Here is a 143,057-nt window from a genome sequence, read left to right on the forward strand (position 1 = left end):
CCAGTGCAGAAATACAACCAGCTGACTGCGCACAGGTGAGAAATGAAGCTCAGCACTGGCTGGGGAGAAGCTGGTGCAGGGCCTGGTCTTGCATGGTGCCACCAAGCAGTCTCTGGCTGCCGGGGAGCTCCTTCGCTCTGTGAATCCCTGTCTGAGCACTCCTAACTGCTGTTAGCAGTTAGAACAGCCCCGGCCTCGCTGGGAAGCGCTCCGTGAGCGAGGTGAGTGCGTGTGCCATGCACAAGAAACTCCGCTGTCCACCACAATGCGTAAGCSAATAAAGTAAAGAAGATCAGCTGTGGATCCCTGCGGAACGGGAGAAGTGGCCCCGAGGCTGCTTGGAAAGGAAGGACTCGCCATTTGCCATCGTGGTGTTTTCCTGTGCCGACCCCAAGGTTTTGTTCTGCTTTAGAGAAATCCATCTCCCTGAGCCAAATCGGTAAGTTATTCTGAGAGAAGGGAAGAGAAACAGTGCTGCTGAACTGGGTTTTATGGAACAAAAGATGGGGACGGGGAAGAGATGATCGCTTTGGGCTGAAACTAACTACTACATTTTCACCTGGCACATTTTTCTCAAGCACTGCCTAAGTCATGTCCAGGCAGCATCTCCAGTGCAATCAATGCAGTGAGTTACTTTTCTAACCTSTCTAATAGACCAGAAGTTGGCCAGACTCACAGTCTTCAAGAGATGGATGCAGACCCAAATAGGTCCAAAATCTGAGGACTTGCATGATGCATTTCAGTGCCTGTTTGTTGGTACTCAGTTCTTGAAACTAGATATTAAAGGAAAAAAAGGTCCAATCCCAAAGTTATAGGCCCAAGTAAAAAATATATGTGTGTGTGTGTGTGTATATACATATTTATATACACAAGGCAAAGACGGTTGTTCGTAATGTGAATACATTTCGGAGGGAGCGTGTCAGTAGGCTCAAGTCCCGCATTATCTCAGGCGCTCACACAAGAGTTCAGAAGAGTTTGCAGAATGCCTCCATTTACCAGAGGCCACGAAACATCTCCCAGCGGCCGTTACAAACTTCAGATCTATAGAAAAAGGGAAGCATAACAAATGTGCGACAGTGAGAGCAGGAGAATGGAAAGCATTGACCTTAGGCCCTCGCAATAGCAAGGAATTTCTTTAGATATAAAGAAAAAAGAAAGACCATTATGATTGCTGTTAATGTGATCTGAAGGAAAAATTTCTTCTCAAGCCCAAATCTGTCAATTTACACATAAACCAAGGAGCAAGACATGGCAAGCAAGCACGTAGGTGCCACTTAGTACCGCACTAGCAGCAGTGCACCTCAGCTTGCATCGCATCTCGCTGTGACCGAGCTCCGGTGTTTTGGAGGTCAGCAATTAAAAACCAGCCAGAAACCATCATGTAGAAAATGCTTCCACTGCTCATCTGCAGAGGCCAGGAAAAGAGTCACGAAATCTGGTGTTAAGGTAATATTAACGTGGTAAAAGCAGTGTTAGCCCAGGCTTTTGTCCAACAGGAAATGATTCCCACATCAGAGCCCTCATTCTCCCTCACAGAAAAAAGTGCTGTGAAGTGCAGAGATTTACCTGAAAGATTTGTCAGGAAAAAAAAAAACCCAAACCTGAACAACCCCCTTTTCAAAAATTATCTCGGTGAGTTAATGATGTAACAAACCTTCAAGATCCAGCTGGGCGAAAAAATCTTCCAGCTGAGATTTGATAACAACCTCCCATAGATGGGAAGTTATTAAGAATCTTGCCCCGGGGAAGGGCTCGCTGTCTGCATTATTGCCTCTTGGTAGCCCAGATGATGATTCTGTGATTTTTCTGGAGTGTTTTGATGTCAGTAAAGAAAACAAATTAAAAAAAAAAAAAAGCCATTCCTAACATGGCTTCTCCTCTGCATGATTTTCTTACTTTCTATTTTTTAGTTACAATTAGCATAAAGTAGAATACTAATTTCCCGGACTTGCGTGCTGCCTTTTGTTTTGAGGGTGCCTTGCAGACGTGCCCCCATAGGCGAGCTGAAGCCCGCTCCCGGGTGGAGCGTGCGGCTCTTTGGAGGCACAACGGGGGGTTTGTGGCAGAAGGAGCCAGACGGGGAAGGATGCCAAGCGAAATCTTGTTTTTCTGGACAAGAGACCAACCCGGAAGAAAGCTGCCGGGAGTCGGTCGGTAGAAGCCACGTCCACACTGCAGTCCTCGGCTGACATTGCTGYGCTGTCAGAGGTGAGAAGCAAAGCAGCGAGATGGGGCCAGCAAAACCTTTCATGTAGCAGCACTTAAACCAGCAAAGCTGTGATTAGCGCTAACGTCTTGCTCGTGTGAGGTAATTTTATTATGCCATTTTAGCAGGCAGCGTTGAGAAGGTAACCTTGTCCACGCTAAGAGGACACAGCTGCTTCYCGAGCAGAGCACACTGGAAAACACGACCTACGCGGGAAGGAATCGGACTTGCCTAAGCCTAGGCCAGGCCAGGGGATAACTGCCTTCCAAAGCATACAGCGTTTTGGAAAAAAAATCAAAAAACCCACACACAAAAAGGTGGCATTCTGTCATTCTCCAGGGAAACCAGGGATCAACAAGAAGAAATCGGCTGAACTTTGTTGAAATAAGGCTTCAAAGTCAGCTCTTGGGAGAAAGCAATCCACGTGYAGGAGCAGCAGCAGCTGCCGAGGAAGGGCAAAGCCCCCCTTGCCGTCGGTGGAGAACCAGCCTTCGCTGCAGTGCATCCTCCCCCCACCCTGCCCTGTTTGGGTTCATTTCCCTCTTAAAGAGCTACTGCATTATTATATTATCACATTATGCAAACCAAATACCACAAAAAGCCAGAGAGTTCACAAACAGACTGCGAGATGAGGGTTTGCCGGTGGGATGCAGCCTCATCGGCTGGCCTTATCTGCCTCTGATCAGGGCGACGGGGCTTTCTCACCCAGCGCGGCGAGCGGCGCGCTGCCGTMCCCCAGGAGCGGGGCAGCATTGCAATTACATATCTGGTTTTTTACCATGCTGCTGAAGGGTCCCAAGCTCTAAACTGCTGAACAGCACTGGAAGTCAAAGAGACAAATACGCACTAATTATGGAGAAAAGGCAGCRCCCAAACACGTGCTGCTGGTTCAGGAGCTGAAATGGGCACCATTTACCCTGGCAAAATACCACACTTCTGCATTGGGCAAGAGGAGGAAGCAATGGCACACGCACCGATGCCAAGGGTCAGGAACAGAGCCCCAGAGAGGGAAATGCGTGCACTTGCTCTGTGCRCCCGCCGTGTTGCACACTGTTGCTTCGCTGGCTCACCTTTTCCTTGCTCTCTTGATGGTCGCYGCAGCTAATCCTTGTTAGATCATCCCACGTAACCCCTTCAGCTCTCAGTCGCTTCCTGCTGAGCACCCATAATACACAGATTGGAGGTAACTACTCCAGAGAGCCAATTAGCACAAATCTAGGCCTGGTAATTACAGTTCGATAAGATCCTGGCTGCTGATATCTCTGGGTAGATAAGGCACGGGGAAGCGATCTCGTAACACAGTGGCAGCTGGAAGCTGTTGCTGAAGCTTCACAGCATTCCTGCAAACCTGGGGGGAAGTGCTGCATCCGGCACTGGGCTTGTGTCGGGGCTTGACAGCACAGGAGGAGCCTCCCAAGCATCCACGTCGTGCGTGAACATCACCCCGTGCCGGCTCTGCTTTGTGCCAGCCTCCGGGGCTGCAYGCAGGGAGGGAAGCCTCTTCCTCGGCCTTGGAGGTCCGGAGTGCATCCTCCTGGTGGAGGACGCGTGTCAGCCGGCAACCGCTTGTGTGCCCGGGGCTTGCAAAAGCCGGTGCTTGCGAGGCACCGGAGGGAGTGCTCCAGCTGAGGAGTGCGCTCTCCCTTTCCCTCCGCGGCAGGGGCCAAACCGGCTTCGACAGTGACAGGGCAACGACTCTCCTTGCACTGCAGAGTCCCTGGGCAGGACTCTCTAAAGCCTYGCTGCCATGCCGCAATAACTCGGAGGAGTAAAAGTGAAAAGCAGGCTGCGCACGCACTTGTGGAGGTGTTTGCTTCTTTGGATCTGATGCACTTTGAAGAATGGCAGAACTTCGCCCCATCTGTGAATCTCAGGGTAATTTGCAAACCGTCCCAAATCTTTCCTCTGACTCCAGCCCTGAGCAATAAGATGAGATAATTATTCCCATGTTACAAAAGCTGAAACGGAGGGTCATGCATCTCACTTAAAGATATGCAAGGGGGTTAGAGCTCCTTTCAATTACGTTGGTGTAAATCAGGATTAATTTGGAAGAAGCCAGCATGAGGATTTTTGTATTAGAAAAACAGGCCTCAAGGAACGCGTATGCTGAATTAGAGATAGAGATGGATAGAGAACATTCAGCAAAGCAAAGAAAGCATAAATGCCGTCCTACTAAATGTCATCGGGATACGTCGGGTGTGTCGGGATACGGTAGTGAGGCTGAAGTAACGGACAACGCAATCCTTCTGGACTGGGTGCTTGCACCTTGGGCYGCTCCAGAGCTACGCTTTGCCTACTCAGTATGCATATGCGGTTTTAACCAACCRGTTAGAGTAATTGTTATGAAATTAGAAGCTGTATAACACCAGGAACAGAGTAGTAAAGGATCCTAAACCTCCCTGACGGTTCTGGTTGTTAATGTCTGCCTGTAGCTTAATTACATCATCAATTCCATTAAATAATGCAGTAACTAACTGGGATTTAATGAATACATAGAAAAGAATAAATTGGACTTGCAGTGTAACTGATATCCCTTTATGGAGTCAGGAAAAACCTGGAACAGAGATTCAATTTCTGCCAAGTAAAATTAGGGAAATAAATAAATAAAAGTGGAAAGCCCAACCCCTGGCAGCAGCTCCTCTGGAAATTAGGGGAAAACACCTCAGGGTGGGAGCCCGTGGCAGCGCCCGGCGTCCCCAGCGGAGCCACCAAGGCGTCTCCCCGCCCTCGTGACATCCGGGCTCAGCGGTGCCAGGTAGGAATTGCTTTTTTAGGCACAGCACAGCAGCACGAYGCGGGAGCTGCGGAAAGGGAGAAGGGCAGGCGAGGAGGAGGAGGAGGGAAATCGCGCAAAGGCTCCCGGGGCGAGAATAGCTGTTAGTCACCGCRGGGGAGAAAATGGAAAGAGCAGGTTAAAGAGCAGGGCGGCAAAGAGGAGCTCCAGCACGCTCCCTCGTGTCGCAAGTACGGGTTTCTCATTGCCTCCATCACTTCAGGGCTRCGAAATGGGGCCAGGCTGCCACAGTCCCAGCCGAGGGGCCGTCCCAGGACGGGTACAGGCACAACTACCTGGCGGCGTTGCTCACTGATTACGGGGCTTCCCCACCTCCGGGGCACCCGTTTGGGCACGGATTGGGGCTCAGGAGCCCCTGTGGGGTGGGCAAGGGCAGGGCCAGCTCCGCGGCACAAGGATCAGGCTGTCCTCGTGTTGCTGGGGTGGTCCCGATGCCCTGGCTCTGCCGAGAGCACATCCAGCATGTGCCGTCCTTCCTTTTTCTTTTCTTTTTTTTCCCCCTTCCTGTTTCACTAAAGGGTGTGTTTGCTTTTTTGCTTAACTAACTGCGAAGTGTTTGCTCGAGAGGTGCTGAAGCACCCAGCCAAATTTCCGCTGTGTTTGCGAGGAGCAAACAGTCCAGCGGAACAAGAGGTGCCTGCAAGGAGCAGTGTTTGAGGAGAAAATCCAGCAGCGCTCTGGCGCGTTCGCAGCGGTTGCTTCACGGAGAGGGAACGCTGACAACAACCATCCTCTGTGTCATGATAAACTCCTGCAGCCACTGAGGACTCGTCCACGTGAGGAAGTTGCAGCATCCCGGAGAATGTAAACCAACAGACGAACCGCTGGGAAAGGCCATGTGGACACTGATTGCAGCGTGGGACCAGCTGTCTTCACTTTAATTTGAATACTCACAACAGGTTGAGTAGAAGAGCTTTTCAAGGAGGAATAAACTGTTCTTACAGCGACCGCACTGCATGGGCTTAACTATTTTGGATTGCAAGGTGATACAGAGGAAACCTAAGTTACTGGAGAATATCCCTTGCTCTGACAAACAGGCTCCTGGTGCTGCTGAGTCACAAGCTGGCAACGGGATCAAAACAAAGTCTTTCAGATGTTTTTTCCGTGCCCCTAAAATGCATTGCCCTGCTCCTTTATTTTTCTGTGACTGAGCAAGCCATGACTTCARCTGCCTCTTCTCCCCGCCGGAGAGGAGCCCCCGGCCGGGGCTGCGCAGCAGTCACCCACCGTCGGGGCTCCGCCAAGGCAACCGGGCAGCGTGCTGGGTACCGCTCCGGGGCTGGCAGTCCCGTGCCTTTCCCGAGTGCTAACCACGCTTTAAAAYCACACTACAACACAACAGGAGCTCCGGCAGAACGGTGGCAAGCCGGGCTGCCGGGGAGCAGCCTCCGCTGAAATCTCCTGTCTGCAGAGCACCAAAACCCGCCTGCAAATTCTCCTGCTTTACTGCTCATTCAGCGCCTTGCCACGTCCACCTCCACGGTGCCCCATCTGTTGGCCTCTCCACAAACGCCGTTTCGCCTGCTCCCGGGCTCCTTCTAAACAGATGACACCATATTTTTCCCTTTAAACCAAGTTCAAAGAGCCGTTTGCCATTTGTTGACAGCTACGCCTCCCAGAAACAGCTGAGCGCACCACAGACACAYGCAAAAATAAATCTGCTGCGCCCGACGCCTTCCCCACCAAGCCCTCCCTGAAGCAAACCGGGCTGGGGGAAAACCCAGGGCTTTGGGCTTCGACCYGGACTCAGCTGCTCTCTCCTCCGCTGCTCTTCTCTCCCCACATTTGGCTTGTGAACTGCAAGCAGAAGAAAAGAAGAATGATAATTGTGCCGATAGCCTGTTTTCCAGCCGGCCCTGGTGGGAAGGCGCTGAGTGAGAGCCGGGCCCCCGGCGGGCAGCAGCACCGGGGCTGCGGTGGCGGCGGGTACCGCTCGCAGCAGCGAGGATGCGCCCCAGCTCCATGCCCTCTGCAGAGGTTTGCAGAGCCTGCAGGAGAGCAGATCGCTCTGTCAGCACRTGCCTCGTTCAGGCTCCAGTAACGCACGTTTCCCCCGGCTCCGTTCGCCCCTTGCCACGGCCGCGCCACCCTACCTGGCCCCGTTTTGTGCTTGGCAGGGCTCGGGGAAGCAGCGCCGTGACGGCTCTTGCCTACCTGCTCCCTCCGCGGGGCCGCGGGCGGCCGCCGTCCCTCACCTCCCTGCTCCCCCGTTATGCAATACCCTTCTTTACACGTATCCCTGCAACCAGGCGGGGCTGCGGCGCGCGAGCGGCGGTGCCCGACGCGAGGGGCTGCTGGTCTGCGGGGAGATGCTGAAAGGGGTCGCGACTCCCTAAGTGCTCGTCAGCACGAGGGCTGGCAGCCCCAGACAGCGAGACACTTCCTCTGCCGCGCGCAACGAGCGCTYGGCGGCCAGCGCCGCCCCTTGTTTCCATGCTTTTCCCTGCCGTCGTTCCTCGCCCTATTTATCTAATTCGTTTATTTATTTAGATTTCTCCCTCCTTTCCTCCCACCATCCTTTCCCTCTCTCCCCTCTGGCTTCTGCAGCTATTTGTGTTGGATCCCGAGCAGCTAGTGCTCTGAAAATTTAATTAGGCACTTGGATTGCAACCCGAAAGCTGAGCCCTGACTGGGATGGAGTCCGCCAGAGCCCCTCTTCCCCGGTGCGTGGTCGTGCCGCGCTGCAGTGGTGGCGGCGAGCGCAAGGTCGGCTGTGCCAGTGCCCAGGGACCCTCGCGCTGCTCCCCTGGACCGGAGGCTGTGCAAACCGAGCCCGTGCCAGCTGCGGGGTCCGGGYGGCGAAAGGGATGTGGGGTTGCTGCCTGGAGAAATCTGCAGCGAACATAAGCAAAAGCAGAAGTCTCTTGCGGTGAGCGACTTGGGCAGCTAATAGAACCAAGAGAAAATATCTTTTGTTCCCAAGGAAGAACCTCAGACCAAAATGAAAACGCATTTGTCAAAAAGCGCTTCTCCCCAGCTGCCTCCCTCCTGAGCGAGCTACAGAGTTACCCGGAGGGTAGGGGCTGGCGCTTTCTCCTCTGAATTGCTGACAATCAGCTAACCAGCAAACAGCAGCAGATATGTTTTCCATTTCTGATTAAAGAGAGGAAAAGGGAGAACTTTGACCAGGAGGCCTTCTGGAAAGGCACGCAGGAGGGAAAGCAGCCCAAAACGCCAGCCGAAGCCAGCCGGAGGAGGACCGTCTTTCCAAGCCTGGCTCCTTGCCGGGACCGACGTTGCTGCCCGGCGGTCCCTCGGGTGCCCTGCGGCGCAGACCTCCAGCCTCGGCTGCTGCCTGGCCCTGCCGGGCACGGCGGGTGAGACGGAGGAGCGCGCCCGGACGCAGGCACGGTGGTCAATGAGTCTGACTTATTCCAGCAAGTGGAGACCAAGGACTGTGAAGCGAGCACCGGGGAAAGAAGAAATATATCTGTATATCTAACGCAACCTGGATTGCTGCTCTTCCCCAAAGTTTTGCTTTCTTCCCTCTTTTTTCAGTGCCTTTCAGAAATAAGCTTTATCTGGCTTTGAAGGTCTTATTCTGGGGACATTGCCTTTAAAAAAAAAAAAAAAACAAACCTCTCCGGCATCTTTTCGCAGTCTCAGGGTGACACAAATGACTGATTTTTATGCAATGTTGCGAGTGCCTTTCAGCCGCACAATGGCAGGTTCTCTGACAATGTCACACGTCTATTCAAAACAACCTGCACGCCACGCAGAGGCCCACACATTTGCACAGCGCTTGTTCTCCGCTGCGATAAGGCATGCTAGAATCCCCCCCCCCCTTTTTCCATTTGAGAAATAATTTTGGTCTTTTAAGTCCTGGCTCTTTGATCCTTTTTTTTTTTCTCCCCACCTCCTTATTACCGAACACTAGGACTTGTCCTGCTTTTGTTTGTTACGTGATCTTGCGTTATAGCAGCTCCGCGTTGAGAAAGGCAGCGCCAAAGGGAGGATGAGCTGCCGGAGGGAGGGATGACGCCCGCGGGGCCGGCCCCGGCGGCGTCCCGGGACCTGACGCGCTGCAGATGGGCGCATCGTGGCCCCGCAGTGCGGAAAACCCGCCGGCTGCCGTGAGGGCCCCGAGCCCCGACCTGCCTCTGTTTGCCCTTAAACAAATCCGTGCTCAAGGAACCGCAAGTACTGCCTTCCTCTGGCACCAGCACGTACGGGGCAGGGAGCGGAGAGACACTGATAAATTACTTAGTGAATTGGCAGTTTGGGGTTTTCTCTACTTTAAAAGAAGTAAAAAAAAAAAAAGCCAGTCTCTTCCCTTCCTCCCTGTCTYGCTCTCTTTTTTTTTTTCATAAGGATCGGTTAGACACAGGGACTCCAGCATGAATAAACTCAGATTTATGTCCCCATCAGTAGGATCCTTAAACTTCCTAAGTACTTAAAACGTACACATTTTAACTTGAAAAATTACCAGGTTTGTCTAAAGGAAAATTTCTAACATAAAACACGAAACTCATTTGAAGGGAGAAATTCTCCAATGAAGCGAACCCAGGCAGTCATAAAAAAGTTAAACCAGGCATAAAGGGAAATGTCAGACGTGTGGGAGAGCCAGATGTCTCTCTATTTTTTCTTTTTTTTATATTTTTATAACCTAGATCAGATTATAGGAGAATATATGAACATACCAAGCAGGGAGGGGTATGCAGAGAGAGGAGGGGAATTTTGCTTCCAGCCCTTAACTTGATGTAATGCAGAGCACTCTACAAAGAAAAACATTTTTTTTTATTTCTAAATAAAGCACTTCAGAGTGACACATTTATTGCCGGCAAAGAATTACTCAAATAAGAGACATTGTCAGCTATTTATTTTAAAAGCTTTCTTTTGAGTTTAAGGGAAAAAAAAAAAAAAGAGCAAGACCCCGTTTCCATTCTGCTCAATATTCCCTTAAAAGCTTTAGACTAAAGCGTTTCCCGCTGCCGAGCGTGCGCTGGGGTGCTCGCGGGGCCCAGCTGGGCGGCGCTGGGGTGCCCGCTGCACCTCGCGCACCTCCACGCTGCCTGCCGCCCGGCCGGCGGCGGGAGAGGAATGGGCACCCCGAGGCTTTCCCGGCCGGGAGCGCCGCAACCTGTAAATAACGCGCTGCTCAAGCCGAGCACGGTGCCACACGCTGCGCCGTCCCCATGACTTCAAGATATTAAATGCAGAGTCACTCATGTATCTATTTATCCAAAGCAGCGCGAGTCCCAGGAGCCTGTTGCTAAAATGCGGCGTGCTGATTTGTTTCCGGAGGAACGGGAATGAAGAAGGCAACGGGAATAGCGGCGCACGGCGCGGCCGGTGAGCTCTGTGCAGGTGCCTGCGGGCTGCTCCGGTGGCATCGGCCCCTCCGGTTTCCTTGGCTGCAGCAGCAGGTCTGGACCGTCCCATCGAACRGCAGGACCGCCGCGAGCAGGGACGTTCGGGAAGCCGGGAGCGGTGCTCCAAGGTCGGGGTGTGCGAAACGCCTCATCAAATTGCCCGGGTGCTGCACTGCGTCTTCGGCCAAGGCCCTTTAATGCCGCTTTCCGTGGGCGAAGCAGCAGCGGATCAGCGCACCCGCCACGGCTTGCCGTCAGCCTCCTCCGCACCCGCGGCCAGGCGCCTTCCTCGGCCTGTGGCAGATTTCCCTTCTCCCTTTCGGAAAAGAGAAAGAGAAGGAAACCGGCTCTTTTCCCRGAAGGCCCCAGCGCTGCTCCCTGGGTGAATTCGGGTTGGTTTTGCAGCGTCACAAGGCTGATTAACGCAATAGAAACGCGTCCCTCTAACGCGGAGAGAACAGGGCGCGGGAGCTCCCCTGGACGAAGCCCGGCACAGCCCTCCTGCACTATCCTATGCTTTAAATCCGCCGCGGACCCAGGCGGTGGAAGGAGAGGAGAAGCGCGGCTGAGATGGAGACGCAGGAGCCCGGAGAGGAGAAGTGAGCTTGTGGCTGCACCGCAGCCTCGCCGCCCTCCCCTCTCCGTCCGCCTGACTCCAGTGGGCCGTTAACTCTCCTGGGCAGTGGTGCACGTGTCACGTCATGAGCTTTTCACCTCACCTACTGTCTTTCCCCAGTGGATTCCTCGATTTTTCTTGCTTTTCCCCTGCTCTGTCCCTTTTACTCCACCACAGAATCATTCACTGTTTATAGGAAAGGTGAGGGGAAAAGACATTGATAACCCAAGCATCCAAAATCATGTGCCAGGCTCAAAAAAAGTGGAGGTGAAAAGAAAACCTGGATTCCTTTCTTTGCATTGGGACTGCTGAATCCATCGAGCTCATGAGTTTCCTCTGTTTGGGGCTTTTCAATATCCATGAAAACTAGAAATCTGCTTTTAATAATAGCAGACCTTCTCGCATCATCAGTTGACTCCAGCGGCTGGGGATTTATGAGAAACCAYGACGTAAACACCCATGGCAAGTGCCACCATTAGGTCTGGGGTTCCCGTGCTTGGGTGGCGCTTTCATTTCAGGTCTGCTCTTTTTAACACCGTCCCTTTAAAGAGATGATCAATTATTCTCTGGAACAAAACAAATGGAGTTTTTAATGTGGATTACTTCTACTCGGAGTGAGTAACTTGTCGCTAATTGGGCAATGACTGCCTGGTAGGGCTGTGTAGCACAAAATACTTACTTCTAGCAAAACAAGAGCTCCGAGGAAATCTACAGCCGCAATTACTGAGTTTCAGCTTCATTTGCTAAGAAACTGAGTTGCTCCCATTACTGCTGAACTTTGCTTTCAGAAGCTATATTTTTAAAGTGTGACTTTTATCTATCGAAGCCAAATGGCCCATTCACTGATTGCAGGCGCCCGGGGCGCCGATCCAGGCTGGCGCGGCCGCCTGCCGCAGCCCTCCCTCGGGGCGCTGCAGCGACTCGGAATCAAAACAGACTGCAATTTTTTCGTTGTTTTTTTAGGGAATAGATTTAAATAATGCTGCCTTGACGTGGGTATGTTGGCGTGGGGTTTCCAGCCGGCTCGCAGGGCGCACAAGCTTTGCAGGCAGCCCCCAGCCCGTTGCGCCGTCGGGTCGGCTCCGTCGCAGCCCGTCTCCCGCTCGTGCCGCCGTGCACCGCTGTGCGGGGCTGAAACGCGGCGGCGCTTTTGGGGGCTCGTTCCCAGCCGCACCGGCGATCCCGGCGCAGCAGCACCACGGGGCTTGCACTTCTGCACCCTGCGGGCCCGACCTTTTTTCCCCCCTTTTTTAATTCAGGAGACTAAAACCTAGCGAGAGAAAGGAGGACGTCAGCACCCCAAACTCCACAGCTTTTCCTTGGGCACCGGCCCTTGGCAGCAACCGCCGAGACGGGGCCAGGGGAAACCAGCTCACACGGAAGAGCAAAGTCAAGGCGGCTCGGTTTTCTTGCTGTTTTCTGGGGAGGGATTTGAAGATTAATTTTGGAGCGGGAGAGGCTGTTTGGGACAATCTTCTCGGGAGCATCTGACCAAGGCTCAAACCAATTAACGCTGGAACRAACCCAATCCATCCATCTCTGCAAATTTCCCTCAAGGGGCCGCCCCATTAGTAACAAATAACTAATTATTGCTGTCAGCTTTAATAAAAAACATTAGTTGAAGGATATTTTTCCCCTGTAACTTTCTAATGCTGAACAAATTACCGGAGTCAAAACTAACTTCTACATTGAGTAATTCCAGACATTTGTCAGACTCCAAGAAATGCTTTAATTAGCGTTGGTTAATAAAGTGTTTAGGTAATTAGGGGAACATTTGTCCTGCCTGTGCATTTTTTCCTCTTGCTTACAACAATTAAAAGAAAAGTGAATAGGAGCCCAGGCTTCAAGAATTACTGCRCTTTATTATTATTTTTTTTTACACTTGCTCTGTAATAAAATGTTTGTGCAAGCATTAGTAACTGCCAGCAGAAGTAGCCTTTTACCGACCAAGTTTTAAGAGTTTTTTTTCTTTTTTTCCCCTTCCTGGCTGTTCTTTGTGAAGTTGGAGGCAGCGGGAGCTGAGGTCTCGGGGGACAGATCAAACCGCYGCCGCMGCMGCAGCAGCAGCAGCAGCTGCCTCCGCCGGGCGCCGGGGGAGCAGCCGGTGCCTGCAGCGTGCGGCGGTGCCGGCGACGCGGGCTGCCGCGGCAGGAGGCTGCCTTTGCGCCGCGCTCCGAAACCTGCCACTCAGCCCCAGATCAGCACCGGAGATCTAACCTCCCCTCCGCACCCTAACAACACCTCTGACAGCYGCTGGAGTGGCGGCTTGCCCGGGCGAATGCCGCAGCATCCATTTTGCACTCGTATCTCGTGTTAGCTTCAAGTCGATGCCCGTGTCCACGGTTCGACGCTGAATCGCACAATTTCAGCGCTGTATTTTTCCATGGGGTAGCAATTCTCCTTCGCCCTTGTCCGGAAAGCTCTCACACCCAGCAGCCAAACACCACTTTCTCTACTGCAACTGCTGTTGAATCCAGTGCAGGCGGCTCCGACGAGGGTGCCGGGGCTGAAGGAGTTAAGGCGAGTCCTGGCTGGCGGCTGGGCACAGCTGCTCGCGCTGAGCCGGGTTTGCCAGGCAGGCTGTCGGGAATTAAGGCCTCCATCACTATAAAAGGCTGAGGCTGGGGAGGCTGGAGGCTTTGCCTGTGCCAGGGGAGGAAGGTGTGCTAGAAGGAGGGCTGCAGCRCCGAGCAAGGAATGTTATTTTTGGTTGTGTTTATTGCAGCAGGGTTTGGGAAGGTAGCTCTCCTGCAAGCAGCCGGCAGCAGAGCTGTGCTGCCTTGTCTGCTGCGGCGCGGGAGGAAAGAGCTGACCTGGGCCAGCAAGGTGAGCTGAGCCGAGTGCCGGGGGCTCCTCGGGTGGGCTCTTTTGGGCTACCTGCATCTGGGCTCTTCAAGGTTTCTGCTTTGTGCTTCTGCGGTAGGAAGCTCCTTGCTCTCCAAGGAGATCCCCTCTCTACTGCTGTCTTTCTCCAGCTAGTTCAAATCAGCTCAACTCATAAGGCTTTACCTGGGGGATAACAGAGGTCTCTGATGAGCACTTAGTCTTCAGGCTTTAAAAATATAAGGACTAGTTAGTCTTGAAGACAACCTCTTGGAAAGGCTTGCACTTCATCAATTAGTAAAAGCAAGGAGGAGGTGTGCTTCACGCTTCAAGCACCCCTTTTTGTAAGGGCTACTCCATCTCGAGCTTTAACCAAACCTAGATGTTTATTTTGGTTAGAGCTTCACCAGAAAGGGTCAGAGAGGACGATGGCAGCGGCACTGGAGTTAGTTCATGTGAAATCCCCTCTCTGGCCAGGAAACATTGCATAGCTGGTGCTGCTGCTCGCAGCGGGTCTGGGGCTGTGTGCTAGCTGATCTCCTCGCAGCCTTTCTGATCAACATATTAGGTGACTCTGCAATGCATCCACTTATCTGGATTGCAGAGATGGGGACCAAACAAAACTGGGGGYTCTCTGCCCTGGTTTGGGCTGTTATAGTAAGGGGCTATCTGTGCAATACTGGCAGTCTAAAACACCCCTAGCTTGGCTGTTTAGAAATCCTGAAGCTCGTGCTGCTCCAGCCTCTACATTGCCACCTCAGCAGCTTTCTCCTCAGGTGAACCTTGTGTTCCTGGTGGCCCCTCTCTTCCCATGCCTTGTGCTTCCTCACTGCTCTGCCAATGTGTGGAAGAGGCATCTTGTGAGACAGGTTGCCCCATGGGTGAACCTGCCTCCAGGCTGTCTGCGCTGTAGCTGCCCCTTGCTGGCAGCTCTCAGGGCCTTGGATTTAGCAGCTACATACAACTYGGAGCTGTGCAAAGCTCCATCGAGCAGTCCTCCTGGAGAGGGGCAGGGCCCAGCTGGCAGCCCCCACAACATCTAAGCAACAAATAAAAACCACCTGGGGAATAAAACCCTGCACTTGCTAGTCCTTTAACCCATGGCGATATGTTGCTGATCAGCACAATTGGTTCTAATAACTCCCCAGGTGGATTCAGGAGAGCAACGAGTTGAACATAAAAAATCCCTTTATTATTGCCATTTTGCTTTTATATACCCATCAAGCTTTCATATTTAATCTCCTACATCACAATAGCTGATCATTTTTAACATTTGACATTGATAAAGTACCCGCTGCTATTATTCTGACATACTATAAAACATTACACCCATTTGCAATAGAAAAGGCAAAGAATCAATACTCAGCCCCATTTTCCAGCATGGCAGTAAATCACGGCGAGCCTAACAAATTGTTTTAAATATAAGCACCTTCAGAACCAATAAAGAACCTGACCAATCCCTGTCCACTGTCATATCTGTCAAACATCTTTTCTGTTAAAAGGGCAYGYGGGTGCTCATCCAGAACGCAACCATCCTGCCGGGCCGTTCCCCAGAAGAAAGTCTTCCCGAGTTTGGAGGAGCGCCGCTGGGACTCCCTGAGTGAGCGCGCTGCTGCGGGCAATGCCTTCAGGTTTGCTGAGCACCYGGGTTGGATGTTGGGGTTGGCGTAAATGCTCGTTGAGTGCAGGAGGCTCTTTGCAGGGGCAGCTGATCGTGCTTCGGCACAAAGCGAGCCCTGACTGTCGCGGCACGCTCGAAGCAGGGGCGCCAGCGCTGCAGCCGCTGCCTCAGCCTTTCGTCGCGCCTCTCTTTCTTTGCAATGCTTTCAGGCAAGCGTCTCAAGATGCTGAGAGCCTTGCAGCTTGCAGAGAACACCATGAAGTCCGTAAGCTGAGCAAGCCTCGGGGAGGTGGAGTGGTTCACCCAGAGGTAGAGAAAATCGCTGGCAGAGCCCTGCACAAAGCCCGGCGCTCCTTACTGCCGACTGCTCCTCCGCGGTGCCTCCCACGCTGCAGGTGTTGGGGCGAGCCTGCCTGGGCTTGGAGTTTTACGCAGATATTGCTTGAGAGAAATGGCTTTGCTGTTTGCAGGGCATCCATGGGCCCTGGGCACTGTTTTGGGGATGCTAYGACCTACGCGGGGTTTGCACGCACAGCTGCTGCTCCGCCACAGCTCCCAACGTTGCAATGAGCAGGATGGAGGAGACTTTGCCACYGGTGCTCAGTCCTGCTGCAGACGAGCCTTGGTCGGACAGGGCTGAATTCCCCTGGCAGGATAAATTATCCTCCGGGTTTTTCATGCAGTTGTCCCTTCTTGTCAGCTCCATAAGCTTACGAGTGCCTGGGTTGAGCAGCGCGCTTTCTTAGCTGTGAGTTGTGTGCCTCCCCGTTTAACCTCTGCCTATCCATCTTCTCCCTCTGAGTGTGATCATTGCTTGGTGGGTACTTAGTCACAGAAAGGTAAAACAAAGCGAAAAAAAATTAGTATTGTTTTAACATCTGAGATAGTGTAAACCTTGTGTGCACGGTTTAAAAAATGTTTTCAGCATGTCTGCTGCCAAATAGCTCCTAAATAATACAGTCTACCTGGGATGACAGATATATAAGAATCTGGCTCCTAGACCCCAAGGATGACATTTTAAACATGTCTTCCTTTCATTTATAAGGAATAAAATGAAGAGGTTTTGACAAGATTGATCATATGGAGGTTCAGACTGTTTCTCTCTGTGGCTGCAATCTGTAGCTTGTAGAGCTGATAGAATATTATTGTGTCTCATTACAATAATGCATGGCTGGCAATCGCTGCCGCATGCAGGAAAACAAATGTTCGGGGGAGCTCCCAGGATCCCGGCTCCGCCGAGGCTGCGCCTGCTTGCAGCAAGCCGCTTGCTGAGAAAATGCAGAGGATGCAGCTGCTTTACTACGGACTCGCGCTTGACCTTCCATAGCCTCCTGCACTGATTCACTTTGTCCTTTCTTAGACGTTTATTTAATGAGTGTTCCTCAACGTCGGCCTCCAAAAGGATTGCTCTGAGCTAAATCATGCCGTGAAGATCAGCTGGGAGTAAGAGACAAATGCTAATTCCTCTGCTGCCCTGCAGGAAAGTCCTTCCCTCTTTAACACCAGCGTTCGTGGTGTTCTGGCCAGGAACTAAGCCTGGAGAAGGGGCTACACCCATTGGCATGCACAGGAGCTGGCAGCGAGGCCTCAGGAATCTGGTTTCGTCCTTCAGGCCCTAATCCCGCAAAATGTGCTGCAGTTTTGGACACCAAGGCTTGGCTGGGGGATCAGATTTGCCCATTCAGGATGAGAGTTTTTGGAATTTGCACTTGTTCTTTTAATTTTGCTAACCTCAGGGCCATTGTCTCAGGATTTCTACCCTCCATAGCCTTAAAAATAGCCATCGTAAAAACCAGAATCTTTTGAAGAATCTGATTGTTTGTTCTGGCTCCAGAAATTTGAGCTGTGCRGTTTGGTTAGCACAGCCAGCGGTAAATCTTCTTGGCAAGAAAAGTCAAATGCCAGTGAGGAGCCAGGGTTTAGCGCGTGCTTATYGGGCTGGAGGAGCTTTTTGGCATGCCTGATTTGAGCAGTCTCTCCCTCCTGGTCAGCATCGCTTCCCGCACTCCTCCTCCTCCCAGCCTCGCTGGAAAGCACCCCAGCGTGCTCCCCTCCCACCAGAGCTCGGGAATGTCTCGGCAAGGAGCGACACGGAGCAGCCATGAGACCTGGATGCCATGTGGGCTGTCTGTCCTCAAGCGCRGCTTTTGGTGTGAGTTTGGCTGAGATCAGCTTTCAACGTTTTTGCCGTGCAATTCTTGCCAGTGGCAGCGGGAGCGCTGCAAAAGGAATTGGAGCATCCTGGGGAGCCGAGACAGACGGCTGCTTCYGCCAAAACCGCAAGGAGGGACGGGGCGCGCTCGGAGCTGCAGTGCCCGGCGTGGCGCGTCTGCGGCCAGCAGCACGGCCACGTCCCCTCCGAAGAGCCCCGTGCACGGGCAGACCTCGGCAGCGCTGCGCGCCCCTGCTTGGGAGAGGCCCTGGAGCGGGGACCGCGACCGAGCGCGGGGAGGAAGCCTCGAGTCACGCGTGCAGGCAAGCAATGGCTCAGCGCACACGGTGCCAGATACCATGAGCGTTGTTCCTCCCTCCCTGCTGAGGTGGGGAGGAGGAACCAGCTACGCGCCAGTCTTCCCTGCGCAGCCACAGCTGCTCCTTTCACACCTCTATCCACTTCACATGACACTTAGATTAGTTAATTCCCAGCCAAGAACTTCTTTCCCTGGGAACAAAAGTTGCATTTCTTCAACCTGCTGAATATTACTGAAAGGCTTTGCAGGGCGAGTCTGCTACCAGCTCATCTCATACAGCTTGTGCTTTCTTCTGGTGCTCGGTCATGGCTGCTCATGATGTTGCCCTTAGCAAGTAGCCAGATAAAAAGCAGAGAGGACTTCTCTGTCCTGTTCTTGGCTTGTAGACATGGCTTATCTCCTTCCCAGCTCAGGCCAGCCTTAGGAAGCTGTTACCCCTGGATGGCAGGTGAAGACAGAAATCTTCTAGGCAAACACTGGCAATTTGCATTGCTGAATTATGCATGGACAGAAAAAATAGGAATAAAGTACAAGGAACAGGAAATCATTGTGGTGTTTTTAATCTGAAAGGTGAGATCGAACTGCTGTTTGTAGTCTGCCTTTAATGGCCCCTCGATTGGTAATTAGTGTTATATTATCACATATCTTTAATAGAATATTGATGCCTTTGGCAGAGATGTAATCCCGGTGTCAAGAGCAATTCCCCTCTTTCCAGCGTGTTGCACTTACTACACGCAGGCCCAGCAGAGTTAGTCGTGAGGCTTGGCTGATGCATCTCAAATCAATTAGATGCAGCACTTCACCGCGAGTGACTTACAGTACGTCAGAGAAATGCATATTAATGCTTTGCTTGGGGAGTGTCAGCTGCTGGGAGCAAGCGCCACTGTTGCTCGACTGTCTCCTGCTTCTCGCCCGGGTCCCAGCAAAGCCTCTGGGGTAGCAACCTGCGTCCTGGCTCGCGTCCCCCCTCCATGGGGGATCCCTGGGGCTCGAGGGCCGAGCGCTGCAGGAGGGCGCGCRGYGGGAGGGCTGCGGCACRCCRGARYGTACAGACCTTTGCAGGAGTTAGASCGGAGCCAGGCACAGCTCGCCATTCATTTATCAAAGTGCTTTCAGTTTCCATTTGAAAGCAGGTGAAACAATAATAAATACCAAGCAACGAAAGTTAATCTCTATCCACAGCGTTGTAATAAATGAGAAGTTAAACAAAAATCGATGCCGACCTGTTAATTCTGGCTGGCTCCTGAGCTCCTCGTTCAGCGACGGCGGAGACCTGCAAAAGCCCTTTCCCTGCGGCGCAGTAACGCTCTCCTGGTCCATCTCCCAARCCAGGGGAAGCCGTGAGTGCTTCATGGCATGGGGCACCATTCACGCGTGGTCTGGGAAGCCAAACCTTGGCCAGAGCCCTGGGGGTTGTAYGTGGGGATGAGAATCAGGCCCTCAAATTATTTAGCGAAGTTTTTTTTGCTTCTAATGGTTCAGGACCATCAGGAGAACAGCTTGTCGAATGACATACCGTCTCCTCCCAGCACATGCGTGTCTCAGCTAACGGCATCCTCGCTGGCAGCAAAGGGAAGCTGGATCAGCACCTCCCCTGTTTTCTCAGCCTGCTGCAGCCTGGCGGTGGCTTTGGCTCTGCAAGCGCGCCGCGCTCAGCTTTCCTCTTCCCCTGGTGCGCAGCAGTGAAAGCCGGCCGCGGCCCTGCTTTCCCCTTGCTTTCTTCAGGGGTTTCTCGGGCAGCTTTCAAGGGCGCTCGTGGCCCAAGGGGTGCAGGACTGCAGACAGCATCCTGCAGCCTGTCTGATCGCGACGATCCGCGGTTCTGCTGTGCTCCAAAAGGCTTCCCACAGGGGTTTTATTTTGACATCCGCAATGTTTAACTCGCTACTTTTCTCTGTGCTCCATAAATCCACAGATGCGCAGCGAGATCCCTCCTGGGAGCAGAGCCCTTTTCCCATTCCCCCGGGACGGCTTCCTCCACCGCACCCTTGCCCGGGGGCGCTCCGCAGCTCTGACAGATGTGTCTGCAGCAACGGCGTTGCATCCCGGCGGAGCGAGGTTGTGCACGCTCCTGGTACATCAGAACATCAAGTATCGATCATGCATGATAAACACAGTTTGAAAGGAAAGGACACGTCAGAAGAATGAGAGGGAGAAGTTTCCTGGTTTGTTCCCGTCTCGTGAGTGCCAGCGGGGAGGCCTGGTCCCCCTGGAGCGGGGCAGCGCTGCAGAGGGGACAACTCCGCAGGGAATGCCTGGAGAGAGCCTTTTTCTGTGCAAGCTCAGTGCCTTTATTTTCCCCCGAGATGAAAGAATTTGATTACTGCAGAAYGGCTGTACTAAGACAACCCAAACCAACATCCCACGTTCAAGTTTGATTCAAGTATCCCCAAACCCTGTGCATTTCGGGACTGGTGAAAACACTTCTGGGGAGCTCTTGAGAACAGTGAGAATTTTTCTTTCCGCAGGACCTTAGAAGTCCTTCTCAGACTCCTGTTCCCTCTCTGCCTTGTCCCCCGCTCACCCCCACCGAGGGGAGCTGCAAACCCACCTCAGAAGGAAGCACRGTTCAAGCGTTGGGTCTGAGGCGCGGGTTGCTGCTCCAGTCCTGCGCCTGTGCTCTTTGCTCTTCGTCCGTGCCTCCCGGGGAAGTCCCGTGAGTCTGCATTGCCTGCCGCGATGGAGCAGCCCGTGCTCTGGCCAAACTGCCCCAGCAGCGGCGGTGCGAGCCCTCAGCCCAGCCCGGGCGCTGCACGGGGCGGCAGGGGGGAACCCGGGTGCACCCTGCCCCGGTGCCGCCCTGCCTGTGCGGTGCTCCTCGCGCGGAGCTGCTGCAGCCGACCTGCACGCGAGCCGCCGCCTTGGACTCGGCGTGATCCACTCCTCCTCCCAGGAGCTTTGATTTAAAGGCGACACGTGGATGCTTCCTCCTCCGCGAGGCTGCGTCGGGCCACCTAGAACAATCCAGCGCTGGAGCCGGCACGGTAAATCTGTCAGTGCTTTGCTGCTTCCATTTGCGCAGCTCCAATTTTTTTTTTTTCCCTCCTTTCGGTGCCTTCAGCCTCATTTAAGTAAAATAGCTTAGTATGTGCCTGCATTACAGTCACAGTTCCATTGACATTTACACCTAAGCATGTTTTTTTTAAGCACCGTACCGTACTGGAACCTTTAAATAGCCTTGTTTCCATTTTGTTGCATGACAGTGGTGATGATAAGGAACAAAACTCCCTGGGAGACGGAGCGCAGAAGTCTACGTGCGTGCGTGCTGCGGAGCCCACTCTTCTTCCTACAGAAAGCTGCTTTCGATAACTCGTCCGTCTCCTGTGTTCTCTGCAAAACAGTGGAGTATATCACCCAAGCTGCATATGCAAGAGGAAAGAGAAAGCCTAGGAAAACAGGTAGTAACTAGGAGCTGGGAACTAAGCCGGCTGGGAGCGCTCGCACCATTACCCCCCACCCAGGACGCACGGCACGAGCCCCTGCGCCGCGGGGCCGCTGGAGCGGTGAAGGCAGCGGGGCAGCGCTCCGCACAGCCCCGCTGCCGRGCGGCTTCCCGCGCTCCTGCTTCGTCCCAGCCACCGGCAGTCCGTGTGCTCACACCCGATCCATATTCATTCGGAGACGGGCCCCTTCCACAGCAGTCTGTTTTATTATCATTATTCCTATCCTTGGAGAAAATGAATGATTTTAGGGGAAACTTTAAAAGAACAAAACCCTCTTCGCTTCCGACAAAGGCCATTCGCAAGGCTGGAACAGATAAACAGATAGACTGGTTGTCTGCAGGGTTTGCCTTTGCATATAAATGTTGGAGAGCGTTCGGGCACAGCTCCTGGCAGAGCGGCCCGGGAAGCAGGCGGGCGGCGAGGCCGTGGGGCCAGCTACCCGGTTTTCCCCAGCCTCGAAGCCCGGCAGGAGCCGCTGCAGAGCCGCGGGCTCCGAGGCCGGTTGACTCCCGGCGAGATGCAGCACTCCCGCGGCACGCAGGCGCCTCTCGGGAATTCGATCTGCAGCCTTTAAATAAATGCCAGAGTCGGGATGTAGTGGATGGGAGTCCCTGCGAGGCAATTTCTGCTTAAAAATTTTCCTCCTAGTGAGTTCCAAGGACTGGAGGTATCTAACTCCTAGCAAAACACTAGCAATCAGAAATCTTTTCTTCGCAGACACAAAAGTATCTGCGCCGAGGTCTCCCAGATAATGATGGTGATGCGCATTAACATATATTTTCCTGAGAACTGAACTGTCATAAGGCTAGCCTTGAAAGCTATTCAGAGTATTTACAGCTTTTATGAGGCCCCCCGGGAGAGAACAGTCCTAAAGTACTGCAGACACTGCTTGGAAAAAGTGTGAAAAACATTCAATTTAGGAACAACTTTGCCTCCATCTATCTATTTTYCCCAAGCACTTGCTCCCACGACAGGTTATTTGCCCACCCCGAGCCTGGATCTCCTCCGACACCAGAGTGGTCGGAGCAGAAATTACTCCAATGGTACAGGCGGGGAAGCCAGGTTTGGGTAGGGAAGGAGCAGCAGTAGGTGAAAAGCTTCAGGAAAGAAAACTATGTTTTCATGCAAATACCTCTTTGGAAATAAGAAAGAGAGGGAGTGAAATATAAAAGCCAAAGCAGCCAAACAGCGTGTTTTTCATTGTTTTCCAGGAGGCATCGGTGGATTTTGAGACTGCYAGAATGCATGTGTCGTGTCCTATTACCCCGTCCTAAGGATTCGTAACCATGTCAACCAGAAGGGAAGAAAAAAAAAGAAAGCACACCAAAAGAAAAGGAAAAACCGAAAGAAAAGAAAAACTCACCCTGAAATCCGCTATCCTTTTGGATTATGCAAAACACATGGGTACCTGATCCAGCTTTCTAAATTACAGGGTTTTACAGCTTTCTGTTTACTGTGGGATGTCACAAATTGTAATGATCTGCTATATCATTATGGGAGCAGATGCCAAACTTAGATCTCCCAATGTTTATAAAAAGACTCTCACTCGCTGTACTGCTGCAGAGGGGTTTCAGAGCTCATTGGCAAGTTAGGAGGCCTGTGATAATGTTTGCCCAGGGGCCTGGGCACATGCAAGCACAGCTGCAAATGTGCTTGCATACGGGGACGGTCCTACTTACACACCCAAGTGTGCCCAGACCGTGCTGCGAGCGGTCGTGCCCTGCCAGGAAATGCCGTCTTGCAGGCGCGTATCCGCTCACATTCACGCGCGTGCACGTACCGCATCCTTGCCTTTTCCTTAGGGGCCCTGTACATGATGGTCATTTTTCTACCACTTAAAAACCTTTAGCATAAAGCAGAAATAATCAATTCTGGCTATACTCCCTGTAAGTAATGGAAATAGCAAATTAAGAGACTCTAAGAAGACAACCTGGACCAAATACAGCAGGCAGAAAACTCTTCTGACTATCCCACAAATAACTTCTAAATGGCAACAGCAGCCATGGAAATGAGTAGTGTTTTAAAAGGTCTGAAGCTGTACAAATATCCCTAGCAAGTAGTCTGTGACCCCTTAGTTCAAGCATAAATTGAGCTACATGCGTCAGGTAGAAAATGAACCTCTGACTCTGTCCTTGTTGTTACTGTTGACTCACCTCAAGCCTTCAAAATTGTAAGGCAGCGATTTGAGCGTGACAAACGGGGAACGTGGAGCCAGCAGCAGTAATGAAGCTCTCCAGAGTGGCGTTTGATGTGGATCCCTTGCAAAACCCCTGCCGCTACCTCGGATCAACCGTGAAGTGACTGCGGGTCGCTCCAGGTCTTCGGGGAGCCGCACACCGGGGTAACACGCGGTTTCTGTTATCCGTGGCGTGGGTGCCAGCATGTGCATGCAGCACCCCGCATCCCTCTGGCACCTGATGGAAGACATATTAAATAGCAGGCTCATTCCCTGCAGGAAATAACCCAAGAGGAGCAGCAGCCAGTGCCCCTCTGTGTGAGAGCCTGCCAAAAAATAAGCACGTGCACGAATAGAAAAAGAAATAAAAGAATTCTTGGAGCTCATCTTCTGGGCACAGCAGAGTAGATGGCATGTTTTATTCARCGAGGAGCAGCTGCAATACCTGGAGCAGAAATTCAGCTTGTTGAGGCCTAATCTGGGCAGATCACTRAAGCTTTAGAGAGTCTAAGCAGTCAGAAAGCAGCAGATCTCGTCTTTGCTGCAAGCAATATGCTGCTGCGGAGGGTGTCGACCTGCCGTGTTCATCTCTCCCAGCACGACCTAAGTGCAGCCGGAGCAATGTAAACCCTGCCCTGATGTGAGTTTTCCCAACGCTGAGGCCCTCGCGGAGGCATCTGGTGACCATAACCTCAACAGTCCAAACTTTGATACCTCTCTACTCCGAAGCACCTCAGTTTCAGTCCAGGGCGTTGCACTGAACTAACTTTCCTGAAGGGACAGGCTGACAAGGAGAGACTCTAGGATGGCTCCTGAAGAGGTGGCAGACAGGTGGATAACTGGTAACTGATAACATTCAGCAGTGACTGAGGATGACAGACATCCAGGAGGGGTTTTAACAGAGGGCCTAGTTCCATGTGCAGCATCTGCTTCCAGAAACACCGCCACGCACACGCCGGACAGGCCCTGCGAGGATCGCTTCCATGCTTATTGCCTGCAGCTCCTCTTCCACCCCTACCTGCCGGACCGGGGGAGCTGTGGGACATACTGCTGCTCTTCCCCACGCCCTGCTCTGGAAACCCAGCTTCGGGGCTCTGCCTGCTCCTTGGCTGCTGCTCGGCATCCCGGGGAAAAACGCAGGGTGCGTTAGAGCCCGAAGCCCACCTCGGCTATTCGAGGTCGGACAGAGGAGGTCGCCGTACGTTTTTATTCTTCTTTCTTCTGCACATTGGGATCTGGAAGATAAACTTTATAGAATTCCTCCTGCCCAGGGCAAAGAGCAGGTTTCAAAGGCAAAAGTCTGGCAGAGAAAATCCCTCCTGTGCCTGGGACATGAGGTTCGTGGGGACCAGGCGAGGTTGGGTGCAGGGAGCCAGCTGAGACCCTCCCCRACCCCGAGCGCTGCCGCCAAGGCTCCCTGCGCACGTCGCTGCCTCGCTAACCATTATTCAAGGTCCCTGTTGCATTTTGCTTGCCTCAGTCACGCCGGTGTTAGAACTAGTAAATCCTTTCACGCTAGCCGTCCCCAGGGCTTAAGGAATTAGGAGAGGAATACGAGGGAGTGAAAAATTCATTCTGCTCGCTGCCCGCAGCGGTGCGTGCCATGCAGCTCGGACGCGCTCCACGCGCGGCTGCGATGGCAGCTGCCTTCCAGCACCGCCGCCCGCACCGCGGCGCCTGAGCGACGCCGGGACGCGTGCGCCAGCATCAATGCGGTGTGCACGGCTCCCAGCACCGCTTTGGAAGACTTATCCTTATCCTGCAAAAAGAGCCTCAGCCTCGCTGCTTTGCCACGCTGTTCAGCACGGACTAGTGATGGGAACGGTGGTATCGCTTGGGTTTAGGAGTGCCCTCGCCAGCCCGCTGCAGGAGCACAGCACACGCGCGGTGCAGCTACAATATATACAGACACCGAATATAACATTAGAGGAAAACTATGAGAATTTGCATCACCAAGGTGGAAATTTTTCCCATCCCCCCTATGGTTTTCAACAGGAGTTAAAGGATTCCCCTCCAGCCGCTGAGAGCACATTAGGAAAGGGATTCCCCTCCTTCCCCACTCGGCCATGACCCTGCACACCTCTCACTATATTATCCTCCCCTCTACAGCCAAATAAATACAAAAGCACAGCAGAGCCATCTTCCTAGCTCTTTCTCGAACTCCCAAAGCGCTGACAACTCCATTCTGAGCTGTCTCTTCAAAATTTCATATTAAGCACACACGAAGCCTGGAGTTTCTCTTAGCGATTTTGATCCGACTTTTTTCTATTTTTGAGCCAYATTTATGCCAGCCAAGGATCGGTGCACGCTGCTCCTGAGCCAGGAAGGGCAGCAGGGCGAGCGAGGGTGTAGCTCCGCTGGCAGCCCGTGCCGCGCATGCAGCGGCACCCCTTTTCCTGGGAATGAACACCTGATGGTCTGGAAGTGTGGGAGCTGCCGGCCTCTTAAAGCCAGTCTGTCCGAGCTCAAGCCATCCCACCTCGCGTTGGTTTGTTTTCCGTCCCAGCCGCTAGAGTCCCCCCCGGTGACCCCTCCACAGCCCTCCTGCCCTGCACAYGTGTGCACACATTTGCCACCTCTCCATGGCACGTGGGGCAAGGAAGGCATGGCCACCGCGTATGCAGAAAGCCCACGGAGAGGAAACCTGGCGTCTCTGTATTTGAATGCCTCGCCAGGCTACCGGCTGCCTGCGGTGCGTGTGTCCTCTGCCGGACCGAGGAGGCAGGAGGGAACGTCACGACTGCGGTGTTCCTAAGCGCACACGAGCACTGGCCTGGCTGCTGTGCCCAGCTCCGYGCAAGAGCCCGCTTCCGGCTCGGGAAGCATCAACTCACAGCACCCTCCTCAGCTTGACATCTCAGAGACATAGATACTGCCAAACCAAATCAAACCAGCGGTCCATCCAGGCCGACCTTCTGCCCTGGCCAGTGTCCGGCACCAGATGTTGCAGGGGAAGGTCTGAGACGTGCAGAAGCAGACGTGAGATAATCTGTCATCTGCATTGGTTTCTGTGGCGGTCAGAGATTAGCGTATGCCCTGGAGCGTGGTGTTCAGCCTGTCCTCCTGCATGTCGGCGAGCATTAGCTGTAATAGTCCAGGGCATCCATCTGTGTCTAGGAGGGCTCGCGACATTTTGTCCATGAGATGGCATTTCTGTCATTTGTCAAACTTTCCACTGCTAAGCTTCTTAAGMTGGACTGCCTCCCATCCCCGCCACTGCTACCTTGGACTCTCCAGGAAACGTAGGGGAAAAGCAGCCCGCCCCAGCAACGCRGCTACCCCGCGCCCCTCCGGGTGCRCTGCCTGCGCGGGCACACAGCAGACGTCCTCCGCGGACGGTGGGACGCAGGACAGGAGAGCAGCCTTCCTCACCCACACGTTCACGTGCAACCTTAACGAAGGGCTCCTCTTGCCTTGTGGCTCCCTGCTTGGGGAAGGCAGCAGCCTCGTTAGCTGCAAGGAAACACTGGGAAATTTCAGACCTTAGAAACCTCGTCTTCCCCTAATTAGCCAGGTCTAATGTGCAATAAAGTAACGCTAATGTGGTACTACAGCAGCGTGCGCGCCTCCCCTGCCTGGGAAACGCAGCGCGGCAGGCGGMGGGCGATGCACCGCCAGCTCCAGCCCCCGGCGGAGCTCATGGAGCATGACTGCACGGCCACAGGCAGGCCCTCCGCAGCCGGACGTGGGTCCCTCCTTGCCACAGCTCCTCCTCGCTGTTCACCGGAGAGCTTCCGCTTGGGATGCCTGCTGTCGACGCTGAACKCTGGTTAGAAGCAGGTGCCTCCTGCTCTGCTCTTCCTCAGCTGCCCCATGACCGAGCTCGCCGTCGTTTCCACGCGATGCCAAACCGCTCCCGCTCCGCACGGCCCCTCCGACGGGCACCCGCCCCGGCAGGGCTCTCCCGTGCTCACGGCAAATGGCTCTCAGGGTGAAARATGATTTAAGGGAGACGGTTTAGAAGTCAGGGTGATTAATGTGTATGACTTCTCTGGCATGCTGGAAATGATAAATCAAGAGGGAATGGGAAAGCAGCRCACCAATTCAGAGCGTGTGCGCTGCGAGGGCGAGGGCTGCTGCCAGCGCATCTCCGAGCCTGGAGGCCCCCAGCGCTTCCCGGCAGCCRGCTGCGACGGCCCAACGGGGAGGATGAGGAGGGAGCACCGGGCCCCCGCGGAGCTGGCTCCGGGCCTGGGGAGCGCTGCGCGCGGTGAGCACCCGCTGCTGCACGCCGGGGAGCCTCACCGGCCGGCAGAGCCCCCGCGCGGACGGCACGCTGCTCCTCGGCACGCGTCCTCCCAGCCTGGTCCTTGGCCGTTGCGCCTCGGAACGGGCACGCGAGATTAAATTATCTGCACTGAAAAGATTTAGGAGATGTCGTGCAGCCTCTTCAAGAAGCCCAGGAATAATCTTTGAAGATTAAGGAAGCAAAAGGTCTGAATGTCTAAGAAAGGAGAAAAGCAGGGGGGAGAAAAGGAAGGTTTTATTACAAAAATTTGCCAGAGAGATACTTTAATAATGTCATTCATCTTTCTGTCAAATACATCACATTAAGGTAGTGAAAAGGAACTTCGAGAAGATGAATTAAAACTTAAACAMGTTAAAATGACTTAAGGAATATTTAAATACAACACAATTTATTTTTTGTGTAGTCTTGTCTCACGCCGGCGTCTCCGTGACATCTCGCAGGCCGGCACAAAGCCTGTGAAGTATGTGTGCAGCTGTGCGTGAGCAGCGCCACTTCCAAGGGAAGCAAGACTTAAATCAGTCTCGTCTTTGGACCAGAGATAAGCTGGATGCAATTAGCTGGCAGGGAACCGTCGCYAGGAGTGAAACGTGAAAGCTGGAATGGGCTGCGGAGCCGGCACRTTCCCGCTGCCCTGCGCGAGATCCGGCGAGGGAAACGCTGCACACCGGCACCGGCGGGTTTGAAATGCCRGTCCGGCGGTGAGCTTCGTCCGAGCGTTTCCACCACGAGGGAGACGCATCGGCGAGGAAACATGCATCCTGCTGCGTGAAAAACGTCCCCCTCCTTGGCTCTGTTCTAAAAAGAGGAAAATGCCTCAATTTATCGGCTATAACACGGTGACCCTTTACGGCGCCGCAGGCAGCAGCAGCGAGGCAGGTCCCAAGCGCCTAGGGGATGGGGACGGGAAGCTGCACGGGAACTGGTCCACATCACGCCATTTGCTGCTGGCACCGTGGTGCCCGCTGCAGCCGGGATTCGCAGCCCCTTCCCCAGGCCCACCCGTCCCGCCAGCCTCCTCCAAGCACATCCAGTCCCGCTGCAAGCCGGCACAGGAGAAGTAAAGCGCCCCCCCCCCCCCGCCCCTGCCACCCCTTCTCCTCAAATATCACTTCTGTTGTGTCTCTGAATGAATAAATTTGAAAAAAAAAAAAGAGGAAGGGGAAATAAAAAAAAGAAAAAAGAAAATTGCCTGGAGCTGCTTCTTGTTCTGCAATGTTAGGACTAAAAATAGCTCGGCAGAAAGACTTTCTGCCTATCGGTGCCGAGAGCGGAGCTGGGTCCTTCTTCTCCCTTTCACATCAGGCAGAGCGGGCTCTGCTCATCCTTATTTATTTATGGCATGGCAAGGGTTCCCGTTGATTTTTTTGGTTCATTTTTTTTTTCCTTCTCAACCCTAAGCGCTTCATCAGAGAGAAGGCACAGAGGAACGGGGAGAGCGCCGCAGCTTGCGGCGAGAAGAGGGGCCGGGAGGGAAGGGCACGGCCAAGCACGAAGCCCAGCCCGTGCCGCTGGCCCCGCACTGCCGAAAGCATTGGGGGATCTCCCCGCACCTGCGGAAATTGCTGGGATCCTGAGGCAGGATCTGAGCACGCGCGTGCCTGCAAACGTGCGGGGAAGCAGAGCTGGAGCTGGCACTCGTCTTCCAGCTCCTGATCAGGAYGTGTCATGCCCCCACCAGCCCACGCCGCGCCGCGCCGGCGTTGGGGGCAGCACGACGGGACGGACCCGTATGGCATCGCTTACAGGCCTCCCGTTGGCTTTCGATTTGATGCCCACTGTTTCCCAGAACGTGATCCAATACATGGTGAGAAGCTAGGGAATTAGAGACTATCTGGAAGCAAATGATTTGCAATAGCCGTGAGAAATCGTTAATAATGCGACTTGGCAACCTCGCACTTTCTCGATGGGGAGAGGAGAGCTCTGCGCTCGCCTGCGCGGTGCTGCGGGAGTCCAGGGCCCGGACACCGCCGGCGGCTCCTCCGCACTGCGACCGTGTTCCCTTTCTCTCCCGTCCGAACCTCRCTTCTTTCTGTCTCTTCTTCTTCAGCAGAAACCCATTACCGCCCCGGTATCTCTTCAGTCAACCTCAGATAATTTCCCCCCCTTGCTTTTATTTTATGCCCTCTGTAGGCTTTCATGAGCTTTATAATACTTTGCTTCCTTTCTGTATGTCGTGCTTTATGAGGTTTTAATTATTATTGTTTATTATTATTGTGTTTTAATTGTCTGCTCGGGTCCCTCTGAGCCCTTGAGTGAGCAACTTATAAAAAACATTATTTTTATTATTACTATTATGTGTATAGCTTTCCCATATTCTTCACACCTCCCCTCTGCCCCGCGATTTTTTAAAGGTCTATGAGTTAAGTTGCTGCATGTCTTCTCCTAAGCTGGACATTGCTAATCCACTTCTCTCTGTCTGGACTTGCTTTTCAGGCCTTTTCTCCCTTCTTCTGTTAGGGAGGCGCTGGCGGCTGGAAGCTGCACCCGCAGCAGGGCCGGTGAGTGCCGCGCTGCAGGAGTCCCTGGCCCGGCCGCACGCGCTGAGCAGCCCCGGCACCACCCAAGACTCAGGCCCCGCTGCGCTTCTCGCGCCGCCGGCAAAGCCTGGGCGACGGGGCTCGGGGGTTGGAACTACAAATGGCTTTTTGATGAAGACAAAAACGTTCATTTTTAAAGCCCAGACTGTTTCATTAAACATGTTGGGGCTTTGTTTGTTTGTATCAGAAGTGATGGGTTTGTGCAGGTTTGAGAATTGAAAGTTTTAAGTGTTCTATCTTGGGCTTTCAATGGAAAAGCAAATCCCTTTCAAAGGCAATAAGGAAGAATAAGAACAATTAAAAATTTATTTCCAAGGAGAAAAAAAAAGATTAGAACTATTGAAAAAAAAGTTCATGTGTATATTTTCAGGCAAACTTCTCCTGACTTTAAAGGTAGGCGATGGCATCTGGTATGAATAGAATAGCACCGGGGTCCTTTTGTGTCGTCTGAAACCGGGACGGGGAGACTGCCTAGGGATGCACAGTGCTTTGCTAACACCTGACATTTGAGGCAATCTGCCCTTTTCCAAAGGCAAACTCTTTAGAAGTATTTTCATGAGCGATAGAGATAATCAGGCTGAAATCCCAGCTCCTCTGAAATCAATGGGCTCTTTTTCAGCGGCTCTAAYGGGGCCAGCGTTTCTCCCCTAACCTCTGCCGGGAAGGCAGGAGCCGTCCCCAGCATGGGGCAGCGCTGGCGGGGAAGGGGCCCACTGCAAAGCCCACAGCGTCCGGGCAGAAAATGCGAAGGGAAGAGAGGCGAGAGGGATCAGGGACAAAAAGGAGCACACTGAAGAGAAACGGGTAAAATGATTAAAACAGATTAATTCTAGGAGCTGCAGAGACTAGCACTAGAAAGAAAACATGGACATGTGGATTAGAACAAAGCAAGCAAGGCAAAACCCAGACTCGAAAGACCAGAGGAAAGACAAACCTTGTCAAAAATCAAGGCAAGGCGGGTGAGCAGCAGCCCCGAAGCTGAGATGCTGTTGAAGAGACAGAGGCAGAGCCTCCCCAGAGAGCAAGGATGCTGCGTACCGGGGACGAGCTGCGGGAAAGGGCACCACAACATCATGTTTCAGACAAAACCTGTCACCTGCGTGTCTTTCCCAAACTTCATGCTGTCTATTTTACGCACATAAAACACATGACTGCAAAAAGAAGGAGCTCGTGACCGTCTTCAACACCTAGGAAAGAGTTAAAGGCTGCATGCCTGCCATGTAATTCAGCAAAAGATTTAAGGACAGGCTGCGCTCTCCTTCCAGGCCTGCGACAAGCCAGAGCAGACCCCGGCGTGCTGCAGCCTGCGCTGCCATGCRACTCCGGTGCGTGCTGCTTGCGGATGCTCAGCGCTCGCTTGCCCTCCACGCCGAGCATCAGGGYCCGAGGCGGGACCAGCTACGGCATCCGTCCCCGCTGGCCTCCTAGGGACCWTCTCTGCCTTTCTAGGCTCATCCCGGGGCAGCAAATGATTTCAGACACATGGATGCCTCTGTGCTCTGCCCAGAGGTGCTTCACAGGCCACCTACGTGCCTCGGGAGAGCAGCAGCTTGGGCGCTGGGCTACATGTGTATGAGCGTCTTGGAAGGGAAAGGGTAGTGCTCGGAGCTGCTGTTTTATGCATTAACCAGACACGGTGCTTTGAATGCACACCACTTGGTGGAAAATCGGTAGTCAGCATGCAGCTCCGCTGCTGGGCTGGTCTTGGACCGTGGTCCCGATGTAACCGGCATTGCAAAAATGCAACCCACGCGCGTGCAGAGATTTGCCTCCCCCGGGACACACTTTCGCTGTCCCCCTTGCAGAGGGAGTAGCCTCTCYGCCCTCCTTGCACCATGCATGAGACGCACCACGGCTGCCCCGGGGCTCTCACTGATTGYGGCCCCAAGCCAGCAGCCAGGCTCCCGGCCACCCGGAGGGAGCAGGGCAGGTGCCCGCGCGCAGCGCCCTCGCTTCACCCTGCAGCCAATGGTGGTGGCCGAGCCCGAGCAGCTCCGGCAGGGCCCCTGTTCACAGAGCCTTGGAGCGGCGCGGTGGGAGCTCGTCACCCGCGAGCTCTCCTGCGGTCCTTCCCTGGGGGGGGGATTTTGAGCAAAAATTCAGCACCCTTCATCCACACAAGCAGCGCTTATGCATCACTGGTGAGACMCCCCCCCCCCCCCCTTGCCGGGGGAACTGGACCCATGCCCTGCCACGGCTGGGTAGGAACCTCTTTCTTCTACTTTAGCAGATCCTCTGAAGTTCATCCCTCCTCCAAGGGACAACAATCTGCAGAGTGTAAGGTCGCTCTCAGCTCCAATTCAGTTGAGAAGGATGAAGAGGAAACATATCCCAGCTCTGTGCTTTGTCCTTATCCAAGTCCAGGCTGGCGTCCAGATCGGCTTGGCCAACACCGCCCGCGCAGAGCCCGGAGCGAGCAGCGTGTACCTTAACCCGCGTCGGGAGCATAATGAGACAAATAAACACTGGTGGGTTTGGGGGGACCGTGCTGCGCAGCGCAGCCAGAGCCTGTATTGATCCTGCTAACAAAAGAAACACATTTAAAACAAGACAAAACTAAACAGCCCTCTATAAAGTGAAAGCAGCTGGCTCAACTAATTAAATGCTAAAAAATCCAGCAAGACGAGCGTACCAGAAAACAAACAGGCATTGCAGCCAGGATACAAAGCACTGGAGAGAAAACCATCTAGGCGTTTTCCTGTCTCGCCCCATATGTGTTTGTAGAGATGCTGGCAGCTGCGTAGGGCTGCGTTTACATGTCCGTGTTTGCATGCATTAGGGAGTATGAGTTTGCATGTTGATCTGTGCAGCTGAGGCGATGCAGGGTCAGGCACATATGCAGAATCTCCTGTCTTTGGGGCCTAGGTCCATGTACGTGCCTGGTTATAAAGATGCGCAGTGCATACCTGCCCGAGCTCGCTGCCCGGTTGCAGGTGCGTGCAGCCCCATGCAGTGTCCCTGCATGGGACGGGGGCCGTAAGCGTCTCGCTTACATGTGCTGGGGTTCATATCCATTAGTCTTTCTTTAATGGTTTGGAGCGGGGGGGAGGGCGGGGGCGGTAAATATTTGTTGGCAGTGGTTTTGCAAATCGCCACTTTGCAGAGAGGAAATAAGAGCCATCCATTTGTGCTAGCGCTCTTAAAGATTTTCTRTAAAGTGCCTACATTTCCAGTACAGCTGAATGGATTTCATTGCAAAAAACTGCCAGGGCCGAGAAGCGCAGTGGAGGAAAATATCATATACAATGATTCACAAACACATAAAAATACCTTTCCCAGCTCGCCTATTCTTCCACCACACAACAAACACCTTGTGACTCATTCTCTAATGTATGGATGCATTTGAAAATGAACGCTGGATTTGAACATTATTCATTAAGACCTCAGATTAGTTCACTTCTCCTGAGAGCTAACATGCCGAGTCAGGTTGGAGCACGTTTTAAGGCTGTCTTGGTCACAAGGCAGCTCAAACAGCCACCGCATTTTCCTACATCAATGTTTCTGTGTTCAGCTTAAAAAGAAAAACAGCTTAATTCCTTGTTCTTCCATTGAATTAATCAGATATCTGAACGTAGGTGGAGAAAAAAATCAACATTTTTCTTGGCAGGCACATTTAACTTCAAGGGTCGTAGCTCTTCCTACAGACAATGAGATCGCAATGTTTGGATGATAAAGAACCGGGATGGAGGATATGCATATAGCGACTGCTGTTTCAATGCCCTGCAGCTGGGAATAGTAAAAATCCATGTATTATAAAGAGCCAGGAGAATGATTTGCAATCAGGTACGACGTTTTTTATCAGCATTAGCTTACACCCCAGAAGAACTGTTAATGGAAAGTTGCATTAGCTGTCCTGATGGCTGTCACACGTAGAGACAACACTGTGTAGTAACGGCTGCAAATCTATGGACTAATTAACAGGTTTTATTAGGTAGGAACAAACTAATCTGCCACTGTAAAAGAATTTTTTAGCAAACATGAATGTGACACTTACTACAGCTCAGAATAAGGCACTTTACGGATATTAGGGAATGCTTCCGAACTTCGCAGCCGTAGCTGGGCCTGCCATGGAGCATCAGGACTAATTACACCCAGTTACCGCCRCGACGATGGGAGACGCTGCCCCTTGCCGCCGTGCTCCAGGGAGCCCGCACGCCCCGACGGCGCCACGAGCGCTCGCTCGCYGAAGCAGAGGCGCACGTTTAACCCGGAGCGGAGGCGACGGAGGCAGGAGGAGCCATGCAGCGGGGCGGGCGAGTGCGGCGCGGGCCATGGGAACGGCCCCGGGAGCAGCCCAGGCGTCGCACGCAGCAACCCCRGCCCCGGGCGGGCACCGTTCACGTCGCAGCTTGAACATCGGGATTTTGGGAAAGCCTGCAACTGGCACTGCAGTTGTGTGTGAGGCTGCGGCATCATCTCCTTTCACTGCCTACGGCCAAGAAAAACAGCACTGCAGTGATAACCACTCCTATTATATACATATATATGTATATATATATATTTATCTATTCAGTCTCCTCTATGACAGTGTGGGGCACTTTGCTACAAACACACAGGGGATGGCGTGGCCACATGCTGATGATTATTCAGCTATGCAGTTTCTCTACCTATCCTATCATGGTGCCTAAATCCGTTGGCGGGATTGGAAGCAGCGATCCCAGGGTAAGGTGCGTATCAACAGCGCTCTGCCTTCAGGAGCCATCTCCGGCTCCGTCCCGGCCACGGCGAGCGCAGCAACTGCAGGCGGGCGCCGGGAACCGACGGAGCGAGCCACAGGCCACAACAGCCCATCTTCTGAATAATTTCACAATACCTTTGCGAGAAGCACAAGCAGCTTGTGGGCAAAGAATCAAAATTCATAGAATAAATTATACGCGCTAAATTATTTGCCCAGCTTTGCTGATTATCTGCAGTTAAAAAGTTGGAGGGAGCTGAGCTTCTCCACATATAAACAACAGACGGAGACTTTTAGTCACAAGGTACTTCACTTTAGAAAGGGAAAAGAACAAAAATTGCGACTTGTGGGAAAAGGCGTGCTTTCTGCAGGCTCTCGCCTCCGTGAAAGTCTTCACTGAACTCAGCCCAAGACAGGCTGCCTGTCCAGCCCGTCCCTCGCACCCGCAGGCGAGCCGCGCGGGTCGGGGCGGCGCAGCGTGCCCCTCCTGCACGCGCCTGCCAAGCACGGGGCGGCTTCATTTCTGTTAGGGAAATTACCGTAACGGCGCGCGCGTGCTAGCATAGCGCTGCAGGTAGCAGCTCAGTATGGCTTAGCACAACAGTACTCAGCTATCAACAGTTTCATGGCGATGTTACCATGTGCAGGATGGGTTTAGTGTTTGCTAACCAAATAAAATGAAGTTTATGACACTATCTATACTCTTATAGAGCATTTAATGTCATTGATACAGTTCAGCCTAAGCATCGGAGTAAGCTCTCCAGTCACTGCACCCTAGTCTTTTTTCTTAACTCTTAGAAATAGTGCTAATGTTTTAAATTAGGTGGCAGGGGAGCAGCAGAGACTCATGACAGCGAGGTACAGATTGCAGATACCCAAGTTTGATCTGGATCATGTCCCAGTTCAGCTGTGATGATCAGGCAAGTATTTGGAGCAAAGTGTTGTCTTGTTCCAATGCACTGGTACATAAATGGTGTGAATGTGACCCTAAATAGCTAGGTGGTTCGCCCAGCTCCTTGCAAGACACTCAGTGTGTCCTGGGTCTCCAGACCAGGCTTGATGCCCTTTTCATGGAGATCAAGGGGAGTCAGGGTCCTCGCACATCCTACCAGACTCTAGCTTGTGCTATGGAGATGAGGAAACACGCTGTGGGTCATTTTATTGAATGCCTTTTATTGAGCATGATGATAAATCACAACTTGATGACTTCCTCTACATCAATGGAGCTGAACTGGCTTGGGGAAACGGTTTGATTTAAGAAGAATAGGCCTAATTTTGGAAGTGCTTCACACCCATCAATCTAAGTGAAATTCATTTATCTGAGGCACAGCTGATATGTCTCCCATTTACATAGTACTAAGTGCCTCACCATCCTTGGCATATTGAAGCTCACAGCAGGGGAAAAGGATAGTGTTGCTATCCCCATTTCACAGATAGAGAACCAAATTCACAGAATAATCGAATAATTCACCCAGCATCAAAACAGAAGTCCGCAGCAAAACCAAAAATTAAATCCGTCTCCCAGATTCATTCTCGGAAATGGGCATTTGCAGGCCCATCCTTGCAGGTACTCTGCGGCTCTGAGAATCTGATCTCCTGGCTCACATTTCCTCCCACTGAAGGGGAAATGAAGTCCTCCAAGTGATTAAGTGTGTTGCTTGCAGAGCCTTTATCGCTGAATGTTAATGTCTGACTCTGCGGGTCCTACACTCGTGGACCTTCTCGGTTTGCTATTCTCTGCCTCTATCTCCACATTACTGGCGGCACACACTCTGCTTCAGAAATAATCACGTCTTGGAAAAAATCCATTAAGGGACGGTAACAGTGTGTATTGTGAGGTGACCTTTGGGGCCCTTGATTCCTCCTAGTTAATGATCGCTTTGGAGCGGAGAGGCTGAGCGGGGCCCGGCGCGTTCAAAGGCTCCTCGCCACCTGCTCCGCAAACACCGGCCTCGCTGCGCTGTGCCGTTTAATGTGTTTGGGTAGCGGGCTGCGGTGCCACTCGTGCTGTTTTGCTGTGCTTCAAGAGACCTCTCCTGACCACTTCAAATGCTCCTCCACCAAGGAATAATTGACAGACCTGGTGTCGCCCAGAACCATATGCTRTGTTTTGCAGCACGCACAGCTTGCCAAGTGGAGAAAAACCACCATTAGTGGAGGTGAATTAAGAGAACTGTTTGCCCACACCAGAACGGGTGTCAAGCAGGGGTGGGCATTTTTCCCCTAAACACTAGAGACATTATTTGTTTGTCTTTTCCAAAGAAAGCTGCTTCGTTCGTATTCATCCCTCTGCTTTTCTTCCTTCACTGACTTGAACACGCTACTGTCTGAACAGTGGTGGGGATGGAAGGAAGGAGCATTTTSCATCTCCAACATGGTTTTATCAAGTGTTGAGAGCAGCGTCCCAAAGGCAGGGCTGGAAGGCAGCGAATCCCAGCGCTACCTGAGCTCTGGCGGCCCAGCGGAGCTCTCCCCGGGTGAGGACCGAGCGCGGTGGCAAGGGCACCCAGCACCCCGCGACTGCCTCCCTGCCTCGGCAACCCTCCAGCCGGCTGCCACCGCGAGAGCCCGCGCCAGGCCACTGCGCACACGAGAGGCGCCCGGACGCTGATAGTCTCTCCATCTTCAGCCCGGTGCTTCTGGCCGTGTGATTGATGGTGTTACACTCGGTAGGGAATGGGACGAGTAATGATTTGTCACTCACCGCAAAGTGCTGCTATTTCATCGGTTAATGTTCCCCTGTTGCTGGCTGCTCACTATATGCACCAATTTATGGCGTAGCTTGAGACTAACAACGACGCCGASGATCAGTCGCGAGGTGGGGTTTTGTTTTCTTGTTCCACCGGCTGAGGACAAGACTGCTGATTAATGTCCATCTGTATGTCTGACTGGAAAACATTTGCACATGACACCTGGGACCGGACTGTCATCAAGTGCAGCAYGTGCAAGAGGCGGTAAGCCAGTTATAAAAGCAAAGGACCTTGACATGTGGGAACTGCCAGGACACACCTTTCAGCCCTCCAGAGGAGAGCAACAGGACGGAGAAAAAGGAAGATGCAAGAAGAACCAATATCAAGGCTTCCGGGACTTGCAAAAGTTTGCTGACATTTTGCAAGCTTCTGTTTTGCAAAAAAAAATCAAGGTCACCGGGAGAAGGACATTTCTGGAAGCATTTGAGGCGGAAAGGCTGGGATTCTCAAAGGAAYTGGGGAAGTTCATTCCCCACCTCTGCCCGGATCCTGCTCGGACGCCTTGGAGAACTGCAGCCCAAGGCAGCAAGATGAGGCGGAGAAGCTGGAAGGTGCCCAGGGAGCGTGGGAGGGGGAAGAAGAGGTTCAGCGGGATCAGCATGCTCAATTTGTCAGCCTCATTTGCAGCTTTGTACTCAGYGGCCTGAAAACAGTAGTCAGGAAAAACAAGTGCCTCCTTCCCGCAACTCTCTGTGGGCACTTAGGACAATGATGAAATATTCTAGCAATCACATAATGTTTATTTAATGCCAAAACTATCCTAGCCACTTCATAAACAAGCATGAGTAATGGGAGGGAGAGGGGGGCAGAAGTTTCTCTTTCTTCCTCYCAGATCTTCTGAGTATGCAGTTCTGCCTTGATTTATCCTTGTTGCAACCTTATTGACTTACTGGGGATGTAAATCAAGCAAACCAACATTTTTCCCGGAATTCCAGTTATTTATACATAGATTGAAAGGACATAATTGCAGCTGCTAAATATGGCTAGGCAAAGAGGAGAGACACAGGTGTCCATCTTCGTGGAGATCAGAGCTGGAAAAGTCGACTCTGGCGTCCTGCCCATCTGCGTCTGGATTGGAGTCGTGCTCTTGCTTTTGCAGCTCAACAGCCCTGGAGGACATGGGAGCAGGAGCTAATAGCAGCTCCGAGGATGTGCTGAACAGCCGGCCCTGCAATTGCCGCCTGTTTGCAGAGCTCGCCGGCCCTGCAGCTCTGTGCTTTTTTCTGTCCTCTTCCACCACGCTCTCCTGCTTGAGGACGTCGCCCYGAGCCGGGTCACGGGGACAAGGCTGCTGGCGGCGTCTGCTCCCTTGGCCAGGTTGCTTCGTGGGAGTCAAGGAAGACAGCTTGTTTCCAGGCATACGTCAGGGTCTGTCTCAGCTCCCCACGCCCAAACACAACATCCCATCCCCGGACGGGTAGGAGGGAGGGAGAGCAGCGAACCTTCTCCTTCCGCAAGTCCCTCTGGGGTGGCAGGTGAGGACAACTGAAGTCATTGCCCATCTTGATCTCACTGCGGGGCTTTTTTTGCAGCTGGAACAGGAGAGCAGACATGGGACTGAGAATGGTTTCATTTTCCAGGGGATGATACAAGATATTAGCAAGGCAGCAGCCACGGCTGGGCCTGCTGGAGCGCTCCTGAAAATCGGCATGACATCATCTTCATTAGCTGATTTGTTCTGGCCATTTGGGAAAAGCTCCTGACAAATGATWTAGAGTCCCAGTGAAAGCATGACGCAGTGGGAGACATCTCTGGCCACTGGTGACTGGCTGCCAAGCAAACTTCCCTTGCTTCTCTTCTGCCTGCTAAATTAGTCTCCCTCCACAGAACAGCAATCTGTTGTTAATTAAAGAGTATCCGAGGAGGTGACAACACCAGCCTGGGTGCAAAGTAAAACAGGAAAACACTTTTCCCTCATTGTTTGCTGCATCCCGTCTGCTCATGCCTGCACGCGCACCATCCCCCCCAGATTCAAACTTCCCCAGCCAAAGTTTGCAGTCACACGCGCTGCGCGGCGAGGAGAGCGCCCGCGCTGCTCCTGTCCGCGGGACGGCGGGACAGCGCATGGGAATGAAGCTGTTACATGCTCGAAGGGATTTCGGCTACGGCTGGGGCGGTGGGAAGGAGAGCGGCAGCACGTTCCCCCCCGGCACCCACGCGGCTGGCGGCTCGGGCGAGGAAGRGCCCCGTGGAAGCGCTCCGGGGGCCGGGGGGAGCTCATCACGCCGCGGCTGGTGGTAGCCGGCAGTTCTGCTTTGCGAGCTGTGGAACTGGTATTTATCCACCACTCGGTCAGACCCGGCGCCATTTGGGGATCGCGGGGCGTTGAACGGGAGGGGTGAGGAGCGTGCAGCCCAGCGTGTTATCCAGCCGAGCCCCGGCCCCGGCCCGGCGCAGGCGGGCTGCTCTCGAGTGGGGTTTCACGCTCCGGAAGGGAGCTRAAGCCTGCCTGTGGGTTAGGAGCATCAGGATGGTGCATAGGTTTTGTCATTTTTGGGTAAAAGCGTGCAGCCAAGGGGCTGGCGAGGCACTAACGGGTGGATAGGGGCCTCCTGTGCTGGAGAGACCCCAGAGGCAATCACACAGCTGGACCCCATTTACAAAAATGCTTATAGGCACCCCAGAAGGAAGGACACCCTTCTCAGGGATGGGACCACGGCGTGCTACAATGCTCCTTGGTGCTGCAAATCCTGCCCTGCTCCTGCCCACCTGGGCAGGTACCACTTTTTTGCAAGGCGTGATGCTCCCGAAAGGGAGATCTGCTCCGTGGGGAGCTCTGGAGCTGCCAGTGCCTCCGGTGCAGAGTGGCATTGCCCAGCAAACCAGGCGAGCCAGGAGACCCTTGCTCTCCTGCCAATATCCAGCAAAATCAATGAACGCCACTGACGCGCTTTCGTTGTGCGCTGGGGATTGCGGCAGGTTTCCAGAAGCGCTTGCAGCGGCCTGTCTGGGAAGCTGGGGGAGGGAAGCCGAGAGGAGCCGTGATGGGAAGGAGTGGCTGAAGAGCCAAGCTGTGGGCCCGAATGGATGATTGTAAGTTCTTTTCAAATGTTTTAAATAAGAAGAAGGAAAAAAAAAAATATTGGCCCCCTACTGGCTTCTTTCCTAATCATCCTCAGCTGGCAAATACAAAGAGATGTTCCCGTTGTTACTGTTTTAGGAGCAGCAGGGAGATGGCTGCTGTATGCAATACATTCTAGATAATTACAGGGGCTGGCTGGAAATTTTCCATCTAAACATTTTCCCACTCTAAAGTGGGCTTTCATCAAAACTGAAAATTTGCATGGGAAAATGGAAATACCTGGCATTTCCAAATTGAAGAATGCCTTTACGTTCCATTCCCCAGGAAATTTCACTTTTTTTTTCATTCTAGTGCAGGGTGGGAGAGGGCAAAAAGCAGCTACTGAAATACCTGAATATGCTATGGCAAAGAGATGCTGATTTCTCAAATGGGAAATTGCATAGCAGTAATCGCTTAAAACCAAAAATAAATCCAGGATTGCCAGGGTCTTCAGTATGTGTTTTAATTATTACTCTGGTGGGATTTTCTCAGAGATTATATTTCCCCTGAAAATAACAGCGGTAACTGTTATCGCTTTATTTTATAGCCTGGGCTATTGGTTAGCTGCGAACAAGCAGGGTCACTGCTGAGATGAGCTTACGGGACCTGCTCAAAGGCAGAAAGCACCGGCTTTGCTCTGCCCCCGTTTCTGAGGAGCGTTGCCCTTGTTTCCCGCGAAAGCAGCCGGGTTTGCGCTCAGCTGCTCTGCTCTCGCTGCTGGCTCGGCGCCTCGTCCCGCCAAGGCGAGCGCCGGGGCCGGCTGGCTCCTCGGAGCTCACGGCGCCGGGCTGGAGGGCTCTGGCACCTCGCCGCGCTGCCGGGGCAGCCCGCAGGAGAGGGGAGGCGGGATGCCGGGGTGGCTCTGCCGGAGCTGCAACGCGTAGCCCGTGTCTCTGYAGCCCCATAACTCTAGTTGTGAAGTTTTATCTTTTTAATTTGTTACATATCATGCATCGTCTCATTAATTATTGCTCCTCTGCAGGGAGGACTGGAGTTTATAGAGCAATATAGCGTTAGCGTTTGCTTTATACCCCCGCGAAGCCCCAAGGAAGCTCAGCGGAGCACTTAGGTGATGTGCTGTCGATAGTAATGACTCAGCACTCGGCYGGCTGGTGGGTATAGCCGAAGCGCTTTATTAAAATGTACGCGCGGGGTGCACTGGACATAAATACAGCCCAGAGATGCGGTGAGTGCAGCGTTGCATACATATCAACCGGCCTGCGCGCCGGGGTAGCCTCACCAGGGCGGCCGAGCTCGCACAGCGCCTCTCCGGCGCTCCGCGGATCCCCCGCCGTGCAGGAGTTTAATTGCCGCCGCGGCCCGGGCTGCATCGAGCTGCTCGGCTTGTCCTTCRCTTCTGCAAAGGCAGCAGCAGCCGCGCGAAAACTCCCTTTATGGCGGCTTCTCCGGCGGCTGCACAAGAGCCCTCTCCCCGAAGAGGTGTTCCCGCGCAGCAAACGATATTACGGAGGTTGTACAGCTGACTGGGGAAGGTGCYGCGGCGGGGCTAACAGCGATGAAATGCAGCCGAACATTTCCAGTGCTGAGTAAACCATATGTCTTCATAATTTGATTGTGCCCCGGTCCCACAGGTACCTCCCAGCACTATTGAACACCGATGGAATTATTTAGAATCATAAATAATATTATCAAAGAGGGTCTACTGGGTAAACAGTCAGTGTATAAATAGTCGGAGTGTGATATTGATTGTTCTTAGCTGACTAATGAATTATTCTGTTTAAGGGCCCATGGAAATAATGCTCAGCGTTTGCAAGGCGAGGGCCCTTTGAAGGATTTCCCAGCGGAGCGGCTCGGCTTTGCCGCGCTGGCCGCCGTGGCCGGGGTGAGCGCGCCGCCAGGAGCCCGTGCAACGCGGCTGGGACGAGCAGGCAGAGGTTTATTAGAGACGGCAGCTTGTTGTGGGTAATTTGCAAAACATTTCCCTAACCTTTGACCCTGTGAGCTTCATCTTTTCCTCCTTATTTTTCATCTGAGATCCCTTCCCTTCTTCCTTCCATCCTTTTTCCACAGCTGGATGCACCACGTGGTGCAGAGAAGGGGAGAGCTGCTTTCATGTTTTTTTCTTACCTGTAGAATACATTCTGCTAAATTTATAGTTTTTCAACCCCTTTGATGTAAGGGACTCGAAATACTCACCAGCTAATCCTGCAAAGAGTGACTGAAACGCTGAAGGCACTAGCTGGGAATGTGGCAGGGAACCAGGGGACAATTACTGGCATTTTAGGGGGTGGGGCGGCATTAAAAGACAGCTGATTTTAAAATATATTATGCAATTAAAATGGTTTTGTTCTTTCTCCTGCCTTTTTCAGCTATGAACTCATCGACAGGGCTRTGGGGCTGGAGGCACTGACTTGAAGCAGTTGTGCTGCAGCAGCTCAGTGCAGACGAGCCGGGGGCATTTGGAGGCACGAGAAAGCAGGAGGAGTGCGTGGGAAAGCCAGCACGGGCAGCGTGGGAAGCCAGTCCTGGCTGTCCAGGTGCAAACACCCAGCCGCTGGGGCAGGCATGCAGAGCCGAACCATACTGCTTTTAAAATAAAAGCAGTTCAGCCCATTGCAAAAGAGTGTATGTGCCCGTTTCTCCGAGTCCATGTTAAAGACTACAATGGCATCCCCATAGCACGAGGTTTATAGTCCTACCAGAGCGGGTTTTTGCACATGTGGAGGACTTTCCTGGTGCAGTATGGTTGGTACACATTCAAACAGTGCTTATAAGTTTCTCATTTCGTGCTATTCTCCTTTTTTGCTTTTCTTCATGGTTTGGAACCTTTCAATTTTGTCRTCTTTGAAATGCCAGTGAAATGGCTGTTCTTGCATGCAAAGCCCAAGAGCTTGTGGGGCAAGTTTCCGTTAGCTGAAAACAAGCCCCCTGCGCTTGGCAACTGCACTTGTCTGCTAATCACACCAGATATCTTCCCAGAAATCGACCCATTCAGGAGCTTGTCATAAAAACCTCAGTCTCAAGTTGCTTTTCATTTAATAACCAATAATTTACACATTTCAAATCTTGTTGCCATTTTACATTTGGTATTGAGTTGTCATWAGTTATTTAAAACTCAAAGTAAAGAAAATAATACTGTAATTTTGGCTGCCATAAATGCAAAGATTTGGGGCTCTTGCCTGGGGAAGAAGAGTGACAAAAAAGCACGTTGTGCATCCCCCTGCCATCGGAGACCTCCGGGGGGGGGGGGGAGCGGTGCTATACTACAGCTTGAAAGCACATTAGAGGCTTAGGAGGAGGCTTTGTGCAGAGTAATTTGCTATTATTAAAAGGTAAATTGCTCGAAGAACGTTTTGCTGCTGCTGTCCCTCCCCGAGTCAGCACCCAGATGAGCGCAGTGCTGCTTTGCTGGTATTTGGGGAAGAGTTGGCGGCAGCTGTGTTGCCCCCAAAAGCGGAATGCCGGGAGAGAGCTGGGCAGAGTGAGACGTCAGCCTGGCGTGAGCCCTTCTCTGGAGCGTCGCAACCGTTGGCGTTTCGAGTGGAGCGCTTCTGCTCTGGGAGATTAATACCGATTTTACCATAATAGCTTATATTTTGCTGCATCATCTTTTCCCCCCTGYGAGCTTCTATTGCGACTCCAGTTTATAAAGTGAGATGTGTTATTTTCCCCTCATGAATACAGCTGGGTCAATTTTCACAGCCCCTTTGCCAGCTCATTGAACATTAGAGCCCACTGTTTTTCACTGGTATGACAGTATTTCTTTCTCTACCTAGTTCTTCTTTTCTGCCTGGAGCCAAGAGACACATAAGCATGGGTTTAACATCAATTACAAACCAAGAAACCTGAGTGTTTGCTTAAGTTTTTGCTAAAAATTGCCATGCCTGCACCGACAGGCAGAGTTGTCCCAGGCCAAGCTGGACAGGGGGAATGTGTCCTTACAGGACCCCATGTGTCAGGGAAGGAAGGGGTTAAACCAAGCCACCCCAGGACCTTAATGTCCAGCATAATTCAGCCTGTTTAATTAGTGTCCCGTGCTTGGTATACTTGATAGTGTTTTCCCCCCAGGGAGCCGCGCGCCGCTCGCAGACATTGCCTGTTATCTTTCAAGCACTCGGAGCAGAATGCTTTTTCAGTAACCTCATCAAAGGATAAGCTAGGATTCAGATAAGCTTTTCAAGGAGGAAGTCAGGGTTATAATTTTCAGAGACTTCTGAATGTCACCTCCAATTTCCAGCTCCTCAGCTGGAATGCCAGGTTTTGGAAGCCACCCAGGCTGCGATATTGAAACGGTGACCTGTGGGCTCGGGCCGTCTCCATTCCTGGTCATCGCAAGTCTGGCAGAGCCCAAAGTTGAAAGTGCTCGAGATTTCTGACTTTATAATAACGCAGCTTCTCAGAAGTGCAAATTACAGAGGAATTGGTGCTAAACCCCCTATTAACTACAGAGCCCAAGAAATCTTTRGTGTCCCAAATTACCTGTCACTTTCCCTGTAACATGGCATAATTCTGTCACTTTAAAAAAAATGGCCGTAATTTGAAATTTCAGTGAAATTTCTAATTGAATCTGCAGTCAGCTGTGCCAGCTAGATGCTCCCCCGTTTCAGCGATGGGCAGGATACGTGCAGCATCCCAGGCGCCAGGGCTCATGCCGGGACCGCGCCGGTGATGTTCGCTGCTGCCCTGCCAGCTCTCGCCCGGCTTCTGGTGGCAGCTCATCAGCTGGGGTTCGAGGAGGTCAGGCATCTGCAGAAGTCACTTAYAAATATTTAGATCTGGGTAGCCAGAAAACACGGTGCTGCCTCTTCTCCCTCCCCTCTCGTAGGAAAATRTGCAAAATACGATCATCCTTCACGGATCCGATGGTTGTTTTTCCCTTGCAGATTCGCAGGGAGGCCTGCTTTGTGCTTGTCCACAGGCAAGAAGATAGGTAGGTGCCCCTAAAAGTGAGGAAGAAAAGTGCAGATTAAAAACTAGGCTCCTCCCTCTGTTCATGGCAAGAGGAAAAGCCCTCGTCCACRCGGCTGAGAAACCCCTTTCCCACCTTGCCTTAGGGGACCCCTAGCTCCCAGGGCTAGCGAAGAAATAGCCGTAAAAGCTGCTGAGAGATTCAGGTGAGCTGTGTTAGATTCTAATTAGGATTGTGCAAAAATGACCGTTTAACATGAGATGGACATTAAAAAAGACCAGAAAATCAGAGAGCAGCAGGATGTTTTAACAATTTCTTTTTTTTTTTTTAATGAATACATTGCAAGTTGGGTATGTTCACTTCCATCTCCGTTGCGCTCGTGCCCACGTGTCCCGGCACGTTCATACTAATTATAAYGGTGTTGATACGGGTGACCTGCACAACGCTCAGAGCCCTGAGCAGCTCCCGTCCCAGGCACCTTAAGGCTGGGTACTCCGAAGGGAGCCGGCGCCGGGAAAACTACGGCTGCGGCTAATTTAAGGGTTTTGAAGAGGCTGGGTTAAATAGGCTGCTGTGCCTATAATAAACCCCTGTCTCRCAGGAGAGATTAGCTTATTAGGAAGGATTTGAATACGGTTTTTCAGGAGAAGGGATGGAGGACAGCTACAGGCGATGGCAGTGGCTCCCGGCGAGACCCCGCGCCCCGAGGCGGCCCTGGACCCCGCTTTGAACGTTTCTGCCCTGCCAGCCCCTTCCTCTCTGTGCACATCTCCAGCCCCAGTCTTCTCCTTCCTCACACCGATTTCCCTCCGGTGCAATTCCCCCACCTTCACCCCGGTCAGGGGGGATGCCAGGCTCCCTCGAGCCCGGTTGCAAACCGGCAGCGACTTCAGTTTTCCTCCCTGGAAATGGCAACGCAGCTAAACCACTTCGCCTGAGAGATTTCCAGCCCCGCGCCAGTGTATAAATCCAGTCCGTGCACACTTAAAAACGCTCCCACTGCAGCCAGCAGCAGGGCTCGGCTTGCCATTGATTTCCTATTTTCTGTGCCCTTCCTCGGCTTTGGGGAGCCGTGTCCCTGCTCAGCCCCAGGTGTGCGTGGCCCCAGCTGCTTCTGCTTTCGTACAAATAGGCGGCAGGATGCAGCYACCCCCCTGTTTGCTCGGAGCCCGGCTCAGGGCTGGAGCTGGCCGATCCTGGGGACCAGGTAGGGAAAAAGGGAACAGTTTGGGGGGCTGCTCATTTTCTCACCTCTCTGGCCTGYGCCTGGTCCTTCTCTGCTAGCAAGCTGTAAAGGGAAATCTTAATGGTGGGTTAAAAAAAATTAACCAAAAATCCAAAGTTGGAGTTGGCTGGGGGTTAGTCCTGGAGAAAGTTTCTGTTGCGGCTTTGCAAGGGGGGAAGCTGGCGGCTGCTGGCGGAGTCGACGCTCTCCTTCTAACCCCTTGTGCCTGGTGCCATTTAGCTTTTAACCGCGTTTCTGAGGGAGACGCTCTGGGAAGACCTCATGCAAAGTTTTTTAAGAGGAAACAAACTCCTGGATGGTTAATAAGCTAATAGCCGCAGAGGGGAAGCTTCATCTCCCAGGGCAGCAGCCGGCTCGCTTTCACTCCCYGGGAGGGTCCTGCGGGGCCGAAAGCGGCTCCTGGGAAAGCCGGCGAGGGCTGGAAACGGCAGCTCTCAGCCAGCAAATTCGACAGTACCTTGGTGCCTTTTCTCCCCGCTGTTTTTTCACTTGTTCTCCCTCCTGGCCAGATCAATAATTAAGCATATTCTAAGTAGTGCAGTTTTGCTTGAAATTTTCCATTTGGCTTGTGCATTAGTTGGAAATGAAATATTTAGAGGACAGAATATAGTAATAAAGCCAGAACACATTTTCTGCTGCTATATTTTATTTATTTTGTTTAATAATGAGGTTCTGTGTCTGTCTCTACCCCCCTTCGTATCAGTGGCTTTTTCTTCTTCCCCTTTCCTTTGGAGGCAGGAGATAATATCCCCCTTTTAAAAAAATAATAAAGTCAGACTTGTCTAACAAATCTCAGGTCCTGTGCTCTCATGTTGTAAGTGTTCAAAGGAGTTTCTCACAAGGCTGYGAGAGACGGAGAGAGGAGGAACACGGCGTCTCCCCACTGATGCTTGTGCTAACCAACGATTTCCTTGCAAGGGTGAAGCAAAAGGAAATCCTCCACTTAAAATTACTTGTTTCCTTATGCTAAACCTTTAAGGCTTTCCCAGAAGAGACTGCTTCTTCCCAGACAGGAGCAGAACCCAGCCCCCACTCTCTCCTCCTCTATTTTTCTGCATTTTTCCCTTGCTAAATATATCCTGTCTTGTGTGGGGTCTCTTCCTTACCTCTCTCTGTGGCTTTGAGATGTTTGCAAGAATTTATTCCCCTGGGAATTTCATGAATAAATTGCCGATGCCAACAGTGAAGCAGGGTGAAGGGATGAAAATGTGTGTATATACATGGAGAGAGAAAGAAATTGGCCTTTGGGAGGATGTAGCACCCAGCATAACTTTTAACCCTTCACGAGCCATCATGCTTTCTGGGCCGGTCGCATCCAGGGGCGTTGCAATGAGTCCGTTGGGAGAGGCGTGGGAAGGGGGGGTGTCGCTAACCCTAGGGACCTGCAAGTACTTACCATGCACATGGTTTGCTCCCTTCCAGAGGCTGCGGCAAGCATCGACCCCTGTAAGCCTGGAGCTGGACCTTTGTATGGGGAAGAAGATCGAAATATGAGCTGGTAGGACAAAAAGCTATTCGCTTTGCTTGTGCTCTTCACAGATTTTGGACTTTATAGCCTTTCTTCCCACAACATGTGTAGGTGGAAAATGGCTGCTCTGTCCTAAGAGAATTTTTGAGACTTCCATGGCTTTTTTTTCTGTTCTGCTTTTGGGATGTAAAAGCAAATTTAAATTTCTCAGATTGAAATTACTCCAAGGAAATTCATGTCTCATACACTAAAGCATTTCATTTCAATAGTTTCAAAATATTTTGCTGAGATTTTGATCTTTTCTTCAAAACCTGTTTATGGTAAAAAAACCCCAAAAAACTGTGTATGTGTACTTAAAACAGTATTTCTCACAAACTGTGTGTCTAGAAATGCACATTGTCTGAAAAGCAAATGCAATTTTCCACCAAAAAAGAAACTATAATAAGGAATGCAGAGCCTCTCTGGCCTCTCTGCCCCCTGGGGAAGACCGTGGGGAAGCAAACAGCCCAGCTAGAGGTGCGGACGTGTTTTCTAACACACAAACTCTTGCAAGTTCTGCGCCAGTGACCTTTGCTCGTTTGGCAAATGCTTCATTAGGGCTGAGAGCGGTTTGCGTTCGTTAGTGACCCGGTTATGACTTGGGTGTACGGTGGGGCTGGGTCCCGTTCCTGGCCCTGGGTTCTCTGGGGTTTTCCGGGCTCGGCACTCATGCGCTTCCTTTGTGGAAAGGCCCCAGCTCCCGCCCAGGTTTGCGTGGGTGTCAAGCGGCATTTTCTGCCCATAATATTGATCCCCAAAAGCCAGTCAGTCATCGCTGCCGTTCCACAGTGATGTAATTTGGGAGAGAAGAAAAATCCTTCTGTTTCAGGTGTGAAAAAGCTTAAGAAAACTAATTAGTTGCACAGCTTGCCTCTCTAAGCTCTTCCGTATTTTAGATAAGCATTTTGTATACATTTGAACCCGGAAATTGGGGGGAAAAAACAGCGAGCAGTGTTGATCTTGAAAGCAGCCTCGCTGCTCTGGATCTGGCGAAGTCTGAGAAGTCGATCCGCTCATCTTCAGCAAGTTGGGGGTGCCTTAAACTGGTATTTTCCTAATATTTGCTCAGCCTATTGTCTCGTGCTGTGTATTCCCGGGAGGAAAGGCTTGTATGGAAATTTAATCACCAGGTCTTAGGGCTCCCTCGGCGAGGCAGCTTGGGAGCACCCGCAATAGCAGGTGCGGGAACAGCGCTCGGCTCGCATGCCGCTACTCCTGGCAGCGGGAGCTGGGAGCATCCGCGAGAACCGATAGCGCCCGTTCCTGCTGTCACCCCATTCGTACGGGGAACCTGGCCGCAAGCTGCCGGCGGGACCTGGGTGCAGGCTGCTCCTCGGTAGCCGAGGGGAAAACCCCTTTTTGCCCTGCTGGTGCAGGCAGTGTCCAAAACCGCCCCGCTCGCGCCGCCGGTCCCAGGATCTCCCGGGTACGTGCGAGGTCCCACGGCCACGCACGGGCTCCTCTCTGCYGCTCCCGGCAGCCTTGGTTTGTAATTCCCTCGGTCTGCAGTCGACATCTCGGTCCCGTTTCCAGCAGTGCAGGGCGAGCTCGCGTTGCTGTCCCATCGCCCGAAGCGGCGAGGTCGAGCTGTGGATGTGCAGGCGTTGCTTTTGGCTCCCCGAGCCCATGGGGAGCCGGTGCCGGGCTCGGCGTGGTGGAAGGAAGCGGCGGGGCCCCGTCCCCGTGGACAGGGCTCGCGGCAGGCGGGAGGAACCCTTCCCAGCCATGCTTCGTATTTAGCTCCCCCTAATCGTCCTCCTATCGTTGATATTGTTGCTAAACCCCTGCATTCTCATGGAGTGAAAGCTAATTATAATAATTAACAGAGAAGTTGCGAACTTGTCAAACTGGTAATTACAAACCGCGGGGACTTTTATGATTGAGGGATGCCACTGAGAGGGGATGCAAAACCTCCCTTGGATGCAGGGACCTCAGTCCGGCTCTCTCCTCTCCTGGCATCTGCAACGCATCTCCTCCAGCTGCCTCGCAGCCCGCTCGCTGGGCGTCTGCTCCGCAGCGCGCGCGTGGACGTCGGCCAAGCTTTTCTCCCCCGTCTTCTGCTGCCAAGGAGGCTCCAGGGCGTAGGGAATAGCCCACGCATGGAAAAACCTTCCTTTCATGCCAATGCTCCCCTGCCGGTCTCCAGAAGACAGRGCAAGCAATGCAAGCCGGCTCTTCCCTTCCATGCCATGCCCAGAGGTTTTCTCGGAGAGTCTTGGGTACATCATTCCCCTGAATGGAGCCRTTTCCTTTGATAACTGTTTATGTAGTTCCTAGGATAAATTATACGTTTCATTCAGCATGCACTCTACTTTAGCTACACGTGGGCACTTCAATGTGCCCAATTTTTGACAAAACAAGAAATAAAAGAGCACTTTTATTTTGGCTTTGGCAAAAGCCCAAAGGTTGAAATGTTCCAGCTCAAAACGGTGTTCTGGAGGCCTGGATCGCATTAGGAGAGGGTTCCAGCTGAGCCTGTAATTTGTGCTGTGGGAGGCGCAGCCCCAGAGGTTGATTTCCAAATTAACCTGCAGATCCTTGCCTCCGTCATGCTGCATTACGGCAGATGGATTTATTTCACCCAAAAAGGAGGAGGCAAAGCAGATGCAGCAGGAACCTGTCACCCCACAATGTGCAACGATGCCCATTCTTGGACCAAGCAAATCCGGTCGGAAAGCAAGCATTTCTCATGGAAAAAAATGATGGAACTTAAATTCTGATAGTTCACTTTCTGGGCCGGACGGTCTTGGCTGCTTCCCCCCGGAGAGGAGAGGTGCTCGCCGTCACGGCTACRGATAGCAAAGCCTTCCCGCTCCGCTTGCGCCCTTCGGCAGGTCGCTCGGCAGCTCATGCTCAGCAATTCTCCCCATCCCTGGGCAGTTGTCTCTCCCAGACAGTAAACAGCAAATGGTCCCTTTCACCTGGGAGATAAGATTGTTYGTCTGCCAAAGTCACCGGCACCGGTGCGCCGGGCCTGGAGCGGTTTGAATACAGAGCCTTGGGAGAGCCGGTGCTTCACCGCGCGCGTCCTTCCCTAGCAAAGAGCCGGGGCTCCCCAGGCAGCCGGGCCTTCGCCCGCCGCGAGCGCCCACGGGGCTGCTTCGGAAGGGCACCGCTTGCATAGGCCTTTTTTTCTTTTCTTTTCTCTCTTTTTTCCTCCTCCACTTTTCCGATTGTATTTTTGTCAGGCGCAGCCRCTGAACAATTGCTCCTTTGTACAAAAATTCCCACCAGGAACGGCACGGGCGATGCTGCCGAGTCTCCCTGCCTCCTTTGCAAACTGCGGCATTTCAGGGGCTCACATACGCCCTTCAGTCTAAAAAGCTGGATAAAAGTTCCTTACATCCTTAAAGTCTCACTTTTCTGCATTGCATTTCCCATCCTCCTCCGCTCTCTCCTCTTTTTTCCCCATCCTGCGTGCCCTTTCCCAGGGATGCCCTGTTCGAGCCACGGCGGAGCCGCTTCCCAGACCTGACCGTAGATGTCCCCGGGCCACGGCCAGGGCAGGGGTGTTTTGGGAGCGGGTCTTCTGCCCCTGCAGGACCTCTTCCTTTCCCGGCCATCTCGTCCTTCCCCTCCATCCTTGTCCGACTGTGGACTTCGCCCTCCAGCTAAGCAGGATGTCATGCGAAAAACACACGGTTCTCCAGCATCCACGTTGAACTTTGCAGGGGAGAAGGTCCCCTGTGCTAAAATACATCCATAAAAAAAGAAAAGGCAAGATGAACTAGCTGATCTCCAGAGGTCCCTTCCAACCTCAACCATTCTGGGAAGACTTTCACTCGGAGAGAAGAGGTAGTGAAAATGAAATTCATTCTCCCTCCTTCCTGAGGGGCCCCAAAAAAGGAAGAAGCACTTGGTTTCCCAGCTGCCGAGCTTGCTAAGGATCGCGCGGATGTGAAAAATCAAGCAGGGGGATTCTTACATACACGCCACGCGGAATCCAACGGCAAACTGGGACGGCAGGAGCTGCTCGCTGGGGTGCCTCCGTCACCCCAAGGAGCCGGCCCGGTGCCAAGGCACTGAGCAGCACCTCTGGACCRCTGCGGACCCGCGTGCACGCTGCCTTGGGGCGGCAGATCCCTTTCGGAGGCCCTGGCCAGAAGGGCAGCGAGGAGGCCCGTGGTGCCCTTGCCAGCCTCGTGCACGGAGGCACTGCAACAGCACGTTTGAGCATTTAAAATACATTAAAAGAGTGCTCCCTTTGAAGTGGGAAACTATCTCTATTTAATCAGAGAGAAACAACTTTTCAAAAGATTTTTTTTTTTCTCCTTTACCTTCAGCTGTCTGGCTTCTCCTGTGGATAGTACCATGAATAAAACATGCATATCCCAATTAAATCTTGATTTAATTTCTCTTCTTTGCAAAGCTGATGAACTCGAGCGCTTTCATAAAGACACGAGCATTAGCATTCTTTTGTGATGCACAATCCAGCCAGAGGAACAAGGGACTAAAAATAATCACCCGCATCTCTCCTGGCCTTGCCGCGCTCTCCGCTGACTTGGGGAACAAAACCTCACGCGGGCTGATCCTCCGGAGCAGCATCCTTGTGCAGCCCAGCGCCTCCCGGGTGGCGGGCAGCCGCCTGGGACTGAGCTGCCCAAATCCCAGCTGACAACAGCAGGAGGGAGGAAAAGCCACGTCTGGTGGCACCGTGTCACCTGCTCCCCTCTTGCCTTTTTTTCCCCCCCCCTCCAAAAATCTGCCTGCATTGCAGCGGTCTGGCATGGCGTAAAATCTATCAAAGCATCCCCTTTCCAGGCGGGATGCCCCTGGGGCTGGCTGGCTGGTTCGTATCCCCGTTGTCCAGCAGATCGCCAGCCCGGTCCGGCCCCCGTGTCCCTTGCACGGTGCTGGGCGAACACGCGATAAGCCGGCCCTGCCTGTGGCAGCCAGAGCTGAGATGCAACAAGTGAGGGAGGACGCGCAAAGGAGGCCGTAGCAGAAAGCTACTGCTTATTATTTCTCCAGCTGCTTAAAAAGGTGAAGTAAAACAGGCACGTTTGTTCTTCACTGCAGATTTTTATTGCTTTCTTTATTGCAAATAAGAAATATTTTCTAAATGAGCGCTTCGGCAGCTTAATCACGTGGCAGGAACTGTTATTTAATGTATTCCTTTCCATTGCACTAAACATTCATTTCTGAAGACTGCTCATTCTGAAAGCGGAAAACAAAAAACCGTGCTAATATTTTCACCTCCAAAAAAGGCACAAGACAACTTTTCATAAAAATGCAGCAGTCAAAGCAGACGTCCGTTAATGAAATGATTTTATTCAGCGCATTTCTCGGGGCTGTGGGCAAGCAGCAGGCACGGCTCCCACGCAGCCGAGGCGCCCACGCCGCCGTGGGGTTCGGGGAGCCCGGCAGCGGGTCCCACAGCTCTGCGCTCACAGCAGGAGCTTTAGTGCGTCTGCACGGGAAAATGACCCAAAGTCACGACGGAAGCAACCTCCTTCCAAGCCTGTGTGCTGCTGGCCAGTATTTTCCAACTTAGGTTTCACTTGGAAAAAACAGCTTAGCTGGTTGAGGAAAAATGGTTTATCATAAATTTCCTTGTGCGTGCAATCTCTAAAATAGATAACCTCATTAATTTGGTTCTGCCCATCGTTTCAGCTTCTTGGCACTGATCAATGCTCTCAAACCTAATATAATGCTTCAGATTGCCTGGTTTTGTGCTCCAGCGCATTCCTGTTTTCCCCTGCAGTCTGATAGCCTGGTCAGACAGAAATACCGCCCCTGATTATTTCTATGTGCTGGAAGCATTTCCATGTATTCAGTGACCTTACCTAGCAGCCAAACGTGGAAATGATTCTTGCTGAAAAATTTTGTACATGGCCTTCAACAAAGTTCAGTTTCCGGGCAAAGCAAACATACAAATAAATTCCTCTCTCCAAGTCCATGCTCTCATTGAAAAAAGAAATGAAACCCTAAAAACAAAGTACTTCACACTTTCCTTGATGGGAACACTTATGTTTGGAAAAAAAAAAAAGGCAAAAAAAACCCTTTTAGAACAAATTTCACCAGAAAATTGTTTTTACCATTCCATTTTTAATAGGGATTTTTAAAATTCCTTTCCTGCGCGGCTCTATAAGGAGCTGCTGCAAAGTCGCCATGGTGATGGTGCTCGTGACATTTCCGTGCAGGACTTTGAGCAGGGAAACAAACACGTGGCGCGAGTCCCGGCCGGAGGGGCCGGGCTGCTGGGGCTGCGGGAGAAGCGGGGCCGTGCCGCGGCGGGTGCACCCCGCGTGCCGCCAGCATCGCCCCGTGCCTCAGTTTCCCCGGCTGCCGGATGGACGCCGGCGGAAAGCAGAGCCAGCCCTGCCGCAGTCACGCTCCTAATGGAAAGAAATAGCTCCGCACCGGCCAAAATAAAGAAGCGCTCGATGGGAAACCATGTAATATGGCCATTTTCATGGGTCATTGCAGGAGATTATGAATTGCACTTTGCAGCTGAAGCAGCCGCGGCTGCCTGCAGCAGCGTGAAAGGGCTCCCGGGGCCGGGAGCTGCCGGCGCTCCCGCTCGCCCTGGCCGTGCTAACCAAAGCGCCAGCCTCCGCTTCCGGCAGTTTGTTTTATTAACTTACTAAGCCATCTCGTAAGTGACCCTCTCTGTAGTAAATACTGTAAAATATATGTATCTTTAAAAGCAGGGGAACTGAATTAGAAACAAATTTCTTCTGTTTGCCTTAATTCCTCATCTGTCGCCTGCCAGCTTGCCCCGCAGCGCTCGTAAACTCTGGAGCGTGTGCTTCCTAATTCCCGAGGCCGAGCTGATTTAGCAGCCGGGCGGATCGATAAGCATGCCGGACACCTCATTTATTCTATAGAAACCGTGATTTATGTATGCCAAAAAGTTTGGTATGAGTTCCTTCTGATTTACCGGCATGCAGTCACAAATGCATGGCCTTGCAGGCGTCCCCTTCCCAGGCCAACATTCCCGGGCCGCGCGGGCCTGGTGTGGGGGCGGTGCGGAAAGAGCCGCCGCGCTCCCCAGCTGTTTGCTAAGCAAAGGTGTTGTGTGCGGGGGGGGGGGAAGGAAGCAAGGACTAAAGTGCTTTACCTGCTCAGCTGGATAATTAAAAGCTGCCTGAAGCACTGCTAACCTTTTTCATCATGGCATCGTTCATTATAAAGCCAGAAAGAATTAACTATGCTGCATTATCAGATAGAGAAAAATATTAATAGCAAAAAGGGGAAAGAGAAAGGAGGAATTTTGGGTAAGTTAATTAAACTACACGTCCTCAATGACTTATTAAATAGCTGGACAGGCTTCCTTGGGCTCAGCGTGTCCCTGGGAGTGTGAGATACTATCTTGGAGGAAGAAACTTGTCTGCTTGAGGAGCTCGTCCGTCTAACGACAAGAGCACGTGTGGGCTGAGCAGCTCTGCAGACGCTGGCCGCTCGGGCCAGCCGCTCCGCACGCACGGCCCGGGCTCCAGGGCTCCGTCCTCGTGGGCGGCTGAGCCTTCCTCGTCCTCTTCGCTGCCCTTCCCCGTGGCACCGCACCTCAACGTCGAGGCGAACGCGGGCGGTTTCAGGCAGAGCCCGTCTCCGCTCCCGGAGGCTCCGCTTTTCGGAGGGGCTGCCCTAACGYACCGCACAAGCAAAAAACTTCTCGTAAAACGTCTCATAGACAAAACCTGGCGGATGCTGCGGCGCCCGTCGCACTCCGCCACTGCCCAATTTCCTATCCGGCACTGCTGAATGAAAACGGGGACATTTCTCCCCGTGACAGCCGCGCTTCCAAGCCATGATGAATCATGTTGCGTAGATATCAGCTCTCTACCTAACCTTTGAATACGTGTGTAAGTGATGGTAAAACACTCTGCAGCCTGCATGGGGTTAATTAAGAGAGGCACCCTTGTGCTGAGTTACAGGGCAAAGCTCAATTAAGTTGGGAACTGAAATGGATAATTCCATTAGAATGGATTTATTCACTGTGCTGCTGCTGATACACGTCATGCTGAGGAATATTTTCAATGAAAGTTTGTGTTTTACCAACTTTGCTTCCCTCTCCTTATCATCGCTGAGTGACTAGGAAAAGCAGAGAAACCATCAGTAAACTCAGCGGAGCCAAATCCTCCGTCCGCCCAGGCTGCGGGCGTCCGGCCCTGCCGGAGCTCGGAGCCCAGGCGCTCCCAGCCCGCCCGGGACCTGGAGGCAAGGATCAGAGCCGGGTCGGCAGGAGGCACGAGTCCAGGAGCCATCGTCGGGGCTGGGAAGCACGAGAGCGCGGAAACGCTGTAAGCTGGAATAGCTGCCAGGCACCTCGGAGCTGCCGAGCGGGGAGGAAAAAGGGGAAAGCGCGATTCTCCCCGCGGTGAGGTCCCTCGCTGGCCAAAGTAGGAAGTAATTTGTTCCCTCCGAACCACCTGAGTATGCCGTTGCCACGGGGGAAATAGGGGTTTTTCCGATTGTTGCGAGGAAGCGATGTGGTTTCTCTGCCATTAGCAACTCCTGGAAGCCCTCTTGGCTCGCGCCGCTCCTGGAGCTGGATCCCATCCTGTTGCAGTCACAGGTAATTTTACTGAAGTCACCAGATTTACTTAYTCTGTATTTTTCTCTCCTGGTCTTTGCACCAGGTTGCTGGATGGCCATGAAATTGCTCCAGCACGGAGCAAAACCTGATCCTCAGGTGGTAAAGCGTCGGGGAGCTCTRCTTCCTCCTGCCTCCCTCCTCCTGGAGCCGCAGCCGCAGGCAGGCGAGCGCCGGAGCCCCTTCCCYGTCCCCTCCTGCCTTCTGCAACGACGCGCTGGCGCGGCAGGGGAGAAGAAACCGTTTCTGACCATGCCGCTCACCCAGCAGAGGAGCCCATCCAAACAGGGGTAATTAATAGACGATCACAGAGTTAAGTAAATACGGACTGACAGCAGCCCTGGCTGGCTCGCAACCTGCGCCTTCGCTAACATTAGTTCTACAGCTAGACCCGCTGTCTGTTGACATGTTGTTTCTCTTCATTAATAAATAACTGCCTGAAACAATTATCCTGCAAGAAACCAACCTTATTATTTTTACCTATTCATTTATCTGTTTGTCTGGCCTGTGAAAGGTAGAGGAAAAATGACAAGCTGGGGATGCCTTTGCATGCAAGAGCGTGGCGGTTCCTGGGTGAGCCTCCTCCTCCAGGAGCAGCGTCCCCAAAGCCGCAGCAGTTTCACCCTCAACCCTCGCGCGGAAGCCRTCCTCCAGCCGCCCTGTCGCAGCGCTGGCAGCCTCCTGCCGACCCTAAAGCCTGCCCACGGCGGGTGCCTCGCGGCTCTGTGCCCCGGCTTGGCGCTCCACTGGGAGCTGCTTGGGAGAAATGGGTGAGGGATGCAGCCTGGGGACCGCGCGGGAGCCTGGACGGGTCCCCAAGGCTGCTGCTCTCCCCRTGCTGGGTCCTGCGGGGGGACCCGCGGTCCCGGTGGTCCTGTGCTGTGCATCAGCGCGGCTACGCTGGGATGTGGAGGACAGGCAGCGATCACCTTCTCCATTTCACGTCCATCTTCTCCAGCATCTGAACCCCGCTCCCGTGACACTGGCGAGCCAGACGGCAAAGCCATCCATCTGAGAAGCATCGTGCTGCAAAACAGGACACACAAAGAAACTCCCTGAATGTTTGAGAAAGAAAATTGTTTCCTTCTTTCCCAAGGTCAGCTGCTTTAAAGTCAGTTCAAGCCACTGGGGCCCTTTTCAGCTTCATTTCTCCCGTTTCATTCTCACCAGTTCATTAAAGTCTGACCTTCTGCGCTCTTGGCAACTGCTTACGAGGCCAGCAAGAGACAGACCGTCCCAGGTTAAAGGCTGCTAAACTGGCGGTGATATTTTAGGTCCTTTTCTTAGTAATTCTGATAGCAAATCATAAGTCGCCAGCAGAAACCTTAGCGCGTGGCACAGAGCAGAAGCAGCAGGAGATGATGCGGAAGCGCAGAGGAATGAAACAGCCGGGGCTGAGGAAAGGGCAGGCAAGATGCTGCCGGGTTTGCGGGGGTGTCTCCCTCCCGGCACCTCTGGGGCGCCCGTGCCGCAACCCAGCGCTCGCCCAGGACCTCCCTGTCCGGGCAGACGGAGGGGATCCACCTCCGGCGCGGCCGGGGTCAGAGCATAAACCAGCAGCCTCCGAGCAGCCGGCAGTATTTAGACATCACATTTTGTTTGTTTGCCTAATTAAAACAGAGGTAGAGCCGGCTCTTCCCTGCCCGACTGTCCGGCGCCGTTGCGCGGAAGGTGTTGACTGTCGTGCTGCAGCTCCGAGCGGAGGTTGGTGGAGAAGCAGGTCCCGCAAGAGTCGCCATTTAATAAAAACACGAGCATGATTTATCATCTCCTCTGTTAAGGGAGCAGCCTCTCTCTCCAGGTAAAAAACACCCTCTGAATCTGCTCTCTTAATTTGCATAGGTAATGGTCATATCATTAGCAGCTCATTAGGAGCGGAGCGGTGTGACAAAACAAAAATTCAGCGACACCGAGCTGAAGAGGAACGCGGTCCCTCGCCTGAGCGAGGCGTCGCGGCTGCGGCTGCGCGAGCAGGAGGTGTGGGAGTGGCAGCGCACGGCGAAGGAAGGCGCGCGGCTTGTTCAGCTCTTACAAAGCGGAACGTACGAGGAGCGCTTTGAGGAGCAAAGGTTAAAATTGCGGTGCGGTGCGGCGGGGAGGCGGCCGGGCGCTGCGGGAAGCTCCGGGAGCTCCTCGCCCGGAGTGCAGGAGGGCTGGATGCGGCCCTGCACTCGGCAGCGGCTGCCAACATCGAGGATGGAAGAAGATACAGAGCTGAGTGCGAGCCTCCCTGCCCCAAAAATTGGATGAAATATAAATTAAAAAAGAAGCATAGAGCTGGTTTCAATCAATAACCCTTGAATTATTGACCGCTCTCCCCGCACAGCCTCGCGCCCCCGGAAGCTGGCGGGGGACGCTGCAACGCGCCCCGCGGGGAGCAGCAAGGTGCCTGTTGTCAAATGCTGCGACTCACCGCAGCTCGCCGAGACAGGCACAGCGTGCGGGGTCTTCCCAGAAGTGAGCCGGTGTCTTCGCAAATAACGCGACATCATTATATTGAAGCCATATTAAATATTATCAAAAGAGCTATCTGGCACGCCGGGCGGGCTGTCACCGCAGACAGGAGAACTTGTTTGAGTAGGGACATTCGCTTTCCCTTTTGTCAACTCCGGATTAGACAGCTTTCTGTCTTGTGCAAGTTGCCGCGGCATGAAAGTTTTTCTGACGGGAAAGTGCGTCGGGGGAAAGGCAGCTCAATACGTCTGGACGAAAAAAACCCAAACCCTTCAAATGACTGATAAGTCTAAAATTCCTGCTTTTGCAGGAGGGCTTTTCTTATGCAAAGTGTGGTCTTCACAGCCTCGCCGACTGCYTCCTTGGTCACAGTCCTGCCACACGCAACAGACGGAGCGCGAGGGTCCCTGGTGCTGCATGTCAACGTGATTTGATGCTCCCCTACATCAGGCCCTGTTTAGTTGCTAGAGGAGCTTGCAGTATTGATCAGGAAATACGTCTTTCTGCCCACATAAACTTTTAAGGCAAAGAAAAATCTCTGTTTGGAAAGAAAAGTTTGCTTAAAAAAGCTTACAATACTTTTTTTTTTTTTTCCAAAAACCAATAAGCATTTATTTTGGTAAAAGAGAAATGAAGAACAAAAAAAATATACACTGCTGGTAATGTGCAAGCAGCTGTTTTTGTAGAGGATTTCGCTGTGTTTCGTGAAGGCCAGGACACAGGCAGCCCATGTTTAACATGCTCAGTCATTGATGCCTTAGGATAGACATGACCTTGTGAAACGGCAGTAAAAACTTCTGGCCTGTAATTTGCAAAKAAAACAATAATTTGAGGAGTTTCTGTTTTTAGACGCCCAAATGGAAATGCTTTAGAGGCAGCAATTTGCAGAAAGGGTTGATCAGCCGCTCCCTAAAAAAAAAGCCCCTCTTCTGCCCTTCCTGCCGAGCGTCAAAGCACGCACGAACGTGCGGCCACCCGCGGCCAGTCCCACCGCGGCCGGCACCGCCAGCCGAGCCCGCGGGGACGCGCGTTTCCGGGAGCTTGGTGCAAGCTGAACGTCAGCTTCGGCTGCTGGCCTCCCTGCTCCCCGATACCCTTGCAGTGCTCTTTCCTTCAAAGAGGTGCCGGGTTTTTAAAGCGGCGAGAGGGGAGCAAAGAGCGAGCGCGTTCGGGGAGGCACGCGCTGCGCGGCTTTCTCTGGGGCACTGTGTCCAAACAGAGGAGCGAAGGTCTGCTGATTTCTATTATTAAGATTTACAGCGAGGAGTTATTTTCCCTGGCTATACCGTCCGCTGCGGTTACGAACAGCGATTACAAAGCGTTTGGTATCCTGGGAAGCAACAGGACGAAATTCTCGGGGCGCATCGCTCCGAGATGGCGGGAACAGCCTCGGTGGTAAATACCAGCGCTCGCTCGGGAAAAGCGCCAGATGCGGCCTCTCCTCCGGAATCCCTCCTCCTCCACAAGGCTCTTCCCCGGCTTCCCTGCCGTCCTTCCCGCTCAGCCCGCAGCAGGCAGCGGGCATCCCGCTCGCGTGTCGCCCTTTGGCCCGCAAGGAGAGGGCAGGAAAGCCTTCAGATGATGCCAGGCCACCGCGCTTCTGGCAAATCACGACGTTGTTGTTCAAATGCAATATTAACGGCCAAGGCCGCAGCCATGTTTGAGTGGTCATCCCAAAAGCAGCCGTTGCCATCTCCGTGTCGGTCTCCCAGAGTGCGTTATTAAGGTAATATTTCAGCAAGAATTCTAGCAGCTGAGAGGCTGCTTTCCTAATGCATGGCAGGAGCATTCCTCCTGTTTATAAGCAATGATGCCTTTCCTTCATTTAACCACAAGCAGAGACAGGAAAATAATCAGCAAACTCAGAGGCAACAGTTTTGTTATGTCTCTTATGAATGAAAAAAAGAATTAGACTTGGAGAGAGAAAGGATCTGGGAGCCCCATAATTTTTAAGCTTGTATTCAAAAATAGTGCTGTCAGAGTGCTGCTGCTGTCACTGCTCCTCTGTACCGAGCATTTGCTTCAGCCTCCACACAGCTCAATATTTATACATGAGAAAGTAAATGTTCTAAAGATAAAAAATAAATCGGGTTAAAGTCCCGCTGAGGGAGCCGGGATTTAGCGCAGGGGGAAGGGAGGCCCGGAGCTGCTGCGCGGAGCAAGGGACTGGGCGATGCCCGCGTCCCCGTGTCGGGCGCGTTGCAAAGGGCCGCCAAGGTGCCCGGGGGGACCGGGCTGCCCGCAGTCACCGGCAGCCTCCGACCTGTCTTTGCTCATCTCCGCTTCTTCCGAAGCGAGGAGCAGGAACGCCTGGCGAGGCGGCCGCCCGGCYCCTCCACGCCCCGCGAGAGCACGCTGCGGCGCGGGCGATGCACGGCCAGTGCTCGCCGCTTCGGAGGGGACGTTGAAGCGTTGGGGCTGCAGAGCTTCCGCTAGCAGCGCTGGAGGGAACCAGCGCGATTCCCCACGCGAAGCCGATCCCCTCGGCGGGAAAGCGCCGGGAACCTGGCGCTGCCTCCGGGCGCGAGCGGAGAGCGCCGCTCTAGTTTGCAAAACGCTCCCGGCTCCTCGGGGGAGAAAGGCACAGTGCAAATATGAAAATAGGAGTCGTGTTATCTTCGCAGGCCGCCGTTCCCCCGTCCCCGCCGCCTCCGAGCCCCGCTGGCGGATTCCTGTTTGCTTTGCTGCGTTCGCCTCGAACCGGCAGCAATTTGCAGACGCCGGGAGTCGGGTTCACCCTCATCCGCGCTCCTAAATTAATCTCCCAGGATTAGACTCTGTGTGCTGGTAACACTCCTGGGGCACTTTATTTACACATTAATAATAAGAAGAAGAATAAGAAGGGAAAAGCAGGACGAGTTGCGACAACTTTGGGTAACACCCTGAAATAAAAGCAGGAGGCAGCTCCGCAGTGTCTTGAGATAACTGTGGCCGCTCGGTGCAGGAGGTTCAGCTCTCGCCTTTCCAGGCACCATTTTCAGACACCATTTTCTTCCTTTAAAACAAYGTCACCCAAGAGGATGTCTGGCTGAGTAACCTGTATCGATGCTTTGATTTATTCCTATTTATTGTCACCACTGCTCTTCTGCGCTTTAATTGTTGTGTTATTTTAGGATCGAAGTGCAGTTGGGGGATTTATTATTTATCGCTGTGTTGCCTATCAGGCAGTTCTCTCAAGCTGTTAAGCGCAAACCCAGCACTATGCTGAGGAGAGAAGTGGCAAACGTCATATAGAGCTGATACGCTGTCAAAACTGAATTGGTCCCCAGCCGTCGCCCCATAAAACTGGAGACATTGCCTCACTCTGCTCTTTCTCTTAGGAGCAGGCTGGGTCCGTAACTTTGACGGCATGCCCTCGAAACGCGCTGGGGAGTCACGCTTTGGCACCTGCCCTTGGGCTGCAGGGCTTTTCGACGCCCCGGGCCGCAGCCTCATGTCCAACGCACCGGTTTCGTCCCATGGACGGCCGTTTCTCCCAGCGAGAGTCGCGGGGGCCGTCTAGCGCCTCTGCTTCGCCCGCTCTGCTCCAAGCCGAGGGACAGCGGAGGAAAGGCCCCGCTGACGCCGCTGCAGATCGGCTGCCTTGGACGCTGCAGAAAAAGCTTCGAGAGACGGGCGGCTCGTCCAAGCCCAACCCTGGGATAGAGACTCCTGTTTATTTTACACACGCTGGGTCAGGGACTTCTCCAGCTGATCCTCTGCACCCCTCTTTTCCTGGAGTCATTTTCCTCCTCCGTAGGGAACAAGGTAACATCATCTCCTTGGCACTGGGAGACCAACTTAGCCAGCAAAACCCCGGCAGCGGCCACCACCCTTTGGAAACGTTTGGACGAGCTGGCAGGGGCGAGCGAGCACCCAGCCAACGCTCCCCTTCGTGCTCTCTGCTTTTCGGCACGTCCGTGTGCTTCTTCCCGGAACGGGAATGTTTGAACGTCTCTGAAAGGGGAGGAATAAGAAAAGGCAGGGAAGTGGTACTCCAGCGACTGGGCTGCAGAAAGCAGGAGCATTAGTGCTAAGCTCCAGCCTGTGGAACACAGAAAATGGTATTAAAGGATTTGCTTTTCATGACCATAATTCAGAGTTAATGTACATTTGATGTTTAATGTATGAACCACAGGTGATTTCAAACTGGCATGGCCTTTTCTAAATAGTGTTTTAATCTTAGTGGGTTTTTTACTTTTTTAAGGTTCGAATACTCAGCTTGTCAGACAAGAAGAGAAAAAAAAATAAGGCAAAGCTAGGTATGAGAATCCAATGTGGGCAAAGGCTTTTGTTCAGTCTTTTATTGAGGTTTTACCTCTAATCTCTGCCTTTTTGATGCAATTTAAGATTAAGGAAATGAAAGGCGAGGCTGTCGGCGAACAGTTATACAAACAGGACAGCCGAGGGGCGTTTGCAGGAGGCTTCGGGCTGCGTTCGCGGGCAGGGACGAGCCGGCGGCTCGGCAGCGGCACGCGCACGGCGCGGGGTCGGGAACGGCCTCCCGGGCGACACCCTGCCATCCACCCGGGAGATTCGGGCACGGACCCGGCTTTATAAATGAGGGGCCAGGAGGAGCAGGGGAGAGACGAGCTGAAGGCAACGCAGGGAACCCGATCGGTACAGGCATCTGGCAGCAGCAATCTGTATATTTTTCCATATTTCTCTGCAGTTTGCCTGCCTGCCTGCAGAGACTAGAGGTTTTCTGCTTAATGCAAGGGTTTGTAGGTATGTCATCACGCTGCCTGCGCGGGTCTGGCTCGGGAAAACATTTCAGCGTGTGTTTTGCACGTTACAGGGCATCCCCCGAACCGAGGTCCCRGGGAGGGTGGGAACGCCGCCGCAGGATCATCCTCCCACCGGCCAAGTCCCGCTCCTCACCCCGCAGGAGGCTGGCAGCGCTCAGAGCCGCAGCCGGGATGCGGGGCTGAACGCACCTCCCCTCCATCCGCGCGGCGTCCCGTGGCAGCCGGCCGGGAAGGCAGCACGTGGCGGCCCAACCTGCCGCTGCGTGCAGCCAGGCAGTAATCAAATTTGTATTCGCGGAAGGCAGATCCCTTGAAACACTCAGAAAATGGGGGGGAAAAAAACAACAAGTTCCTGCCAGGAAAAACATCTCAAATAATCAACCCCCTTCACATGGCACTGGTGATAAATTGGCACTACTTATCCTGACGAGCTGAAAGGTCATGAGCACACCTTACGCAATAATTATTAAATAACGCTGCCATTTGTTCAGGATCAGTTGYGACCTCATTACAGGGATTGGGAGAYGGTATCTCTGCATCCCGGGCGCAGATCCAAGGAGGTCATTAGGAACAATTGTCCCAAATTTTGCGAGGGGAGCAAAGATTTATCTTCAATTAACACATGCAACTTTCTGAGCTTTTGTCTTGCTGGTAAACAATCTGTGGGGAGATATTGTCTGTCTTTGTATYATATTTAAGTAGCCATGAAGGGGGGCAGAGCTGCAAAGAAATGTTCTGTCATCGCCAAGCTTCAAGCTCAGCAAAGAATGAGAGAGATAAATTAAAGCRTCTTCAGTCTGTAGGACTTTTTGCATTACCTACAGTGAGCTGTAGGTGCTCATGTATATCAAAACCTCGTCTCCAGGCACGTGCCCGTGCAGGTGCCTCCGTGGCTCCGGAGGGCTCCCGCGACACGCGGCTTCCAGGAGCCGGGCACGGCAGCTTTCCGCCGCTCCGGCTTCAGCTCCTGCCCCTTGCTCCAGCGCCCGCTTGCTGCACAAAAGCCTCCGCAATGCCCTCGCTTTCCCGCGCGACCACACGGAGCCTCGCGCACCRCCGGCATGGTCGGCAGAAGGCAGAATATTTCCTTGAGCTCGAAATGTGCTTGTGAATCGGGAGCTGGCAAGTGGAACAAGTCCAGCAAGGGCTGGTGGCTGCGCGTGCCACAACCAAACAACGGCTTCTGCAAGCTCCTTCAGGTTTCCCATCAAATCCAAYGGGATTGGAAGCCTTGGCCAAAAAGGCAACATTTTCCTGAAGTCCTTTTCCCCCCACCTGCAGTTATTCCTGTGCTAATATTGCGGCACGCGTGCTCTCAGGCTGACTTTGAGCCCAATTCCCCTGACTCTGCCGGGCCGCCCTGCTGCTCCTCAGCCGTCTCGCCTTTCCCCGCGCTGCCCCTCCGGAGCCCCGCCAGCGACGTTACACCGGCACCGTGTGCCCGGCGCGGTGTCACTGCTAATGGGATCAGCCAGCAAGAGCCGTTAGTCTAGCAGTTTGTCCTTCGCTTTTATTGTGCTGCAAATTTAATTGGCCGCTGATTCAAAGAAGAAAAATCCTTTCTCTTCACTTTAATCTAGCGGCCGGTTTTGTCCCCCTGGGATTTCAGTGTCAGCCACTGATTCCTCGAGGACAATCAAAACAGTCTTAGACGACTTTCCAATACCTTATATGCCTGATGCAGTTTATTAGAAAGTATATGTCATACTGCAGCTAAAAGGCAGCAGAGCTCCCACTCCAGGACTCAGCTCCCGGAGGAGGGAAAAGCAGCTCAGGAGCTCGCCCTTGGAGTTATCCGGCCGGATTGCAAGCAGATCGGAAATGTATATCCCTCCCGTGCAGGCAGGCCTGGACTGCCTCTCTGCTTTGCGGTCACACGTGTTCACAGCCCGTGGTCCATTGCTCTTTGTGGTGCACCACGGCCTCGGAAAGCAGTGGGGACAGAGCAAGGCTTTTTCTTCCTTCTGCCAGAAAATCAAGGACCATCATCCCAAAGCGAGTGTTAAAGCTCCAAAGGACTCAGAAAACACCCAAAGAGCCTGGGGCCGTTGCTCCTCGGAGAGGCCGGTTGCTGCCCAGCCCCGGCGCGTGCTGGGACCGAAGGCGTACGGAGGAGCGGCGTGGTGCCGAGGGAGCGGAGTGGAGCAGAGCGGAGCGAGGACCGGCTGCCCAGCCTGTGCTCGCCGGAGGCTTCAGGGCTCGCGCCTGACCCAGCTGAAGTAACCGAGAGCAGCTATTATTTAATGTCCAGATGGTCTCCTATGCAAATACACCGATGCCCTTAGTCCATTTCCGACACAGGAGCAATGGTTATCAAGTAACTGCATCTCTTTTCAGCAATAATAATAATTTTAAAAAAAGGCAAACTCTGGAATCGTGGCTTTAGCGCCAAGCTTTTAACCTGTTCCCGGCTCATTCCCTTGGTGTCCCCAGCCCAGGTGCTTCCCACCACCGCGTGCTGGCTGCGTGTGGGTCTGAACTGCATGAAACCAGCACCACAAAAACCAGGCGCGGATGACTGTCCCAAGAGGTCATCTGCTCCGTCCTCCTGCTCCTGGGCACCATCGGCTCTACCTAAACCATTCCTGAGGAATGCTCATCCCATCTGTTCCCTGAAGAGCGCGTCTTCCAGGCTGTCCCAGGCAACCCAATCCAAGATTTAACTAGCCTTACCATGAGAAGCATTCAGCTGGTGTTCACCCCTTCAAAGATTTTACTAACCTTACCATTAGGAGTGTTTTTCTGATGTCTAACATGAATGCTGCTTGCTGCAGTTTGTGTTTATCTTGTCATCCTCATCGTGAACATGAAAAATTGTTTATTCTCTTCCTTTTCGCTGCTTGCCTTTAAATGTCTGAAGACTGTTTTCATGTCTCCCCTCATCTTTCTCCTTTAGAGTGAGCAAACCGAAATTTCCTCAACTTTCATCATGTGTCAATGCTTGGAAACCTCTGATTGCTCCTGTTGCTTCCCCTGAACTTTCTCTGGGGGTTTCACGTCCCCTCGGAAGCGCGAAGCCTGACACCGGACGCAGGGCTGGGGCTGAGCCGTCGCGGAGCCCGGCGGCGGCTGCTCCGTGCGTCCCGGGAGCGGCGCCGGCAGAGCTCGCGCCCGAATCGCCGCACACCCCTCCGGCGCCCTTCCGCAGCCGCATCTCCCGGAGCGCGGCGGAGCGGCCTCCGAGGGGCGTCCCCTGCCMYGCGCRGCTCCGCGCACGGCCCCTCTCCTCTGCCTGTGCTCGGCTTTCTCGCTGCTGGCAGCTTCTCCCGGCAGCGCCCGACAGGGCAGCCGAGCTGTGCCGGGGCGGTTTGCACGTCTCCCAACCCAGMACGTCCCTCAACGCAGCAAAAAACGTACACGCAGTTCAAGCGGGCTGCGCTTTTTTTTGCATAATTGACAAGAAAGTATCAGCATCTCCTCCCTTTTCGTCGCGTCGATAGCACGCAGGGAATTTGTACGGTGTTTGCCCTGCAAAGCCGCTTGTCGCCCCGGCTCGAGGGGAACTCTGAGGCAGGGGGTAAGACGGCAAACGAAATCTCTCCAGAAAAAAAGCTGCTGTTTAACTTTTTGGCGTTTTTCCCCTGGAGCAGCTCGGCGTGCAGGGAAAGAAAAGGTGGGGGAAGCATGGGGGAAGAGCGAGGGGCTGGGAGAAGTCACAGCAGAAACACAGCGGCAGAGCTTTCATTTAAATAAAAAGCGGAGTAACATTGTGCTCCATTGATTACACATTTTTTCTGACTGTTGTGACATTTGCAGGAAGACTAATTTATTCAAGCATGGAAATCTTTAAAAACTTAATTAAGTTATTTCTGCTATTTCCATGCTATATTGTTTCTACTTCACATTTAGCTTTTACTCTGGTTAATGTTAAAAAAAAAAAAAACTAGAAGGGGGGGGAGCTGAAAGAAAAAGGAACCTCTGCCAGAACCCCCAGTTTATGCCTTTTGCCGGCGCTGTTTCGGGGCAGCCGGGCAGGAGGTGGCCCCTCGTTTTCCCACTGCCGCTACCTTCGGTGCGGATCTCCTGCTCGGGCGTTTTGCTGAACACGATGTTCTGGAAGGGCACCAGACACTGCCAGGAACCTAAATGCTGCATTAATAAAGTTTCTGTCAGTAAATTCCCTAATTAAAACTCACAGATGGAGCTATAAGGAATGCTTGTGGTGAAACCCAAGAAGTGTGAAAATTGTCTGCTTCTGGAGGCATGCAGCAAGTCTGAAAAAAAAAATGGAAAAGAAAAAAATTGAAAAAATTGAAGAGCTTCAGAAAGCTTAACCTGGGGCTCAGGAAACGGGGGTGAGAGCAAAGGCCGGGTTCTGTYGCTGCTGTTTTTCAAGGAACTGGCGCTTGGCCAAACGCTACGGCCGTGACTTCGCAGCAAAGCTACCGTGGAGCAGAGGCTTGAACCGAGGCCAAGCTGCTGAAGTCCCAGGCTAGTACCCTAATCACCAGCGCTCCTTGTTCGTGACGACGGGGATGCGTGCAAGGAGCAACCTCCGCTGCTATTAAGAGTGCCGGGGCCACGCAGAGCTCCAGCCGTACAAGACAACGTGCTATAAACCGTCCCAGCGGCAGCAGTTGGGGCTGTGGGCAGCGAGCAATCCCCTTTGCTGCCCAACGTTTGCCAAGCATTACACTAATTTCCCTTGGGCTTGCAGACAAGACCGTCTGCGTTCTTGCTGTATTTCTGTGTGTTATTTTTAAGTCATTAATCTCCACCTCATATTCTGACTCAATAACTTTTATGGGGGAAATTTATGGTGGGCGTCCTCCAAACAAGACAGTGATTCATGGCGCCGCTGAACGCCCCACGCTAATGGATATGGCTTTTATCCGGATCCCCCCGTCCCCTTGGACCGTGTCGGTGAGGCGCTCGCCCGAGGGGAAGGCTGGGGCGCGCTGCGTGGTGGGCGACGSCGGGCCGCACGCCTGGCACCCCGCAGAGCCGGATGCTCTGGGCGGCACTCAACCAGATGCCAAGCTATCCGTGCATAGGGAAGAGGAATGCGGGCRGACTTTAGGGAGGCCCCTGGAAAGTCCTGCGGGCGCCCGGCAGAGACGGTCCCGTATGAGCTCGGGGCAGAGAAGGCGATGCACCGTTGGGTGCACGGGGCRTTGAGCGGCGGCCGCCCGCAGCTGCTGTGCTTTGCACAGCCGGGACGCGGCACCTCGTTGGCAGCTCCCGAGCCGGGGCGAGCTCCAGCTGAAAAGGAGTTGCYGGGGGAAGGTGCCTCTGTTTGCCCCCTTCCTCCCTCCCCTGGGGCTGCACCATGGAGCAATTGCTCCCCAGTCCCTTGAAAGCACCCGGGTRAAAGAGACTCTTCTGCCAGAGCAGGCAAGCCGTTGCTGCGGCCGTCCGGCCCCGGCTGCAGGGCAGTCGGGCATCGCTCTGCCACGGGAACCAGCCGATGCTGCTACAGGCCAAAGGGAGCCGCGGGTTGCAGGGAGCCGAGCTGGGCTCCGTGGAAGTAAGTCTCCTTTCCTCTCTACTGTAGCATTTCTTTACCTCTTCCCTCCGTCGCTGAGGCAACATTTGTATTTGTCAGCCTGTGGCTACCCTTTGCATATGGAATATGTTTGCTTTGGGTGTTTGCCATTAACGTTCTCATTTCTGCTCGGTGTCAGGAGTTTTCGATTACTGGCCTTGCAGAGCAGTGAGCTCCTGTTTTCTYGCTCTCTTCGTTTTCATTTCCACACGCCATGCGAGGAAATTGCAGGACAGGAGCCCTGCTCGGGGAGCAGAGGATGAAATGCAGTCACTGAGCTATGTGGGGCTGGTGTCTTCTGGGGCAGTGGCTGGCTTGCACAGCTGGGGTTTGTGCAAGACCGCGTTGCACGTGCACAGAACTGTCTCTCCATTCRCTGCCTTTCTTTGTCCCTTCCTGCGCTGCCCTCCCTTGTGGCACGTGCAGCGAGGTGGCTGAGAACTGGGAGAAGCTCGGTGCACATGTCTCCTCCTGGCTGCGGAGCAGAGGTACACTGCTCCCTAGCAGCAGCCGCTGGGCTGGACCATGGTTTCGCCCTGCTGAAGCCTCGCGCGCGAGCGCCTGCTCCTCTGCCCTATTCCCTTGTTCCAGCTGGGCTTTCCCTCTCCCTCTGCTGCGGTTTTATGGCTCAGCTTTATTACTTAACTCCACGAAGTCAAGTACAGATAAAATTGCTTTATCCGGTAAAGAAATGAGGGCCAAGTAAATACGCATCCTGACTGAAACAGCAAGCGCCATATTTCTGAAGTGCCGCTTTCCTAAAATATAATTAAGCCATAATGTTTAGAAGCAAGCCGTTGAAGGAGCCGTAAATGGCTGCCGGGTCAGGTAAACACCGCGGCAAAAGCAAAGCGTTTAGCGAAGCTGGAAGCCCTTTTTGGTGTGCGTGCGACGTGCTCCCGAGCAGCGCTGCGTTGGCCCGGCTGCCACCRGAGAGGAGCCGTAAATCCGCGGGGGCCGCCGGGCCTGTGCCCGAGCCGCGAGCTCTGGGCTGGAAAGYGCATCCGAGGGGCAGCCGCATCCGCAGCCGGAGCGGACTGCTCCGTGTTTCCCTAGGAACGGGAATACCTGTCGGTAGCGCTCCTTGCAGCCACCTCTCGTGTGCCTGGCCTGGGATGCGTCTTTGAAAGGACGCACCCTCCTCCTCCTCGCCATCGTGGTTTCCCATGTAATCCCCCCTCCCCTGGGAAGCAGGCATCAGTCACTAGTAAATCCCCGTAGCCTGCGTTTATAACCCCTATGCACAGATTGCAAAGTGCTTCCATGAYGCAGGCATGTCGCCGTAGCTATAAAACTAGTTCATCCCCGCCCAGCAGCCAGGAGCCGCAGCGACGGGGCTCTGCGCCTGGCGGGGTGCGGACACAGCGCCGCGCTCCCGGAGCGGGCAGGGGCTTTTCCTAAAGCACCTTTTGCATATACACACCTATTTATATACACATATATGATGGGAGTTAGACGCTGCACCTTCTTGGGCACTGCAGAAAATCCAAAGCAGGTGTTGATCTGCACCTTTCTATCCCCAAATACTTTTGAAACTCTGCCTCTTAGGAGCTGAAAATTTAGGAAGAAAATCACATCTGAAAATGAGCTTTATGCTCTGAAGCGAGATACTTTTGAAAAAGCTACTGCTAATAATGATCAGCTGCAAGAACGAGCTCTGTCGCTGTGTTTCTTGCTTGCAGCCCCTCCAACCGCACACCTCGGCTGCTGCTGAGAGCAGAGGAGCCCGGGTCTGTACTTCACCAGAAATTTTGGAAATTTTTGAAAAAAGCTGTTTTGCTTGGAAATAGGTGCTTCAGCTCAGAATTTTCAGAAAGGCTACKCAGATCACCGTGAGCGAAATCAATTCCCCTGACACCAGAGAGGACTTCTGCCTTTCCTTTTCTTTTTTTGTGCCTTTACGAACTTCTTACACGGGTAGGGAGTACATCTGCCCCGGCTGCGTTTTATACGCAGTGGCCTGGCTGTTATTCATGAAACACTGTAATTGATTTGAAGTCAGTCTGTATCCAACAGAATATATTACACTACATCATTGATTCATATCGGGCTAAATATCTTTTAAGTAATGTAACATCTCTTTTTAAATCAGTGTGACAAACATTTTATAGCATATGTAATACAGGCATGAGAAAATATACTGTCCTTTCTCGTAGCTAAATTTCAGAAGGCGCTGGGCAAACCCACGCTCGGCTATGAGAAATGAGGCAAATAAATCCAGCGACTATTTAATAACTGCGTACACATCACCTCGAACACCCGTACGGCCTCATATACCCCGCCGCCCRCCTCTGCCGGGCAGGCTTCCCCGGGGCGAACGCGCGCAGTGACGGGCACAGCCCAAGCCACCGCACTCGACACCTCTGCGGTGTCGCTTACAGATATAAACGCTCTGGTTTTCAGCCACCAAAAATATTTGCAAGGCAAACGGTGACCCCCCCATTCCTCCGCCTCCAGAGCTCGGCTCAGCACACGGGCACCTACGCCGGGGCGACGGACGGCGACGCGGCCAGGAAAGGCCCCCTCCTCTCGCAGAGGTAGGAGCTGGCGCTCGTGCACCTGGCGTTTTGCAGAAAGTTCCCCTAAYGCGAATAAGGCTCTTTGCAGGGCAGAGGCGCTTGTATGTGATTTCTTGCAGGGCTGAGACAAACACTAATGGCATAAAACCCGGCAAGACGCGCGGCAGTCAGGTTTACAGCAGGACCCAGAGCATGAATTCACCTGACATTTCCAAGAAAACTGGTTTTAGAAGCAAGAGTAGAAGCCAGATATATTATCCTTCTCCAAGCCTAGCAGCTTTCTGGAACAAATGGGGATCTTGAGGGAAAGGCATAAAACCCATCCTCTGATTGTTTGTGCACACCAAGTGCAAAGAAGACACTGCAAGATTGCAGAGTTTTGCAACTATAGCGAATRCTATAAATTTAAAAGTCTGAAATTTAAAGTCTGGGTTTCCTTTGATTCAAAATGATTTAAAAGGTTTCTGTGCTCCAGCAATGTAATTATCCAAAAGACTTCTGCTAGGTTTTTTTCTACCCCTTTATTTCTAAAGAGGTCTTTCTAAGAATGCCACTGGGTTAAAGTCATTATGGCATGTAATGCAAACAGGGCCATTTATTGTATTTTTATGAGGGTAATACTGCACCATCGAATAAATTTTACAGGAAAGATTCAATACAGAAAATGCTGAGATTCAGCCACAGCAGGGTCAGCCAATGTGAGTGCTAATTTGAGATGAAGGTAGTTAAAAGGAAAAAAATATATATATTTTTTTAACTCTTCCCTTTTTGAAATGATAGAGAAGGATGGAAACTAAGGGGGGGGGGGAACAGATGAACAGGAAGACAGACGAAAGAGTTGGATACAAATGAATTGGCTCAAATAGAATGAGAAAGTCCCAATCTGCCGGTGCAAAGCTCACATCCTAGTGGATCTGAAAAACACTCCTCTCCCTCATCAGGTTGAGTCTCTTCGTAAGGTCTGCAAGTGCGGGTTTGTGTCTGGCGGTGGAACAGGAATTTTGTGCCAAGAAGAAACACACGCTGTGTGGTGGAGGGGTACAAAAAAACCCCTGATTTTTCTGAAAGCTGGGTGGGAAACCTTTTCCATCCAGCTTCACCTTCCTAATTCGGAGGCAGCCGGGGCTCGTGGCCTTCGTGTGACCGTGGTCGTGGGGCCCCTGCCAGCACTGCCCTTGCACGCACACGCGTGTGGCCTCGCAGGGGCCGTGAGCCTTGCTCTGCCTCCCTGCCCAGCGAGCAGCGGCCCCGCTCGCGCTTGGGTTTGTAGCGCTGTTTCTCTTAATCAGTTCATTMCAGCAAGTAGAGGAATCGATGAAAACAGGTTATTGATCAGAAATTCATAAGTTAAAATTGTCGCTAGTGCTAGTTCATTCCTCAATGGCAGAGACAAATCTATACCGCCCCTGCTCTGAAAAGCCTCGGCCAGCACAAATTTTAATAGCTTCGTCCAAGGCTGCTCGCGCGCCCCAGCAAGAAGAGGGGCAGCGCGCGGGCCGCTCGCGGCGGCTCCCCTGGAAGACAGGAGGTGGTGGAGCGGGGGCGTCGAGGGAGGACGATCCTCCGTATCCGCGTCTGCTGAGCTGGTCCAGGCTGCGGGAGCCTGCAGGACGCGCGACGCCTGYGCCGTCGGAGCCCAGCGAGGAGCCGCCGGAAGCGCGACGTGTCCCTGGGCCCGCGGCCACGAAGAAACCCAAAGATGCGGGGCTGTTTTCGGCGTTATCGGCTTGGAAAGAGGCTGCTCGCACCGCGTGCACGGTGCCTTGGCTGCCCCCAGCGCCGTCTGCGAGGAGGGCGCGATGCCYGGTCACAGGCTGGGCAGCCGCCCGCCCCGGCGCGGGAGCCGAGGGGCCGCGGGGACCCGAGGAGGCTGCAGAGCCCCGTCTGCGTCGCGCTTTCTGCAAGACGGCTTTGCTCTGCACCGGCGTTTAAGCCCCTGCGTCGGCTCATCGTGCCAGCTGGTGACTGCGGAGAGGAGAGACGGGGCAGCAGCGCTTGGGCCACCGGGGCAGCGGAGCCGGCAAAATGCGCCAAATCTCCACAGGCTCTCTTGGAAGAGAAACATGCTTTCTGCTCCCATTCGGGGAGGCCGTGGGTATGCTTTGGGGTCACTGGCRTAATTCCCTTCTTAGCCTTTCACCAGTCTTAAAGAAGCAAAAAAAACATTTTTCTTCTTCGAATGCACCGGTGGCCACCGCGGCGACTTGCATGAGCGCTGCGCTCTCGGCTCCCGCTGGCCTTTGGGAGCGTGTGGCCCCGTGCCTGGCCGTGCACACGGCGTTACGGGGCTCTCTCCGTGCTGAAGTCTTTCTCGTCCRCGTAAAAGCTGGGCAAGGTTCCCGCGCGCGTGCGTTGCAGTAGCTGCATAGTGCTGATGCTGCAGAAGCGAGCGCAGGTTTGGCAGTTAATCTGATCTTTCATGCTTCTGTTGTTTCCCCCACTAGAACCGATAGATAAAAATGCCCAGCAAATGACCGGCTTCATGGACTGTTTCCTCTGTCAATACAAGGAATCGGGAACTGCCGTCACGGTCCCTCCCCATGAAAGAAATAATTCAAATATTTATTGCTGGCTCTTAGAAAACTAATTGCATTGCTAATTGTTTCCTTCCTAGGAGCAATGTTATATTTTCTCACACCAATGGCTTTAGGCAGTTTAAGGGTTTATAAAGAGTATTTCATCAAACGTGATTCAGGAATGAACTCACCGAGATGACATTTTCTTTCCAATTTTCTGTTTTTATTATTGATGTGGGGATTGCTGGAAGCCCAGGGCTGGAGCTGCTAACCTGATTCATTCTGTACACAGAGAGGAGACTGAACGCAGATGAATTTTTACCAAATTGGCTGGTGTTTATATGTAATGATAAGTCATACGCTTTATCTTTCTCCTATTGGAATCGAGAGGAGTTTTCCCAGCAAGTTCAACAGAAACAGGATCAAACTATGCCCAAAGTTTCTTGTCGGAGCCTCGGAGCGCCTTGCTTCCGCCGTTTCAGGCTCTCTGAAGCTGGGGCGGGGGACTATTTCCACTCTTATTTTTCTGATTAACCGCTTGTGTCTGGGACCTGGGAGCAGCATCTCGGGTCCCCCCCGCGCATCCCCGCGGCAAACACGAAGGATGCAGCAGGCCTTGCGTTTTCAGCTTTAAGCAGGCTGGGCGGCAACGCGCGGCCGCCCTCTCTCCGCAGCGCCGACCCGGGAGGCCGCCGCAAACCCAGCGCTGGCTTTCCGCCGCGGCGAGAGGGGCTGACGCTCCCCAGGGCGAGGGCGGCGCCGGGCGCAGCCCGCAGGTGGGACGCGCGGGCATCGCCCCGGCACGGTGCTGGGGCTGGGGGGCACCGGGCCCCGCGCGGGATCCGGCCGCGCTGGCGGCTCGCGCGGAGGAGAAGGCGCAGCTGGGAAGGCGGCGGGAGGCGACCAGCTCCGCAGCGAGCCGGCTCGGGAGGGGGCTGGCGGACTACAGCAGAGGGTGCTTTCACCAAAAGGCCCCTCCAAGGCTTCCTGCAGGCTGAAAGGAAAGTTGAATTCAAGGGCTTTGCTCTTCACGTCGTCTTAACTATTTCACTTAGGCCATCAGAGAACAAAGCGAGCTGCCGGCGGCTCGATCAGACCAGAGCGACTGGTTGCAGAGCCCTTGCTGGCAACATGGTGTTTGCGAGCAACGTCTTAAAAAGGCATTTTATAATCAGCCTCAATGCAGCGGCGAGGCAGGGCTCCTCGGGCCGCGGGAGGGTTGCGGCTCGCGCGCTGCCGCGCACGTCTCGGCTAGGAAATTCGGGGGAAGGTGGGCCAGCCCCACGGCTGCTTGGAAGGGGATGCGACTCGGAGCTCGTCCTCCGCCCGCACTGGGCTTGGTGGGGTGGGATGAGGCTTCTGCATCCGCTTGGATCTGCCTGTTTATATCCCCTCAGGCATGGCATTGCCTCCTGCCCCGGGCACAGACAGGCGGCAGCTTGCCGAGAGGAGCCGCGTTCGGGTACCCGGCGTCGCGGGGGAGAATCTAAGTCCTTGCCCTGGGAACATCAAATCCAACCCATGTGAAAGCTGCCGGCCAGCCGCCGGGCCGAGGGTTTAAATTCTTCCCTTTCCAGCAGGCTGAAACCCTCTCGTCACATCTTCTGGCTTTTCCGGAGCTACTGTAATGTTCCCACTGAAAATACCCCCCAAAGAACGGCAACATGAATCATTTATTAACTGGAATTAGTTTACAAGCGCTGTAGCCTTTAAAGGCTGGGAGTGCCGGCTCTCCGCTGGAGAATAGTCCTGTCGGTGGGGCTTCAGCTCTGCTTTTCCAGGGGTTTTGGCTCCAAGTGCTCCTGCATCAGACCTTCCTCCCCAAAAACCTGCCTCCTCCTTCCTAGTGACATGCCCGTGCTTTTCAAGTTCTCCGAGACATGAGCTCTCAGGACAAAATAACCCTTTTCCCCAGCCTGGAAGGAAGATGAGATTTGTGATTCTATCCTAATTTTCACAGTATTAGGAGTAAAGCAGGAGCTTGTGTCAGGCCAATTCCCTGTCCTGATTATTTGCGACGAAATGCAGCAACAAGAGAAACATAACACTTCATTATACTACAATACAGCGAGCAATTTACATGCTGCTCCTTTCTTCTAATGGTGCCAGCGCACCTGAAGATGGAAATGAGCCGTAAAAATAAACAAACACATACTTATCCCAAAGTCCTACTGCTGCAAGACATCACGGGCTCCACAGCCCCCTCATCATACCAACTTCGCTAGGACCAGAAGCAAGCGCAGTACAGTACGAGACAAAGGAGAAGTCACTAGTCCCCCCCCGGGGACGGCAGAGCTTCTCAGAGCTGTGGTTTGACTTAAGATGCGATCACAAACATTTTCGTTCAGGCCCTTTACCCTGTCTCTCCTCTGCCCCTTCCTTTCAAAAGGGAGCTGCAGCCTGGGGGTGCTGCCTGGCCCTAACCAAGCTCTGCCAGTCCAAAATGAGCCTCTCCTTATCCAGAATAAGCGTATGTTCACTGCTTTCAACACTTAAGCATGCCAAACTGTTAAAAAGTTTGTGAGCTTTCTTGTGACAGTATAAAAATGGTTAGAGGGCATCAGGTGCTAAGATAATGAGCTTGCTATAATGAACCTTGATGGATAGGTAACAAGGTAGAGAGGCATATATGGGAATTAGTAGATTAAACAGCCAGATTAACTACTACTCTTTAAACAGTGCCTCCTGACCCAGCCCTCCAGCTGCAAGTGATCTGTCTTAGCTAGCTCTGATATAAAGCAGTAAGTCTGCGTGATCCACCCCTTTGCATCGCAAGTTGGTTAAGTTTTATTGGAAGAATGAATGCTAAAGTCATTACGGCTCCTTTCCTTCCTTCCGTTCAGAGGGGAGCCAGGCTGTGCTGCTGTGAGTAGAAATGTCATTTCTGAAATGTAATTTGGCTGGAGCACGCTGCAGGACAGCAGCAGCAGCTGCAGGGGCAAATCCAAATAATGCTCAGCACTGTAATTGCCTATGTTTAAAAAAAAAAAAGAAAGAAAGAAAGAAAAGAAAGTGGTCTCCTTTCCTCTCCTGGGTGTTACAGATGTAGCTGTCATCCTATTTCCTTTACTGAGTAGTTGTAGGTGTTCGGTGCTGATACTCTGATTTCCTCCCCTGGGTGTTGTAGAGGGATTTGGAATATAATTTCTGATGCGCAGAGGTCAAACCATGAGGCTGTACAAGCGACTCGTATGTCTGACAAGGACTTATCAAGCTTAGTGTTTGATCCGAAGTCCCCCTGCAAGGATGGCAGCTCATAAGGCCTGCAGTGTTGTCCTTCTTGCTGTTCTGCATGTCCTTCCATAAGGTATTTGGGATTAAAAGCTTTGGAAATGATGGAACCAGGCTGCCTCCAATCCCTCCTTCCTGCCCTATGGTACAAGTGGCCATGGATGCGGGCACCGTTTCAGCCCTGTTCTGCGCGTGCTCCCCACCTGCTCCTGCACCCCCTGCAAATGGAGACCGTCCTCTYGACACTCTCAGCTACACGGTCTGCATTGCCTTTGAACAACTGATACTCACTTGTGCTCTAAAATTCTATGTTAAATCCCTTAAGATGCTTTGCAGCAGAAATGTAATATTGTTTTACTGTGTCCTAAATTATAGGGGGTATGCTTTATATAGACATTAATCAATATATGAAAGAGACACCATTACGGAAGACAGAGTTCTTAGCTTTCAAACGAACTCTTTGCTGTCTTGCATCCTAGATTGTGAAAATTGGAATCAATTTATCAATCTAATTTTCTTTTCACAATTTATGCTTTTATTTTTCAATTCTCTCTAATCGGGCAGCCGCGTTAAAGAGAACGGTTTCTTCCGCGCAGAGTCAATGTTGGCGTCCAGCTTCCTCGTGACTTTGCGCCGTGCTGCTTGTGTCTGTGGCAGGGGCTGTGCCCTGTTAGACGGGACATAAAACCGCTGTTCCCTCATGTGATGCGATTGCTAGTGTTCCCACGTTATCCTTAGCGTAATGGTGAGTTAATTTCATTGCACTTCCCTAAACTATTTCTCTTTTTCACTTGGCTATGGGACCTCTTTCACTTCCCATCCTAAATTACATTGCAGCAACTAAGCAGCCACTGCAGAGGTGGCTGTGTGGCAGCAACGGAGGAAGAGCTCTGCAGATCTTCTTGTCCGTCTTGGGGTGCTGTGAGGTCCAGGTAACTCATGTGCGAGACAGCTCGCAAACCGAAGGATGGCATTGACACGGAGAGGTGTGAAGCATTCCCAGTATAGATGGACATTTCCTTCCAAAGGCAGCAGCCAGGCAATCCCGGATGGTGTGTTGCCATCCTACACCATTCCAGCTTTCAGCTTCCTCAGGTAGTAAGTGTTTTTTATTTCTAAGAAGCTGTGATTCTGATGAAAGTGTAGGTACGAAAGCCCACGACCAGGCAGCAGAGGAGGCAAAACCGTACACTGCAGTGTGTTGTTCCTGTAGGGTGTTTTCAAGTTTGCCTCGTAATGATCCAGCAGCTGTGGATCTGTACAAACTAGCAATGCTCCAAAGGGCTGCAATTATTAATCTGCTAACGCAGACACAATACACTCAGCCTTCGTCTCATCCTCTCCCAGGAAGGGAAAATAATGCTGTAGCGGCAATTACCTTAATGCAATTATCTCAAATGTGAAATTTCATAACAGCGCTCCATGTCCTGGTTTTTAGAGAGCAGTGCAGCAAGCGGGGTTCCTTTCCAGAGCAGTCGCGCTGCTTTGCCGAGCCCCAGCGACCTCTCTTCCTCCAGGAGAAGCAGCTCCGGGGAGCACAGGCTGGTAACAAAAGGCTGGCAGCGCTCTCGAGCAGGTGACGTTCACCTCTTCCCTACGGCGATTCATCAGCGCCGCCTCTGCCTGGCAGGTCACCAAGCCAGCGCTGTGTGTCGGCAGCGAAACACCCTCATGCAAGTGGCATTGATTGTTTTACAACGAGGTGTCCTGCGGAGGTGTATGGACACAGCCGACTGACAGGTTGTGCCTCACCAGTGGGGCTGTTTTCAGCATCGCAAACTCAGAGGGATTGCTTACGCTGGTGGCTACATGGGTAATGCTCTCCTCATCCGTTTGTGTTAAAAATGGGCCAAGTATCCCTGGGAATCGCCATCCTTAGCAAAAAGGCCAGAAATGATGGCTTTTGTCAGCCTGGGCTACCTTATCAAATGACAAGATGCCAACTTGAACTATCACATCAATGAACCTCCCAAGGCGAGTAGCACCTTTCGCACTTCGTCGTGATTCAGGGAGTGATGCCTTAGGTATCTGTCTTTGCCAGAGCTTGGGCTCGGCTCCCACCACCTCAATCAGGAGCTCATGTTCCTTGGAATGATGTCAAATGTTGATATCCAAATCTCATGAGACAGAGGTCAGCTAAACCACGGCATTGCGAGCTGGGCAGCTGCAAAGCGAGCGAAGGAAACGAGGTTCCCTGCCAGCCAGGTGTCCCATCGCCTCAAGCAGGAGAGGAGCTGAGATCGAGCCACAGGCTTGCTGCTGACAGTTGTTGTGGTCAGTGGACGTGCAGTGACTTCTTCGCGCATCGGTTTGCTCAGCACTCTGGTCTCTTCCAGCCAGCGTTTCAATTACCAAGTGACAATTAATGTCGCGGATGTTAACGGACCTGTGCCCTGAATATGGATTCTCAAAATCAGGTGGTGTCGTACCAGCAGTCCAGCCAGATCTCAACCCCAAAAACTGAATAGGAGGAGCTTAGATTAATTTGTCTTGCTTAGACACAGCTCTTTGTAGCCCTTACCAAGGATAAAGAAAATATAGGAAGTCATACTCGTGATAATCCCTGGGTTAATGGTAAGCGTTCGCAAAGTGATTCCTCCCCGCTTGCCGAACCCATGGCAACCAATCATTAAGGACACTCAGCATGAAGATCTAAGCTAAAGAAAGTTCTGCGAAATACTTAGGCACACCCATACCAATCAGACAAGAAAATATTCTGCAATTTGTTCAAGACAGACTTGAAGACGCTCTTTCTGAGTCCCCACCTCTGAGGAAGGAAGGAAGTAATTGCAAAAGGATTTTTAAAAGAAAGAGATTTTAGCTAGCCCAAAACATTAAATGGATTTTACTTCCTCTGCTCTGATAAATATTTAATTATCAAATGTAATGCAAGGATCGGGTTTGGTTGTTAGTTGTTTTGACAGGCTTTTGTTTGTTTTTGCTCGCATGTATATTTATTTATATTCTGTATTTTCATTGCAACTGACATTCTTGTGTGGCATCTCCAAACTGTATCTCCTATAATTAGAAGGAATTGTCTTTTCGTACCTCTAATCTGAACTGGCTAATTACTCAATGAATATTTAGCTCCTCACGTAGGCAGACATGAAGCAGAGATGCAGTCTTCGCTGACTGCCTAATTCAGAACTGTGTGATTCCTGGCAAGAGAAAAGGAGGGGAGGTGGATGTTCTTAGCGAGATGCTTGCGATCATGCACAGTGCAGCACGCTCTGGCCCTGAGCCAGCCAATACGTGGCAAATGTTACGCGTACGCACAAGCCAGTGCGACTAGTCGTGCTTCAAACCAAATGCATTTTTGTATGCTTGGCCAAATTGCGGCCGGCACAGCGAGCCCCTTGCAGAACTGAGCCTCCGGACTCCAGACACTGCCGCTGCCAGAGACGCGGGTCTGAAGCCTGGAACCGACTGAACATGTGAACCCTTACAGGCACTTGCAGAATGAGCTTTTCCTTCCGGAGATGCACAAGTCTCTCTGGATGCCGTGATGCTGTGGTGTCTCCAAAGTCACAGCCCTGGATTCAATGGGAACAACACAGGCCGCGAGCTCTGGCATCTCAGCAGCATCTTAGCAGTGCCCCTGCACTTCCTATTTTCTTCTGGAGTGGAAAGGAGCCGCAACAGCCTTTGCACTGGTGCAACTCCAGGCTCAGTACAAGAATTGAGCATATAATCCTCAGAACCTCCACTCAGTGAGAGGTTAAGTACGAGCATGCCTGCCTTACAGCTGGGGAAACCGAGGCACCACATGCATGCATGCGGAAAGCCACTCGGCAAATCCCCGGCCGAGCTGGACTTGGTGCTTGGCGTCCTTGTCCTTCTGGTTGCTGCGGCGGCTCGTGCTGCGCGATGGAAGGAGGAAACCCCTCTGGCGCTCGGTTCTGCTCTTCGCCAGCCTTCAGCCTGCCTTCATGGGCGGCTTCGCTTCAGGCCTCCGCAGAGGCTCGCTTGACCATCACATCCGGCGGGAGAGATTGCTGCTTTCCCAGGTGCCTCACAGTGATCTGCTGGGAGTATTACTCCCTAGAGAACAGGACAGATATGCAAACTCCTACAGCCTTAAACACCAGCTTTTGCCCTTACGTGACTGTGGCATATGTAAAGGTTTCCCTTTGCTCGCTCCGACCTGGGCAGTACTGTCTCCTGGAAGAGGACAGGGTAGAAAGCTGAGCGTGGCCGCTTCGGGCACCACCGCAGCAAATTCAGCACAGCGCTTCCCCGCGCTCCAGAGTTTGCTGCTTTAACCTCCGGGCTGCAAGCCATCTGGAAAGCAGTCCTGGTGCCGCTTCAGCACGGCCAAAGTGGCAGTGTGTTGAAGTAATTATAGGAAACTGGCTCACTACTGAACTCCAGAAATTGAAGTGAAAATCTCTTAAAGGGCTTTGGAGAAGCCTGGATGCTGCTCTGGACTGCACGTATGGAGGAGAGTCTACCACTCACGGTGATATAATTCCCGTCTCCTAGAGCAACAGTCCTAAAATAAACCACCTCACTACTGAGTCTGCTATCTCTCTATTCTCATTTGTCTTATGACCTCTTTTATCTGTTTCTTCTCTTGTGTTTTTTCTAGTGTATTCTGCACAGTTCTTAACATTTGATTTTTGAAAATCTCAACCCGAGGATGTAATTGCTTGAAAACGTTTATTTACTTAAGGGACTCTTTACTGAAAACTCCAGGCTCTTGACTACTAATATCATACATTTACGTAATTGTGTAATTAGAAATCAAACGACAAATGTTTATTGAGGCTCCATTTTTCACTGGTGCTCTCRTTTCTCCCTGTTCCAAGCGCGGTGCTTGGCTCCGGGCTTATTTCCGATATTCTGTGCTCTGGAGCACGTGGCCCTGTGCAATCTTGCCCTGTCCCTACCATAGCAACCTTGCAAATGCCCACACTTAATTTCTCCCTGGCCTATACTCAAGACTGATGAATTATTACTCATGCAAAATCTCATTAAAGTCACTGAGAATTTGTACGAATGAAGAACCCCAGGATTTGGCAGAATGATCCTACTCCGTTGTCTTATAGAGTCAATATTACGGCCACATCTTTAGCCAATGTACATCATCATTGATACACACTGCTGACTCTAAGTGACTCACCCCTACTACAGCCCACATAAACTGCAGTCTTCTCGAATCTCATTTTGTGCAGTGGAATTTGTCCCAGCAGGATTGATAACGATAGAGCCTCGTAAATAATGTTCCCCRATGGGATGCTGTATTGGTGTCTGGCTATTAGCAGATGCGTATTTTTCTTCATAATGTTCAGCTGTCTTATTCGTGATTAACAGGACTCACTGTCTTTCTAAAGAGTAGAAGAATGGGTATTATTRACTGGACTGCTATTTTTTAGTATATTTTTAAGCTGAAGTGTTTGCTACTGTTAAAGGCCACTACATGTCCTTAAAGCAAAAAGCAAATGTCTGGTTTTTGCTCGCTGGCCATGTGTGAAACTTTACATAGTCATCTTTTTGGAAATAAGCCCTCTCTTCTCCAATATGTCTGCTGTGTCCCAGGTGTTTCCCTCTTTTGAAACACAAAATATTCTCRAACAGCGTTGGCTTTGGGGGAGCCTAGGTGTCATGAAGTTTGTGCTTCAGTTTCAATCAGGTTTGCTTCTCTCCTTGCGTAAAGGTCTCTGTATCTGGCATTTGATGGCCTCGGCCTTATAAGTAGCCATAAAAATGTAAGGGCAACTACACCTTAAGGTATTGTTTCCCCATCCCCTCTCCCTGACACATGCAAGCATGTTGCTGTGTGTGCTATCAGCTGTTCCTAGCTGGGGCTGGGGATAAAGGACTAGAATCAGTTATAATAAGAATTACAGAAGGAAGATTTAAAGGTACTCTCATCTTTATTCTGTATTAGAAGTGACTTTGATAGACAGCCTCCATCACATCACTCAGAGTGTCTGAGCTGATGTTTAACAGTCCCGGAGTCTTTGGAGATGTGTGAACTGCCCAGACACCCCTCCAATATCGAGCATGGGGAAATGCTGCGGAGAGAGGGAAAGCCCCTGGGTAGGTATAAAACCCATCAGATCCCCGAGGAGCAATTCAGAGAATGTTAAAGCCGGTGGGTACATTTGATGTCAGCTTTCATCCTTTCATGAATCCCGCTGAACTGCCATCCATCAGTCAGAGACTTTAAAAGTGCAGGGGAATAAAACTCCTCATGTACAATGGCCCCAAAAATGCCTTTTGGCAGCTTTATTGCCTGTCACACACAGGAAAAGGAACAGATGGAGTTTAAGTTTCTGCTGCACACAGAAACCACTTGGATAATTCCATTAATAAGTAATGAAAGGTAAGGGTGAGGGGAGTTTATTGGGCATACAGGAAAGTGCTGTCTGCTGCTCTGCTAGCCCCCCGCTTGCCCCCCGCGTGCCCTCTCCGGGCTGGTAGTTTGTGGTTTCGCCAGCAGCCGCATGTCCCGCCCCGGCCGCGAGGCCACTGCAGCAGATGGGTTCCCGCGGTCCAGATGTTGTCCCCAGGAAGTCCTGTCAGGGGTTGCTGGCCAGGGTCTCGTTGTCGCCTGTCAGACTTGACATCTTCAGCGTATAATTAAATGCCAGGACGCGAGCAGCAGAGCAGGTGCATGCTAATGAGGAGATCAATTTTAATTATGATTTTAATTAAACACCCAATCCGGTAGGAAATATGACAAGCAGGCTAGAAATGCAAAATTTATAAAGGAAAAAAAAGAACAGCAAGGGAAAGGGAAGGCAGAAACAAGGTGTGCGCACAGGCGGAGTCCCGGAGAAATGGGCCGGTTAAGCCTCGTGGCTAATGGGCAGGGGGTGAGGGCCATCTCCACAGAGACTCGAGGAGCCAGGCAGGACCCCCAGGTGAAAGGGCAGGTCTGCAGCGACGGGAGCCTTGCTGGGAATCGGACGTCGTAATTTTATCCTCCCTTCCATGCAGGGTATGGCTGAAATCCCTCGGGGTCTTCACTGCCCCTTGCTAAAGTGCYTGTAGCTGCACTGACCTGCTTCACAGAGGCCGTCTAACCAGTGATTTAYGGTTGTAGGGTGGCACAAGTACAAAATACGAGTTAGATGAAAGGAAGGATGGCTTTGTGGTTAAGAGTCAGGGCCAAAACTGGGGGCATCTTGGTCCATTCCCCAGCTCTGGCAAACACCCCTCTGTAACTATGGCTGTGTGTTTCTCCGTTCTCCGTTTGCGAAGGAGGGATAATGATACCTATTTTCTCCGTCACTTTGTCTAGCTCGCTGTGTGGACTGTAAACTCTTCAGGGTGGATTACGCCTGACAGTGAATCACTCTTCTCAGCGGGAGATTCTCGGCACGATCAGAAGATAAAAAAGACGACGAAAATTCCTTATTGTTGCCACAATTTGATGAAGAAGGCCTGACAGTCAAAAAAGTTTTTAACATCTGGTTACTATTTTTTTCTGTCTCCCCTTCTTTGTGGCCCCACAGAAACACCGCGGCCGGGCGGGCTTGGCAGTGGTGCTCCAGCAGCAAGTCCTGTTAGAGCGCACTCTTATCCCCACAGAGGCTGCGTTAGCTGTGCGTGTTGCAGCGGAAGGCCAAGATGATGCTACTGTTCCTCCTTTTAAAAACAGATGTGTCGGTTAGACTCCATGGCAAAACACAGGAGGAGGGGGAAATCAGCTCGATGGCAGCCAGCTGAGAAAAGCCAAACAGAGAGGAGAATCTATCTGCCACTGACTTGTGCGCGCTTGTAAGCAGTGTGGTGAGCAACCTCATGGTAAAAATAAGCTGTAAGAGGAATTGCTGCTAACTGGAGATCTTCAGCAGAAGGTTTGTAGGGGCCTAYGCCAGCGAGGGGCTGTGACTGTGGAGCAGAGGCCGGACGGTCAGGAGGAACCTTTGAGATCCCTCAGGGCAGTCTGCATAACACAACGCATGTGCCTGCCCTGGACACAAGCATTGAAAGAAATCCTTCCTTGATATAAAGACTCTCCAAAATGCACCATCCTCCATAGTTCCAGCAGCTGCTAACTTTCAGTGTTGCTCATCCAAATTAGTCTGGCTTCAACTCTCGAGCTTGTTGTTATCTTTGCGGCATTATGGCACGGAGARGGATGCAGTTGGCCAGGGCCGTCCCTTTCCCGGCAGGACGGTGAGCTGCTTTCTGCGGATTGCCAGCCAGGCAAGGCCCTGCACAAGGAAAGGGAGTGCTAAGCACAGCCCGTCTCCCCCGTTCATCAAAACTGGATGCTCCGGATTATGTATTTAATACGAGTGCGGATGCTGGGAGTGGATTTCCAAGCTCATCAGTTATCTGAACTCGCCCCTGGGTCCTGTCCCTCCCCCCCGACTCTCCCCCTGGCTCTGCAGAGATATCGATTTTGCTGTTTTTCACGATTGCATATTATAAATTGACTTCAGCAACCCTTTTCCCTAACTAATGAGGCCATTAGCGATRGGGCGTGGGCGGACAGGCAGCTCACCCAAGATCAGTCAAGCAAAGGGGTCTGTCTGCGCGGAGAGAGCAGAGAGGTGTGGGCCTTCACGGCACTGCACCRTACCTGGCCTCCGAAATCCGCCCCGCGGAGGCAGGGAGGTGTGCGCATCCGGGGAGGCTAGCTGCCCGGTCCCCGTCCCGYGGGAAGCGGGAGGACGGGGCAGCGGCCCCAGGGCGAGCGTGGGAACCACAGCGCGTGGACTCGGCGCCCCGAGAGCAGGAGCAAAGGGGCAGAAACACGAAGGGAGGACGGGTGAATCCCAAGGCACTAAGAAACCTGAGGCAGYGGTGCTGGAGCGTGTCTTTTCCCGGTGCGATTGGCTGTCCTTTTCCGTGCCGTTTGCCTCCCAGCCTTGGTGCTTTGAACTAGGGTGAGTTATTGTGAGTTGTGAATGAAGCCGTTCGGTTCAGGCGAGCCCCAGCGTCAGCCTTTCCCTGAAACGCAAAGGCTTAAAGGCAGCACCCAGTGGTGAAAAGCCGGTGTCCTTCCCGCAGCCCCCCAAATCTGCCCGTCCCCCGCTGGGCCAGGCTTTTATCCGCTGGCCTGACGGTGGCTTTGTGGATTTCTCCCTCCCGCTTAATTAGCTGCTTTGAGAGCTCAGGCAGGAACCAGAAAGCGCTGGCCTGTGTTTTTATATAGGAGGAGATCCTTCCTGCCTTTTTACCTTTCACCCTTTGGAAATGTCAGAGCAGCAGGGAATCCACGCCGCTTTGTTGCCTCCACTGTTTTAATAACTTTATGGCTTGCAGTCCTCTGGTGGCCTATTCTGCCCACCTCCCTCTCGGAAGAGGAGCGCGTATGGGGAGATAACCGCCCGTCTGATGTAGAGGAGGCAACGAACAAGAGCACCGCATATATCTTTAACCCTGTGCATTGGTAGGGTCATTTCATTTAGGTGGTAAGGTATTTTCTGCTGCCTGAGCAGCAGAGTCCCATGCACTTTCACACATTGGCCCAGTAAATCATCCTGGCCAGATAAAAATGAAAAGGATGGTTAGTTACTTATCTGGGGCTCAGTTTAAAAGCCTGCAGTTAAGGGAGGGAGCGGGGCAGCGCGGAGGGAGGGAGGCGCTGACGGAGAGCGCGGGGGCACCTTGGCTCACCTCTGGGAATGGGTGATCGTTAGAGCTGAGCCACCTCTGGCTGCGGGAAGCAATTTGTCTCCCACGGAGGCTGACAGGGGCTCCTTTCTTCTCCACTTACTCCTCGCTCGGAAATAAAAGGGGCATCCGCTCACATGAAAAGCAGGGAAGGCTCCAGGTCTCCCTTCTGAGGTCTCTCCCTGGCACAGACTGGCAATTTGTACAAATGACACTTCCCTAGGAAAAAAAAAATTAAGTAAGGGGAAGAAGAAAGACCCGTCCCAGCTTCCAATTTGTGTCTCTCATCAGTCTCTGCTCGAGTCCCTCTTCTCCCCCACTTGCAGCCTCATTCGCGATGCTCCGGCTCTGCTCTGTCTCCCCAGCGGCTGGCTACTGCCAAAGGAGGYGAACCCTTCCCCGGCACGACGCTGTAATCACAGGACAAGAGGAACTGCCYGGGGTTGATGGTTTGTTCCACGCTATGCCGAGGCCTTGCTCCTGCCAATCTCCGGCAGCCGCTCGACGCGGGCGGGAGCGGAGCCGCAGCTCTGCGAGGCCCTGGGAAAGGCAAGGGAGGCGCTGGGAGCCAGCTCCAAACCCAGCCTTAATGTAAGCACTTGTCCATATGGGGGACACTCAGGCCAATGAATCCAAATTAACTCTTGAAGTGGATTAGTTAAACCTTAGCAAACTCCTTTGTGGGTGTTCTTACTCAGTATTAGAGTGGTTCTAATTCGATTTATCTTAATTCACTTACAATTTGCTTATAATTAAACTACAGTGAACCAAGGGATCTGATTTACCCAGCACAGTGAAATCTGATGAGGATTGTGAATCAGCCATCTCAGTTCACTGCACAGTGTATTAATATAAATTGAAATCAATGGTGTCTTACATTAATGCTTTCTTGAAAGTCCGTATGTGCACATGTCTGGGGGAGAGCACAAGCAAGGCATTGGTCTTCAGGGAAAAACACCATCTGCCTCCCTTTGCCCTCTTTCATGGCACCCGGGATGGACTTCCTAGCCACTCTCCCTAATGCCCCCCATGCTCCCAGAAAATGCACACATTCTAAAATTTTCTTTCCCAACTGCCAGCTAAAGCACCCACTTGGGCATCGCGAGCAGGAGCTTCCCCGGCGCCAAACAGGGTGTCGTTCTCCCAGCCTGGGAGCGTCCCCGTTCCCCCCCTACGGCTGTGCTCCGAGCCCGGTGCCGGGAAACAGGCTGCTCCATCCAGAATTAGCAGGTTGCAGAACGGCAGGGGTGATTTGCATTTAGATACCCTCTCGCACTCCAAATGACAAAGGCAAGCACCCTATTACTGTAAGTGCGATAGTTATAATGCATGCCAGCAATAACGCCGGCACGGCACGGGGAGAGCAAGGGAAAGCGTGTTGCTGAATTGAATGGTATTCTTTTCCCACAAATGACCACAGATATTTTCATCTTGCACACATCCGGATGGGGAGGTGAATAGGATCTATGCTGCCTGAGTTTAATCCATCTCTCTTGTAAACCTGTAAGTCTACCTAACTGCTATTTCAAAGAAAGTTTATTTTTAGGCAGTAAGTTTCAAACCTGTCTGGAAGAAGCACCAAGCAGTTGCTGAGGGAAAAAAGAAGGACTGGGAGCCTCCACCCCAGCTCCGAGAGCTGTTTGGTGAGTGCAGTGCAGCCCTGAACTGCAGTCTTAACCTGTCCTGTCCTGCAGCTCTCGCTCTTCGGGAAATCCAGCTCCGATAGGAAGGAAAAGCCACTTTTTTAACACCCTTTCAGGACTCCCGGACGTGTGTCCGTGGAAAGGCATCCGTTTAGGCGGTCAGCGTGCTGTCGCTTTCCCACCAGCCAGAGGCCAGTGCTACGGGCCCAGCTCTCCGCCGGGGCCGCGCGGGTGAAGCTTTCCCGATGCACAAAACGCAGCTGGGTGTTTGCACCGGGATGCTGGGAGGCAATTTCAGCCCCATCCCGAGCTGGGCCCTGGGCCAGGTGTCCCTTGGGCACAAAGAGGTGTTACCAGGTGTTATCCTGCCCGCGGCCCCTCATGGCCCCACGGGTCGGAGGGGGTGCAAATGTTTGCTTTGATTTGTAACGTGGCCCGTGTAATTAGACAAAAGAGTTGAACGGAAGGATTTATGCCCACAAAAGTGTCTCCTAATGGCACTAACACCTGACAAAAGGGGGTCGTTCTCACGAGATAATGGCCCTTGTCAACATTAAGCTCTCTCAGGACGCAATTCAACACACTCAATTATCTTCTAATCAGGGCCATTTTGTCAGAGGTTATTGCCCTAAGGAATCAATTAGATTATATATACGTCATTAATATTTTATGGAAAAATCTTTCACATGAAAGTGTTAAATACCTTCTAAAACTTCCTTTCCCCRCACCCCCGGGGGAAAACAGCCTTCSCAACCTGCTCTGCAAGGCCTTACCCTGCTGTGCTGCAAGTCGTTTCCAAAGGAAAGAGCTGCCTCCTCCATGGCGCATCCGCGGCATTGCTGTGGTTTGGTTCGGAAGGAGCCTGTTTCTGCAGCTCTGGCCTCCTTTGCCTGCATCTTTGGCAGAGTGAYCATCATCCTGCGGTGATAACAGAGACGCGGTGTCTTCCCACAAGGGATGAACCGTGCATCTAACACTTAATTTTGCAGAGCCAGCACTGCAGTCTCTGCTGGATGTGCATGAGTGGTAATGGGGGCGTTGGGGGCCTGAATCTGGCCAAAAGCCGCTCTTGGGCTGTTTGCACCTCCACCTCACTGGTGCGAATCCAGGTCATGCCAGAGGTGAATACATCAGCCACAGGCAGCCGAGGTTGCAGGATTTGCGGTGGCAGTCCAGCTCCTGCAGGACAGATGTCCATCTGTCTCATCAGGTTGCTTTCTGGGGACTGGGGACACTAGGTACCTCTATTTTGGGCTTTCCAGCAGCAGCAAGCCAAAGCAATGCCATTGATCACACAGTGACGAAAGCCACCTAAAATCAGGGATTCATCCAAGGTTTGAGTGGCAAAAGGAAGGGATGATAGATCCCCAGATCCAGCTGCTGTGGTGGGGTGAGGGAAAGCAAGGGATGCTTCAGAGAGTAACAGAGCCTGCCCTATTTCAGTCCACACRGTCATACCTGGATCAGGTAAGGTGGTAAGTGAAATATTTCCATCTTGCAGCAGCCAGGATGTCTCTGGGAAACGAAGTTCTGGCCTCAATCTAACACTTAATAAGCAGGTCAGCCCGCACCGGTCCCCAGCAAGCCRCTTGTCACTCTCCTTGGCAGCCTGACCGCAGAGGCCAAAGTAAGAGTCCTTGGAAATGAATTCCCCGCTTGCCCGCAGAGGTGATCCGCAGCACAGCTGAAGCCGACACGTGTCACCGGTGTCAGAGCTCCCTGCGTGTGTTGGCAAAGCGTCTGTGCCACCGCAGGCCCCTTCCTCGAGACCCAGAAAGGACATGAGCCTTAGAGCTGCTCTCACAAACCCATATCCTGTCGGCTCCCCATACGTGGGCTCTGAAGTTATTTTAATGCTCTGAGTTATATTTAACTCAAGCCATAATAGTTTGGCACTTAGAAACCTCTCTGTTTTATTAAGTAAGGCATTTGGATACTTACAAGTAGAGCTAGTTGGAAAATGGAGCTGCAGAAAATTGCAAAGAAAGTGATTTATTTTCATTAACTTTTTTTTCCAGAAAAATTGTTCCCTGCCACCTGCCCATTACCCTATTCATCTAGCAAGTCTTATCTTCTGGACTGGAAGCTCTTGGAGGCAAAGACTGCTATTCATCACGTGTGTGTGTATATCATTGTGTGTGTACCATAATGGAGCTGGGACTTGGTGAAGGCTTCTAAAAGTGCTGCCCCCGTGGAACTGTTATAATAATTATAATCATTGTGCAAGGTGCCAAATGCCCTTGATGTCCACAGATTTCAGTTCTCAAGCAATATCCATTAAAATTAATTCCTTTGGGAGGTTTTTCCAAACAGTTCTTTGGTAGTCTYATGCTGTTATCATTCTCTTCGGTGGAGTTTTGTGCTGGTAGAAATCTCATGTAAGGCGTGCACTTAAGGTGGGAAAGATACATGTAGAAACTTAGTGATATCACAAAGTGTTTTGATATTTCTGCATCTTCAGAGAATCCTGTCTGTGAATAAAGACTTTGGCCTCTCTCTGACCCGGCCTCTTCTGAACCCAGCACCCCGCAGTCCAGGGCCTGTTTCTGCACAGGGCTGTGCCGGTTTCAAAGTTTGAATTCTTACCGAGCTCTCTTTGGCTCCTCGTTCCCTCTGATGGATTTGTCAGGAGCACTCCCCAAAGAAATAAAGTTCCTCAACAAACAGAGAAACAGCCTAAGCGAGTTCTTTGAAATGTGTTTGCGAGTCCTTGGGACGTCGAAGTACAGARCGTTTTCCAGTACTGAGAGGTGCGCAGAGAAATCCCCCCGCGCCAATCACTCTCTCCACTTCTTGCATCTGATCTGGTAGATGCAAAAAGCAAGTGTTTCACAGTAATGGGAATTGACATATGGTAGGATTTTTCTTAAAAGTAGTTCTCCCAGTTCCCTAGGCAGTTTTGATGTGAATATTAATATTAACATAATTTCATGATGATTAGAGAACACAATTAGGGGCTATTAATAATGACACAAATAATGACATTTAAGGCCTCATTTTCATGTGAGTAATATTCTGTCTGGTGGTATTTAAACAGCTCTGTCTAGCACAATTACTGCGGTGCCAAGGTGCAATCGCGTAATCGCAGTATCAATCACGCAGCTCCTTGCCAGCCCTGGCCCCCTGCAAAAGGAATTAGCAGTTCAGAGCCTCCCGTCACCTAGAAGGACGCTAGAAGGAAAGGATGGTCTCCATGTGCTGAGATGTCACAGAAGAGCTCTGGAGAAATATATGAAGCCCTTTGGTAGCTTGGTGGAGAGTAAGTGCTTTTCTGAGGACTCAGGTTTACACGAGACCGGTGGTCAGGACCTGTCCCCGTTGCGAGGAGAGGCGCTGCGAGGTCTTTGCCTGGCCCGTGGTGCCTGCTTTGCTCCGGCACCACYGCGGCCAGGCAGTGGTCCAGTGAGAGGCTGCCTGACCCGAGCGAGGGTATCACCACCAGTAAGTGTTATTGGCAACTTCTGCTCCGGAGAGCGCAAGCACAATAAAAGCACCCTGGCAGCTGGTGGCAGGTCATGGCTGGAATAGCAAGGGAAATTACAGGTCAGCGCCGAGATGCGGTGGAGYGATGTGGACACTCGGGGGAGCTGAGCTATCTGCTCTCCACTCCCACCCTGGCTGAAAAAGCCAAACGACCTGACTTCTACTCCTGGTTTGCAGGGCTGCCTCAAAACTGCCTCATCTCCCCGTGCCTCAGTTTCCTCATCCGCAGGGATGCAGAAGGAAACAGTTGCCACAATATTAGTAAAGCACTGCACCAGCAACTTGCTGTTACCCCCCTGCCACACCGACTTTAGCCTCATATCAACTTTGCTTTTAAAGCTCCTGCTTTAAAGACAATCCCCCCCCCCCCAAAAAAAAAAAAAACCCTGTGAAATGCTGTGAGACTCCCATCTGATCTTGTCCAGGATCTCCAAAATGCCATGTCTCCCAAGCCCTACTGTCAAAGCAGCCTAATGGAGTTGTTCCAGCTTAACTCCGCTGAAGTTAGGCACTGAGAACGCCCCATTTCTTTTACAATATGCTCGCTGCCAAGATCAGCCCTTGAAAGTGGCCGTGCTGTGCTAATGGGATTTAATGGAAACCTCTGAATCAATTTTCGCTCCCAGAAGAAAATCCCCCTCATTTATGCAGCAAAAGCTGTAATACTGGAAGCGGCTTCAGATTTTTGTTAAGAAAGAAGGAGGGAGGGGGAAAGGAAAGGTGCACTATAGTTCAGCAAAGTGGGGTCAAGGGAAACTTTGCAGGGTGATTGACCTGCTCCGTCCTCACTGCCCCAGGACAGCGTCAGGCTGCACCACGCAGCGGGCTCTTTGGAGGTCTCTGCAAGATGTGGCACTGCTTACCTGGCAGGAGGATGGTCATTTCTGTGGTAGCACTCACCCTCTCAGTTGCAAATTCCCATTTATCCAAAACCCCAGCAAACATGGGGAGCTGTCTCCTGCCACACAGCAGCGAGTGGAGACGCAGAGGTTGTGTCTATTGCCCCACGCTAGGACATGTGCAAGGCCAAATGTGCAAACATCTCCCCAAGCCACCCACGGGGGTTAGAGCAACCCCATCAGACACTGTCATTCGTTTTGTGCAGAAGAGGTGAGCAAGTGAGCATCCCAAGCCCTCTTCCTGCAAAACTGACACACCGCCACTCTTTGATGTACTTACAGGCACAGCTAGAACAAAGTCTTATGATCATAAAAATCACATCCAGTGGCCGAAGACTCACATGCTGCTAAGGAGTTAAGTCTGGATTTTACTTGGATCCTGGCTTTGCTATCATTGCTACCAGTATGAGTACGGAGGAATCCCCCAGGCAGCGGATGCAGAAGTGTGCTCCATTTGTTAGGCATTATGTACACCTATAATTCACACATACAACACATTGCAATAAACAAAGTATTTTCATTAAATTCTTAAAACAAACAGCTTCAGGCCCTTCTGCATTTCAATGCACATACAAACATCTCAGTAAAATTCTGCTCATTCAGACTTAAAGTTTAATTTCACAGAGAGCATTTTCATACCACCAGGCACTCAATTTTGCATGCACAGTCTGGTGCCTGCAGTTATTTTGCAAGTGTCAAGGCTCCCATATGTACCTGGAAACTAGGTACTCTAAGGCTGACAGCCTGATTCACAGGCAGAAATGGGTAGGTTTACAATGGCCACCAGTAATGGAAACAACTTTGAAGGCAGGGCTTTCAACCCTCTTGGAATTGGCAAGCGAGGATTTCCAGAAACTAATTATTGTGGCTTCAGCCATGCTTAAGGTCCTCAGAGGAGCCAGATTTTCAGAAGATGGAGAGCTGAGAATTTTCCAAAAATGCAGTATACTTAAGAGCCCCTCCATTTGTACCCCTTAAAGCCAATGCATAGACTTCCCTTTCCCGGCTGCTCTGAACAACATCACAAATCTTTGCTGAGGTTACGGACAATGATTTGGAGGGYGTTCGCCTGTCTCTGAACAGGCGCTGCAGCCACGCTCCAGCAGTGGGGAGGAGCACACTCGGTGTCAGAGCAAGGAAAGAACAAAAATCAGGGTGGTATTTGGGCAAGGCAATGAACATGACTCTTCTCAAGGAAAAGCCAGCCAGAGCCTGTGTTCGCGAAGCAGTCAGACCATCCCAGAGACGTGCAAGCCCTGCAGGGTTCATGAGCCTTCCTCTTCTCATCCTGCACTGTGCGGGTATGTGAATGATGTGTGTGGATTGATATATCCAGCAGCCAACACTGGGCACTGCCGGACAGTGGATTTCCATCTAGATGGGTCTGTTCCAGTCTGGTAGCTATGTTTCTCGGAAATACATAGCTGGAAGCGATATATTCAGCTGACTGATGCAATTAATAACATCCTTAGTGAAATAGGCAGGTTCCGTGATTGCATGAAGTCGTTCCAGCCATTTCAGTCATCTGTGGGCTCAGCCTGCCCAGATTAGGCCCTCTTCCTCTGCAGCGGAGCGTTGCTGTTTAATTTATCCTCCTGCTTGGTAACAAACTCCTAATTCCTTCTGACAATGCAAAGCCAACAAAGGCCTTTTGCTTCCTCCAGCAAATGCAGGCTGTGTCTGAAGGTGGGAGAGGGCAAGACTGTACAAAAGATAGAAAAAGCCACCAAACGAGTTATTAAACTTTAATTAAACAATGCCAAGGCTGTAGCGTTAATGCTAAAATTTCTTGAGCCAGTTTTGTCGGCTTCCCAGAACTGTTAAAAAAGTGTTGCTCCTCAGAGGTGCCTGATTCACAGATATCGTCCACAGACCCTCTTTAGTCTGTCCACTAGAAGAAACCATGTGCAAAGTAGTTCATTGTAACCAAGGGGCTTTTTTCCCTTCCTCCTGCAGACTGGATACAGATTTTTTTTCTTTCACTTTCTCATCTCTCCGTAACATTTTTATGCCAGAATTATGTCTCCTTTAGAGCACAAAAGCGGGAAGGCCTCGTAGTCCAGCATAACTGCGGACCCTCGTTGAATAACTGTGGTGATGTTAAACTGATTAACCACCCCGTCTTGATCTGCAGTGATCTGCAGATGCCCTGGGTGCCCCTTAACCCCACCACGGGGTTCAGCCCCGGTTTCCTCCTAAACCCAGCTAAAATGGTTCATTGCGCCTAGGAACACTTAATACTTTCCTAACATTAAATATCCATATAATGAGCAAGTTCACGCTGATTTGAATGTAGGGCTGTTGCTCAGCTTTGCTGGTCTGGGTTCTCCTAAAAGCACATAACCAGCTCCTGAATAAAAACTGCTTTTTGCTCCCTGCCTTGCAGCTCATGGGATGCAAGCATACCAGGCTATATTAGTCCAGCGCTGGGGGAGAGAGGGAACAAAATTCAGTGAAGCAGATTGTGACAAACACTGCAGCCAAACTACTGGGCAGACCTAGAAAGTATGGGGTGAGTCATTTCATCCCCAGAACATTTCACTCCCACCCTACCACCGCATTTGCCTCCTTTCTCCCCTGCAGAGGACTGGGATTCCTGCAGCAAGACTCTGGAGTCCAGCTTCTTCCTGCCATAGTTAAGAACCAAGAAGCAGTCCGTGCTTTTTGGATAGGCAGAAAGGAAAAACAGAACAAAACTGTTTTTTCGGCTGAGAACATGCTCTACCTCCCAGTTTAGGATGCAAGCAGTGTAGCAGCCAGAACTGCACAGCTGCACAGAGCAATTCAAAAATTGTCTTGTTGGACTACAATGTGCCAATTTTTAAAATTTACAGCCATTTCCAGTATTACAGCTTGTGGCACCAAAGAGAGGAGAATTTTCTTCAGGGAGCACGAACTGATTCAGAGGTTACCATTACTGCACGGTGCTGCAGCATGGCCTCTTCCAGAGATGCTTGAGGATGGGAGGCTGTTATAGAAGGGAAGGGGGAGGCCGCAGTGACCGGACTTCACTGGACCTTGGAGCAGAGGGCTGATACCCTGATCCTGCAGGAAACATGAGAGTTCAACACACCCTGAAGCGCACCCCATCCAGAGAGAGGGAGGTGGCAGTGATTCCTACACCACTGTAATATGCCTTGTTGGACTCCCTTGGGCTGGAGCCAGGTCCATGCTGCTTGTGTGCTCTGTTTGCAGCTCATAGAAACACAGGTAATTTAGGGGCTGATTGCAGCGATGCTTCAGAGTACCGGCAGGGGGCTGCAATAAGATGGGGACCCAGGGAGATGTGTGTCTCTGGGGCTCGCAGCCCCATTGCCTTCTTGTGCCAAGTGTGGCTGCCCAGGGGCGCTTTGGATACACCTGCTCAAGCTGCAGTTCCCCCCGCATCTCCAGTGTAGGTTTATTGATATAATAGGAAAATGTCATTCACCACTCGACTAAGGCAGGGTTTCCCAAACCCCCCCCCCCTACAACACCAGTTCTGGGCAGTACATGGCACGGCTCTGAGCTGCTGGCATTAATAGCAGCATCCCCCACAGTTACAAGCTGTGTCCAGCAGAAAGAGCCGCCACAGCCGTACATTTTACCCCTGGTCTGTGAAACCTTCTGCCCTGGCAGCTTTTTTTCTGCTCCCTCCCCCAGCTTTTCTGTGCCCAGCTCTGCAATTCACCTGCAGCCTCGCCTTGCCTTTATCCTTGTTAGTGTTACTTAACAGACATTTATTATTATTTTTTTTAATCGTTGTTTGCAAAGTTTATTGTTATTTTTCCTAAACAAACAAGCCCTGCTCATGCAGGGCAGCTGCTTTGCACTGTATTGGGTCATAGGGGCCTTGCAGGCTCAGTGCAGGGGCAAGTGGCAGAGGTGGCGCAGGTGGGGCAGATGATGGAGCAGGTGGGGCAGATGATGGGGCAGGTGGGGCAGATGATGGGGCAGGTGGGGCAGGCTGATTGCAATCTCCTCAAGGGCTTGCAGCTGTGCTCAGCCTGGGAGAGGCTATATAAGGCAGTGGGTGGAGCTGGAGCTAGAAGAGGTGGCTGCAAGGTGATAAGGTGACTCTTGCCACAGCATGGGGCTAGGCTAGGCTGGGCTGTGCAGGGCCCTGGGAGCCCCTGCACCTGGGGGACCCCCCCAAGCATGGGTGCTGCCTGCCCTGGGAGGCAGCTAAGGGGGGGCTGTACTGCTAAGTGCTGACAGGATGTTGCTGTCAACACAGTGTTCTGCCTTGATGAACCTTCATCTATAAAGATATTTAATGAATTAGTTAATTAATGAGTGGAGTTTGATTGATGGCTCGTACGGAGTTCGCAGCAGGGTGAACCTGACCCTGGGATATTGCTGCTGTTGCTTAAATGCATCCCCTCGCTGGTCCGAAGCACTCTGTGTTCTGGCAATTTGCATGCATTAAATGTAGCGCCTTAATAGGATGTAATGTTAGTGAAAAGCCAAGAGCATAGCAGCTGTAACTTAAAAGACAGCCCCATTACTGCAAGCCTTATAATTAGGGTAAGAGGGAGACTTGTGCTGCCATATGTTAAACTCTTTTGAGGTTAATAGCTCTGTAAGATTTTGCAATTTAAAAAAATTARTCTTGAGGAACGATGACAAGGCTTGTTGCTGAGACCATTGAAATGGGAGGGAGGGGGTGCACTGCCCTGCCATGGCCTGTCTGTGGTGCTTGCCAAGACCTGCCCTGGGCAGGGTGGTGCTTGCAGGTGGCCCCAGCCCACTGCTTTCCTGCCTGCTTCTTGCACAGCCTTTTCTGCAGAAGACCTGGTTTTGCCCTCTGTTCCCCTTGCCTGCTTCCCATGCCTCCCTGGACTGCACCTGGGAGAGGACTGGGGCTGTGCTTTACCGGCTGCTTGACAACATGGGGGAGCAGCCCCAGCCTGTCTGCATTGCTTTTTGAAAGCCAGCTTGTTTAAATGATGAGTAACAGCTGGTGCTTCTGGGGCCTGAGTGCAGTGTTTGGGGACAACCCTGCTGCCACCTGTGTTCCCACTGAGCCCCAGTGGAGGAAGGGCCCCGCAGTCTGAACTGGGACGGTCCTGTCGGGGGCTCTGGGCTCCCCTCTGCTCGGAGGGCCCGTCCTGGTGGGGGCTGAGAGTCACTCTGGGGTTTTCCTTGGCTGCTGCTTTATTATTTCCCCACCACATGGGCAAATCATCTTGCCCTGCTAGCCTCAATTTCCTTGTCTGTAAAACTGAGATGAAAAAGTACTTGTTAAGGGTGTCACAGGGCCTTCTGAATCTGCGAGGGCTTTGAAGGCTTCTTGTTAAAAGTACTGTGGAAGTGCAGGTCACTTATTATTATTCTGTGAGCTGGGTGGCTGCAGGTGGACAGCTAAGCTCCTAGTGAAGTCTTGTCTGTGATGTGCTCAGTGCTGGGACCCTCTGAAAGCATTTGAAGCTGGCACCTGATAGTGCAGCCACCACTGGTTGCCCAGATAAGTAATTCTTTGGGCGCTGGCTTGGTTTCTCCTAGTGCCAGATGACTGGCCAGTGGGATAAATAGCCAGCAGGAAGAAGATGGGATTAGTTGGTTTGGGAAGTTAATGAAGCTTTGTTAAGAGACTCCAGCCAGGCTGTTTGGCCCTGCTGCCTGCACCTGGGCTCTGCTTCAGCTGTGTATGGGTGACACCTGTAAAATGGGCCTATGCAGTACAAGGTGGGGATAGATACTGGTGGTGTGATCAAGTCAGACTTGCTAAATACTAATGTTCTTGGCTACAACAGCAGAAGGCTTTAAGGTCATCCCAAAATCATTTTAATCTCCTCTTTCCTTCTCACCTGACTAGTAAAGTGTTTAATTGCATTCTTGTTTAAATGCATCAAGATTTCCCAAAATGTTAGTCTATTTGGCATACTTACACATGCATCTAATATTCTCTTTAGGGAAGTGTGAGGAACTGGAAAAGATTGAAGTTATCTTGAAACTCCAAGTTCTGATTGTATTTGGGAAGTAAAAGGTATGAGATTGTTAAATCCCTTCCATCAGAGTTGGAGTATTGTGAAGGCTTGGGAATACTGAATGTTGTAATGGGTTTGTTGTGTAAATTCATGTTTTGTTTAGTTCTTTCCACTACTTGGAGAAAGAAGCCTCTGCTGTTCATGTATTTTAAGCTGTTCAGTTACTATTGCTTTTGGGATACTTCTCATGTGCTTTTGCTTTCTGAGGAGTTGGGTGCAGCACAGTTGTGGACCTCAATCTGAGGGGTCCGGAGGACTAAATTCAACTTTGGGGGTATGGTTTCAAAGAGGTGGATCTCTAGGTGTCTGATAGCTTTTCCAGGCAGGGATTATTTGCTTTGGTTTTGTGTAATACTTGGCATGACAGAGTCCAGGTCCATTGCATTGTGGTAGTACCTATGAATGGGTGAGTAGTAGCTGATAAACATAATACTGGGTACCCTGCCCCTTAGCAACAAAATGCTAGCTGCCTTTTTCCTTTTCCCGTAGTGCAGTCCAATGTCAAAAGCAAAATCACCAACTCTGGATCAATAGCAAAGCCATTAAACTGCATCTTCAATTTCTGTGTGTGATGCTGCTGTGTTCATCACTCCATTGGCAGAGACTATTTTATAACAAGTTCATCTCTTCTTGTACAGGGAAATACTTCACTGTCCTGTCTTACTTCTGCAGGCTGGCCATGAAGTGGTTGATACTTTAGCAGGAAAAAGGATTCATTAGAGTTCTGCAGCAGAACATCCTCATGGATGCAAATTCTCAATATAAAGCAGGACTGTCCTGCCTTCATCTTGCCCACACTTCAAAATACAGCTGCCCTTGGGGCATAGCAGTGCAAGAGCATAAGTAACTTAGACTGCTTGTGCTCAAGGGGACTTGTGCATTTGCAGGCATATTCTGAAGTATGACTCCTGCAAAGAGCATGGAAAACCCTTCGCTGCCCTCTTTCACATTCCTATTTGAGCTCTGTTCAGACTGTCATGCTCCCGGGAAGTGAGCTGGAGCTGCTAAGTTCAAAGTCTGGCTAGAGCCTATGGACTGTTTTACTACCAGCTCCTCATTCAGTATCTGTAATTTGTCTGCTGATGCAAGAGGCAGTTTCAGTGCCTGGATAACAGCTAGCATACTATGCTATGTTTAGTGTTTTCTTTTCAGTGTTGTAATACTGGAATGCTTCTCTGCACCATATTGACAGCTATGACTGGTCATCTGTAACAGTAAAACTTCTTCCTTCCTTCCTTGAATTATCTACATAGAGCAGTCATGTGAGAATATTCTGGTCCCTTTGTCTCCTTGCTGGAAACAAAGTTGATCCAGCTGCTCGTCTGGGTTTGCATCTGCTCTGTCCCTGAGAAGTGTTTTGTGAGCTGTTACAGGGGGAGTGAGAGCTGACTTGTGGTAGGCTTGCTTCAATTGGTGAGCTATTATCTCCAAATTCTCTGACGGGGTTTTTTAACTGGGAGAATTGTGTTGATGTCTGGAGTCAACAGTGGGGTAGTGTTGTCCTATTTGTTATCCTCCCCTGCCAGCAGTCCTGTTCACTGCTCATCTGCCTGCGTACAGTGCCCAAAGGCAGAGGGGTTCTGCTTGCTCAGGGGTGAGACCCAGAGCTGCAGGCAGTAATGTTCCTGTTAGAGGGTACCCAACATCAGATATCCTTCCTCGGATCTCTGGTATACTCAGTGTCCTCTTCCAGCAGCTTCTTCCACATTTGAGGAGAATAGTATCTTACAGTTGTCTGAAGAGAGACTACTTTTTAAATCATTTTGGTCTGCCTGGGATTTGGGCCTCACTTCCACCTAATAAGAAAAATCAATAATGTTTAAATTATTCAATTAAAAGTGTTGGCTGCTAGTTTCTCTTCCTCTGCTAAGTAGTTGTCTCCTGCAGAAAATGTCTGCTGTATACGTGCTCAGTTCAAGTTCAGGCCTGCCAAAAGGGGGAGACTTTTAGAATGTGCATCCCTGTTTAGGAGGTGCATGTGTGAGGGAGGGCTAGCAGTACATCATATTGTGAGCTATTTACTGAAGCAGCATCTATCAGGCTCACAACTGCTTTCCAGTCCTGCATGAGGTCTTATTCAGGCTCCCAAGAGTTTTAAAAGAAGTGCAGAGAACTGGACTTGTTGCAAATTTCTGGAAAAGGAGGTATGTGTCCAAGAATGTTTCAGTCATGCCTCATCTTGCTCTGAAGAGATTTTAAAGGGTTTCAGGTGTGATATGACCTTCCCATAAAACAGATCAAAGCCAGTGGGGCCTGGGTGCAGAGCTGGCTGGGATCTGAGTACCCATGCACTGCAGGTTCTGCCTTTTGGCTGACAGCTGTGTCCCTACTGCCTCTGTTCTTGGTCTGTTTAACACAGCCGGTCACAGTGAGGGGACACAGATCTTAATATCAATTGGAACTATATCGGTTCAAAAGTCACTTCAGGAATCAGAGATGCAACTTTGGACCTGCAGCCTGCACAGCAAGAAGCTGACTGGTGTATGATGGGTGAGGACAGCGAGTATAGCAGGAGAAAACAAAATGGAAATCCATCTTCTGGCACTGGTTAAATAATGATCATGTTGTTCAGACAGCAAAGAAATATCCTTTGAATAATGTTACAGTAAAATCTTATGGATGCTGTCAAATGTGCCCTTAGTTCTTATGAGCACACTGTTGCTCCAGTTTCCTCTGTGAGGTGAGACAAATAACCTCTTAGCCAGTGCAGGTGCAGTATCCTCTGTGCCTGTCCTAGCGTGATGGCAAACATTCCTCAGGGAGTCACTGCAGGAGATGTTTTGCGGGGAGCAGGGGTGCAGGATCCTTAGCACGGGGGTTGCAAAGACCCAGGACTGGTCAAGGCCCAGTGCAGAATTTGGGACTTGATGGATGCTTCAGTAGGTCCTAAGAGAAATGGACTGGAGGAGAAATCTGCACCAAGGAGAGATGAGAGAATGTGCTGTGGAGTGGAGGGGTGGTGCAGCAGGAATGGGCATTGTCAGAGTGGGGGCTCTTCAGCTTCATCAGTGCAAGAGCTGGGTCCCGGATGCTGTGTGGACTGAGTGCCTTAATGTGATGTCCTTCAGATGTCAAGGCAGGTGTTGGTGATCTAGCTGGCTTTAACCTGCTGAAGAAAAGGGGATTTCCAGAACTCCTTCTGGGAGTTGGAAGTAGTGCATGGCCCTGGTATACTGGTATAGAAAGGCTGTGAGCAGCTGTTGAGCTCTCATTCATGAGCTTGTTGTAATCCCAGCTGTCCCCTGATCCTCTGATGTGGAATGAGCTCCTTAATCTCTTTTCTTTCATTTTTCCCCCTATTTTTATAGAGGAAAGTGACAACTGATTTGGTTAAAATGTTCTGAGATGGACAGATGTGAAGTCCCTGAAGGGGGACTGCAGTGTTGCAGGCCATGGTATCCCTTCCTTCTGTATGTGCAATGGTGAGGGAGGAGAAGGAAGAAGGGGATTTTTCTCCTAACTGTTGATAACTTTTGTTTGCTATTTCTTCATCCTTCCAACTGGCAGGATCTTGGCTATGCTGAATGCTAATGAGGTGTAAATGCTGTTCTGACCTCAGAAATTTCATCTAAATTTCCTCTGATATGGTGTTTTGAGCAGCAGTTTAAGTCACAATTCCTCCAGCAAGCTGGGGGGTTTAAATAATACTTTCAACTATTTTATACCTTCTTGCACCAGAAGATTTCCAAGCCCTTTACAAATATTAAAGAAGGCGGCAGGTGAGGATTAGTGTTTCTGTTTAACAGGTGTATATATAAACCAAAAGCTGTGAAGAAATTAATCAGTCTGTTCAAGGTCATGCAGTCAGTGAATATCAGAGTGAGGATTAGCACGCTGCAGTCCTGCTTCCCAAACTTCTGCTTTGGCCATGAGACCCCCCCGCTCCTTTCCAGTCGGCAAGCGAAGGATGCCTGCATGCTGCAGCCTGCTCCATGTGGACCCATTTCTTGCTGTCCTTGCGATAACGTGGGTGACACTGACTCCATTGGTCAGAAGCAGAGCAGTTCTTGCTGATCCAGCTGCTAACCCTGGCTGTGATTTTTGGAAAGTGTGTTCCTGGCACTTGTCCTGTAAGTAGTGATTAGAAGGAGCTGCCACTCCTCAGCACTTGCAGGTATCCTGGAGGACAGAAGTGTCTGAACAATTAACTTGGGCAAGCCAAGCCAGTTAGATTATTTCCTGCCTCTTGGTACAGAATAGCTGAACTGAGAATCCTAAATACAGAACAACCTATCACGTTTTGTTCCCCAAGGTTTTATTTCACTTTAAAATTATTTAATTGATTAGCCCTTTCTTTTTATATACCCATGTTAAGCTGGTTTCCACAGTAACAACCAAAACTGGAACCCAAAGCTTGGAGTCAGATTTGAATAAATAATGCCAAAAACATTCTTTGAATATTTAAATAAATTCACTCTGTCATTACTCTTTTTTATCTTTTTTCTGTGAATCTTCCATAAATAGATTTCATAGAAACATGAACATTAAAGAAAATAGAGGACATCCTTTGTCATGGGAGACACCCAGAACTAAACACAGACCTCAACTGTGAGGCTTTGTCTGCTGACATAATTGTTTTAACAGCACAACAATTGCTTCATGTCTTGTAAAGTATGTTGCTGTATATATGTCCTACTATGACTCTTTCACACAACAATGTGATGCTGTTGGCTCATGTTGAGCTTGTGACCCCCAGTAATGCCTAGGTCAGTTTTCTAGCAGTATCTTAGAGATAACTAGCTTCCTTGGATTTTTAGATTGTATTTCCAGTTTGTCAGGATCATTTTTGATTCTAAACGTATCCTCCAATGTACTGGCAATCCCTGCATGGTGTCATCTCTGGATCAGATGAGCATACTTTCTATTCCATCTTTTAGGGCACTAATGAAAGTATCGAGTAGTACTAGACCCCAGACAGACCCCAGTGTCGTCCCAAGCAATACATCCCTCTGCTTCAACAGGAGATTGGTAAGCACTCTTTGCACACAATAATTTGTGCTGTGATATAAATGTGTTCTCTGTTAAGAATTTGAATGATGTGTTTTTGTACCTAGAGCTTCATTCCAAAAAGTCATTCCTCCCAAAATATTCCCTTTAAGTCAACTCTCCTCAAAACATTGGTCAGCTCCACTAACCTGCCAAAAAGAGGAGCTTCATAGCTTATGAAAGGTTAGCTGACCTAAACAGGATGGCTTGCACTGCAAATCCTTTTCCATGCAAGTACTGCATGCCTGTTTAGTGATTCTGGGTCACCTGATCTAGTTAGCCTTCCTAATTGTAGTCCTATGCCATTAACTCTACTCACTGGGAATATACCTTGAAGTCATGTGGAACAAATCAGAGCATCATAGTCATAAGCATTACTTGCAGTTCTTGTTAAAGCTGAAGGGAATTCCTCTGCACGAAATATTACACGCTAGGGAAAAGGGGCCAGCAAGAGCTGCATCTTTGGAGTGAGACATGAGAAAATTCAGTGTGATGAATTCTGTCTCAAATTTACCTTTCCATACACAATTCTCAGCGGATAGTATTGCAGATACGACATCAGGACAAAGCATTGATTTGATTTGGTTGCTTGGGGCTAAGTTTTTAAAGATGCAGGTAGACATGTAAATAGCTTGTAAAGAGCTGGCCCCTGAATTCTCCAAAGTAAAGGTGATTAGTTCCAGCACCTGGCCTTGTAGGTGTGATTCACAGCTGCAAAGGCATGATTTGCTGTCCCTCTCCTCCCCTCAATAAAAAAATGAAAAGAATTGCAGGGATTTATTTTTGGGATACCCAAATCAACTTTTTTAAAACAGAATTTTGAATGGAAATAAAGGTTTGGCAGGAGAGGTGGGGGAATATTAACAAGCACTGTTGACTGCTTGTATTTAAAGTCAGATATTGAGATGAATGTGGTGGTTGTGTTTCAAAAGTACCATGTTACAAATTGGAGGTAGAGGACTATGTCCAGGGGCCAGATTTTTTAGCCTCTTTTCCATTTATGATGCTGCTGCGTAGAGCAAGAGATCTAACATTGACAGTATTGTCAACTCGTAGTAATTATCTTGGTTAACCTCTAGGCAGATCAATTATCCCTTCTGACAAGGAATATAATATTAATACCCAGTTGTGTTGGTTTACTTACAATAGCTCTTTAGTACTTTTCCATGGTATCACAACACATCTTAATCAGATGGTGAGTGGGCTTAATTAGGCGAAGTATAGGTTTTATTTTTGATTTCTATGACTACTTAATCTAATGGAAACACATTATCTGCTCTGAGGTCTGCAGTTTTCCATTTGTAATTATTGCTGCTCTTAATTGATAGTGCATCAGGGGTTGTGGCTGCAATATGGGAGTCGAAATATGTCGCTTTTCTTAAGTACAGCTTCTAATATGTTACTGTTGAAGTATCTGTGCCCTTACATTCTTAAGCAGATGGACTCCCATTTTTGAGTTATTGGATACCTGGCTTCTGTCAAAGGAAGAAGGAAATTCTTCAGAGCTATGAAGTATTTAGTGTCTGTTGCACAGAAACTATGTATTATGAAGCTTATCATGCCATTTTATGGTGGAATTCAGAGTATTAAAATGCCTGCATATAGTATCTGGAAGCTGTTCAGGTAATGGAAGCAAAACAGCTTATAAATTTTCAAAATGAGGCCTGGCATTTATGACTAAAACCTCACATTTCAGGACATGCAGATGGTTAGGAAAGAACAGCTTGGAGGGATGGGCTAATATAAAATTATTAATTGTAGCAATTTTTGTACTTTTTTACAAACAAGGGCTCTTGCTGGAATGGGTGGCAGTTCTGATTGGACTCAGCCATTTTGAAGGGTCAATGGGCCTGGGGTCACAGTCAAACTACTCCATGGTACTGAGCCATGCTAGCTTATTCTGTATGCTTTCCATGGACAAGACATATGCAAGGTGATGTGGCTCAGGTGAACCTGCCTTCCCTGCACAGGAGATAAACTGAGTGTCTTTCTGTTTGCTGGGGCTGGCAATGCATGAACAGACAGTTATCACAGAGCAGCTGATGTCTGGTAATATGGTGTGCTGTTTGAAATATACCTGAATATATACGTGTGTGTGTATATATACACATATATATGTATTTTAGGTGTATCTTACAGGTCCTAGCATCTTCATGAGAGAAAACATTTGGGTTTTGCCTTTTCCAGCTTCTGCCAGCAGAGGGAATATACATAAATGTGCCAAATACTTGTTTCTCCTCTGTTTGTCAGTTCCCATTAAAATGATGTAGCTTAGCTCAAGAGCAGGTAGCTGGGTAGGCAGATAGGCAGCACTCTGATGTTGTCTCTCGGACCAGCTGAATCTTGTCTTGGGCCACTGGCAGTTTGTATTCAGGACTCCAGCAAGGGCTTTCTTGTGCACCCAGCAGCTGATGCACAGGGAGGCAGTTTTTTACAGAAATAGTTGCACCGGTGCCTTTGTGCCTGACCTGCTTCAGTGACAAGGAGAAGCTGAAGACTCTTCCCCCAGCCTCTTACAGGGTGACTGATCAGATAATGTTCTCTAAGCAAATGCACAAATAACATGAATTGGGGTTGGCACTGAGCAGTGAGGTGTAAAAAAAGCAATTTGAGGTGTTCTAAGAAAATGCCAGAGCCTCTAAGATGTGATTGCTTGTTGTAAAGCCATCTCCACAGCGCAGAACTGCAGCAGGCACTGGGAATGCTACTGGCAAGGTGTCTGGCCCAGGGGAGAGAAGGGTGATCTTGTAGATAAAGCACTGGAGTTGACTTGAGAGAATGAGTTTATAGACTCCCTGTGCAATCTTGAGCTGATCACTTAATCTTCTTCAGCTGTGGCACCTCAGCTGTAAAAATTCATTGCTTAATATTGTAAACTCTTCAGGGCAGAGAGCCTCTTGCTGTACCTGTGTACAGCACTGAGCATGATGGTGTTACAGTTGCTCTAGGCAGGGAGGTAATACAGATGGTGTTAGAAGCTGACTACTGAACAAGGGCAATAGAAGTTTCCTCTTCATACAGCAGAGTGGCAGAGTTCAGTGAAGCCAGTCTCATCCTGTTTTCCAGGTACAAGAGTGGCTGTTTGCTGAACACCGATGCCTCTGCACGTGGCAGCATGCATGCAAGGCTCTGAGTCAGCTGTGACAGGCACCCCTTACTGATGCCCTCTCAGCCCCCATTTAGAAACTGAAAAGGCCTGTGAGTTGAGCCTGCAACCTTTTTCATTAAAGCAGTGTTGCTGTGCTGGAAGATTCAGCTTTCCATTGCTTCTGCCATGATTGTTTCCTGTGCTCCAGCCAGTCCCATACACAGTTTTACAGGGCATGCTGATGTGTGCTGGTCTCACGTGCTCCTGGCCTTCCTCATGCCTGGGCCAACGCAGGGAGCCGTCTCTTCCTTTGCCCTCTCTTCCAGTTGAGTCCATGGTGCTGCAGTGCCGCTGCTTTGTTTCTGTGCAAGCCTGTCTTGAGAATGGCAGATGATATCTGAGATGGCAGCCTTATATTTCTGCTCCATTTCCCTCCAGCCTTTTCCTCCTCCCTCTCCTTTTGTAACATTCATTAGCCACAGATTGAGGCCAGGCTGAAGCACTAAGCAGAGGTTGTGAGCAACCTCTGAATAACCTCAGTGCCAAAAAAAGTGAGTTTGTACCCCCCTCTATCTCCTCTCAATAGAGTAATAAGCCCTCACCTCTGTGCCCCAGCCACCCTGTGTAATACTGATATTCCTCGTTAGCACTGCAGAATCCACATCTGTCTCCTTTATGGTGTCTGTTTATATTGGGAAACTTCTGGGGGAAGCTCTTTATTGTTAAAAATAAAAGCCAGGTTATAAGGGACCTGGGAATTCTGTGGATGAGGCTTTGTAGTATTTAAAAATTGCAGAACTTTCAAGCATAATGGATTGCCTGCTTGCAGCCCTCATGGATTTTACTGACATGTGAATGGATGTTACATAAACAGCCTTGTTACATAGCGGGGGAGCAGGACTGAGGCAGCATCAGGTGCAGTGTGCTGGGATGTCTGAGGGTGTAGTGTAGCCTCCCTGCTTCACTGATTCAAATACAAATCCAAGTAAGGGTCACACAAGTTTAGCTATATTACTGGGTTGGACTATTGGTTTCCAAGTTGCTTTCAGAAAGCCAACATGTGCAGCTTGCAAAACTGGTACAGCTCTGCTATTTGAAGGAAAGAACTACTCCTTGCTAGGCCTTGCATGTTCACTTTACTAGAGTGCTTGTATCTAAATGTCCTTGTCTCTTCTCCTCCTGCTCTTCCCTGCTTGGCAAAAGAACGAGTACTTCAGAATGCAAGGGTCCATGAAAAGTGAGACCTGAGGGCTGATAGTTTTATATTCATAGCAGTGAGAGGAGGAGGGGGGGGAACAGGAGGGTTGTCAGTGAGTGCCATGACAAATGGGAGATTGTGAGTACTGTGAAATGAGGAACACAAGGAAGCAAGAGGCATCTCATCATGCTCCAGGGCAACAAGAGGACCTGTTCCAAACACCCCCCTTCTCTGCATCTGTATTGACTGGTTAGTGCTGTTGCTGGATGGAGCTTGCAGCAGCAGGTGTTTGCCATTTGGTAGCTGTTTTTTGTGTGATGCTGAAGCAAAATGGTGATGGTGAAGCTTCAAAGGAGCAGCTGGAAAGCTGCCTCCCTCCATCCCTTTTTGGACACTGCTGGTGCTTTCTTAGCATGCCTTTACTACTGCTTGAGCATAATGCCAGGACAGGAGCTAAAATACTCTTGCAGATAGTGTTGCAAAGGAGTTGTCTGGAGGCCCACAGATATTGCATCAGGGGAGAGGTCACTGAAGAGAGGGAGACTAGTGAAAATGATTAGGTGATTTGGAGTTGGCTTGAGGGATTTAGTGAAGACACGGAGCTCCTGTGGAGCATGAATGGGGATAGCACTTCTGGTGGGTTATAAGGCATCTTATTCGGAGGCTTTCCATGCTGTTGCAGACACCAGCAGGGAAGAAGTGATGAAATCTTGCGCTGAAAGGAAGCTGCACAGCTCCAGATAGTTACATCCCATGTTATTTTGCCTACCTTGGAAGCATGTTATCATCCAGGCAGAATTTAGGTGGCTGACTTGCAGTGTATCTGTCTGACAGCAGGTGCTGGATTCTGCCTCAGAGCTCAGTGTGATGAATTACTTCAGCAGAAGCATGGCTGTATGAGGAGCTGGGACAGAAGTGGGGGAATAAAAGGCCTTTTCTGTATCTAAGTGCTCACTGTGAACAACAGCTAGGGTGCTCTTCCCATGGGACCTTCTCTCTGTGCAGGGARATTCATGTCACTGGCCCTCTGAGCACTTTGCTTCTGCCATACTGTATTCTTCTCCAAATGGCTTGCTTGGTATTCAGGTGTTTGAGCTTGTTGATGGCTTTGGGATGAACATGCTGTGCCTGACCTCCTCTTGCTGCTTCTGCATTTAGGATTTGCCCCTTCCCATCCCTTTTCAAACCCACTTCTGTTAGTGAAAGCACAGTTTACAGTCCTGTCCCTTCAGGTATTGTCTTGCTTATATTATACTGTGCTTTTCTTTGCCCCTTTATTGCTCTGRTAGAATGCATAGCACCCATTGGCAAATTGATACTGCTCTGCAATTGCCATCAAGGCCTCAACCTCAGGTAATCAGCAATAAGATTGCATCTCTTCAGTTGGAGCTAAGCAGTGATCCCTTCATCACAACTATGGCAAACTGTATCAGGCTTTATCCTCTATTCTTAAGGGCAAAGAAACTATGAATAGGGATTTGTAGACTTTTGCAAAGCTTAAGCCTTGTGGACATTAGTATGTTTCTCAAACTTTCTTCCAGACTGTGTTTCCAGGCTGTCTTTTCCTCAGTCTTTGCTTTAGGGAGATGTAGCACTCTGCAAAATGTATTTAGGAAACATTGCTGTGCTGTGTTTATTGCAAGTTGACAACAGTCCTTGTTTTTTCAAAACATCTACGTCCTTGGCAATGTTTTGTATTCCTGTAAACTGTCTGGGAGGACAGACCAGCAGCAGAGAATCCCTGGCAGACACAGGGATCACAGGGGAACCAATAGTTGCCTGTTCCCTTTTCTGAAAGACTCTGCTCCTACTTGTGTCATTTCATGCCTCCTTTGGCATAGTTCAGTTCTGCTTTTGGGAGGCGCCTGTACCCTGAAAAGCATGCTAATGTTTAAATCAGTGCAATGGTCTGGGAATAATGTCAAGTTTAAAGGACCTCTCCTGAAAAGAGCACAGCAGGGACTTGGCTGAAAAGTTCTCTTATCCCTTTAAATGTGCACTGCTTTGGATTTTCATCAGCAACCAGTTTCATGCTAGCTAATCCATTAGGACTTGATTTTAGCTGCTGTCTGGACGGGGTGGGAAGAAAGGCAAAGAACTTGCACCTCCTCCTGTCACTTGATGGATAGTGCAGAGGTGGGAGGAGGGGATCTGAGACCTGCTAGGTCCTCCTGTCCTTCCCCTCCCCAGGAAGTCTGCCCCTGTCCATTTTTTCAGGATCTTTCCTCATGCAGGAGATTCACATACAGAGTTTCTGTTGTATTTTGTGCTGCTTTCATGGTCTGTGTTAGGATGTTGTCATTAAATTTTCCCCTCTGGGGCCAAGTTAATAAATAGATGTACAATTATCTGCCCCACAGATGATCCTGGTCTTTTAATAGTCCAAGGTGGTCTTGAGCAAGAAAGACAAAGAAACATTTCACCATTTGCTACGATGAGTCTGGATGTTCATGATATCTGTGCAAGCATGCAATCCCTTCTGGAGTCTTGCTAAGCTTTTTTCTTATTTCCAGTGACAGTAAGTTCCCTAACTTAATTACAGTATGGGGAAAAGTATTTCTTTTTATCTGCTTGGAATTTCCTACTGTCTAACTTAGCAAAAGCCTAGTTTTCTTGTCTTAAGAGGCAGTGGAGAAGTTCCCATCTACTTTTTACAGATCATTCATTGTCTTTTTATTGTATCCTCTTATCAGTTGCCATTCTAAGGCAGCAGTCTCAATTTTTTTTAAATATCTTCATTTCAGAGTTTTCCAGGACCTTTACCATTTTCCTCTGAATGCCCCCTGTTTCTTCAGTATCCATCTGGAGATGTGGAGACCAGGAACAAGTGCAGTATTCCAGGTGAGACTTCAGGAGAGCGGGTAACTTGTGGTGATGTGATAATTTTCTCTGCATTAGGTGCCATCCCAGTCAGGAGTTTTGCTACCCTTTACTGCTGAGTGAGGGTTTTTCAGTGAGCTGTCTGTAACATTGGCAAGTCCTTTGGCTGAGCTGATAAGAATAATTTAAAATCTCATACAGTGGAAGAGTTGACTTTTCCCTCCCAAACAAATGGCTCCCTGTGTGGATAGCCCACATTTGGTGTTGCCTTCTTACCTGAGTTTCTTCTGATCTCTGAAGCTCCTCATAGTCTTCTCTGAAGCTGGCAAGCCACGACAGCTGTCCTGTCCGCATGGTTTTGCTATTCTCACCTCTTTCTGGAATGATGATAAAACACATCAAAGCCTGTAATTGTACACCCACTGGTAATCATGAATGCATATGGGTTTTAAAGATTCTCCATGTAGTGGGCTGAGTGATTTAGGGAGTCTGACAGAACAGGGAAACTTCCATCTTTGACCCTCAATCTGATTATAGTGGTAAAAAAAAATTCTAGCTGCTCAGTGAAATGTGCATGGTAATACTCAAAATACTTTTTAATGGGGAGGCATCCATGTTCCCAAACTATCAGGAGCAGTGTTTACATGACCTGGTGACTCTGTGTTCCCACTAGGAGAGAGACAGATGAATTATGTAGGGCTGGTAAAACTGGAACAGTAGTACATGAACTGCTTTGGCTTAAAACATGGGAGTTAATACCTGGGTTCTGTTTCCAAGTCTGGCTTGATTTAATATAACTTTGGGCAAGTGAATTAATCTTTCTGTATTTTCTCCTTCTGCAACTCCCAGCATTGAGGTTTTGTTGGTTAATGTTTATAAGTCTTTTGAAATGTGGCTGTTGCTGTGTGGGTCCAACAAAGAGAAGAATTGTGAACAGTAAAAGGATATTCACCAAAATACAGTGTAGTAAAAGCAACTGAGATAAGGTCTGCTCTCATTAATTTAAAAAATGATATTTTTCTTTCTTTCAATAAAAACTGTCTGCATGATAAACTGACATCTTACACAATTGTTTAAGCAGTGCAGGTTTAAATATATACTTCCTGCGTATGCTGCTGATGAGTCACTAGTCAAAATTATTTATCAGATGTGATCATTCTTTACTAGACAGTGAAAGACTGAGCTCTTTTCTTACCAGAACTACATGGTTATTGTGAACAATTATGAGGGATCTAAAGTTTTGCCCATGATTAAATGATTTTTGAGTCAGTTTTTAACATCTTTTGGGAAGCTAGAGGACTTCTGCAGGAGGGCACATATAGCTTGAAGAATGGAGTATTTTCCAGTCTGAAGAAGTAAGCAAAGCTTAGGCCATTCTCAAGAAATGTATTTAGAAATGCATTTAAAGGACCTCGGATGCTTTGAGCTAGGCTGTCAAATTTTGAAATTATTTCTTTTGGTTGCAAACATATGCATTCTTCAGCTAATGTAAGAGTAACTTGCTATGCGGAGGAAACAGACTATACAAAGGACTGACAATGAATACAGTGAGAAAAGTGATTCAAAAATATATATAGACATGCATACACAATAGGCTTTTACTTATGTCAACAATGGATGGTGTGTAGCAAGTATAACACTTTAAAGAAGGTTGTTCATAATATATATATACCAAAAATGAGCTCTGAAGTATTTTTCTAAGTCAATTTACAGACTTGAAATGACTAGAAGTGTTGGTACTTGTGATTTGCCTTCAGCATAGTTAATATTTGTAATTACAGTAAATCTGGGAAAATATTCACTTCAAAACCAATGTGCTGGAAACCAAAATAGTGTTGAGCAAGATGAAGGCTGTGTTTATGGACTGTACATTAAAAATGGGCTTACATGTGCTATAGTCTAACCAGGGTAATGTTGGGGAAGTAGTAGTAAATAGGAGAAACAGTAACTAAACTGTTTATCCTTAATTCAGCAAAGTGCCATTACTAATGTAGGTGATTTTTTTTCTCTCATACTTGATACTTTTTACTTCATTTTATTTGTGGAGAAAATCTGCTGGATTTCTGTCTACAATCCTATGGTTTTACGACCTTGCAGTGAGCTGGAGGGAGGTGAAAGTGGTGTCCCTTTATTTCAAATCTTTTAATAAGAATAGCAAAAGAGAAGAGATAAATGTGGCAGGTTCTTTCTAGGTCCAGGGGTAACAGTACTGCCCTGAAAGGCTTCTGGGACAAAAGTGGTTGCACAGAAAGCACAGGGATGGTTGTGCCGGCAAGGAGCCTACTAAAGGATTGACAGTGGGATGTAGTCAGCTGCTCTGCAGAAGGAATGAAGATCATCATCTTTTCCTGATAGCTGCTTTCCCTATGCACTGTCAGGGTCAGGCTGCTTCCTGGCTGTTTTTGATTGGGGTTGTGCCAAAAGAGGAGCCCTAGTGCTGCCTGAATTAGTCAGCCTGTTGGAAGAGACTGCAATTTTCAGTGTGCTCTGGCAGACAAGTGCCATGCATTGCCTCTAGCCAATGGCTATTCCCTGTGACTGGAGCAGGCGGTGGCAGTGTGTGCAGCTCTGTTGCAGGGCTGGGGGAGGCGGTGGCACACGGGGCTGATGATAGCGGGGACCCAAGATGCTGGTTCCAATGCTGAGGCACAGCCCAGAGTCCTTGCATCTGTCCTGGTGCTCAGCCGCTCTCTGTGCGGAGGCACATGGGGAGAGTGCACGAAGCCAACGAGCTGTGGGTGTAACCAGCAGGGTTTCTGTGGGTAGCAGAATGTGCTTGTCCCCATAAAAGCCCAGATCTCTTTGAAGTTCTGCCTGCCTCTTGTCTGTAGTATCTGGGGATGGTGAGCTCCACAGCAAAATATCTGTGACCTTGCTGGCCCGTCAGTGACGGGTAGCTGCCAGAGCATGGTGTCTTTCTTCTGGAGCTATTGGGGTTGGCCTCCTGTGCGAAATGCCTTTATTTTCTTTTAATCAAGTTGTCACCAGGAGATGCATCTGTTACTGCTTGTTTTGCCACTTTCATCAGAGGTGAGGACGGAGCAGTCCTTTTGAGCATGTCTCTGTTTATGCAAAGCACTTCAGCCAGGCAGGGCTACTCAGATATCAAAGGCAGAGACTGAAGAGGTGGCCTGCTGGAATTTGCATATAAAATTGCAAACTGAAATACAAACACCAGAGAGATGTGAAGATCAGTGTGAAGGGTGAGCATGAAAAGCATTGGCAGGCCCTGGGAATGGGAGGGAGTGAGGGCAGGTAAGGAGAGAGCAGCAGTGAGAGATATGAAAGAGGAAGAAAATGAACACACAGAATATTTTAACTAACAGAAAAGTTTCTTGTACTGAAGACAGATGATGAAAGAGCGACAGTGAGGAATTATTAGGACAGAAGATAAGGAAACAGCAGAGATAGGAAATAATTATTTTGTATCTGTCTTTATAAATGAAAATGAAGGGCATTAACTTAAATAGGATTTAGATTTTCAGGGACAGAAGGGGATGAATTAGGAAGTGTTCAGATAACATAAGAAATGATTACTAAAGGTCGGGGGCTCTTGAAACTGATGCTGCTCCTGGGCCCTGACAAAGCCTGTGGAGGAGCAGTGCAGGCTGTGCTGCATGCATAAGGTTTGGGGAGACTGCGGCTGCTTGAACATGCTTGTTTGAACAAATGCTGGAAAGGCACAATTTACTGCACCTTCTAAGCATGAAAAGTGTAGCCAGACTCTTGATGACAGAGTTGCTGCCCTAGAGAGCTTGCAATTCAGCTCTGGCAGGAGATGTGCTGCTAATTCACATACAGGAATTCAGAACGGATCTTGCCAGCAAAGAGGTCAAACAGGGAGGTTCGCAAAAGAAATAGAGATGGAAGCTTGTGGGGAGAAGTAATATCTTTTATTAGGCCAGCTGAGGTTGTTGAAAAACATGGGCATTTCAAGAGTGGTACTGTGTGCTGGTGGAGCTGACAGGCCACTGGAGTTGTCTGGGGAGGGATGGGAGAACAGTTACAGCATTACTGTTTGGAAAGGAGCTGTCAGTACCAGGTACCAAGATGGGAAGGTGCAGTCTGGGGTTTCTGCTCTGATTAGGCATCAATGTTTTGCCTATGCTTTTTAATAGAAGTCTGATCAGCCAGCCTGGCTAATCTGAATTATTCTGGCTGACAAGAATATGCAGGTGGTCTGTTTCTCAAACTCCTTGCCCATGGCATATGGTTCCCCAACAAAGATGGTGGTGATAAGGTTGAAAATTAGGTATGCTTTCTGATACTGGTGAAGAAAAATAACAGCTCCACTAAGATCTTCCTAGGGAGGTGTGTTATCCCCCCTACATGCTTACAGCAAATTTCAGGAAGTCAAGCATTCTTATTCAGTTCTTAAGCCAAACAGCCCTAGGCCCTGTTGCATTTTCATGCACTTAGAGCACTTGCAAAATCCTCTTCATTTGCATTTGGTTTAATTTCAGATGATGTTTTCAGAAATCAGCTTCACCATTTTGCATGCATAGCTTGGTACCTGTGGTTGCTCTTAAGGATAAAACCTCATGCAGCTAAAACTGTTTGCCTGCTTTAATGGAAGAAATGGGTAGGTTTGAATATGCCAATAATGGCAGATGTAGAGGTTAGGCTGAATGATTCATTTAGAACTGCAGGTCAAGATTTTCCAAAGATTAGTCACATCAAGTTTAATGTCCAAAACTGAGTCATTTGAACAAAGCCCGATCTTCAGAGGCTGCATGCTAGCTACTTTCTAAAAATTGTTTGGGAAGTGCTTTAGTTTGGATGTTGAAGCTCACAAGCCAGATAGGAAAATCCCTGCCATTGTTCCAGTACCAGCACTGCAACCTGATATGAACTTTTAACTTTTACCCCCATAAACACAATGTAATAGGCTTTAAGTTAACCAGATAATAGTAATTTCTCCTAACCTCAGACTCTTAATAACACTTCTCTTTTGTACTACTCTCTGATATACTCCTCTATTCATTTACCTATTTTTGATGCCATAGTGGTACAGCACAGACTCCGAAGAATCCTTTTAGCTTTTTTGTAAGGTTTCTATTTTTGTATAGTGCTACCAGTGGGTCTGTAGAGCTTGTCTCCCCAAGAGAAGCCAGGGACTGGATTTGGTGTGGGTTGGGGGAGTGGGGCTGGACTGACTCTTTAAACCCGTGTGCTGGTCAAATTGGATAACCAACACACACCTTTGGTCTGCCCTAGCCTAAGGCTTGAGGGCCACAATACCATGCCATCAGAGCAGGCCTCCAGGAGTCCTACGCAGCTTTTCCTGCCTGTTTGAGCACTTTCGCCCCTTGGTAGCTGCACTGTGCCTCTGTCCATGCCAAAAGCTGAGATGTATCTGTGTAATCCTCCAGTTAAAATCCCATATGGAAAAAGCTAGAAAAGTTCCATATGTTTGATGCCTAAAAGAGGATCAGGATCAACCTCTTGAGTGGGCGAATCATTTATAACTCTCCCACTGTGCTTTAGTTAGTTTAATTTTCTGGAGCAGCACTGTGTTTGTGAATATGGCTGTATGCATTTACTAACAATAGCCTGTGACTATATATAAACCCAAAGACACTGCAGTCCACAGTGCATCCAAATTAACAGGATGATGTATGATATATGGCATCTCATTGGTAATCTGTGATCTTAGCTTGCTGCTGGTCCTATTAGTCCTGAAAATCATAGCAGGAACAATAGTTATGCCTCCATCCCATATATAGCTTAATAAATATAATTGGAACTTTTTAAATACTGCTTAGTCTTGTCTTCTGCAGTTGCTTTTTAGTGCTGCATGATGTGCTTAGACCTGCACAGCCCTGACCCTTGTCCTTTTACAGCTGTGTCACTGAAATCAACAGAAAAACTCCTTAACACCAATGTAGCATTAAGAAGCAGACATTCTCTTTATTACGGTGCCAGGTGCACGTTGGATGGAGCTATCCCCTGTGCACCCGGCGTGGCCTTTGGTAACAGCTGGTACTTGCATCCAGTTCAGTTTTGCAGCCTGTGAAATTCCTGCTGAAGCAAGTAGGGTACGTCTGCATGGGACACTGTCTTACAACTGTACAGACTCTTGATGAGTATGGAGGCACGTGCTCACAGGGAGAGTAAGGTAGGCAGTGGCCTGAGATGAGGGATGAGCCAGCCCGGAGACGTGAGGGTCACTAGCTAGAATGAATTGTTCTTACTCAAATGCTCCAAGGGCTTTGTGACTTTCACACAGGGAAGATTTTTTCAGACTTTTCCACTACGTAGATGCCTGACACTGAAATATATGTTTGTTACCATTAACCTCAGAGGAATAGCACCAGATAATCTTTAAAAAAATGCTTTATTTTTTTGAATCATTTTAATATAAAAAAGGAGGTCAGCAACCATCAGAACAAGAGGGGGTCCTTACAGATTATCATTCTTATTTGCTTATATTGTCACAATGCTTAGAGTGCCCAGCTGCAGACCAGAGCCCCACTGTGCTCAGGGGAGGTACAAAGCAGGAAAAAAGCATGCAACCCTACCCCAAAGAGGAGAAGGTGACAATAGAGGAGTGATTCAGATACAGAGATGCAAGGAAACAATGAGGTGATACTAGAGTGAGTGAAAGGCAGTGGTTTCATCACATTGGTGAGCAAACCTGTTCAGGGTTTTTAAATAGACATCACTTGAAAAAGCTTTGAGATGACCATTATACTGTTAATTGCTAAATGATAAAATCTGAAACAGTAAAGGCCTAAGTCTGCATGAGGGAAGTTAAGCTAGTCTTGTAAATTAACCAAATAGCCCTAGAGTTTCATTCCTAGCTATTCTTTCAGCAAGAATGGCTCTATTCACCTGTTAAAGTGGAAAACCATGATCAAAATGAGATTTAGAGCACAGTTGTGGGAAATAATAAAAATGAAAGAGGCTGCTTTTTCAAATTGCTAAATGCTGGCTATCTCTAAGCAGAGAGGCAGCCAAACACAAGTGAAGTCTCAAGAGTGATAGCTTCTAGGTCCAGAATATCCAAGCACACCTCTACAGCTTGGTTGGAGCATGTGTGAAGGGTGGGATGTGGGAGTGGAGTTGAAGGGGAAGGATTGTAGGGAGTGTTGCATGTGCATCTATTTCGGTAGCTCCCTATAAATGGGTATGCACTCAGCTTCAGGCAAAGGGAATGGTGAAGCAGAGCAGTATCTTGGGAATGTTCGAACAGCAGCAGAAATACCCCTGATCGGTAAAGTATCTGTGGTTGTAATATTATTTAAAAAACAAAGTCCTTAAGAATTAGATTGGAAATATGCACTTGATAAGGGGTGCTTCCTCTAGGATGTGTGTGATCTGACCACTTGGTCTTTGTAGAGGAACTACTTTTGTTTTCTGAACCTTAATGAAAGGATTTGAAAATTTCTTCTTGGAAGAGCAGTCTTTCAACTAGATGATTAAAGAACAAGTTATACAACTAAGCTTGAATACGCTTAGTGGGCACAGTCTGTGTTCAGAGATGCTTTCTAGAGAAGAGTGGCTCTACTTGCTTTCTGTTTAACATGCAGCAGCAGCAAGTTATGCACTGTCTTAATGAAGCAAAATATATTCCATCAGCTCTAGAAGCTATAGACTGAAGCTGGTGAGGGGCTTGCTTCAACCTCCAGATGATAAACTGAATTGAAATATGACCATTTCATGTCATACAAAAGAAAAGGTGCAATTTAAAATAACATCCTGTAGGTGCATTGAGCAGTATTTGGTTGTCAAAACTGGATTTCTGTAAGCCAATGGGCCAGAATAAACTGGTAGTTGAAGACTCATTTGACAGCAGACAAGCTGAGAATGTGTATGAAAATAATACATGAAAGATTTCTAGTTTTTCATGCATTTAATTGACTTTACATTTTTTCCCACATATAGCTGCTTACCATAGAAAGTAACTCAGTGTAACTGCATGTTAGGGAATGAGATTGTGTAAGAAATCACAAGCAAATGAGGTGTCTAAAAACATTCCAGCAACAGTGCATGCGTGTATCTGAGGATCGAAAGGAAATGCTTGTACTCAGACGGCAGCGTTGCTAGGCTTGTTGATCTACTTCTGCAAATAACTTATCTGCTGTAGTGCTTAAAAACAAAGTGTTTTCTTCAATACATGCAAGCACACTTGCATTGTAACTGCTACCTATAGGACTTGTATTATCTTGGCCAGAGGTTAGGCATGGCATCTTTCACGTAGAGCCAGTGTTCACATTCAAAAAGTATATTTCTTATCTAGATAGGGAAAGAGATAAATGCCTGATTCCTTTATTTTTTGTCATTCCCCTGCAGTCCAAGAACTTGAAGTGTCTGACAAGACCTATTATTTTTCCAGTTATCCAAACTGTCCACATCTTAACAGCTTTGTACTTCAGTCAAGACAGTCTGAAAAGTTTAATATTTCAAATGAGAGAGCCAATAAAATTTGACATTATTAATATGATGTCAAGGGGGTTTCCAGCTGCTTAGGGAAAAACAATGTGTCCCATTAAACATAGCTCCTTGCATTGTGAAATATTAAGTGACTTTTCAATGACTACCAGCTGGAGCTATTAGTTTCTTTGGTATGGCTGATGTTGAGGGAAGGTTTGGTTGAGAACCTTTTATGAAGACATTAGCTGAGCCTGTGCAGTCAGAAAGGCTTTTGATTTCCTAGGAACTGCACTCTATCTGGGGCTGCATATGCAAGTATGAATTATTAAAGGCTCTAAATACATTTGGCAGGATGTGCTTTTTCTCTCCCTTAATGCACTTGTTACACTAGGGAGTCTGGATCTTCTACTGGGAATTTGACTTTTAGATTTTTAATAAACTGAGTGAACTTCTTAATCTTCTCCCTGCATCTTCCACTAGGAGCTGAAAAACAAGGGGGAGTTGCAGACTTTAGTATTTCCTGTATTTTAATTCATGGTTGGACTGTAGTAGTTTTTTGGCTGTGGCTGCTGGATATTGCCTAATGGAAGTCTTGTACTTTGACCTAAAATGTTTGTCTTGGCTCTGCATGTTAATTTTTCAGAAAACTTCCCTGGATAAATCTATTACTTTCCTGGTTGGCTTGTTTTTCTTGTTGGTCCTTGGGCAGCTTTGAGCAGGCAGGAGGCCTGATGTTTCTGCAATCTTTTCTTTTCCTTCGAGTTATTGTAAAACAAAATTGCTTCTTCTCTTTGTCCAGACTAAGCATGTTCCACAAAAAAGTTGAAACACTTTCTAGAATGCCTTTGGTAACAACACCCTGGGATTGAGTAGTTTAGTGTGCTTAAGGGTTTGTACAGCACATTAAAGCCTCATCCATACTAGATGTTTACAATGGGTATGTGTTAGTGCATGCTCTTAAACACACCTCTGAATTCTGGTCTTGGCTGTGCCTCAGTTGCTGGTTTCCCTGCTTGTACACTAAGTAATGCTTTGATGTCTCACAGGGGAAGTGCAAGCATTTAACTTTTATGAAGTTCTTTGACAATGTAAAGAGTATTGGATACAAAGGAGAGTTTCAGGGAAGCAGAGGCGTGATGTTTGACTTCTCTGATATGAATTCGCACATCTGAGCACAAACCCTCAAAACCCCAGGGCTCCCAGCCAACCATGTTGTTTCCTTGAGGCCATAACTATTTTTTGACATTTTTAGCTATTTTTAAGCCATAAAACCACAGCCCCCTCCCTTTAACACTACGATAAACCAGAGTCGGTTTATAACTGTTAATTCTGTAGTAGTATTGCATCTGCAAGGCAGCTCAGCTAGAGTGGAAATCAGTTATGTTAATAGCCAGTGTTTAGTCCCATTTTAAAGATGTAACTGTTCCATGCGCAGAGTCAGGATTCCTCCTGGTATGGGAAGTTGGAGGCAGCTGCTTCAGGAAGATTGCTGTGTCTCTTGGGAAGTGGTAGGGCAGCTCCCAGCAGGCTCTTGGACCCCTTGGGCAGCAGCGGGAAGGCAGATGTTGCTCAGTCTTGGCCTAGGCATTCCTGCCTCCCCAGACTCTCCCTTGCTGCATAAATACATCCCCTCCCCCTCTCCTTGCCACATGAGCAAACTGAGCTTGGAATGAAATTTTTTGCCTAGGAAGGGAGTGACAAGAAATCGATGCACAGGGAGAGATGTAGCCATCAGTGATTAACCATCCTCGAACAAACGGCGTGCGTATGTGCCCAGGGCTGGCTTTGAAATTGGAGCGCTTTGCTGGAATCTGGCATTGACTGTTCAGCTTTGCCTCTCAGCTCCTCATTTTTGAGTATTTTCTGCCTCTTCCAGTCATAGATCTGCTCTTCCCAGCTTGTTTTGGTCTCAGTGATGCCTTGCAGCCAAGGGATTTCCTTTTCTCAGACAAGCAAGTGCAGTTGTGTTTTAGCTGCTGAGTTTGTACTGGGCTAAACAGGAGCAGGAGCCTTTGCAGCCTCCATGTGGGCAGCTGGCAAGCATCACTGCTGGGCAGTGGCCTGAAAAGCTCATTTCCCTGCAGGGTGAGCTGTGAGCTCCAGGCCCCCCCTGCTTCAACTCCTGAATAAGTCAGGCCTCCTTGAAAGAAACCAGGCTGTTCCTGCATAGGCTTCAAGAAGGAGGGAATCTTTTGCTGCCTCTTCCTGCTGCACAACCTTCCTTCACCTTCTTTCTTTTAATGTCTTAATCAAGTGGCTGATAAGAGAAGTGATCCATGAAAAGGATGGATATCTTGACAAGACACAGACTTGTGGCAGCACTTTCCCCACAGATCAACATTCTCCACAAGAGGGAGAGACCAAAAAAGACAGATTTTTGTACCCTTAAGCTTCCACCACTGCAGTTCAAAAGACCAATCTTTACAGAAAATAAATTTAAAGGAGAATTTTTGATGTATATGATGGTCTCTTGTGGTTGACAGGAGTGCTGCTGGCAGTATATGGAGTTATGCAAAACCAGAGTTGGGATTACTTAAAAGTGTCTGTAGTTCTTTGATTAACCAGTGTGTATTTTATTTTTCATATGACACAATCACAGCCCTACATTGATAATATCTTGCTATTATTGTTCGATAGATGAAACTTCCTTTTTTCCTGCAGTATGTAGCTACTTTTTAAGGTACTTTTTAAAGAATTCATTCTCTGCATATTAAAATCATAATTTTAAAGCAGGCTTTGTGCACTTGGGTATAATTGGTATGATGCCAGGCACTCAGTCTCATAATCGGCAGTTCATGGATCTGAAAGCACAGAAAGGGAAGTGCCTGTCCCGTGATAGCCATAATTCTTGCTGCTGGGGAGAAAAAGCACTGGCCTGGAAGACCTGTGACATTCTCCTCCTCTTACCTTTCTCATAGTAGATAACTCTGCTGCCATCCCCTCTTTTCGATAGGTATGCTTTACGGAGTCTGTCACCCACTCTAGTTTTATAGGTTGCCAAAATGTAGAAGGTTCAAAGGTACCTTTAGAGCTGTCACAATAGAAGTAATACTGATAATTTGTGGTGCTTTTTGTCTGCAAGATTTTCTGCCAGGTTTACAGAAAAGGTAAATGAAACCTCGAGTGGGGAGATGACTTGCCCAAGATTATACATCAAGTCACCAGTATAGCCAGGAACAGATGCAAGGCCTCTGTTCTCTAAAACTATTGCATTTCCTTTGCACCCTGTCTCTTCCACTGCCTGGACTATTCTCAGCTGTCTTGTTCAGCTGTTCCCTGAGTCTGGTCTAAAGGCATCTGAGTGTTTGCAAAATAAAAAGATAATAATAGTAAACTCCAAGAAGGCAGAAGTGAGCAATTTGAAATTCGAGCCCTTTCAAAGGGAAGTCCAGCAGCTGTAGCGAAACAAAGGAGGAGGAAAGCATGCACAGCATGGACGGGTGGTTTCAGGGTGGTTGTTTTGTGTTTTGTCACACAGTTGCTTCTAGCAAGTGAGTGTTCAGCCTTCAGAGATCTCCCCCTGCCCACATCAAGGGCTGTTCTTACCCGGAATCATTTCTAAGTTGGAAATGGAGCCAAACAGGGCTAGAAGAGTAGAAAAGTGTGTAGCAGAGGCAATAAGGTGTTCAAATGTGTATGTGCAAATATAGAGGGCTCAGAGGCTTGAGGCATCAGAAAAGGACCAGGACCTTGCTGCACTAGGCATCATGCATGTGTAATCAGAAGTTTGTTTCTGGCCAAAGATCTTAGTCTTTGTAGCAAGCACTTATAAAACTTGCAGCAGAGACTACGAATTCAGCCTGAAATCTGTCAAGCTGGTCTCTTCTGCTTTTTTGTCTGGTGATCTTGCTTCTGTTCTCTCCACTGCCAGCAAAACCTGTTCCTGAATCGGAACTGAGCTTGTATAGTATTAAGAATTATGCATAAGATGTAATAAGACTCCATCTCTCTCCTTTGCAACTGTATTTCTTTTGCAGGGTTGATGGCCCTAATGACTTGTTCTTGTCAGTTGACTAAGCACACAGGACTTGTGAGGCATGTGTGTAGCCAGAGATGAGCTACATCAAGGCACCTTATTTTCCCTACAGACTTACCATCCATCCCCTTATGAAGGGGGAAAAATTTATCTCAAGATCTTTATTTAGGTCCATTTTTAGTGGTGGAGAGCACCAGACATCACTTTGACTTCACTAAAAGAAATGGCATCTTCTGTTTCACTGCACTGAATTCATGCAGGGAAGAAGCTGGTTTCATGGTGCATCTCTGGTTTGCCATGTTTTGCTGATTCTTGGTGCCATTTGCAGCAAACTACTTTGGGAATGACGCCTTGATGTATCTGGTGCAGCTGTGGATTTTGACTGGCCTCCCAGGTCTTTAATCTCCAAATGATGCTCAGACAGCCTCAATTCTGAGGGAACAGCTCAGCTCTTGGAAGTCTAGCTTGGCATATGCTTGGCATCAATGTATGGATCCAAATAAGGCTCTGAACTTTCCATTGGTGGTATTGATGAACTCCTGAGAGTAACACAAGCTGCTGCTTCTGAACAGGATGGCATTAAATGATGAATTACAGCTTTGGTTCACCTAGGTTAGGGCTGCCCTGGGAAAGACGAATGTTGCTTGGCCTGAGGAAAAGCAAGGTGCTAGGTAGGGAAGCTGGACAGGTGGGTGTAGTTTATTCAGTGCTGTAGGATCAGAAATGAAGAGGAAAGGGATGCTCAGCCCTTTGATTATTTTCCTTCTTTTCTAATGGTTTCACTTAAAATAGGAATGAAGGTAGACAGTACATTTCAAATCCAGAGATGGGTGTCTGGTTCTGAATAGAACTGATTTAGGGTCAGTGCTTCAACAGCTCACAGGATCTGGGTTTCAAATGTTCCCAACCATTACTGCAGTCAGACTTTCTAAAGGGCCCAGCATGATGACATTTACAGCCAGATTTTCAAAAACAGTATAGTACTTCAGATGCTGAACTCCTGAAAATCTAGTCATTTAATTTGTTAAATGAGAGCGAAGGTCTCTTCAGATAATCTCACAGTCATTGTAAGAGTTGAGCTCTTCTGCAGAAAAAGCAGCCCATTCTTAACTGAGTCTCCTTTCAGGTTTGAAACACATTAGCCTGGAGTCACTTTAAAGTACATTTTAAAGGCCAAGAGCAACCTAAATAATGAAAATGTGACCTAATATTAATTAACAGAAATTTACATGGCTTGTTAATGTAGCTCCAGAGCTGTTTTGCCTGTGACAATGCTGTCTGCATTCATTGGAGACATTTTGCTGAACTTATGTACATGGAAAATGCCACGCTTGTCTTTACTGGAATCGGGAAGGATACTGCAGAAGTGTCTACGTGCATGAGTGAATGATGGGTCTCTGAAGGCAAATAAAAATACTTCTGTGACAATTCAGTTCTAAGATTTCAGGCGCATCTTTTTCTTAAGAGACTCCAGTGGGCTGAGTACTATCTGGGGATACACAACTCTGAATTCATTACCCTCGCCAGCTACAAACTTTGTATGATTTGGGTAAGTCACTTAATCTGCCCATGCTCCAGTCCCTTGTCTGCAATGTAGGGTCAGGAGTTCTCTCCAGCGAAATAAAGGCATTCTGAGAAGAGGTACAAGGAAGATTGTGAAATACTTGGGAATAATAGAAATGATAGGCCTGATATGTGTAAGGGGGAGCCTATAATAGGGTGCTGTGCTTGCTGACAGTTTCCATCCAGACTAGTGAGCATGTATGTCTCTAAAATAGAGCCACTGAGTCAAGAATACTGTTCTTCCACATGAGCTAGGGCAGGGAACCTGCTATGCTTTGCCACAGAAAAGCCTAGAGAATGCAGGAGCTGGATCCAAAGTCCGTTGAAATGCATGAACCATCTCCAATTGACTTCTGAATGTTTTGGATTAGATCCCAATTTCATGGAGGGTGGAGGAGGGGCAGGGGATAGGGATTCATTACTTCTGTCAATGGTTATCTTTCCCTCTGTATAATAATCCTGAAGTGGCAAAATAATGACTAGTCAATACCTGGTCGCTTTCATCCAATAAGCTCTGCCATGTGCAAACATTTAAGGCCATGAGTTTCAGGAGTGCTGAGCCCTCACTGTATCTTTTGATTTCTCCTGTCACTGAGTGTGCTGAGAACAAGAACACCTGAGTATGAACCTAAATATGAGTGTAGGAACCTGGAACAAGATACTGTCATCTGTATGTACAGGCAAAGTAATTCTGAAAGACTCTTCCCTGAATACTGTGCATGTGTAGAATGTATATAAATGCCAGCTGATGAGTTAAACCTCTTATTGACCTTTAACTACTTGGTAACTGGTTCTGTCCCATAATAAATATCTCCTGCAATTAATAGTCAATTGGTACTTAATTAATGAAGCAATAACAGTGGAACAGAACATTGTCACAGGATAATGGTCTTCTGCAGCCATTATATTGTAGCTGTCCCACTAAATCAAAATTAAGTGCAGTGTTATGTCTGTTTGGAGCACTGGAAGTGAAGTGTTGTTGCACTGGCTGTCTTTCTGCTGCTGGCCCTGGCCCATCCCTTTAGCAAGGTGCTTTGAAGATTCAGATTTTTCATGTGGGGAATGCAAAGAAAAGGCTTTGATAAAGCATATATAACTGTAGTGAAGATTAAGAGTACAGAGCAAAGGGAAGCTTTAAATCATCTTCCCCAAAACTATTGAATTGCCACACTGGACAACTGGTATGACTGCAGCTGTAAGGGGGCTTGGATGCAGGGATCTGCTGCTATTAACTACATGTGGTGTTAAAGCTCAGCTCGCACTAAGCAGAATTTAATACCGGAGACGGCATGGATTTTGTCTTTTCCTCCTTTCTCTCTCCTTCCTTGTGATGACCTTTCAGTTGGACAGGTAGGCTGGCTAGAACAGCACGTGCTTCTCTGGAAAGTAAGGTTTTAAGAAACAGTGAATGCAATGGTCTTTTCCTCTAGGGAAAGGGCTGTCTAGGAAGTGAGTACAAGTTAGCTGTGCTGTAAAATATCCTTTGCTTTGTCCTGCGCCCTGTCCTTTCCTGAACTGGAGGCTGTTGCATTAAAGGTGACTCAAAGCATGTGAGCACCAGCTTCCTTTCGTTTTTTTTAAAGTCCCATTTTTCTGTCTTGTCAGGTCTATTTAAGTATTTAATGAGGTGAGATAGTACCAATAAATTTAACACAGCACAATAACTCTGTGGGCCACAGCCTAATAAACTTCCATCCTTGGGACAGGAGGGTGATCTAGCTTGCACTAGATTGTATCTGGTTTGATTGCTTTGCTCAGATATTCCAAAGGTTGAACAAGGACTTTGAAGGCACTGCAACAAATTTAAGAGTATTCAGTAAGACAGATTGGAGTGGTTTTCCAGAATGCAAAGCTCTTTGTTTTTAATTGACAACTGGGGCACAGAGGACATGACTCAAATTTCTCCAGTTTCCAGGATGATGGAACCCTACCTTGAGACATGTGCCCCCTTCTGATACAGTTCTCAGGATTTAGAACCACCTACAGGCTAAAACACCCAGAAGTATAGCAAATGGACCTGACTTTCAACTCAAGTTTGTTTCTCCCTGGGGACCTGTAAGAGCAGCATCCTCTTCCCTCATGAATGGTGACTTAACTGCAGGCAGGCTGCAGATTTAGGCTGGTACTTTGAAGAGCCTGTCTCCTTTAGATACTGCGCCAAAACTCATTGGCTTGCAGGTACCCCTGCCTGCGCACCTGTCCCCCCTGACTCCACACACACACTGGAAGGCAATGTAGAGATGTAACCATTTCCCCTTCTGCTTGCTATGTACCAGATTTATCCTGAGAGGGGATAGTTTCAGCAGCCAAGGCTTGTGACTGAGCTAAGGGTCTCTGAGTTTTGGCAAAGCTAGCTAGCTCAGACGCACCATGGTCCTGACAGCTCTGCTGCATCCACTTTTAGAGGAAATACTAGGGGATCTTGGCACTGCTATGGCATATAGAGATCCTTATCTTGGCTGTTTTGAATGTCTCCAGAATGAGTAACTTGACAGATTTCATTCCCCCCCCACACGCACGCTTTGCAAATCTGTTTGCAAGCAGCTTGCTTTCTTGCAGGAAAGACTTGGAATCATCAGCTGGCTCTTGCATTCCATTTACTGAGGCATCCCTTCTTGTCACTGGCTTTGATAATGTTATTTCTCCTGGAGTATGCTTTTTGGGCAGAAGGAACGGGAGGGCTTTGAGGATTTTAAACCCTTTCACAAGGGGGCGTTTGCAAGTTTAAAATTCAGTATGATGGCGTTTTGGCATGAGCATTTGTGGCAGAAGCAAAGTTATGGTGAAGTTTGAAAGAATGATTTTTATCTGTCTCAAGGTTTGACGACTGCTTCTGTAGTCTGATACTGCCTATTCAGCAGAGGCAAGAGGTGAAGTATTAGCTAAATTATCCATGTTATACAAGTCCTATATGTTATAGTAGTATAGAGCAACAAGTTATAAGGGTCCAAGATTCTCCTGCTTTTTTTCCCAAAAGCTACTTAAATACATAGGACACAAATTAGTCTTCTAACACTGACTCCCTTTGTGGGGGAGAGGACAAGAACATCCATGCTGTCAGTCAGCTGTATCTAGGCAAGCCAGTGGGCCATGCTTATGCTGATCCCAGACAAATTCATTTTGCGTTCTTCTCTATAAATAGCTTTCCAAAGCCTGTCCAAACTAAAACCCATCATAGTTCATAACTGCAGCGAGACGCAAATCTAATTATCCCAAATTTGGGGGGGGGGATGGGGGAGAAAGGACATAGAAATTTCATCATCTAACCTTGTGAAAATCTGATTCAGAGCCTTTGCTTTCCAGAGTGCAGATTGCCTTCAGAAGCACAGGCTCCAGAAGCACACTTTTTTTTAACTGGAATTTTTTTGCTCTGTGCACTGTGCTAAGGGACATACTGAGAGCAGTTTATTACAGCTTTCTGTTTAGCTCTGCTGCGGTATAGTAGAAATAATGCAATCATGTCTTGGCTCCATATGGTCTCAGAGGCTGAGAAGCAGAACAACCTTTTGCTTTGTTTGTGTTTTTACTTACAGTGGTCAGGAATGCTGTAGGGAGTTGCTGGCTTTGCCTCTGGCACCCCACCCCCTCTACCATCACCCTCTGCTGCTCCCCTCCACAAAATGCTAAGCCACGATGGTGTTCCTGCATGTTCATAGTGATGGGGTGGCTAGAGAGGAAATACTGTGCTTGGAAAAGAGCCATCATTTATCTAAATATTTGTGTTTGCATGCGTGTTCCATATTGCAGTGAGCAAGTGCAGTTCTGTAGCCTCTCTAATACAGCAGGTCAGACCATAGGATCTAAAGATGCCTGCCAGGTTTAAAATGTGCAAGTGTGTATTTTTACATGATAGAAATAAACTTGCACTGCCCATCAGATTAGACTGCAGGGTAAGAAGAGTGTCAAAGGCTACAACGATTAAAACTATTATTAGATGAAATTAGGGGTTGTCTCTTGGATTTTGGAGCTGTGGGTGTGGTGGGACCTTAGGAACAGTCTAGATATGGTTGCTCAGGATCACTGTGCCAGATTTTATTTGAACTCTGAGTGTAGGTCATTCAGAGTGACTGTTCAGGACAGTCAGTCTCAAGTGATTCTACATGTTTAACAGCTGACAGTGGTGTGTTTTTTCACTTAAGTTTCATAGTCCTGTGTTTCTGAAGCAGTTTGGTCCCATTTCTGTCTCCATTTAATAATGGAGTTATTGGTATGAAATAGTAGCCTTTGAAAACTGTCAGGTCAGAAGTGGGGAGTAGCTTTGATGTAAGATGCAACTGATTTTTTTCCATTTTCTCTGCGTCCAGCAGGCCACCTAAAATATGGGCTTGCATGCGAAGCATTTGATTATGCATTTGATCCTTACATTTATTACTAGCATGAGCTACTCCAACTAATTCTAGGGATAACTTATTGTTTTGACTGGGGAGTTTTAGTTTCAGCTAAATAAAGAATTTAGCTATTCCTTGAACAGAGGTTTGGAAGGTGCAAATCTTGTCAGGTAAGAATTGATTCAGTATACAAAAATTCCTCAACTGCTGGTGTTTGCTTGGCTTTAAAGGTCATGAACTCTGCTAAATTCTTCCAGCCTTGAATTCTGGAGCTTCATGAAAGAAACCTTGGAGAAAGAAAACATTCCTTGGTGCCCATGTGCCTCTGCACAGAGCTGCAGTAACAAATGTTTCCAATTATTAAAYGGAGTTTGCATGCACTGTGTTATTTCACCAGATGCCGGAGGGTCTGAATTTCTTCACTACTGTGGATAAAGTCTGTCAGCAGACATCTACATTCATGTAAAAACACAAAATTCTGCTTTGTCTTTCATCATAAAAATAAACTATGTTCCACAGAAAAGAACAGCAGAGAGAAAGCAAGCAGTGTCAGAGGGGTTGAAAAGAGCAGAGATCTGAGCAGCGAGGCAAGCGATGAAAGGTGCGTTCAGGATACCGAGCTCTCTGTGGGGAGTCTGGGAGGGAGGGGGGTACGGCTTAGCACTGTGCAGTTGAAGACGATTGCATAGAGAGCCGTTCGATGTGTATAAAACTACTTGTCTGACTTGCTGCCTCTGATAGAAAAGTGGAATAGAATGGCTCTAACACTGAAACTTGCCAAAACCCAACTGTGGACACATCACTTTGCCAAAGGGAGGGTAAAGAGGTGACCTGAGCATGGTAGGTGTCTGTCATGTCACTTAAATACACTGCTGTTGGGCAAGAGTAGTAGTGTAGAGAGAAATCTCAAGGAAAGGTGGGGCAACAGTTTGAAATACATGGAAGGTTTTTGCTTTGAGATGGAAGGCAGCATGTGAAAGAAGGAGGAGGCAGCTGTTAATGGAGCTGTGGAGATGGATGAGACCAGTGAGCCTAGCTGGAACAAGACTCAATATGCCTTGCTCTGAATTTATTTGGATTACAGAGCTACTTGGTAGTAAGAGAATGTAACACATCTCTTGTCAATGGATGTTGGGTCAAAAAGAGTGGTTCCTGTACCATTAGGTGTTATCAGTGAAGTACTTCCACTCAGTGCTTAACATAAGTAGATTTCAAAGCACTTTACAGAAGGAAACAGGAATTAAAATTGTCCTGAGGGAAAACTAGGGCACCAATAGGCAAAGTGTTTTTCAGGCAGCTTTAGCAGGACAGTGGCAGAGGAGAGGAGAGAGCCCCTGTTTCCCAAATGTTAATTTAATTGGGGAGGTGGTGTTTTCCTGGACCTACCACCTTCCTTTATAAATGCAGAACAGGTAAGGCGCCCACAAAAGGTCTTGCAGGCTAAACAGGCACAGTGAAAGGAGGGGAGGAGCAGTCTGCACAAAGGCATTGAACAGCATCCTGCATCCCCACCCTGGGAATATGGCACGTGGAAGCCCCAAAACATGTTGGGAGATCTGGGCTCTATACTTGTACTGACTTTGGCTTGAATACCTTCAGGCAAAATCACTTAATCTCCCTGCATCTCACCTCTCCACTCATGAAATATGAAAAACATTTTTGTCTCCTACAAGATGCTTTGGTTTTAGCTCTGAAAAGCATAGTAATTTTTCAAGCTCCTTCTTTACCTTCCATGTGCATGTTTGCTTTTCTGCCTCATTTTCATGCCATATTTTTGTACAGTAGCAATAATGTTCAGCCTGGAGGTTATGTTCTATCATGCGTGTTTAAAAAAGAGCACTTCACCTACAATGTGTGTCAGATGGAAGAGCTAGGAGAGTCCATCCAAATGTTCAAAGCAGAGCAGTCCAGCTGTTGGGATGTTGCTTATCTAAATTCTTTGAGACCCAGAGTTGTATAATTAGGCTGCACTCCTGGTTTTATAACTTGACTTTTCTGATCGCGCTTAAAATTTCTAAGTGCAGAATCATCAGTAGGGAGAGTAGAAACTGGTGTTAGAGAGGTAAATCTTGCCAAACTACATAAACAGTTTGGTGGTACAGCTGGGCCTATTATGCATGCATTTCTCCTGAAATGTATTAGCTATGAGAGCCCCCAGCTGCACTTGTGACAGGAATAATATGGCCTGCAGCCATGCTACCTCAGGCTATAATCTTGATCTTGCAAGCTGAAGTAGGGTCAGACCTAATACGTACTTAAATCTGAGACCTCCAAGGAAAAGTTAGGGTGCTTGGGGGAATGATGTGGCTTGTTCAGTAGGAAGCATTTTGGTTGTTGGTGATCAGCCAGCATTTTTTGTGATGTTCAGGCCCCAGGCTGATTTGCAAGGGTGTCTTTTAGCAGAGCAACAAAGCAAGGATGTAATGACCTCAGCACCTTAAATCCAAATCTTGGTACCTGGGAGGAGTCTGATGCTTTTAAAATACTTGTGGTGTTGATGTCACAGTACAGTTTTGCACCCTTCCAAAAGGGGACTTGGTTTTTATTTCCATCACCCTTTCAAATGAAGTCTGCTAAGCCTAGAGTAGGTGGGTCCTGATGAAAGACTGCCTCTGGTCAAAAGAAAAGCTCAGCTGACAGATGGAGAAACCAGATTAAATGATCCTTTGCATCTAAGAGAAGCAGAGAAGTTTTGGTGTAGGGTATTAGAATGCTGCTTGTGTTTTCCTGAGTTTTGTTACTCAGCAGAGCAGGAGAGCTGGTTCTTCAGAGCTGGCTTAGCAGAAGAAATGAGTTGCTAGCAACCCTCCTGAGAAGGCAGGAGCCTTGGAAGAAAAAGTCGCACAAACAGTGGAATGCTTATTTGCTTCCAATAATTGTTTCCTGTTAGGCTAGCTGACAAAATGCATGAATTGAATATTCAGTATTTTACTGAAAAGTGAGGAAGTTAGCGGTGAATGATGGCAAAATGAACTCCTGTCTAGCCTAGAAAATAGGCAAAGGACTACGGTGTGAGGATAAGTGAATCTACATGTGCTGTATGCAGACTAGCAGCCCTTATTGTAGTGGGGTGAATGGTTATTTGGACTTAAGTTCAGGGTCTGGTTGCTTCAGACGCATTTAAGATGCACGCAGATCAGAGGGTCTGTGTGTCTATCTGCTTGGCTTCCAAGCTGGTGTTTAAGGTAGGCTCCATGCCGAATTTGTAAATGCCCTAAATATGGGTGACTGGGTTTTTAAGACCTTAAAAGCAAGCAGTGGAAGAAAAGATCCTTGGCTGCTTGACAACACAAATTTGGTAGAAATCCCATGTGTTTCTGGCTTTAACCTTCCAGACAGTGCCCCACTTTCTCCATGTTTTGATTTTAGATCAGACTTGAGCAACTATCTCACAGGTCCAGTTCCTGGTGGGAAGCGCTCCTGTCTCAAGTCTTCTGTCACTGAAGCAAATTAAGTAGAGCTTCAGCTTCCTTCCCTTAACACATGCCGCCTAGTAAATCCTGCAGCTTTATTGGGTGGTGGCATAAATTTGAAATGGTGTTCTACAAAAAGCACCCTACCAAACTAGAGCTGTCTAGCATCCATAACAAGCTTATCAAAGAATTTCTTTGCAGGGAGATTCGAGCCCTCCAGGTTTTGATTCATAGCAGGTGAAGACAGAATGTGCTGAAACCTGATTGAAATGTGAGAGGTCAACAAAATAGAGCAGTGTGTGCACAATAATTGGGGAAGAAGCAGTAGACTTGCTTTCTGTGTGTGTTCATGTGATGCTTGTACTTTAATCTCCCATTTCCAAAGGGAAGCCTTTGTCTTGCATACTTTATTATAGTGTTCTGTTTTCACAGGAGGTCGTTACAAAAAGGGGAAAAACAAAACTAAAATTAATGCTGACTTTACTCTCCCCCTTTCTTGTGCAAATCAAAGAAAAGAGGGGAAAAAATTTCCTTTCTTCCTGGTAAGAAGGGGTGTGAGAGGAAGAGTGGAACCAACTTCCATTTTAAGGATTTTTCCCTCTCCTAGAATTTTTGATCCCTTTTTCTTAGGGAAGGGCTGATATTTACTATCCATCAATAGATTTGAAGATGAGGAAAGTTTTCTGTACTTCTTGGGAAGGTAAAATCTCTTGAACTACAGGCATCAGGGCTGAAATAGCTGGGCTTCTTGGGGCAAAATATTGTTGCTAGCATAGATTATCTTGGCYTGTGAGAACTGACACAGATTTAGGGACCTCTGGTCTCTCTCCAAGTTTGGGGAAGAGGTAGGAAGAGTTATTTTAGGTAAATGCTTTCCCAAAAGGCTATAATACTTTGTCAGAAATTCTCTATTCCCAAACATCTGTGCAAATTAACACCCTTCTTTGCTTTTAAGTGTTTGGGGTTTTTCCCTTCTCTCCCTCTGCATTCTGTCTCTGAAAGGGGAATGTATTTAAAAAAGAGAGGGGGAGAGGAAGAAAGGGAAAGAAATCTGTCCCCTTTTGCTTCTTCCCATCTGTTGTTTAATCACCAGCTGCTTGTCTTTAAGCTTAGATTACAACCCTTTCATCACAGACTGTTTTGTACAACACCTTGTGCTATGGGGCCTTGGAATCTCACTGCACCATGGTGTACATGCACTGCGTGTAGAAAGAGCTATGTAAATGAAAATCTGGGGGAGATTTCTTCTAGACCTGTTGCTGTGTCTCCTGTAGAACTGTTAATTTCTTTTCTCTGCATGCTCCTACTTGAAATGTCTCTCTGCAGGAAATCCCTTTGTGATGGTACATGGGTCTTATGCATTTCAATCTGGGATATGAGTGTTTTGGGTCACTGTCCTTCCTACTTGCAGTGGAATCTAAATGCTAGTATAGGTGATAAGCAATCAGGCCCTTATGCACATATTGGAAACACTGGCCATTATTGTAGCATATTATTTGCTCCACAACAGGGAATGAATAATAAGACAAATATGTTTCAAGCCCTTGCTTGAGAAATGATTCTCAGGCCTGAGCTTTGAAAGCTGGTGCCTTGCAGTACAACAATAGAGAGGCAGGAAAGGATCCCACGTACCCTTATCTTCCCAGGGTTCATCTCCAGGACCTTGGTGCTGCACAACTGTTCTGGATGTGCTTTCTTGTATGCAGTGTCTGACTCATGGAAGGGAGTTATGACAAGCAAATGTGCTAATGGCTGTTGATGGAGTTAGAAGCCAAGAGTGATGCTGGATTTTTTTAGGATGGATGCCAACACTGCCTAGCTGTAGGAGAAGTTGGCATAAAAGCTTGGGATTACTTAACAAGCCTTTTAATGCTACTGAATATGCTGAGCTCATCCAGGGAAGCATTGGGTACCAAGTGTTTTTTTTTTTACTGAAAGACTTAATACTGTAGGATGGGGAGCTGTCAGTCTGGTCCCTCTGCTCCCTAGCTACATTTGGGGAAAGGCTAAACAAACAGCACTGCAGCCAGCCCTAAAGCTGAAAGAGCTTTGCTCACCATTTTCATTTTCTTTGTTGCCAATGGAAGCTTGCTGGCCCCTAGTGAAACACTTGCAGATCCACTCCTGCTCTGAGCATGGGTGTGAAATCCAGCTCCATCCTTGGCCTCATCTCCTTGCACCCTGTTTTGCTAGGCTTGTTGTTCAGACCACTGGTCTGACAGCAGTAGCAGTGAGAATTCAGCTGTGCCACAGTTGCCTGAAGACATAGCTACTGGAGCCTAATTATCACCAAATCGGATCACTACCTCACTGCAGACACCAGCCTGATTAACAAACATCCCCAGCCAGATGAGAGCTCCCTGTGTAACCCACATGGAGAGCCTCTGTGCTCTGCAACAAAGGAAGTGTAGGTTTAAAGAGGCAACATCTCACTGCGCATGCAGCGAAGAATCAAGCAGTGTCTGCTACATCATTATTAATGATACCAGTATCAAATGTAACCTCTTCTTAGGTGTCTGTCAGTTGGAGAGGGCAGGACAAAAGCTGAAATCCAGGGCTGCAAAACAGCATCCAAAATATTTGTATAGATTAGTCTGGGCTCTTTTGGGGGAGGGGAAGAAAGTTCAAAAGGAAGTAGGATGTGGAAAGTAGTCTGGTACAAAAAGCTTGAAATCAAGTGATTTTGCAAAAACTAAAAGGGGAAAAGGGCTGATCTTTCTGGGATACATTCTCCCATAGCCCTGCTGTGAGTGTTCTTGCACATTCTTGGGATGCAGCTGTCAGATGGGATGGACACTGCTCCTGTGTTGTGTGTCAAGACACAGGAGAATACTGTAATCAGGCCTGAGACAACAGCTTGCTCTGTGACCCTAGGGTCACCTGCCTTCCTGTACTTTAGGTGAGGTCCGTGTGAAAGTTGGCTTTAAAATAAGGGCTTTGTTAACTAGCAGGCACTGCTTTTGATCTGTGCTTTCCTGGGAAGCAAAATAATGCAAGAGGAAGGAGCGCTTTGGAGTCAGCAAGGCCAAACACGCATTGGTTAATGCATTACTAACAAATCAGAGCTTCATTAGACTAGGGCTAATCATTTACAAACTAAGTTTAGATGTGTGGCATAAAGTTCACTACTCTGCCCTGAGTATGTGCACTAGCTTTCTGATTATAGGGTGTTTTTGCTGGTTCAGTCCTTGCCCCTTTAAAGAAGAGACTGTGGCAGCTTCTGTCCTTTGTCTCACGCATATATAAGAAGGGGGTAAAAGTAGAAATTTCAGCCTTTGACTTATAGAGAAAGGCTTTCAGATATGACCTAGGAGAAGCTTAAAGCCTCAAACAGGCTAAATTTAAATAGATACATTTTGAATTATTTTGAATTATTGCCTTGAAGGTGCAGAACTTGTTCATGGCTTTTAAACATTTGGGTTTAGCCATTCTGGATAGGGGAATGCATCTATTTGCCTTTCCAGTGCCAAATGCAGTGGGTCCTTGTCTTCTAGTGCCATAGGCACTATTGTGATATAATTAACACCACTGTGAGACATTGCACGTTGAGCCACTGCTGCACAGTGCTCTCTCCATTTTAATGAAGGCAGCTGGGTGCTTTGTACGGAGGTTCTCACCTTTATAGATTTCAGCAGAAAGGATCTTGCTCCTCCAGTGCCCATTTCTTTGTAGCATTCTCCTTGGAGGCCTCAGGTTTTTTCTTTGCTGCTTCTCTCTCCTGCCTCTCTTATCTCAGCCCTCAGGTTTGCCTGTAAATTTCACATTTGAAACTGCTATTGATTTTCCTTACTAATGCACCTTGCTACATTGTACAACACACACCAAACAAAACAAAAAGAACTCAATCAGCCACTTAAACAAAAAAAATCAAACAAAACCCACTGACTTCCCATTATAGACTGGGCAGATCATGCAGTTATAACTTGAAAGGGTTCCCATTGACCCATAGCACTCAGTTAAAATGAAGGTAGCAGTGCAAATATGGGCTGGAGAGACAGACTCAGGAGAGCTCTTTCCTTACACAAAAAAGAACATTTTGCTTTTTTCTTTCTTGTTACCTGCAAATGAGAAAGAAATGCTGCATTCCACCACTCCTTGTAGCATTATTCTAACCATACCAATTCTCAGCTCCTTTTTCCCTTAGCTAATAAGTAATCATGAGAAGGTTTGTGGTCTTGTTTATTATATTTGGTCCAGAAAATGCTTTTTTCTCTCCTCCTCCCTCTGCCTCTTTCAGTAAAATGCTTTCTGAGATTTATTTGTAAGCCTGTAACTGTGGAGTAAATAGCTTTAATTTAATTTACCAGGCTACTGTAAGAAACTGTATCTGCAAGCAGGAATTCTGTCAGCCTCTTCTGAACTGAGAAGTGTCTGTGGATGCTGGATGGTCAGATTGTTCTGACTTTTTCTCTTCCTAAGGAAGAATCTGTTTCCCTCCCTTATGCTGCTTTCATCAAGCTCCAAAAGCTTTCTGTTTGCAGTATGCTCTGAGCCTAAGTTGGATGCTTGGTGCTGAACAAGACAAATTCTCACTTTAACCATGAGAAATCCAAGGTAGTGATCTGATCCTGTAATAAGAACCATATGTCTGTTGGCCCAACTTAAAGATGACAGATCTAGAGAGGACATCTTTCTGCTTTTTGTCAGTCTTTAGTCCAGAAGATATTACTTCAGTATTTTCTCTCTTGACTCTTGAAGGGTTGCTGGGTCCTAGAAGATATTTGGCAGACAACTTGGTACCTGCCATGTAAACAGTGTTTACAGGGAAGTTTGAATTAGTGGAAGAGTTTAATGGATGGGGGAGTATTTGTGGCATATGGGAAGCAGCACTGAGCCTATAATCATTGTTAGGAGGGGGGGAAAAAAAAGGGAAGAGGGAGATGGCATCTAATGAAGGCTGGCATGAATGAAGTTTCTACATTGATCTATGTATGGGTGCATGGGTATCTGCAGAACCTATGTGTAAGGAATGGATCTTTTGGACCAAAGCTTATGATTGCTGCCACATAACAGAACTGCTCTTTAGGTTGGCTGACAAATGTCTAATGTGGGGGATCCCACATGCAAATCTGTTTAAAGCCTGTGGCTTCTAAATGGACAAAGTATCAAAAAACAGATTATTGGTATCTCAGCCCAATGCCCTAGTATGTGTAGGATGCTTTGCTCACTTCCTTAGTTTGTAGCCTTGGGTTGCATTCCAGCAGATAAAATTCAACTTCCTCTTTGAAAGAAAAGCCACATGCATTCTCCACTCTGGTCATCCCAAAAGGAACATAATGGGGAATTGCAACCAAGTTATAAGGGTTTTTTCAATGTTCCAAGAGCCAATATATGCAATAGCTCTTCATGGAAGCTCCTGTGCAAAGTGAACAGTTAGCTGGCCTCTAAGTAGGAGCAGCAGGAGCACTGATTCCACTTGCTTTTGGAAAGCCAGTGATGAAATGTGACTGTTGCACCACTGTTGTGTCTCGTGATTTTCAGCACTTTCTTGTCCATCTAGCCCCCCTCCCAACCCTGACTGTGTTCAGAGCTGTGGGAAGAATCTATTGGCCCCTGTGTTGCTCTGTAACATCAGAGCACTATGTGGCCATGAGCCCAAAGCAGAATGGGTGGGAATACAGGCAAAGCTGGCAGCCTTGGCACATTATCCAAGATAAATCTTGGATAAATGAGTCACTGATGCAGAAGGCTTGCTACGCCCTGTTTTGCCCCCATAACAGTGGCTGGCATTCTTCCAGTTAATCGAGCGTTGCTCGTGTTGCACCAGTTACTCTGCAGGGTTTGAGTGCTACTCCAGGCTTGCTCATCTGCCAGTGACAAGCCTGAAGCTTACGGGTGGCTTTGTTGCATGCTTGTGTGTGTGTGGTTTTACTTCTTGAGTTATGAGACTTGCCAACTGAGGTTTCTTATTTTGCATCAATTTATTAGGAGGTTACCCCCCCACACACCTCTCATTTTGTTAGCTGCCTTGGTTAAGTCTGACAGCTTATTTAGAACGGGCTGGTGCCCAGAGGTAGAATTTGCAAACAAATAACTTTCACCCAACATGACAGTGCGCAATAGATTGCAAAAATTCTAGACAATGTTCTCTGGCATGACAGTGACAATAGGAGTTTTGTCCTCATTAGTTTCCTAACGTAAAGACTTCCAGCTCTGCCCAACCCTTGTTGCATGTCAGAAGGAGCAAACTTCAACAACACCCCACTGCTTTGCAACATGCAAGTGCTGTCTCAGTAATTTGAGATGTGAAGAACCCTTCCCCCTACCCCTTCTCTCCCCTAGCAAGCTACACTGATTCTGGGATATGCAGGCCTTGTACATCTATAGAAAAAATTGGCCCCCGTGTTCACAAATAATTAGTGTAAGGTTGAATCTGCGTACTGTTTTGGGTAGGAGGAAGAAGGGAAGGGAAGACGGTTGTTTTTTTTTTGCTTAGCATAGATCTCTGAGATGCAGCAAATGTGTCTGTTTTTTTTTTCCTTTTGTGGTCATAGCAACTTCTAACTTACTTCAGATTAAGTAGTAAGCAAAATCATGTGCAGCTCCCAAAAGAGCTGTCCCCTCCAGTGCTGATCTCTTTATTTATGATCACAGTGTGGGTGGTGGCAGTGGAAGGGGAGTAAATTGTCCCACCGTTTACCATGTCTTCTGATGGGGGGGGGATCAGATGGAGTACAGAGGCTGCATTTTTCTGGGCTCTACAGGGATGTCTGAACCTGGGGCTCAGGGGGATGCCCCTATTTAATACAACTTGTCTCTCAGGCAGACCTGGCAATACATTTGACCACTTATGCCAACTTATCTGATGGGAAATCTAGTTACTGTATAACTTCAGATTATTTTATCTTTCCCTCATTTAAGCCTTGGGTCACTAAGTTGTCAGGCAAAAGAGGAACCCTTTTCCCATCCTTTCCCACCTCCAGGCTGTAGCTGACATGTCTTTGGAGCAGTTGTTGAATGTCTGTGGAGAAAAAAGTCTCCTTAAGAAAGAGGAAACTGATGACACTTCTGCTTGGGTGCAAGCAGGCTACCATTTTTCCTAATTAGTCATGATGTCTTGCCCATCACAGGAATAAATAGCAAGCTTTCCCTAAGGATGTGAGATGAGAAGCACTATTTATTGTTGCTCTCGGAGGAAGCTGACAACATGACAGGTGAAATATCAGGAATAATTAAGAAAAATAAGGGCTTATGTACTTTATTGCACCAGCAGCAGGGATATATTGCCAGCTCCTCATGGATCCTTATGTCTGCCCCCACCTGACATTGTAAATACTGTATTTCCTCAGAGCTGATGCATGCAGTGCACTTCAGCACTTCTGTAGTACCTTTCACCTGAGGCTCTTGGTGACTACTGAACATTTAAACTAGACCTCTAAATACTCCCAGCAGGTATGGAGAGTGGTGCTTATTGTTTCCATTTTTAACAGCTTAAAAACAACAAAGATACCTCCTTGGTGAATCAGTGACAAGGTCAGACCTGCAGTCCACAGGTCCGGACATAGCTTCCTGCTGAACTATTAGAAAACACCATATCATCTTTACCCTATGTAACTTTGCCTAATGTTCCATCTACTTCTGTTTGGTCTATTTCTCTGACTGCTGTTTTCAGAGTAAAGCCAGAATATCTCTTTTTTTTCTTGGGCTATGCTTTGGTTCCACGCACTGCTCATGAATTTTTCACTTAGTCCTTGGTTTGCTTTGTGCCACTGAGCCTTCCTGGAGATGTGAATGCATTAAGTAACGAATATGTGTGTTTAGTAAATACTATTTTCCAGTGTGCTTTTTGTCCAGGAGACCGGAAGGAAAAATCGGTAACCTATGTATGAGCAAAAGGCTTATGGATTTTAGGCTGTGAACCTTTTTACAAATTGTTGACTTCATGAAAGTGTCTGGGAAGCAGATCCCTTTGAGACATACGTTCTGAAAAAGACTACAGCTGGCCTTACCACTTATGAACCAATCTATCTTTTCTTCCTTGTAGTGAAAGCTCTTGGCTACATTAGGAAGAGCCTCTACTGGCTTTGAACTATAGCTTTTTGTAACCTCCCTACTAAAATCAATGATGAATAACATACCAGAGTTTGCAGGGGAAAAGCAGGGAGGAGGAGAGTAGGGGAGTAGCTGGGGAACAGTTTCAGTGACCTGTTTTTCCATTACAATATTAAGTTTGCCCCTGGGGTGCTCTGTGGGTTTGCTTAGGCTAATGGTACTATCCCTAGCCTTGTCTGGAATTAAGTTAAAGCTGTAGCCTGTCTGCATTAGGAAGATCTGTTTTCTTATGAGGCAGGACAGCTGGAGAGCTCAGAAACTATATCTTTTCAAAGGATGTGAAAATCTGATTACAGGAAGTGTCACTGGGCATCACTTAACTCTTCCTCTGCAACCCTAGCTTTGGCTGAAGAGCATAATGGATCTCCTGGATACATCTTGTGCTAAAATGCCCAGTCAAAAGTGCTTAAAATCCCTCAAGTTGAGAATTTGCTAATCATGTCTCATTTGCTAGCTCCATGTGATTTTGGGGCCATCCATTTTGTCCTACATTAAGTCTCATTAAGGTTGTGTAGCAGTGTTCTTGAAACATGGTCAGTACAATGTAACTTTTTTTAGGCACTTAGAAGAAAAGAAATCCTATGTGACAGTCCTCATCTTATGTCCCCTTTGACCATATGCTATGAGTGCTCACTGTAACTTTTTAAGAGGCTTTGAAAGAGATCTTTTGTTGGGGGGGAGGAGAAAGAGCTAGCAGCAAACAACTGAACTGGGAAATGCTGCACTTGGGGCACTTATATTTAGCTCACTTGCAGTGTCCCTTCAATTTATACTTTTGTTCCTTTTAACTACCAGCACTGAGGGTCTAAAAGAGAAGGATGCAAGCAAGGAACAGAAGTTTCTCCTTGTGAAGGTGAAGATATTTTTAACACAGGGCCAGGAAAAAGGAATTTGTTTCTTCCAGCCTCAGTCACAAAACCAGGGCTTTCTCTTGTGGAAAGCAAAGCATGTGCACTTTTGTCCACAAAAGCATTGCATGCAGCAATGGAAGCAAAATCAAACAAAATCTGAAGAGGTGAACTGAAAAACAAAGGTAGAAGTTCATCCCTCCTTAGTGGCCTGTGATGACTTGCTCTTAAAGACTAAGCGCTGTGAGGGAGGCAGGCAAGCAGTGTGTGTTAATTTAAAATATGCAGGATGGCCAGAAACTCAGCCCAGTCAAGAGAGGATGAGGGCTGAGTCGCAATGAGAGCCAGGCCTCTGCCAAAATTAAGACTGTTTTTTGTTCTATTAAATATTTATAGAGTGCTGTAGTACCTTGCGTTACAGCCTGTGTTCCCTGAGGCTTTGGAATATGAAAAGATGTCCAGAACTGGCTTACAGCATTTCTGTAAGAGGCTACTTTAGAGTCTGACCTTGAGGATTTTTCACCTCCTGTCTGTCGTCTGGATTTACTGACTGATCGGTGGTTTTGTGCGGTGTTCCTCCCGCCCCGCAATGCCATGCGCTGTGGGTATGAACTGAACAGGCCCAGAGCCCTTGGTAGCAGAGGGAGGAGGCCGCCAGCTGTGGCCTGCAGGGTGCCATCCTGTCTCGGGCAACTGGCGGCATGGTATGGCAGGCTGCGAGCCATGAGTTTGTGAAGGCATGAATCAATCTCTGCTGAGGCCAGACCCAAAAATGGATATTTCATGTGCAATGCCATGTGCCAGTGAAGGTGGGAGAGAAGCCTGCTTTGACCAGTTAAAAATAGTGACTTCACGACAGATTGAAATAGGTCAGATTTCATGAAATGCCATACCCTTAGCAGAGGGAAGGTTAGGCTTTTCATTCTCCCAAAGAATTCAAGGTTGAAGGTTTTGTGTATCATGGGGCAGGCAGCTACAGAAAGAACTGCAGGGTTAACATACTGAAAGAAG

The sequence above is a fragment of the Apteryx rowi genome, unplaced genomic scaffold, assembly GCF_003343035.1.
Source record: "Apteryx rowi isolate R43461 unplaced genomic scaffold, aptRow1 scaffold_141, whole genome shotgun sequence".
NCBI lineage: Eukaryota > Metazoa > Chordata > Aves > Apterygiformes > Apterygidae > Apteryx > Apteryx rowi.